The sequence below is a fragment of the Agelaius phoeniceus genome, chromosome 8 (genome assembly GCF_051311805.1).
Source record: "Agelaius phoeniceus isolate bAgePho1 chromosome 8, bAgePho1.hap1, whole genome shotgun sequence".
In the NCBI taxonomy this organism is placed as follows: Eukaryota; Metazoa; Chordata; class Aves; order Passeriformes; family Icteridae; genus Agelaius; species Agelaius phoeniceus.
In genome coordinates this window covers 23,688,296-23,806,812 of record NC_135272.1, presented here as the reverse complement: position 1 = coordinate 23,806,812, position 118,517 = coordinate 23,688,296, and the positions used below count along the sequence as shown (strand labels likewise).

General features: G+C 44.0%; 4 protein-coding genes across 4 annotated transcripts; all 4 read right to left on the bottom strand.

Annotated features, from left to right (window-relative positions):
* Positions 1-226: 226 nt before the first annotated feature.
* On the bottom strand, positions 227-26,276 carry SYDE2 (synapse defective Rho GTPase homolog 2). Its single transcript, XM_077182283.1, has 7 exons — positions 25,982-26,276; positions 21,902-22,585; positions 12,236-13,338; positions 9,260-9,386; positions 4,506-4,687; positions 3,410-3,641; positions 227-1,306 (listed from the first exon to the last, which is right to left on the bottom strand). Exons 1-7 carry the CDS (start codon positions 26,088-26,090, stop codon positions 804-806), a joined length of 2,940 nt encoding a protein of 979 aa, XP_077038398.1. The 5' UTR covers positions 26,091-26,276; the 3' UTR covers positions 227-803.
* Positions 26,277-44,379: 18,103 nt separating this feature from the next.
* Positions 44,380-46,791, bottom strand: C8H1orf52 (chromosome 8 C1orf52 homolog). The gene is made up of 3 exons (XM_054638276.2): positions 46,496-46,791; positions 46,198-46,405; positions 44,380-44,982 (listed from the first exon to the last, which is right to left on the bottom strand). Exons 1-3 carry the CDS (start codon positions 46,751-46,753, stop codon positions 44,894-44,896), a joined length of 555 nt encoding a protein of 184 aa, XP_054494251.2. The 5' UTR covers positions 46,754-46,791; the 3' UTR covers positions 44,380-44,893.
* A 1,303-nt stretch (positions 46,792-48,094) lies between these two features.
* Positions 48,095-53,994, bottom strand: BCL10 (BCL10 immune signaling adaptor). Its single transcript, XM_054638345.2, has 3 exons — positions 53,847-53,994; positions 51,457-51,745; positions 48,095-50,410 (listed from the first exon to the last, which is right to left on the bottom strand). Exons 1-3 carry the CDS (start codon positions 53,928-53,930, stop codon positions 50,043-50,045), a joined length of 741 nt encoding a protein of 246 aa, XP_054494320.1. The 5' UTR covers positions 53,931-53,994; the 3' UTR covers positions 48,095-50,042.
* A 2,669-nt stretch (positions 53,995-56,663) lies between these two features.
* DDAH1 (dimethylarginine dimethylaminohydrolase 1) lies at positions 56,664-114,100 on the bottom strand. Its single transcript, XM_054638512.2, has 6 exons — positions 113,634-114,100; positions 73,523-73,622; positions 72,370-72,443; positions 71,661-71,780; positions 61,729-61,872; positions 56,664-61,200 (listed from the first exon to the last, which is right to left on the bottom strand). The coding sequence occupies exons 1-6, from the start codon at positions 113,937-113,939 to the stop codon at positions 61,087-61,089; spliced, it is 858 nt and encodes a 285-aa protein (XP_054494487.1). The 5' UTR covers positions 113,940-114,100; the 3' UTR covers positions 56,664-61,086.
* Positions 114,101-118,517: the final 4,417 nt, after the last annotated feature.

Genomic DNA, 118,517 nt, shown 5'->3' with positions numbered 1-118,517 from the left:
CACCTGCAAACGGCTGTTCCTGCACTACACAAGGTCATTTACATTAATCATTCACCCTACCTTCTCTCTGGCCATGTCTCTGTGCATACATCAAATGCTGTGTTACCCAAAGGGTAACCTTGTCCTGGCATCACTGAACATTCTTCCTGGAAATGGGAACATTTCATAATTCTGAGACCTTTCCTTTACAAAGATGGCTACAGACACATGCACATTTATACATAGATATATACAAACAAGGTTAGAAAAATATTTATTTTTGCTTGTTTAAATAATTACTGAAAAGTGTTAATACAGTAATACGTTAATATTTGTACAATTAAAACTTTATATATAAATATTATATAAAGCATTTTTCATAGCAGCCATTGCATATATAGTAAAACAAGTCTATCTGAAGTCCCTGCTGCAAAACTCAGGCCAAGCAGCGTTCATCCTCTTCTGAGAGGAACATCTGTACCAGAGCCAGGAGTTCAGGAATGACGAATTCTGCTGCCACTGACAGCAAAGATGTTACTTTATCTTCTACCAGGTACTGCCCAGGCCACCTAAGTGCATAGTGTTTTTGGGGAGAAATGTCACTATCTGGAATCACATCACAGTCTAAGCTTGTCTCCAACACAAATCAGGACAACACCTTCTAAGAGAAAGGCAGAAACATTACGGAATGGCTTCAAATGTGCTAACACAAGGTGGGCCATGGCCTTACCACAGGGTGCTCAGGGGCACCATCACTCCTCACTCAGCCAGGGAAGCCCAACAAGGGGCACGGAGGCACAAGGAGATGTCGTGCAGGACAGGATTTAATAACTCATATTTAGTTTGTTTTTATTGAGTTCCCTTTCCAGGTTTCCTATGAGAGTATCAATACTTTCCTGCAGGTCCTTGAGGTGTGCTCTTTGATCCACTGCAGAGTCCATGGCTGGCACTGCCAGGCAGCTCCCACAGGGGAGCTCTGCGGGGCCGGGCTGCGGGCGTCCCGCGGGGCCGTCCGGCTCCTCGGCCTTGCCGCTGTCCTCCCCGCTCTCCGTGCCCTCGGAAGGGACATCATCATAGTCTGCCTCCCCCAGACAGTCCCTGGGGCTTAACAAGTAGTTCTCCCCACAGCTGCTCCAGTCCCCAGCATAGCGGTTGCTGGATGGGCTGTCGAGGCCGGCTGGCCTCGGTCTGAGCACCCCCGACATCTCGGCACCGCTCAGATTCAGCACCTGGGGTCTCTGCCTCTTGGGCCTCAGGTAATTCAGGCAGGATGAGTGCTCAGGAAACACACTCAGATGTGCTGGTTCTTTGGCAGGCGAGTGATGAACTAGAAGAGAGAAGTTCAACCAGTCACAACTGAACCCATGCTGCAACACAAAAGTCCATGTCAACCCTCAATGTCCCACCTAGCATGCGTGAATACATGCAATCTTACAGCCAACACATTGCACACTTTTAGCCATTGTTTGATATAAAATAATTAGGAAAAACTACTTTTTTCCTAATTTGAAGATTCATGCCAGATTCAAATTACAGTAGAGAAGCCTTTCTTAAAGTGGAAACTCCCAGAACACCAATTAAATTCATTGTATGAGTTAATCACCATTCAGCTCTGGTCAAAGAAAAGCGAACTGCTCAGTTTGCACACTTCATCCAGGCTAAGGAGTAACAGAAAGCAGGCACAGCAAAAGAGGTTAAACCACAACAAAACACCACCACTGAGAAACCCCTAGAGAAGCTGACAACACATTGAGCTGAGCTCTCGTGCTTCTCTTCTGCCCTGACGCTCTGTGCTACTGAAGGAGCTCCCCTGCAGTAATTTCTCTGTGCAGCACAAGCACAGGTACACTCACACAGGTTTGCTGGCAGCATTACCTGAGCTCACAAATGCACAGCACAGTCACTGACAGGCTGCTCTGCTGTGACCCACTGCCCAAGGCAAGCAGCACTGCTCTGCTCACTGCCCTGGGCCTAGTAAGTATCTGAGCTGCAAAACTTCTGGTTTTATACACACCACTGCTTCTTGTAATGAGCAGCACAGACTTCCTATTCCCATTCACCCCTGAAAAGACAGTGCACACAAACCCATGCAGTTCACCATGGGAGCCCCTCCTTGTTAGACTCCCCACACACAAGCACAAAGCTTCAGTCCTGAAATGTGCCCAACCCTTCTCCTTCTGGATCCACAGTTCAGGTCTCCAGGGGATTTTACTTTATGTCTTGCACAGTAATATGCAATAACTCTCACTGCTTTCCCCCCCTTACTATAACAAACCCCTTCTGTTTAGACTGTGCTCCATTAAGAGAAGGGCCATGGGTTAACAATAACTTGCCAGTGTTACACAGGCTGGCCAAACAAGGCCTATTTGTTTTTGCTCAGAAATAAACGGAAATCAAAGTATTGCACAACATGTTGGTTATCAAGCTGTCTCAAACTACAGGAGATTAAATGTAAGGGACCAGACTGTGATCCTTCCATTCAGTCCAAGTGTGCTGTTTACACTGTGTGGCATTCACCTACTCAAGTCTCTGCATTTGTGTTTTACCTTCCTTTTAACACAATATCCTGCACAGTTCTTGCAAGCCAAGGGATAGGGCTCAGCTTTTTCTTCTAAGTGAAGGAAAACTCTACTACTTACCCTACTCCTACCCTCTTAGAGCAATACACACTCCCATGGGCAGAGCTGCATCCACTTGGTTTTGTAGTCCACAGCAGCCATGCCATAACCCATCCCCATGGTTTCAGGATTAGTTTCTGCACAGTATTTGCTGCCCAAACAGCTCTTGGTCTCCCTCTTCCTCCACCTACATGCCTCATCTCTCCTGCATAGACTCACTCATCTGACTGAAAGCTTCTTTTCATTTTTGGTGATCAGCAGCTTTGGAGCTGCCCACCTGCAGCTGACAAGTGAGCAGCAGCATCTTCAGTCACCTCAAACCCATCATGGAGTAGCAACATTTTTCCTTATGCAAAGGTCTGCAAAAACAAGTAGAAGTTGCAGACCTCTTACTCTGAGGATATCTTCAACTCTGCCAAATTACAAGAGTGGAAAAAATTAACCCCATCAGGTCAAAGCTGAAGAGCAGGGGAAAAAAAAAATCCCCCACCTCTCTAATACAGATATGGAAACTAATGTCACTGAGTTGGTGTTTTCTAGTGTCTTTACTCACATAAAGTCTTCACTATTTCTTTCATTATACTCAAACACTGCCATATGGTAAGAAAGCAATTAAAGCAACAAACTTCCCATTTAGCAAAGTGCCCAAATAGAAACTGCCATCATTTCTTTAGATTAACAGTGATGCCATAGTACCTCACATTTTAAGAATTCTGATGCTGCTCAATCATCCTGTGAATTAATGTACAGTGTCACACAGTGCAAACACAAAGCAATGGTTTGACTTTTTTTCCTTGATCAGATGAAAGTACCTGGCCACAGCTGAAGTAAGTAGTGAAGAACCTCTATGTGCTTTTTGAAGTCCAGGGCACTAGCAAGCTCCTCTGAGTCTGTGAAAACTCTGTTGTTATGGTTGGTGGTCTCCTGCCTCTGGCTCAGTAACACAGGGCCAAAACACACAGCTAAATTCTGGCACGTCATCTTATTCACTTCGTGGTAAGAGGCCACCAGTTTCAGGTGATCCAACAGCATCTTCAGGGTAGCCTAAAGAAACAAAATACTGCTCAGGAAACCAAACACCAAACAACAGTGGTACTGGTCACAGCTCTAGAGAGAAAAGATCAAGGCTGATAGCTCTGGTTTTCCTACCAACACCCATCAACAGAACATCCAAGTGCTGAATTAGAAAAGCTGTATTTGACTATGACAGAGCAGACCAATTAAGACAGACTTTCTGATAAGACTCAGTTTGTTTCTTATCTGAACTCATTTTCACACGGATGAGTTTTCTCACAGTACATCAGGAAGGGAGGAGAGGCTGCAGAAGCAGTACAGATGATTCAGGTACATTAGAAAATAAAGAAACCCTCGAGATGATGTCAGCATCTGAACAAGCTTCCAGGTAATTCCAGATACCATGCAGGCCCCTCCATCCCTCCCTCTCTCCCCCGCAGAAGGGGCTGTGGTTTGTGGTGCTACACAGGAATTTAACAGGTAACAGTGCACAGCTCTCTCACACTGCACAGCAAGGGAAGCAAAGGCTTTATTGCACATACTTAAGAAAGAGGAATGGATTTGCCCAGGTAATTCCAACATACAGATTAGAGAGCTCTGCAGAAGTGGAGCAGGACAATGGAATTATCATTTATGTGATATTGTAAAAGTAGAGATCACAGCCTTTGATTCAGTTTTAAAGAAACAATATAAAATGAAAACTAGAGCAAGTCCAGCAATGCAGACCCTCCAATTCATTGCAGCATGGAATTATTTTCACATATGTGGAGCATCACAAATACAAGTGAACTACTTGATCTGATAAACAGTTCTGAGACATTTTATATCCAGTGTGAATATGTTCCTTTAGTTTCTGATGCTTGTGATTTACTTGAACGTGCTAACACGACTCACCTTCTCAACATCTGGCAGGCAATCCAGAAGGGCTGCTGTGTGCTCAGAGTCACTTGGGTCATTCTCACAACCACTGGCTGTCATTTTCAAGGGATTTTTCACCATTGCATCCAACACTGCTTCATAGAGCTGCTTGGTTATCAGGGGAGAGGGCAGCTCTCGCAGATAATCCTTTAGGACACCTAATGGGACATAACAGCTGCCTTTAACAAGCTGCAGATTCTCTTTGCAGCAATTTTTGGGAGCATTAAAGCACATCAACTGCACTCATTACACAAGAAAATCCCCTGTGTCAGTGCCAAACCTGGCCCTCAGGAGCAAGGGGTGGGAGGACAGCACCAAAAGGGCACAACAAAGAGGGGCAGGAGCACAGGGCTGCTGCATGTGCAGGAGTGAGGACACTGGGCACCAGGTGAACATCTCCCCAAGCTTCCCTCCTTTCAGGGTGAGGGGAGGCAAGGAAAGGACTCAGAGCAGTCCACCTCCCATCCAAGGAAAGGAGCTCCTACAGACATCAAAGTCCAACTTTTATATAAGCCTATCAGTTAGTTTTTCTTTTCTGTTTATTTTCAGCTATAAAATTATGAGCAAACATCCCAGTGCCAGGGGCACGTACAGCAAAGCATCTGGTGCCTTCTCACCCAGCCAAGCACAAACCAAACATGTCCTGATGAGAGAGGGCCACCAGCCCTGCTGCTCCTGGGCACCCTGCAGCCCCTGCACACCACTCCCTCCAGCTGTGACAGATGTGATCCACACCCCCGGGGGACACTGCCTCAAGTGCCCAGCACCGAGCCTGCCCTGGGGCACTGAAATACTGCAGCGTTTGTGCAGCTGGGGTGTGCTGGGGCAGAGGCTGTTTCGGGGACTGCAACAACCAGGCAAGCACCTCATTACCACCTATTCTTTCTGAAGAGGAATTGAGGTTTGCATTCTTGTAAGCTGGCTTTGGAACCTGGCTGATACTTCATTTTGAGAGGGGTTTCAGTGATAAAATAACCCAAAATATTAAGGCTTCTAACAGCAGTCTCTGGAAAGGACATAGCAGGATGCTATCCAGGCGCAATATCCAATACAACCAACAAAAAATTGAAGGAAACAAGCCTGCCTGCCAGCAGTTTTCATTTTCCTTAAAAATTTGCTTTCTGTGCCACAAATATCTACTAATTTTAGCTAGATCACAACTGCATTTAAATACTTTGTTAGGAAGAACTGCTGGACTAGAAGAAACTGTTCAAAAGTATGAACTGCAGTTAACAAAACAGCCTGTCCTCCAAACAGGTAAAGTTTGAAAGGCAGGTTTTTTTAGCAGGCCCTCCTCACAACCTTGTAAAATCTCACATCACAGCAATTACCATCACACTGTGCCATTTAACAAAGCAACAGTTTTCATCAACTCGAGCCTGTGCAACGGAGCTGTAAAATGAACTGTACAGCGTGGGCTTTGTTACAAGGTAGTTTCTTACAAAGTACAGGGAACAGAAGTTAACATTTCATCCTTCACATGCAGAATGCATGCAAGAGTTGTCTTCTACCTGTATAAATATTTTCATTTAAAAAAGAATCCTGCCCTTGCAGCAGTGCCTGAACCTGAGCTGCCAAATCACCTCCTGCTGCAGCACGGGCAGGGGCAGCCAGGCAAAACCAGCTCTGCAGACACCACACGGCCTCCAGGAGCTCACTCTGTGCTCAAAATGGGAACATCCCCTCAGGAACACAAAATATGAGAACTACCACTTTTTCCTGAAAAAATATTTCCCCTGGTGTTTTGGTGGGATTTTTTTGTTTGCTTTAAAAAGAACATGCACTTTTGGTACTTCTCCACTAAAGTAGCTAGTTTTTGTTTAGTAACTTACTCATATTCCTCCCTTCCCACCAAATACTTTTTCTTCCCTGAATTTAGAGGGTCATGTTCCCGATGTGGATTAGCTGGTTAAAATATTTATGAAACAAATGTGGCAGATGCTGATGCTGTACAACATGATCTGGGATATTTTCCTTTTTTCATAAGCAAAATATTAGCAAGAGATGCTGACTTCTATCAAGATCTCTGTTTCAGTTGTGCTTTTTTTGGAGGCAGAGACTGAAATCAAAACCACCTTACAGTAGGAAATTATATGTTCTAATCAAATTAGCTTATACTAAACACAACTGTCTATTAATAATTATTTACCAGGAATTCCTGCAATAGCATCCACAATCATAGGACTGCCACCTGCCAAAGGACTTTCTCCTGTTCAGCTCCAGATAACAGGATGGTTTGGGAGCCATGAATGCCCCTTGACCTTTCAAAATCCTTTTGCTATTCACTCAGCTAAATTAGCCCTCTAAGAGGCTGCTGTTATTTTTTTTCCATGAATCTACGCTTCCTGCCGCTGCCAGCCCACTAGCACATTCCTCTTGACACAACCACACACAACAAATTTAGACAGAGAGCAGAAATTGCCATCCACTTCATTAATTCCTCATTTTTCTGACCCACTGAACTGTTAAGAGCACTGCAAGCTTTATGCAGAGATATGAATTCACGTGGATGCCAACAGACACGATGCAACAACATGGCTACAGGTCAGTTCCATGAACTGCCTGCCCGCCTCAGTTTGATCCATGAGCCCACTTCATTGTGTGTCAGCTTGTGCCAATCCCAAGAGTATTTCTCAGTCAAGATTTAATCATTAAATGTTCATTCCTTAGTCTTTGGAGAGCTGTCAAAAAAAAATATTATTCATCTTTTTGAAAAGGAGCGCTACTCAAATTTCAAAAAGGACATAAGGCAGCACGTCTCTTCAAATCAGCCAAGATTTATGCTGAGGATTCATATTCTGTGGAACACATGTTTTGGCTGATAGAAGTATGAATCATGTGCATCAGCCTCAGCATTAAGTAATCAGGGGAAACATTCCCTCTCAACCCAACTCCCCAAGCACATGCAGTAAGGTTTGTGGGCTCTTTTATTCCTAGCACTGGGCACAGTGGCTAACTCAGCTGTCCACAAAAACTGCAGTTTCCCCTGTCAATCCACAGCAGGCAGCTTCCAATAACTGGAGTGGCTGCATTTGGTCAGTGGAAGGTACAGATGCTAAGAGCCCTGTTCCCCTGCTCCCTTCCTGCTCCCCAGCCCACAGAGCCCCCACAGTCAGTCCTTGCAGCACAATGCTGATACAGGCACTGCAGGCACCTGCACAGCACAGCTGCAGAGCTACCAGGGCAAAGAATCTGCTTTTCAGTCTAATTCCTTAAAACTCTTTTCCCTTGTAAGGAAAGCAGCATGTAAGTAATCTCTTGCAAGAGAAGGCAAACTAAAGGACCCAACAGACTTTCTGTAAGGCAGAAAACAAAGCTGTAGTCTTTTCACTCTTGCAATGCAAACTCTGGACACAAAATAATTTCATGGAACAATCTGATATTAGAAGTTCTCAGCATTTTTTCTCATTAATTTATTTGTAAAGAGAAGAAAATGACCCAGTTTAAAAGATCATTTATATTTTTTACCTTTACCAGATACCTCGTTTATAAAAGCTGTATAACATCAGAGTAAAACACTGGTGGGTTAGTGGCTGGACTTGATGATCTTAAAGGTCTTTTCAACCTAAACAGTTCTATGATTCTATAAATACAAGTTTCTGATGCTGACAGTGCTGGTACTTGTGAACAACATTGAACCCCACAGCAAAATCAGCCAAAGCAAGTAAGGCAAACTGACTGGCAGCACACTGAACCAGGAGGTTTATATAACTCAGTAAATGTCATCGGGTAGCATCCTCTGCTAACGTGTTGTATCATTATAAAATGCAATGAATAAAATTAATTCCCAGTACATTGAAATGAAATAGACCTCCAAACAGGGTATAACTCTTCTATACAGCTGGATGTTGGATATTACAGAAAGGGTGTTGGCACAGAAAATTTACACCCCAACTACTGTTACATTTTCCATCCCTTGATATACAGGCAGTGAATGCTTCTGACTAATTTCTCAGAACAACTGGCTTACTCAGTGATGCCTGAAATTAGATCAACTTTAGCTAGCATCAAATATCAATAGTTATAAAACTGTTCCAGTTTTTAGCAAACCAGAAAAACCTCAACAACTGACTTCAGTTCTGCAGTGCAACTCCTGTGAAGAGAGCCATGTAAGGAGCTGATGCAGACAGGCTGCCCAGGAGCAGCCCTACCTCTTCTGGAGCTTGCTGAGTGACACCAAGTGAAGGGCCACTCCAGGGAGCAGGAGAAAACCCAGCAAGGTTTTAAAAAAGCAGTGATCAAATGAAGGCACTAGCCTGCACAATACAATGGGAAATCTGCTTCCATATCTCCTGCAGTCTCCAACATAAAGTGGAGAACAGCTGGTCCAAGGCAGCCCTGGGTCACATGGTGAGGATCCACCAGCACAGCAGAGGGGCCTGATCATAACCAAGCTTTTCCAGATATTCTCCAATACAAACCAATGGCAGAGGTTTAACCAGCTCCAAGACCCCAGCTCCTTTCAGACTCCCACTTCCCTCTGTACCTGGTGGAGCAGTAACTGAAAGCAGATCCTTCCATGTCCTCCCCTCCCTAAAAATCACTGCTGCTTCATCCATACTTACACATCCCCAAAGTAACTGCACTCATTCCCACCCAGCTTTCAGCAGAAGTTAAAAGCTTGTTAAAATGACAACAGAAAAAGAGTTCAAAGCACAATTTCCCCCTTTTAAAGGTACATGAGAAACATGGCACAACTCTGTTGGAAGAAAAGCAAGTAAATGTGTTACCTGTTATGACATTAATATCTGGGTACTGGCTCTCACAGAGAGTAACAGCCTTGCTGTCCCTCTCAAACGCCTCTCGAAGCTCTTTCTTCACCGCTGCCGAGCCACAGAGCCGGTACAGCCCCACCACCTGCAAGCACAAAGCACAGCTCATGTCAGCAATGCCTGCCCAGGGACCAGTGACTGCACCCTGTGCTGTGCCACCAGAGAGCCAACAGCAACAGGAGCTGGTGACTGCACCCTGTGCTGTGCCATCAGAGAGCCAACAGCAACAGGAGCTGGTGACTGCACTGCATTCTGTGCCACCAGAGAGCCTGAGAGCAGCAGCTGGTGACTGCACCCTGTGCTGTGCCATCAGAGAGCCTGAGAGCAGGAGCTGGTGATTGCCATCATGTGCTGTGCCACCAGAGAGCCTGAGAGCAGCAGCTGTTTGGGAATGCAGCTGGGCTTGCACAGTTAGGCTGTCCCATCACCCCACACAGGATCAGACACTTCCCAGGACACAGGGGCTGGGAGCACTCAGAGAAGGATGCTCCTGTTTTCTCAACAGTCAACGTGCTGAGCAGTGTTTTATCAACATAACATAACTTCTAAATTGGAATGGCTTAATGTTTTGCTTTTATGCAGAATCAGGAAAGAAATACAGATTAAGCATATATTTGCTTCTCACCCTGCTCACTCAGATCATCATTATTTTTCCTGGCATAATTGTTTAATTATTCAAAATAGAATTCAAACATCAGCAGAAAGAAGTGAGAAATGTTTAGAGCTTTATGTAAGCAAAATTGCAGTACAAATACAGTCATTAATCATCAGCAGAAGAAAAAGTCACACAACTGACTCCATACTAAAAATGAGGAAAGTTACAAATCAATTAATAAACCAACACAAACCCAAAATAAGTGAAAGCATTTTCCTACAGTATTACATTATATAGTAAAAAAAAAAAAATTTTATACCCTTAACCAGTTTCAAGAAAATTATGACTACTCCATTGTTACACCTGTAAGATGTTGTTTTTAAAGTTGATAAGATGCTGACTTCCATGTGTTTCAAATTATACTGAAAATTTTCTGCAAAGCAGCTATTATTTAGCATGCTTAAGGTGATAGGAGTGAAACCTGCACCATTCTTGAACTAAATTGCCATTTAAATCATGTGCTTTCATGTATTGAAATTTTCCATTTTATCATTACTTTCATCAGCACCATTTATGCAAAGTACTACTATGATCTTACAAGACTAATTCTTAGAAATAATAATTTTATTTTAATTAGCATTAGCAACAGGTGTACTGAGCAGTAAAAGATTAATTCAAAACTACCATGGACTCAAGACAAAAAATTATCCAAAACCAAGCCAAACCAAAGAAACCCATCTGTACTGTCTTAAGACCATGAGAATGAAGGTATGAAAGCAAAACCATTTTTCTGGTCATATATTAATCGGAAAGTTACCCAATGGAATTTGTACTGCCCCGTTCTCAAGACTGAATATGACCTAGTATATGCCTAAGACAACTTCTTTTAAAGTTTTAAAGTTTCCTAATGCCACATCTGAAATTCAGGTGGAGATTATGTACCATGACAGTATTTGCAGTCTATAGGAAAGTCAAAAACGTCAGACAAGCATGTGGTTAAAAGAAGAAGTTAACAGTATATTTTGCACTTTTGGTTCTCTCTGTGAAAATACAAAAATAGATTTCATGCTCAAAAGCATCAGGTACATTCAGATAACTTAAATCCCAATTGCTTCATTACCAGTGTTGCCTTGATTACCCAATATCATTTGCATGACTAGGTGCTAATAAGCCCATAATAAAGTGCTGAAACCATAGGACACATATACTAGAAAGAATAAAACTTCTCTTTTCCAGTAATTGCATGTTAGGAGAAGTATCCACAAGAAAAATCACACAGCTAATACCAGTGATGACTTTCAGCAAAAGAGCCACATGGAAGTTCCATTTCCCTCTATAGTTCATGACCTGGGTTATAAACAGCAGAGCTAATCTCATCACACCTGCAAGCATATCCAACCTGTCAGCAATTTAAAATAGTAACACTGGTAGGTGTGACTACTTCTCAATTTCACCTGAGTGAGAACAGGTGCAAAAGACAAGGAAGGCTCAGTAATGCTGTGGAACAGCAGACAAGAGTCCTCCCACCAGTTTCAAACTAATTGCCATGGGGAACATCTGAGCTTAAGACTCCATACTCTTTCTTAACAGACCTCTTGTCTAGCACCCATAACCGGTGATGTTTTTCCATACCTCATTTCTCACACATGTTTTTATTCATTATATTACATCAACCAATAATGGGATGAAAAAAAGACACTGGGCACTTTTGCTTTGAAGCACTCCCAATTTTGAGGACAACCTGTAGAAAGACAAGGAGCAGTGGTGTGGGGAAAGAACTAATTCAGCCCCTCAGGGTCTCATCCTAATGCTGTGTACAAAGTGATGACAGAGATGGGTCTCAGGTACACTGGCTTCAGACTCCACCAAAAGATGGGCTCACTGTGTCCCTGCAGAGAGTCTCAGCTTTGGGTTTGAGCAAACAGTGAACCATACCATTTTGGCATTTAAATGTGTGTCCCTACAGACTGAGCCATGTCTCAGGGGTCAGATATTCTCAAATTCTCAACTGATCTCTGTTTTCCGAGGGTGACTCTACACACTGGGGGCTGCACGTTTGTTTCACAAACCCCACTCCTAAAGCTCTGCTGGGAGCAGTTCCTGTGAGCAAGTGTACTTCTCCTCTACAAAGGCCAAGCTGGAAGTGCTGCCTGCACACAGTCCTGTTATTCTTCCCACATTACAATAGCCAGTGTTCAACACACACAAGCAGCAAAGGAAAAAAAATTGACTTGTAAAGATGTTTTTTATTTCCCCCATTTCCACTCGCTATTTACACTGCAACAACAGCTATCTCAACACAGAAATATTGACAAAAGAGATTAAAATATGCACAGTACCTGACAGCCTCTCTTTTCAATCTCCAGAATGCATTTCTGCAACAAAAGGGGCACCATCAAGCCTGCATTTTCCTTCTCTACAACTTTCCGAGCATCCACCCCAAACATCACAGGCTCACGGTCTGTGTCAAGGCCATCAAGAGAGTTTTCCCACTGCTCCATGAGTGACAGCTTGACATAAATAAGCCCCCTGGGCTCCAGCTTGACAGCCAGCTGATGTGTTTTGGTGACCCGAAAGAGAGTGGGAAGAGCCACAGTTCCATGACAACACACTCTGTTTTTCCGTGGGGTGGGTTCCCAGCTGAACACCACCAGCTTTAAGTGCTGAGCATTTTCGATTTCTATATTGAATGTGTGGTCCATGTCAAGAAATGTTGTCCTACATGTGAGCAGGGCAGTCCTTGCTTTATTTACTGAGTCAACCTGTATTGCACAAAAGACATCTTTTGAGTCTATTCGTGGTGGCTTTAAGTCTTCAGCACCATAAAAGTGAATGCTCATGAGTCCAGAGATGTACTGAGAGCACTTGGGTTGATCAGAAAAGTTGTAGTGTCTGAAGGCATCGATATCTATTTCAGGTTTACCACTGTTACTTGGAAGGCTCTCCTTTCCTTTCCCACACTTGGTGTCATGTCTGTGTTTACCTGATTTTGTTATAAGTTCAGGAGAGTCACCATCACTGAGGTAACCACCTTTGTTGAAGGATTTGGAGCTCCTCAAGCTCTTCTTTTTGTAGGTGTGTTGTGATGAGGACACACTGCTGTCAAGATGGTAACGGCTTATCACATTCCTGCTGGCAGCTGTGGTGGAGTTTCCAGAAGAAGGCAAAGACACTGTATGGCTTGTATCCCGGCAGCTACTTTTCAGCAGGGAAGGAGGATTATCTGAACTACTATGGCTTGAACTTCCCTTCACACTCAGCTTCCTGCTCAGCTCTGGCAGCTTTTTCATTTTCATGGAAAGCTTCCTCACAGTCCTGGGAGATTTAATTCTATCAGGGAAAGGCCAGTTGATTGATCCACTTTTTTTCAGGGGACTGGGACTTGGAGGAGAAACCTCTGTGGAGGGTATATCAGGCTTGCGTGCAAGAGCAGCTCCAAACCCTTTAGAAGGAAAGAGAAGGAACAATCATTTTCAAACTGCAATTCTCAGCAATGGAAAAATAAAATTTCAACTTGGGGAAAACATGTACAATTTGTCATAACCTGGTAAGTACAATTCATTCAGACACCCTTCACTCATTCAGTCAGATGTTCACAAGTGTTCAGAAAGCTGTGCTCTGCTGACTCGTTCAGCCAAACTTGGCAATTCATTGTCAAAAGCCAGATTTGTTCTGCTTTATGGAGATGAAAGGGCCAGAAACTACATATAAACAAATGAGCAATTGCACCCGCTGCATTCAGCTCGAGCCACTTGTGCTGCATCCCCCAGACAAGCACACACAGCCACATTCCTGGGGCACAAGTGCAAGGAAACCAGACTGAAAAAATCCTGGAAATATGGCAAAGGCACCCTTGTCTGCAGAGCAGTTAGCTACACAGCCAACACATCAGCACTGCCACTCCTCTAATGTCTAAAGGAAAGACACTTGTCTCTGGCAAAGAATGTGGCTCTTTGTTTCCCTCTATTACCTCAAAGAGCCCTAAATCTCTCCTGTGTAGATGCAGGCAGTCTCACACCTTTTCGTTCATTTTTCTCAGCCTCTCCTTTCTACAGCATGATGTAAGATTTATTCCTTCCAAAAACTGCATCCTGCACTGCCTCATTTCACTGCCTGCCAGCAACCTTCCATGTTTCCTGGCACTACCACCCCACAAGAGTTTTTAAAGTTAGACAGCTCCCAAGTGACATCCTCACAGGAAATCACCCCCCTTTCAAGGTACCAAAAAGAAAAAAAAGTATATAACAGCAAGCACTGATGGTAAAAAGAGCAAAAGAAAAAAAAACCAAAGCAACAACACTTCCTCAATTCAGCAGTAAAGAACTACTAATTAAGGAACACAATTAGACATAAGCCAGTACTGCACACAGACAGGAACCTGTGGCTCACCTCATGCTCTAATACCCAAGGAAATGCAAATACCAAGTTTTGCTCAAGTCATTCTCACTTTTACCAGCATGAGGCAGTAATAACTGTAAGAAAATTGATCAATTTACCTTAGTTAAGAAACAATGCGGGAGGGAAGCTGAGGGCAGAATGATAGATAGATATTAATAAAATTACATGATTACTTTCACTTAGAGTCACTTTTCCTCCCCTTAAGAAAAAAAGAGTACCTCTTGCTAGCAACAGCCATCCCCATCACCATTTTCAAATGTTAGCAGCTCCCAAGAGGACTGGGTAGCCTTGCCTGTGCAGGCTGGGGTTCTATACAGTCCCTAAACACACCAACCCTGTGTGAAGCAATTAGCCCAGGCAGCTCACAGAGACTCAAACACCTTTATCCATCCATCATTACCCTTTGCTAGCCATGGAAAAGGGGATTGTTTACAGCATATAAAAAGAAAGAAAGAAGTGTTGTTTTCACAAGATGCTTAGTAAACCACACTTTAAAGGAGTTTCTCCTTCAGATTTGCCAAGGACTTACTACTTTAATTGTAAACTAACCACTTCAAGTCCACAGCAAGTGATTCTTACAAGTGCTTTGTGCATTCAAATTAATTTTCACCACTGGACTGTAATGTACTTTTTATACTTCTTCATACTTCACCAAACCTTAACAGCTAAATCAGGCAATCTGGTCTTTGACCAAAGTCATCTGCTGTGGTTTTGGTTCCCTCGCCCCCTTCCAAGAAAAACCCTACAAAGGCTAGTTCTAGTCTCAATAGAAGTTTGGATTAAGTAACTTTTGCAGACAGTGGCTTAAAAGAGTACCTTTAGAAAAGGAGGTTTCAGTTACGAAGAATAATGCATAGAATCTGTCTTCCAGAGGAACAGAAGAAAATTCATTTAATCTCATGGAAGTAGTTCCCTTGCAGGGGCAGGGCTATTTCTAGCACGCCTGCTGTGCTTTTCTGGCAAGCAGCTAGTTAGAAATGTGGTGTTTGATAAAGGCAGACAAAGCCTTCCCTTGTACTGCAAATCACCGCACGGTCCCACTGGTGGGCTGGCGTGGAGCGCACTATAGCAATCGCTGCCACACTGCAGCCTCTAACATTAATCTCCCCTTTCTGTCAAAACTCTCTGGCACAGGCTTGGAAAAGCAGGCCAACAAATTAAACTTCCCCCCCACAACTCATTAAAACCAAAGAGTCAATCTAACACTATGACTTTTCTGTGTCCAACTTCTGCTGCGTTCAGCAGCAAACAGTTAAAGTGAAATATGTGGCTGGAGGAAACTCAACAGTGGAGCATTATGCAGGATGGTATTCCCATCAGCACTGAGCCACATGTTGTTCCACTAAAGCCAGCAATGTGCTGAGGTATGCACGCAATTTTAAAAGAGTGTACATGACAGCTCTGAACAAGCTGCAGGAGGAGTTGTAGCACAGTCCAGTAACACTTCACTGCCCAGCCTACCCATCTGACACAGCTTTCTCACAAGGGTAACAGAGAAACTGAGTTGCACCTCTTTTCTCATCCAAGTTACAAGATTGTGCTGCAAACAGCAGTTAGACATTAAAAATATCCTTACAGAAGGGTGACAGAAGACAAAACATAAGAGGCACCTGTTGCACCAGGACAGCACGGGGATGGTCAGTTTTATATACACAGCTGACCATTTGTATGTGTATGTAATGTTTATATTTTACAGTGAGAACACTCAACCCCTGGAAACAACCAGGGATGTGGTAGTCTTCACCCCTGCAGGTTTCCAAGCTGCAACTGCACAGGGTGGGTAGGTGGTCTCATTTAGGCTCCTTGCTCCTCTGAAGGGTGACCCAGATGATCATCTGATGCCCCCTCCATCCTGGGCTGTGCTATTATACTGGCTTCAATACATTTGCCTTGTGCCTTCTGACACTTCAGCAGTATGAATACAGGGAAAAAAAAAAAGCTTTTGCAGGACAATGCAATCCAAGTCAAAACAAACTGACACCCTAAGTAACTGTGTGCACCATCAGCTGTGGGTTCAGCTTGAGTAGAAAGCCACCCTTTACTTTGCTCAGCACTGTGGCTCTGTGAAAGCACAGAGCCTTTCCATGGCCACAGAAACACAAAGAGCCCACAGTGCCTCACAAACCAGGCCCCTCTGCCAGCCCATCCATGCAGGTGTCCACAGGACAGTCACCAGTGTCCCCTCAGCCAAGCAGACCTACACCTACACAACACTGCTCCAAGGGAAGAGAGGGCTCAGACTCAAGCACCTACAACACAGGCCCTGCCAGACATGTGCAGTGATTTAGCACAGTAAACATGCTTGTCTGCCCCTGTTAAATGGAGTTTATATGTGTTTGGGCACATTAATCACTGTCACATCCATTGCCAGCAACACATGCTGTTTTACAGGCACATTTGACTACCCTGTTATATATGTCACATTCCCCATTGCTTAAGATAGGGCTTCCAAGTTATTTTAAAGTTACTCAGAAAACCTGCAATTTATTTTTGGGCAACAAGTTGAGGTGAATAAGTTGGTCAGAAAGCTATCAGTTGCTTACTACACCAAGCTACTGAAGTATCAAACAGCCACTCTCACACCTAATAGAAATGCTGAGTTAATGTATTAAAAGTGAAAAAGCAGCAAATCAAAATAGAAGAGCCCAAATATCTCAAAACCATTCTTGCAGCAAACAATAGGTGAAAGAGGGCTACTGTTTTTCTGTGGCAGAATCCACAAGAGATACTGATCCGGATCCTCAGCTGACACACTGCACATCAGCTCTACTGATGTCAAAGGCTGTTAAGTTTCTGAGGTGCAGGCACAGTTCTAGACCTGTTCAGATATAAAACTTCAGAGCAGAAGTGTAAATGGCATTGAGAGAACAACTTATGATATATCAAATTGAAGCAATTAAGACGTAAGGTAAGCCTCACCTCTATCTACATCAGCAACTGTGCAAAAGAAAATTAAAAAAACTAAAAAGCACTTTAAAAAACTGTGTTAGAAAGCAATTATTAATATGTAAAATCTTAATTACTTATCTAAATGAATGGAAGAATCTCTGCATTTAACATGTAAAGAAAAGTCTTTTTTACCTCTATATAAATTACTACTTTGACCAATGCAGTCCTTATCTCACATACTGCTTCAGAGACAAGGAATGGAGAAACTATTAAAATGGTAAAAAAAAATCTCAGAATTTTGTAAAGATAGTTTGCTTTCTTTGATTACTATACACACTGATACTAATAAAATTGTGATGAACTCATCAACCCAGGGATCACTTTTATAGGAGCAAAAGACAGAAAATACATTGCTTAAAATTGAAATGGGAGGTGGTTAAGCACAACCCCTCCAAGGCTCAGGCACGAGAGGTGAAGAGGGTGACCAGTGCCTGCTCCTCATCCTGGTGGTGATCCTCAGAGCATCCACCATGGGGTATTTCACTGCAGACAGGAGCAAGCACGTGTAACAGCACTTTACTGATCAGATTGAAAGAGTTCAGTATCTCCAGAGCAGCATGAGTTTGCTGCAGATATCAGTGACCCTGCACAGGAACCATGGGCGGCTCTGCTCAGACACTGGAGCCGCACCAAGGCACTCCAAGGCTGGAGCACCGCGGCGATGCCAGGCACTGCCTGCTCAGGCTGCTCTCATGAACATTTTCTCTCCTCACTGGGTCTTTCATGCCACAAAAAGCAGCTCTGCCCCTATCTTTCCCATCAGAGGATATAAACAGTTACTCAGGACAAACCAGAAACTGAAAAAGGCAATAACTATTTTGACAGAACTGCTCCCACTCCACAGTGTTACATCCTGTTGTTTCTTTCACCAGCAGGCGTTTATGGCATTGCCACCCCGTGAAGCCAAGACAAATGCATGAATAAGCCCTTGACCTCCAAAAGTATGTGCACAAACTCCCCAAAAACCCACCTAAAAACAGGCTCCACCTCAGCAGGAGAAAGGTCCCTCTGCTCCCTCTTTCTGCCAAATCCCTAACCATTCTGGTATCTCACACATTGTGCAAGTATTTCACATCAATGCACTTCTGTCTTGTGAAACCAAAGCTCCTTGCACTTGAAAAACAGGTAAACCACAAAACATCTTCCATCTGGGAAATAAGCATTAAATTTCAAAAATAATATTTGTAACATGTGGAAGGAAAGGTGTAGATAACATTTGCTGCCCAGTATACTCTATGTATATTGCTGGAAGCTTGCCTGCAACATGTAAGCATGCAAAATATTTGCATACGTGGGCCCCAAAAGATGTATTTGGAAACCAGGATAATGGTCACAGCCTAAGTGGAGAAAGAGCCCTGTAGTTTTAATAGGAATTAAGCCAAATTCCAGTTGGCACATATCAGGGTTAAGTGGGAATATGGGATCCATCTTCACTTGCCATAACATTGGAAAGAAATTGTTTACAGTGACTCTTACCAGGATTTTCCACCCAGACAACTAACTCAAGTACATTTTTAGTAGCAAAAGCACAATCCAGATCCTGGCAACCTTCAATGCACCAATCTTACCAGGACGTCTCTCAGATACAGATACATGAGATGATTCCACTCATTAGGTAGGCACTAATACCAACAGTTAACCTCCCCAAAAGCAAAAATATTCTAAATATTGTAAAAAAACAGAAGGCACTATTCAGAGCTCTGTGGTGTAAATCTCTCTCAGGAGCCAACATTACAAAGGGATGCTTTCCTTCAACAATTTGCGGGTGATATGCACAGCTATAAAAATACACAGTTAAGAGCTCAGTCCTAGAGAGTTATAAAGAAAATTTACTTCAACATTTTACAGTGAAAAAAGTTCTCATATTGCATTTGTAACAAAAACCAAAATTCTATTTTTCAATCATAACCATTTTTTCTGTGCAAAGAGACACATAATTAAAAACAGCCTCCAGGGTTCTTTCCACTTAAATTCTTCTCCCACAGACCTAAGAGCCTAAGCTGGGCTGTTTCTACATTATTAACTTGGAACCAAGTTACCCTCTTACTCCTATCTTTTGAATACATGTTATAAAGAAAATACATTATTTTTTCCCAAGCTCTGCTATAAGGGTGCCTTATTTCTAATCAGTTTCTTTTTTAAAGCCAACAAGGCTAGAATTATTCACTAAGGAATTACCTGACAAATCCTATTAACGTAAATGGCATTTACTGTAGAAAGTAACCAGGTTAATACCAGGAGCTAGCAGTGTAAATTAAGACTATGGGACAAATTAGCACCTCTACAACTATGATCCATTGTACTGGAAATAGTATTTCTAGTTACAGGAAATAACTATTTGGTGCTCTGTTTGGAAAGACCCACAAGAACAGAATTCTATCATTTATTCTTTTCATAAAGAAATCTCCTGTCCAATAAAGACTCAAAAAAGCAACCAAAAGTAAAAAAAAAGTCATTACTATTTTCACTCTACAAAATTGGAAATCAAAGTAAGGCAAAAATATCTAAAATGTTAAAGGCAAAATTGTTTCCATTGTCCAAAGAAGAAAACAGCAAATGACAAAATAAACAAATATATATATTTTCTTGCATTTTGTACTGCCCCACTTTTTTTTCTGTCTGTGCTTCCCAAAACCTAACATTTAGGCTCCAATGCTAACCAATATTGACATATTATATATGAGATCAATAAGAAAGGTAGGCAGACTTTTCTCCAAAGCTTTAATTTCTTATTTGACAGGAGTTACTGCTTAAAGTACCCAGCTCTCTACAAACAGAGACATCCATTTCATACCAGCTATATTATTCAAACAAGGTCCTAACACAAATAAAATGAAATTGGCCATGGTGCCTTTCATGTAGTAATTTCATATGGATGAGCTGTCATTTTAAATTTGACTGAAAATAACTGTAGATACTTTAACTGGATTAAAAAGAACTAAGCCACTTCTCCATAATAAAGCCAATTACTAAGCAGCAGGGATCCACTTCATCATCAATTAATCTATTCAATGTGATCACCACCCAACACATGTAGAAGGAGAGCTGCATTTGAAGTACCTTAATTAACTAAATGCATAACAAAAAATCAGGTGAAATTCGTAACTTCTCTCCCAGTTTGAGGAAACTCTTGAAATCAACAACTCTACTTTCAGAAATAAATGCATCTTTAGTATGAAAACAAGTTTGACATTTTTCTTCTTACAGCAAGGGACTAACTTTAAAAAAAGAAATAGTCACCCACGTATGGAGAGATTAAGCAAATAAACGGAGGTCAAGCGGTTTGCAGGACACACACAGCCTTCCTAAATAACCACACTTAGTGACCTCTACAAAGCATTTGAGCCCCAACAATGACAAAAATCTACCAAAGAACATATAATCTCATCTGTCTTGCAAGCAAATAAAACCAGTCTATTTAAAACAGCTATAAAGTGAGCTATTTCTAATAAATGCCCAAAAACTTTAACACACTTTGCAACTAAAAATATGCTTGTATCTGCAGCATTTCCATGAAGAGAACAAAATGTGAGCCCCCAGAAGACCAAGAGTTTTTTCTTCTGCTGTTAACAGCAGTTGCTCTGGTGCTTTGAAAACAAACCCTGTTCCCAGAAGGAATATCTCTACACCAGGAATCCAGGCACAGCAGCTCCCAGTACACAGGGACATGGGGCCAGAGACTGCCAGGATGGTGAGCCTGGATGGGGACAACCCAAAAAGAAGCCCCTCCAGAAGCCAATGCACACCTGGGCTCCCACACCAATGTTTCAGGTCCTTTCTGATGAACCAGGCAGAAATACAGGTTCTTAAATGTCAGCGTAAAGTGTAACCTTTCCCAAAGAAAGGAACCTGGAATTCCCTGTCTCCTGAACTTTACGCTGTTTTTAACTTTGAATAGGACACTAGAGTTAAGGTTGAGATAATATGAGGCACGTAAGTAATTAAAAGTAATACCTTTTTGGAAAGGGTTGGGAGAGTTTTTTCTACTTACTTTTGTTTGGTGTGGTTCTATATTTGTTTGGGGTTTTTTAACAGACTGGGAAAAATCCTTAATATGATGCTGAATTCACACACTAATGGAATTATGGAAACAAGACTATCAAACACTCAGCCAAAGATAACAAGGAACAAAGAGGCTGCCTTCTGAAAGTGAAAACCACTCTTCTGCAGTCTATTAGATTAGCCTGAGACAGTCAACAAGACAGTAATTACAGAAAGCGACGTGATGAATAGCATTTACATGGTCTACCAAAAGGTCTTTATTAAAAAGTCCCAGACAGCAAGTTAAAGAAACTTCTGCAGACATTAAGTAGCTTTGAGGCAGGAATCCAAGGCCAGGGCTAGACACCAGCTGACAAAGGAAACCCAGTGTGTCCTCACATTACCAGGCTTTAGCAAGCTCATTTTGTAAAACCTTTGTCTTCAGTGAGGTGGGAGCCAGAGAGAACCCAGGCCAAGCACACCTGGACATGCCATGAACAAAGTGACTGGGAAACAACTGCGCACCTCTGCGCTTAGCAGGCATCAGTCTCACAATCTGAGTCATTTTCAATGCACTTGACATGCACTGCCACCAAATGTTTACTTGGTAACGTAAGAGGTGGAGAAAGAGAAAAGAGACATAACAAAGGAACGCTTGTGTTCCTGGGCAGTCTTACCTGTGGAAGGACACTTGAAGGCAGGATTGTCCTCTGCTGCTGGCACAGCAGGAGCCTTGCAGGCAAACCTCTGCAGGGGCTGCTGTGCGTGTTCCCCGGGCTGTGCAGCATCCGCCGGGCTGCCCTCAGCGGGCTGTGCCACCCGGCCGCCCTCCGCGGGGCGCGTGGCTCCCTCATGGGGACTCACGGCCATCCCAGAGTCACCCCCAGCGTGGCCTTTGTACCGAACCGACGGGGAGCCCACAGCAACAAGGCTATTCACAGCAGAAGGGTGCGCGCCGGGCAAGTCGGGCTCATCGTCTTCAGGGATGGGGTTGTACCATATTTCTCCTTCATCATCCGCGTCGCCGTCCTCGCCGCAGTCGGGGGCGGCGCTGCCCAGCGCGGCCGGGCCCGGCAGGGCGCAGCTCCGCGCCGGCCTGCAGGGAGCCCAGGGCACGGCGGGCTCCGGCAGCGGCACGGGAGACCTGGGGAGCGGGACAACGGCCCCGGGCTCTTCCTTACAGGCATCTTCTTCTTCCAGGGGAGGAGGGGGCCGCCGGTGGGTGCTCTGCTGCAGCCAGCTGCGTTTCTTGGAAACGGTGATGCTGTTCACCTGCGGCCTGTGCTCGGGCACCTTGCCGGCCTGGGGGCACTCGGGCTCCTTCCTGCTTCTCGAAGCTATGTAAACATTTTCTATGAAATCTGTTCCCAGAAAGGAAGGCAAAAAGAGAGGGAAAGACAAATGTTTAGAATATCGTTTGGCTTTTGACAGATGAACACATTTGCTGTCGTATAACACTTGCATCAGACCTCATCCAAAAGGACAAAAGATAAGGTGATATGAGCACAAAATTAGATTTCAGCCCATCAAAGCAGAATGTGCACATAGTTAATAAAGAGCCAGGCATGTTTGGCTGTATTTTTAACACCACATAATTTAGATAAATGACAGTGAGATAGCTCTGCTGAAAGGTCATGCATACTTCCACAGAAATGGCTGCTTTTTTCTGCCAAGTTCAGGTGCAACTGGTTTGAAAAGTTACTACACAGTACTTCTCCAGTTTAGTTATGCCAATGAAGAAACAGTCCCAATGTACTGCTTAAATGGCTACAAAACCCCCACATATATTAATTTCTAGATTTCTATATAAAGGTGATATGTCGTACACCAGAACATCCAGAAAGGACTGTCCTTACCAGCTTCATCCAACAATTATGACAGAAGTATCCCCTGATTTGGGGGGAATAAAACAAAACACACCATCAAGAAAATAAGGAAGGAGAAAGAAGAAATGTAGAGAAGTTTTTAAACAACAAAAATTTCACACAAGAAGTAAACAAATTCCACTGACTGTTCCCAAAACTTGAGAGTTTCATTGAAGCAACAGAGAAAGATTTAACTGTCCATGAAAAGTGCTGCTCACACTTGAGCCCCCTGTCAGAGCACAGCCAAACTCCACTCAGCAGCAGTGCTATACCCCCCTGGCTGCAGCACATCGGGGAGCTGCGACCCCTGCACTAGGACTGGAAGAAAAGCTGCAAACACATCCAAATTAAAATCAGGGAGCAGGTCAGGTAACCCTCATGCTGCTCTGCACACCAGGACAATCCACACTGGGCTTGCTCAGCCATTGAGACTGAATGGGGCTAACTGGGTTCATATAAACAGACCACCTCTTTTCACATGAAGCTCTCTGCAATTGGAAATTCGAGATGAAAGCAGCTATTCATTACTGCTTGAACATTATTCTTAGCAAAGAATTATTTTCACACCAATAATGGATGTTAAAATATGGGCACCTTTATGGAGGACTCATGGAGCAGCTCTGTAAATCCAGCCAAGTTTGCTGTAGAAAGGGAGACATGAAAAAGACTCATGTGAACACCTTCCCTTTGACCCTCTTTTTAGGTTTGTACTTTAATGATAGAAGAGATCCTTGATAAGATCTGAAACACCACCATTTTATTTGATGAAAGATTCATCATTTGATTTTTCAAAAGCATAGTTTGCTTGTTCAGCTAAACTGCAGTATTATCACTGTTTGAGATTTGAAGAATTAACTTGTTTCAAAGAATTAACAAAATAACAAAATTAATCATGCTCCTTCTGAAGCTTTGCACATCTCCACTGAAGTGCTTTACTACACTTGGGGCCTAAGTCAGGCAGCTAACAGAATCTGAGGGAAATGTGCATGCAGATCTCTTGTCAAAGTTTCAGTGATTTGGCAGCAATCATGCTCCTTCCCCCACCCACAGCCTGGAAATGGAAGCATGCTGCTGTAATGGTTCCTCCTTACAAACTGTCACACTACAATTTCACGTAAGAACTAACCAAAAGGATAGTTCTGCAAGAGGCATAGGGCTATGCCTATGTTTCCAAGAAGTCTCTTTGGGTCAGGGACTTCTCAGGCAGGCATTCTCCTGCCAGTGACAAATATCCCAAAGTCCTTGCTTCATTCCAAGGCTGGTCCCTGCTCTGGTGACATAAATAGAAGGAGCATCCGAGAGCTGTATTTCCACAAACAAAAATATCTGCTACTTCCTGCTCTGCTGCACAAACACGGGTCCTTCCGCACTGGTTAGGGCAGGCTGCAATTCCCAAAACAACAGCTCCTGTGCAGCACAGTGTGCCTAAGCATACACCCAGGGACACATCTGGTGTGAGCCCCAGGCTGCCCTTCAGTCCTAGCAGCAGAAAACTTTGTTTTCAACATCCACCCAGGTATCTCCATAATCTGCAAAAGCTTGGAGCAGAGCTATCAACGCAGAACCTCCAGCCTCGTCCACCAAGGCTGCCCACAGGGACACTCCACCTTCCACAGGACTCAGGACCATCCCAACTCATCAGCCACATGCTGCCAGACGTCACCGATTGGAAATGCCCACTGAAACTCACCCACATTATACACTTCCACATACGTCTCCCAACTGCAGTTTCTGCAATTGCTAGCAGTATTTGCAAGCACTGCTTCCCCTTTATTCGAACTTGGCCCTGATCCTGAAAGCCCTTATGCCTGTGTTTATTTTAGTAACAAACTGGTTCACATGCAAGTATCTGCACAACCAGTGGATCAATATCACAGAGCTAGTTTTCAATGTTGTTAGCTGTTACAGGAGTGAGTCCATTTTAAATAAATACAAAGCTCTGAGAGACATACAGGTCAGAAACATACTTTTTGTTCTAGAGCAATGCTTCATTCAGAAGAATGCTGCCTACTATTAGCATTTTCACATACTTATTTAATATTACATTTAATATGGTTAAGATCGTGTCTCCACACAAATACCAAACATGACAACGGTTCCTTTTCAAAAGGCTTCAATATGGTGTTCAAGAAAAGAAAAAAGTCAGGTATTTCCTTCACCTTTCACTCCATTGACAGAAAAATTAAATAAATCAGTATTTCAAGTTAAGCTATAATAGTACCGACACGTGTATGCTCAGAAATCAAAGCTTCAATGTTTCAACTCAACTGCAGTCAAAGCTGACCTTATGCCAACTCCGTGGGCACAGAAAATACTTCACCATGATACCATGCCTTGCTTTGCAGACTGCATGGAAGCAGGGAACAGCTTTATCCAGCCTCTCCATATATGGATCAAACAACTCTCAGTTCTTCTGGAAGATATTTAAACACGTTCTCTTTCGCTAAGTTTCCTAACAAAAGTATAAGATACAACTACTATATATTCAAATGGTACAACGACAAAACTGAAAACTGATCTGTAAGATTCCGAGTGCATCTTTAAAAAGCGAACAAACCAACCAAGCCCAGCGGGCAAACAGCAGCCGAGGAGTGACAAGCAGATGTGGGAGACAAGACAACGCGCAGGGACGCGCACCCAGCGCTGGTCGGAGCCCCAGGAGCTCTCGCTTTCACGCGCAATTCCCGCTCCCAGAAGAGGCGCAGGTACCGCTGGCACGCTGCCGCGGCCGAGGAGCGATCCGAGACCCAAGCTCCCGCCCGCCCCGGCGCCCCGGGCAGCGGGCACGGAGCATCCCGGTGCCGCGGGAGCCCCCGCCCGGCGCTGGCCGGCAGGTGGAGGAGCAGGAGCGGCCGCGGGCGGGCAGCCGGAGCCTCGCGGCCGAGCACTTACCCTGCGGGGCGCAGACCCCGCCGTGACGGTGCCCGGCGCCCGCCGCCGCGCCTCGCTGGGACCTTCTGCCCCGCAGCTTGGAGAGCGTCCTGCGGAGCGGATCGGCCATGCCTGGCGCTGCCTCCGCGCCGCGCTCAGCGGGCGCTGCCCCCCGGCCCGCGGGAGCGCGCAGCCCCCGAGCGCCGCGGCGGCCCCGCCGGGAGCCCCGGCCCCGACCGCCCCATGGCGCCGCCGCCGCGCGCGCCCGGCCTCGGCTCCGCCGCGCACATACTTGGCATAGCTGAGCGGGGTGAGAGGGCGCCCGCGCCGCGCATGCGCCCCCGGCCCGCCCCGCCCGCGCGCGGGGTCGCCCCGGGGGAACCGGGCTGGCTGAGGGGCGGGCCCTGCGCGCCGGGCCCGGGAGTGCCGAGCCCCCGGAGCCGAGACGGGACCGGGAGTGCCGAGCCCGCGGAGCCGAGACGGGACCCGGGCCGTGCCCGCCTGGGAGAGTGCCGAGCCCCCGGAGCCGAGACGGGGCCCGGGAGTGCCGTACCCCCGGAGCCGCGGCAGGGCCCGGGCCGTGCCTGCCGGAGGGGCCCGGGAATGCCGTACTTCCGGCCCCGGCCGCTGTGCGGGCACGGACTCCCCATCGTTACCCGTTCCCCACGGCCGCCCCGAGTGTCATCATCTTCGGCCACCATGTGCGTGGCGTTTCTTGACCAAGACCAAAAGAATCACAGCATGTTTTAAATACTTGTTTTCCCTTGTTCTTGGCTTCCCCCGTCCCCAAAGGAACAAGTCCCTGGGCTGAAAACCCGTTTCTGCCCCTGGGTTCAGGCTGTGCGTGTGGCAGTTCTCAGTCCCCGGCAGGTTCATCGCAGAGCCTGGCATGCGGGGACGGAGCTGGCCTCGCTCTTAGCAGCTGTTACTGTCCCAGCCCAAATGCCACGCCGGTGGAAGACAAACAGCATTAGGACAGGGTAAATAGTGTGCTGAGGCTGCTCGAGTGGGCAAAAATCCAGTTTTGGTATACGTGCTGCTCAGCTACATCCTGCATTTGTTCCATTAGCAAATGCACAGCCCTTCAAAACCGATCTTAGGAGATGATACAGCATCGATTTTTTACCAAGATAAAGTACTGAGATGGATTCGTTAGTTAATGTGTACCTGAGTCTACATCTCCTACATTTAATTTCATTATAAACAGCTTCATGACTATATTTTGCAGCTTTTTATGTGGCATGGGTTACAAACAATCTGCAGTACACCTGTCTTGTGGTGGGTGAGAGCAGAGGAGCACTGCCATCTCCTCCCCGTTGGCTGTGGCTTGGCTGTCACCTCACTGTGGAAGGCAGCCAGGAGCAGACAGACATTCCATGCATTCTGCATGCCCAGCACAGCACTCAAGTCCTGGACCAAAGGAAGTGCTTGTTTGGTTCTAGAGAACACCGTGACACATAAGAGCATCGCACATATTCATAGATTTCCTCTCTTATCAGATTTTGAGAATGGTCTAACAATTTTCTCATCTGAAACTAATTCTTCCTGAAGAACAAAATTAGATTAAATTTTTGAATCTTTAAACGTGAGACACCAACAGTACCAACCCAGTAATACCTGTATTTCTACAAATTAAAAACAACTCATTACAGAGTAGTTGTGTTTTCTCTTCATATAAAGTAAATCTCACAGTAGTTACCATATATCACAGCACAACAACTTGAAATGCTATTTTGCCATTCAGTCTTATGAAACCATTTGCATTCCTTTAAATACGCATATTGTGAAATAACTGTGTACAGGTTTCAGAGCAAGATGTGAAACCATTCCAGAATGCCTTTGGTTGGGAAAAATCCCAGAAGCAATGGTGGTGGTTGGAATGATCCCAATACTCACTGCTGTGCAGATGGGAAACTGTGAGTCCCAATGGATCTGCCCCTGTGGCCTCAGATCCTGCTCCTTCTGGCAGCTGCATTGCAGCACCCATGGACTGGGTTTGGAACTGCATCTCAGGCAAATCAGAGTGCAAGAAATGCATCAACCCCAAACTGTCAATGCTCTTCTGACAGCACACTTGCTGTGTACAATCCATGTCTGTCTCCAGCATGCATCTGTCTCCAGGAAATTCATCCACAATTACATTTTCTTCATTATCCAAGGGCCCAGGTAAAGGAAAAGCCCAGCACTACCTCACCTGAATTGATCTTACCTGTTTAGGTGGTTTTCTTTCCCAACAAAAATTTCTAGCTGGAATCAGTATGTAAAGCCAAGCCTTTTACTATACCTCCCAGAACTGATCTGTAAGGATACAGGAAGAAGAAAGTATAAACAAATTTGATATTGTTGTTGTGCATGTCATAATTAGATGCCAAAACAGGTTGCCCAGAAGAGCTGTGGGAATTCTATCCTGGAGACATTGGAAACTTGTCTGGCCCTGGCCAAAGTCACCTGCATGGCTCCTGCTCTGTGTTGGGGCTGACAAGACAATCTCCAGAGGTTCCATCCAACCTAAATTACTCCCCTAACCACAAAGCTTCCCTCTGCTGGAGCTGCCATGCTCTCCAGCTGAGACGTGGCTTGAATAGAAGGAATGAAGCCCAGCCAAGCAGCACATCAGCGACAAAAGCCCCATTAAAATTCTGCATGGGCACCACAGCCTGAGTGCCCTGACCTTACTGATGCTGTCAGGAGGTGAGATATGCCACCAGCACATGCATGCCTGAAGCAAAGGGCATGCATTTGAAATCTGGGAGAGGAAACCTGCCCCACTGAAAAACACCAAAAAGATTCCAAACAGCTTCCAAACAGCTATTAGATGAATTCTGGGCTTTTTCTGCAAGAAACATTTGCTGCAACCATTTCAAACTGAGCAAACCAGTTTATGTCTACCTTGACTCTTATCTTCAGACCTTCAGATTTTTCACCTGTTCTAATGGGAAATCAGATTCCTTCTGTTCATGTGTAGATTTAATTGTCTGAATTATTTTACTAAGGAATAATAACTTGCTGCACTTAAAGCAACTATATAACATTTAGCAAGTTTGTCTAATTTAGGAAGCATTTTTGAAAATGTTTGTCATTTGGATATGTCAGCAATTAAAACTACAAAAATATTAGCAGAAAGTAAATACTGGCCAGAGTAAGGACCAAATCCTGTAAAGAACTGGAGTACTGGCCTTTGGTGTGCAGTACTTACTGCCTTCTCCCATGAGTTTTAGCTATGGAAACAAAAGAAAATTCAACACCATTGTGTTTTCCATGCTGCTTCACACAGTATTTCCTTCATGTTCTGTATGGTTTGAAAGTTAATTTAAGCACTTAGATTATTCCTCTGTGCAATAGGCACACAGGAAACAGATTGATGAAAAGCTGCTAATAGTTGAGTCTATAAACACAGTTTGATCTGTATCTTAGAAAATTGTTTCCATTCCAAACTATGGTTACAAAGCACTTTTTCTTGTTGGCAGCTGGATTTTTTTAACTTCCCTATGCATACTGTATTTGCCCAACAGTGATGGCATTGATCACACATAAAAACCCCCAAACCTGCAGATAAAGTAACATTAAGGATCTGGCTGGAGCTAACTTGAGCCAGTGGAGTAAGAGTCAAAGCTGAGCTTTTGTTTTCAGCTCAGCCTGTTTTGTTCAGAAGCTGCAAAGCACACAGTGCTGAATGTGAGTCCTTTTATTTGGCCTTCTACAAAAAGTAAAAGCTACTTTAAGAGAATGGGACTAGAGCTTGCATAGACTTGAAGAGGCTTCTTGTCAGGAGACAGGCAAATATTTAGGACCAGTTAAACAGTGTCACTTTTAGCAAAGAGAAAACAGTATTCTTCTGATGGTGCAAAGAGAAATCTTTTAAAAAGTTTTTTTCATTAACAGATTGAGATTTCATCAATTACTTATTTTTTTCCAAGCTGATAATGTAAGAACTGTAAATAGCTGAACAGGCAAAAAGTCCAACTTAAGTTGAAAAAAAAAAAGCATTTATCAGAAGGATATCCCTGGTGAAGATGCTGATGCATAGGTAGCAATGTTTGGGCACTGATATAGTTGAATAATGAAATTATGCAGCTAAATATTTCCTCATGAAGGACTGAAAAATAACCTTTTCCAGCCTTGCTGACAGCACCAGAGATAAGCTCTGCCTCAGCAGAAGTTGTGCTTTCCTAAGTACACAGGCTTTAATTTCTGTACACACTTGGAGACTGGGTTTGAACTGCTCCTGTCTGACTTCAGAAAATTCCATCCCTCACAGCGTACAAGATCTCCTCAGATGGATCTGAAATAATAGTTTCTTAATAATTTTGGATGTGCCTGTGGAAAGATGTACTTTATTTTCCTTCAGTGAGATTCATTTGTGTGAGTAAAGCTAAAAGTGTCTGCAAACATGAATGAGTCTCCTTTTCATTAAAGCTTAACAAATCAGTATCTTTCTTCTCTCAAGACCTGTTGCAGACAGAGGGATAAAGTGACAACTATATGACTAAAGTGGAGCTGATGACAGCTGGGAACTGGAAGCATTTGAATGTCTCAATAAAATCTATGAGCACTCTTTTTGTTGAAAGCGTCTGCCTTCCTGACATCAAAATGGACTGAAATCAGAGTCCCATGAAACTCTATCAGGCAGCTAATAGCTGTGTGTCTTATCTCCAGCCTGCCAAATGACTGATCTCTCTCAGACCTAGACACCACTACAGTCTTCCAGACCTTTGTTACCCCCATACCCTATTTTGAACTGGCCAGCCAAGGCACCCCAGAGGCCCAGAATACAGCTACTTATCTTAGGAAGACAAACCAATGGCAGAATAAAACATTTATATTCTAAACCTGAGGAGGTTGATAGACAACAGGCTGGACAAAGCTGAAGGTGTTCATTGCCAAAATGGGTCCACCATCTGCTCCCTGGTCACCGGAAATATTTGCAGTTGGAGTAGCCCTTTGGAAAAGCAGATTTCAGAGACTCTAAGAGCAGTGAAGCGTTTGGCTCAAACCACTGCCCTCCTTGTAGAGAGCATCCTTGCCAGACACCTTCCTCAACCAGAACAGCTTTGAGGCACTGCTGTCAAGATCTTACACCTGGTGTGCTGCACGTGAATTGCTGCTGCTCGGCCATGTCCAACAAAACGTGGGTACCTTGTCACCAGGAGGTAACACATCTCTGAGAAGCCACTGCCACCCTCAGTCCTCCTCTGACTCCAATGGCATGGGCCACCTGGGCTCTGGCAATGGGACCTACAGCCTCAGGTTGGTTACCTTGCCTTTACATGAAGTGCTGAGCCCATTGCTTCCAGGGACATGGTTTATGTGTCCTGTTAAACTGTAATTACAATGAAACAGGAAAGGATTTGAAGAGCCATATAAGGTAACCCTAGAGTCAAATGAGCAATGTGATGGAAATTCTTCTGTTCATAGTTATCAGCTAACCTAAGCAGCCGGAATGTTCACAGCTCCGCCTTCTGTGCTTTGCTTAAGCAGAAATAAGACAATAATTCATGCTTTTTTTAGCATCTTACATCTATTTTTTAAGTTAGTATTTGACCTTTTAGAAAATGCAAGTTAACATCTCTATGACTTTTTCAAAACACGTCATTGAACTTCAGGGCTGTCATTACCACCTCTGCAGTCTTACAACATGCCAGTGCTATGGTAGGATGTCAGTCTTGCTGGATATGCTAAAAATACCAAAAGATTTTGGGTATAAGAAGCCAAAGCATGACCCACACAGTAAAAATAGTCCGTATCATGAGCATTACCACAATTACCTTCTCCTAACATGGAGACAAAACCAGCAGATTGGTGGCACTCGGCCTTGCTTGAAGTGAATGTTGCAAGGGGATGTTGCAAGGTACATCTGTCATAAATCACATTATACATGGGGCCTTAAAACATGCAGCATATTCAAAATTTATTTATTAAAAAGTCTGCAAAACTTACAACCCTGTATGAATTGAATGACTTCCAATTACCTACTATGAGCAACAAAATGCCAGACTGGGGGAACACAGTTAATGAGCATCTTCTTAGGAACTTTCAGAAAGTAGATTCCCCTTTCTTCTACTTCTACCTTTAGAAATAGCCATTTTTTCAAATCATCAACTCCCAAACTCTGAGTTTCACATAGTATAAGAGACAAAGTTTCACAAAGTATAAGAGACTTCAGAATGTGGTATCAGGAAAAGCAATATATAGGAAAAAAAGTGGAAACATCCTTCAATTGAAAGACTGATCCTTTTTAAGAACAGTATATAGTGTGTGGTGCTCAAAATACTTGACTTAAGATAATCACAAGGATGCCCTAAAGATGTGTTTTCATACTCTTAAATTTTAAGTAACAGATGTTTCTGTAGGCAAAATCTGGCAATGACTTTTGGAAGCTGAAAGGACCTAGTCTATTTTTCTCTTTTACATAAGTTAAATAATTTTATTACTCAAAAAACTTTACAAGTGTGCATAAAGATAATTTCATTATAGTTACTCTGTATGTTACAAAGCCAAAACAAATGTGGGGGGAAGAAAAAACAGAGAAACAGAGCATATCACCTTAGGCTGCTGAGAGATCTGTGGAATTTCATACCTGAAATATTCTCTTCATTCTCTCTATTTTGTGTGTGTCAAATGGAGCAATCAGAGACATTAATGGTGAGGAACCATGGAGGGTTTTTTTGCATGTCCTGGAGTGCACCTATCAAATAAAACTGTGTTTCATCACAGAAAAGGTTTTCCTGCTTTGGACAGCCAATATAGGATACATGTTTTGACCTGATGAGCTTTTTTGACTTGTAAAGAGCAGTGCAGCAAGAAGATTAATACTTGAGCCAGCTGGCTGCAGCGGGGAAAGTCCCTTATTTGCAAACTTGCCAGAGTTGCTGCCTACCATCTGCTGATAGCTTGCTCCCAGCACTCACTCACTGCTGTGATAACAAGGAATGGTAAAAGCCAGCAGCTCATGGGAAGGTGCTATGGTCAAGCTTCTTTTCATTATTGATATCATAACATTCAGTCACTCCTGGAAGACAAAACAGAATCCACGAAAATGGAGGTGAAAAATAGATTTAGAATCCCATTTGTGCTCCCTTAATCACACATGTCCTCCATTTGCTCATATTCAAATCAATCTGGGTTTAAATACCTCGAGTTATATGGTCCTATTATTATCCCAACAACCTCACCTCGTCCTGTGGTCATGTAGTTAGGAAGCATTTCCAAGTATTTAACCCAAATGTTAGTCAGCTGTTCTGTCTGATGATGAACTGGTGTAATTTCCTGCTGGTCTTTTGTGGCTGCTCAGGCCATGGCACATGGTCCTGGGTGGCACCTTTCCCTGCCCAGCCTAGCAAACCACTCTGCTGGGGGCAAAGGTGACACCAGGCACTGGCACAGGGGCCACCAGCCAGTCCTGCATGGGTTCCTCTGAGCTTCCAGGGATATTACCTGGACAATAATATCTATATTCAAATGCAATTTACTCTTTTAAATAATTGAAAATCAATTATTTAAAAGAGTAAATTGAAATATTGTCTCCATGGGAGAGGAAAGTCACTGTGTCTCAGCTGATCAAGTATTCGGAAAAGGCTACAAAGGCTTCTCTAGTGGGCACTCACAGTAAGGGCACTCTTCAGGTGAGACCTGTTAGAGAAGTGGGAGCTATTGAAAATATTCAAAATATTTACATTCTTTAGTGGATAGAAGCACTACTTTATCCTAATCTCTTCTCTAATTACTTGAGTTTCCAGCTATGCCCCAGGATAATCTGTGTAACGTTCACAACAGAGACCCACAGCATTTTAATACAACAAATTTCACAATATCACAGTATCACAATATTGGGGATTCTGAAAGAATGTATATCTAATAGATTACATCAACTTTTCAATGTATATTTCTCCTTATTTAACCCCTCAGCTTTGCTTCTTAGTGCTAAAATTTGTTTCCTAAATGCCATATTCTCCAGAATAACAAGTCTCACTGTATGTAAAAAACAATAATTTAAAATTAAGCTTCTGGGTTTTTCATATTGAGCTCTGAAATCTAAAATGACTGATTTTAAAATCTATTTTTGGATGGGTTTAACTTTATATGTTTCCAAACACCAGTTTCTGCTCTGAAACATCATGTGCAAGGTCATTTTCTGTGTACTTCCACTTTTGTCTGGCAAATTCCCCTGTTGTCTATTTATGAAAGAAATACATTTAAACCGGATATACTGAGTGTAAAACCAGAATTTGCATGGGAGGGACAAGGGCAGAGGAAAGTCTGAAACTAAAATTACTCCAAGTAGCTTATTCAAACTGTGTTTCCAAGGTGACAAAAACCCCTTTATTGCAAGGTTGCTCATTTATGTTGTACAGTTGCCAAGATTTTGATCTAATTTTTAGTGCTGAAGAACTAAAATTATCCCACTTCTTCCCAAAATAAAACCCAACAAAACAGATTTTAACTGTGTAGTGGCTTCTGTCTTTATGACCAGCAACAAAAGAAAATCAGGTCAAATTGTAAAGCTGCAAATTTTGGAAGATGTATCCCCAGATAGCACATTCTAATCATGCATCCAGTTCATCAGGTGTCACAGGCTAAATCATGCACTGAGAGCCCATTACCAGTTGGCCTTTCTGAGCTGGCACCTTGCACATGCATGTGACAGGCAGGACCCCACCTGGGCAGCTACTGGTGCAGCAAAGCAGGCTGAGAAAGGAAAACCCTGAGGAAACACACCCTGAATGTGCTTCTTCAGATCTTCATACACATATTTTGGGAAAAAAAAGAACCCTAAGCAAACACCAGTGACTGCCTCCTGCACTGCCCTATGAACAATCCCAAAACTGACAGATCAGTTCAGCAACACTACTGAGGCAGTAAAGTGGATGTTTTGTTAACTACTGTATCAAGTCTCAGAGCTTTAACACCTCACTATCATCAACACCTTGTCTCAGGATTCAAAGCTCTCTTTTGCACAGCATGTGGTCCTTCTTTATGGACAAAAACTGTAATGTTCGTTTTTCTTCCCCAGGCCTGCCCCTTCCTCCTTTCAATATCTTTCTTTCATAGAAAACACTCCAAAATTTGACTTCAAAGTAATCTTCCCCATCTACTTTGCCTGCTTCTGAAACACAAGAAATCAATTAATGCTCTAAGCTAGCATATTTTTCCTTTCTAAAGAATATAGGGGCTCAGTGAAGACCCGTAGATATTTACCTGAAAAATCCCAGAGAATCATGCCCCCTCAGTTTTACCTCCTGTCTTTCCCTCTTACTCTGTCATAGCTGATGTTTGGGACACTGGGACAAGTGCCACGACACATCTCCATTAAAGATTCATTTCCTGAAGTGGACCTTCACCATCTTTAGACCTCACATCCATGGCAGTCCTCACACTCCTGTTCCTTGGGCCTTCAGAGGGGCTTTGCCCATAACGCTCCCAGGGCCCTGAGCTTTGCCCCTCACAGGGGCAGAGGCCTCTGTAGGCAGGAAAATGGGTTTATCAGTCTTTTGTCTGTCAGTTACTTAAAACAGTCTTAGCAGTCAGCAACCTCAGAAAGCAGACAGGTTTACTGCCCTTCCAATGGAAACCTATTCCTTCAGGATTCAATGTGCACAAGGAGGCAACACGCAGGGCTGGTTCTGCTGACTGCCCCACCTCCTCTGCCCACCCAGTGAAAACCAGCTTGTGACTCAAAAAGGCATCCTGCTCTCCAGTGGCATTTCTGGTTCCACACACCATTTGAGAAGGACAAGAGTTGTTAGGAAGGACTGCTTCCCAAGGAGGCACTTCCTTTGCTGCTGACAGGCAGGAGCTCCGTTACTTCTCATGCTCAGGCTGCTGTTGCCTTAGAGACCAGAACAAACTGAAGAAGAATCTGCACTTCCCAGGCACCAGGGATTCCTACAGAACTGATTGATGCTTATCTTTCACCACTAAGAAGTCCTCACGTTGTAGCCACTGGAGATTCCTGCAAGGCAAGACAGCCAGTGCCAGGGTGAGCCTCCATGGTGCAGTGGGCAGCATCTGCAGGGGTGATGCTGCAGTGCTACTCGGGAAGCCAGAGGGACACACAGGGAGCAGGACACCAGGGCCCAGCTGCTCCATGGGCCTGCCTGTCCTCCCAGGTGACATGGAGGACATGTAGGACACCAGCTCCCCCTGCTTCACTAATCTGGGGTACTTCCCAGAAGCCTGAAGTCAAACTACTTGTCATTCACTGGACCAAGTCTTGCCAGAATTTAGTGTGCCATGTTTAGGAATCCCAGTATGAAATGTTCCTAGAACATCAAAGAAATAGTGAATTATCTCTTTTAATATATCTGATTCAGCAAACACCATGGAGCCAAGTGTCTACCTCAAAGCACACTGCACATGGTGTTTCTGTCTGAAAAGCATATGCATCTCCCCTGCCTGTCCACAGGAGATTACAGGGAGGGAAGTTCCCAAGGCTTTTAGCCCAGTCAGCAGGGGCAAGCCCTACCTTATTAATGCAGCTATGACACTGCAAATCTGTGCATCTCAGCGCCTGCTGCACTGGCTTGTGCCTCTCCCTGGCAGGTTTGTATACAAAATGTGTATTTTTAAAGTACATTCACAAGTGTTAACCTGAAGCAGAATTTTTCTTGCCTGTCAGTGAAGAACATCTGGAAATGATCAATCTCTCTTTCCACCTTGCCCAAATGTCTTCAGGGAGAAATTAAGCTTTAAAGACATCTATATTAAAATGAAAAAATGCATTTATAAGCTTGCAAAATTCAGTTGAGTTTTCCTGAGAAGAATGCATAGAAAGGTAAAGGAATCCATTCTTTCTAGGAGTAAAAAAAACAAAAATCCCTTTCCTTACTCTGCTGCAAGGTGCACAACAAGGCATCAGCCCCATCAAGAAACAAAGGCTCACTGCTATTGTCCCAGCACTGTAAATTCACATGAGCAATTAGCTCATAGATAGCAGAATTTCCATTGCCTGTGGTGGGATTAGTACATAGCTGAATTGAATCCACATGTGTAGATTCTTGCAGGAATGAATGCAGCATCTCTAAGGAGAAATGTTACCATTCAGGGAACCCACTAGCAATGATCAGTGCTGCAATTTACTCTCCTCCACCACCCTTTGTAATATAAGAACCAGTGAATCAAGTGCTATGAAAGAGACAAGCTAAGGTGAGGAAAGAGCTGACTTTAGAGGGCGGCATTGGCGTGCTACCAAGAGCAGAAACACTGAAGAGAGCTGTTTTCCCAGCAGGGTGTATTTTGGGGGCAGAGGCGTGTGCTGGAGGGGCTGGGCGCTGAGCGGGCAGGGCCCTTGCATGGGCAGGGTGTGCCTGCCCAGGTATTTCAGTTTGGAACAGGAGGCAGCTTTTGAAGTGACTCTCCCTATCAGCCTGGCAGACTCCACTTTGGTTTCCAGAGTGCACCAGCTGGATTCCTTTCAGATGAAACTGCAATCAGAGGATGCACTCTAGGAGTGCATTGAATGCACTTGGATGGCTGCTGGGAGTTGCTCCTGTGGGAGCACAGCTGAGCAAGCCCCCAGCATGGACAAGGTCCCCTGCTGGGCTGAGCGACTTACTAAGGCAAATGAGCCCAGGATTAAAGAGCATCCTTTAGCATGATATTAGAAATAGAACCAGTCACATAGAGCTTCCCCAAAACCCTATAGCATTAACCTGGAGAGTCAGTAAACCTTATTCTTATAAAAACAGAAGAGCTACTAATTTAGCAAACAAAAGCCATATGCAATATAATTGAAAAAACAAACAAATGTTCAAGATGGAACTGATCACCTGAAATGGATTACTTCTCAAGTGCCAGGGGAGCAAATTTCCCAGCTGCTAGTATTTCTGGTTCTTAATGCTCATGTGTGTATGCACAATCTGGGATATAAACACAGTTCTGACAGAAAATCTGGGAGAGTTTCATGGGAATTAGTGCTGTTATTAAATGTGATCGTTTTTCAGGTTAACTTCAGCAGAATGCTATTAAAATTGAAGGGATTTTTGCAGTATGAGAAGGAAAAGAAAAAATCAGGGTCTACAATATATTCCCAGTATAAACCAGCTGATTAATTTAAGCCCCTTCACATTATTTATTGAACTCTGAATTTCAGAGCAGTCCATGAAAACAGCTGCATCACCCCCAGCATTACCGCCCTGCTGCAGCCAAAGCAGCCTCAGGTGAAGTTTCCTACCACATGGCATATCCAGCCCTGGAAGCATTTGCCCTATAAGCAAATCACATTAGGTATTTTCAGTGAACAAGGCCATTATCCTTCAGCTCCATATGTTGTGAAAAACTAAATTGGGTCCTGTAATTAAAACCCTAAACACATACAGTGGGTTTATTCCATCTCTAGAATCCCCACTGCTTCTCTCGACTATAACAGTATTTTCATTCCTTTTGAATAGGCTTGAGAAAAAAAGTTGGTTTTAAAGGCCAATTTAACTTCTGAGTGAACTGCAGGGCCTTAGTGTTAAATGCTGTCCAGAGATACCCCAGTTCAGTAGCAACACAATCCTCAGCAAAAGTCTCTTCCAAGGAAACTTGGCTGCAGTGCACTCTAGCAGGTTCTGTGACCAGACCAATTGGTCTCAGAAATTGTCTTTTGCTATAATTCTGTCATTTGGTCTAGAATTAGTTAATTTTTTAAAAAATTGCATTAAATGTTTTTATATTCCCTTGGCTATGCCACAAGCAAGGAACCAAGGCAAATCCTGAGGTAAATCACATTTTATAACTCTAAATATGTCATCCTGAGCCACATACACCTGTGCTTACACCAGAGTCCTTGCTGTGTGTGAACACAAAACTACAGACCATGGAGTTGCTAGAAAGGGTTATATGCTTCCCCAAAATGAAAAAGTTAAACTCTCTTGTTCAACTTCATGTTTTTGCTGGTTTCTACTGATTCACTAGAGCAGCAAGCTGCCAGCACAGGCAGAAGGGCTGCTGGGGCCCTTCTGAGCAGTCACTGTCACTGCATCACTGCCTCCCCTTCCAGCACTGCTTTAAAGCCAAGAGGTCTGACAGGAATGGAGTGGGCCTGGCTGGCCTGGGGCAGCCAGTGGGCTGGGTCACCTTGGGAAGGAACATTCCAGCCTTATTTTTGTAACCTTCCATGAAAGGAGGTTAGAAGTCCATGCTATTATAAGAAAAATGCAATTTTTCAAAGCCAATTCTTCCTCACTTTCTTATTTTATTTAAAAGAAGAGTTTTTCTTGAGTATTCCTAAATTTAAACCAACTATACCTTTTTCAAGCACAAGATCAAAAACCCCTTTTTGGGCTTTCTTCTTCTAAGTTAGAAACTTTGAAACTCAGTAGTTTGTCTGAAATAAACATTTAGCATGACATTTAACCATTCATTATTTTAACCAAATCATTATTTTCATATTGATTTCACTGCTTTGTTGAGACAAACACATCTGACTAAAATTGTGTGCTAAATAATTTTTTCATCATGATCCATCAATAAAATAATTATTTTTTTTTTAAAGAGAAAGGATTATGTAATCTCCCCACACAGCCTTCAAAAATCATGTGAAATTTACAGTGCAAAAGCTGTTTAAAATGCCTTGGTCTAGAGCAAGATATCAAGAAAGTAAACAAAATAGATGTGTACTGTTTCAAGAGACACTTAAGCAAGCATTAGAAAGAAAATTAGAAGGGAATTGGGTTCTGTAGAGTGGAGCTGAGCTGCAGATGATTCAACAGGCTCTGTGCCAGCAGTAACAAAAGCGCTCTCTGCTGGAGCAGCACAGCTGGAAAACCTGCAAACAGCCTTTACAGAAACACTTTAAAAAGAGTAGGTTTTCAAGGGGGAAGCAGTTTTTCATTACTATTGCCAAAGATCATAGTGACACAGCTGCCAGAGATACAGGTTCTTTACAAGGATCCAAGAGCCATGCATAAATGTTCCTGTGAGAACAAGCCACTAATGTAGGCAAACCTTAGATCTTGTACAAACCCCACTATCCCTAAAATTCCTATTAAAACAGTATGTTTTGAACTAGTCCTTGCCATTACCAACCTTGTAATTGCATTAAATAATGCAACTCTGAATCATTTCAGACAATGTATAAACTCTTAGTCTCACAGAATACAATTTCATCAATCCTAAGGAAGGGATTACCACAGAAAGTGATACATTTCTAGATCAGAAGCCTAACAGAGAAACTTTTTTGTGTGTGTAAAAAAAACCCTTCTTTAGGTCTTCATTAAGTAGTAGTGATCCTTTCTGCAACAGAAGTGAAATTAGTCTCTCACATTACCTGGCCTGGTTCCTCAAAACATCCCTCACCAGTGTCAGAGAAGTCACTTTCTTAACAAAGCTGGACCATGTTCTGCTTCCAACAGAAAGACTCCCCGGTGACTTCTGCTGTGAGCCTGTTGCTGGCAGGGCTGTTTGTTTGGTGGTTTGGTGTGAGGAGAGTGTGTTAATCCTCCCCTGAGAAGTGCTGTGGTTTAGGTTTCAGTCCCCATTACAATTTCCTGGGGTTACCCTGTATTAATACTGTATTTGTTTTTGTATCAGTCTATCTGCAGCAAGAAACATAGGGTGGGAGAAGTTATGGGAAGGGATGGAAAATCAGGGTTTGCTCCTTAGAACAAGTTTACTTTGTTAGAAGACAAGAAAATACAGAGTTTTTGTGCTGCTGCTCTCAACTACAGCAAAGCAAATACATCTTTGTCCTCTGAAGCTACCAAGACTAAAGCATTCTAAAGATGAAGACCACTTCATCTTCTAAATGAAGAGCCTTGATAAAATCATTTGATAAGGACTAAAAATGCTTATCTCCATTCATTGAATTCATTGCATTCTTACATCAACTGAGCTCCACAGGCACAGGCTTCCTGAAAATTCCTGCTTTTTTCAGAAGTGCCCTGAAGAAAACAGTTCAAAGGAACCAGCAGCACAAACCCATTCCAATCTCTGCTGTGACTCTGCCTTCCAGCCCCAAACAATCTTTGCACATTTCTAACAGTGACACAAATTCTGTGGACTCCTCTGAAGATGATGTTCCTTTTGGTCTGATACTCTCAGCATAAAGAACTAGCTCACTGCAATCTTTATCCCTCCATTATTCCTGCTATTTATTGGTTCCTGATTATGACTTTTAAACTTTTAAAAAGCAGCCCACTGCTACCAACATATTTGTCCCAGAACAGAACTGCTCCCTGAGATTCCCATGTCTCACAGGAAGCCTCCTGTGCAATGAAAACACAGTATTTATTTTCAGCAGTTTTCTGTCAATATTTTGTTGTACAAAAATCCTGCTACTGCTTCAGTCTTGATATTCTGAGACAGCCACAGCCTGCCCAGCTAATCACTGCCTCTTGCTACATCTTTTGTTGGACTTCACCTCAGTCAGTGCAGCCAGAACATGCCTTTGGCAGTAATGGAATCAGGTTTCTTAGCAAGGTGCCTCCATTTGCTCAAGGGTTTTCTAATCACATCTTACACTAGTGTTTTTGAGAATTCATTTCCTCTAACATTTGCTCTCCTGTGAATTACAGAGGGGTTGGCATCTCCTCCTGAGCATGCCTGGACAGCCGTTCCCACTCAGCTGCTGCAAGAGCAACTGGCCTGTCACCAGTGCCTCTCCATAGGGCACTGGAACCACCATGGCTGTGCCCAGGCCTGAGGTCCTGGGGATTGTCCAGCATTGGGAAACAACCTTTCAGATTCTTCCAGTCTAACAAGGAGTTGTGGCTGTCCCTAAACAACATTTCTCAAAATGGAAATGCTGCACAGCTGTAGCCATTGCCAGGGTCCCTTTCACCTGGTACAACCATTTATCCTACAAGAACACAGAGCTCAGCTGTAATCATCTTCCATGCTTTTAAGACAGTGCTGCATTGTTCTCACATCCAATCCACACCCAAAGCAAAAGCACAAACATCTGTGACCAGTGGCCAAAGGGGCTTGGATAAAATGAGCAAACTAAGACACATGAACAGGAACAAGAACCTTTCAAGCCTGAGAAGAAAAAGACTGAAAGCATTGCATCTTTTTGTCCTGATTCTCTAAGATTAGCAAGCTGGCAAAGGAGCTTCCTGTCACCAGACTGAGCCAGCACTGCACAGCTTCTCCTTCTCTCCCATGATAAAACCCCTCTTCCTGTGCTGGCTGCAGGTTCACATTAAATTGCTCTTTATGGAACACACTACATTTCTCTGGGCTTACTTTCATATTGGCTGCACTAAGCTTATCACAAACTATTTGTTAACAAATCAGCACTTCAAGAGCAGTGGTCTGCATCAAGAACAGGAACAGCACAGTAACAGAGGGATGCTTTGTTACAACCTCCCTGTCAGCTCTTCCAGGAAGGAGCACTGCCTGCCATTACCCTCACCATGACCTTTACTTTTATACTGACATGAACTCTTCTTTTCCAGATCATCCTGCATCTCCAGGAAAGCCAAGTACTGCAGCTGCTATTGTGCCACCATCTGAAGCAATGCAGTGTGCTCACTGCAAATTAATTACATTCCAGACACTATTTTTCTGATTTTGACAAATTTTTAAGAGAATTTCCTCAAATCAAACCTGTATGCAATTTTACTGCCTTTTTCCCCCAATACACATAATGATTGTAACCAAATTTGATTCATCATAAAAACAGTAGAATGATGAGTTAAAAGAGCACTAATTTTCAGAGGCAACCTTCCCCATTTGTCAGCAAGGGTGAATGTTCACTATCACAGTCTTCCCTTGAAAGACAATCCAGGATAAACGGTTCTATAGTCAGAGATTTCTGAACATCTGAGCTATCAGTTTAAGCTGGTGTTTACTCACATTTCACGTGTTGACAAATTTTCATTATTAGCTGCCCAAACCTGAAGAAAATTCTGTTTCTTGAAGTCTTTTGAGTTGCTTCAGAAGCTGCAGCACTGTACCACTTCTCTCATCATCTCTTTCTGAAGATGCACTGAAGCATCTCTACCAAAAAACTTCCAGTTACAGAACCAATCTATCCAGATAATTCAGCTTCACACAGGCTCTCACAACCTTGTTTCAGATGTCTTACTTCAGAAAAAGGCAAAGAGTTTTTGTGCCATTTCTCCTGAACAAGGAAGCTGCCGTGGTCTCTGCTTACCATGAAGATTCCCTCAACCTGCAAAAAATACAATTAACTGTTCTTCTCTCAAGCTAGACAGTCTGGTTTTCTCCTTGGAAAGTGAGTATCAGATGGTGTTAACTTCAAGAAAACTGGATACTGGGTATATCATATGGTCTGAAAACAAAAGGAGCAATTGGCAGGATAATTTCCTGAGCTGCCCAGTGGAATAGCAAAAAATAAACAGACAAAAGCCTCCTTGGTCACAGCAGTCATGGGAATGCATCCTATCTCCAGAGCTGGTGACATTAACCTTCAGCTGCAACACTCTTCAAGGAGCGCTGCACTAGCAAAGACAACTATTGTAAGACTCAAAAATGCAGCTGGAGTATTTTGAGAAACCCTACAGAGAGCTGGCACTCCACAAGCTTTGCCATGGCAGTATCCCTCATCCTGCAGCTTGCTAGGACAGTGGCTGGTATCTGGGTTTGCAATAGGAAAGGTGGGCACAGGGAGCCCTCAGCTGTGTCAAATACCACAGATCTGGCCCCACAGCCTGTGAAAGTGGCAAGGAGCAGTTGCAGTCTGCAGGTAGACAAGGATCCAGAGAAAGCATTATCACACTGCCAAGGCTAGAATTGCATAACTCATAACTTCTTAACAACTTCATATATTCACTGAAAATGAATACACTTTTCTATATTTTGAGGTTAAAAAAAATCTCTTAAAATCACTTAAAAATATTAACATCATATTAGCACATATGTATACAGAATGTGCTCCGCCAAAGTAAAGCTAGTCCAAGAGAGAAGGAAAACAGGAAACAAAAATTTTTACATTAACAATTTAACTACATGAATCTCTATTAGCAGGCACTAATCTCACTGCAGATTTTCTAAGGCACAGAATCTTTATCTGAAAATATACAGCAACCTTTTCTCCAATCCAGTACAAGCTGGTACCTGCTGGTACCTTGTCATATACAGACCCAAAACCCCATTCAGCATCATACCACAAATGCAGCATATACTAGCTAGCACTTTGAGAAGAATACCAACTGTTAGTACTGAAATAAATACAATTTGGCAGCAAAGACTCTATCACAGCTTTGTCATAATTTTTGTCCACATAAATATCTTGATTCTATTTTCTGATTCAGGAAGAACACTTTACATGCTTCAATTCTCCCTCCATCAGTTAGTCTCATGTTTCACTGATGAACATACCATAACATTAAAATAACTGCAAAATATTAAACTCAGTTTTAGGTCCATTTTTTTTTTTTTTCAGTTTGTAGTTGTGTATTTATTTGAACAAAAAAGCCCTGAGGAATCTGTTAAGTCACATATCAGTGAATGGCATATAATACAGAATTCATTGCTCCTATTCACCAAGCATGCAATGCAATATTTATTCCACAGATGTTGAAAAATGTAGTTTTATTCCAGTGACTATTTGCAGTCTATACATATATTTAAAAACAACATTATGTGAACATATCACAGACCAGTACCTAAAAAATCTTTAGTATATACTCCTTTATAAAAGGTTTTGACACAATGGAAAAGTCAGTCCAGAAGAACGCACGTTACCAGGTTTCTTGATAAACAAAATACTATGAAGCCCTGTAACCTGCATGAGCACAAGTATCCATGGCAATGGATCTTTCATCTAAATCCTTGTTTCAAATAAACAGGTTTAAATTTTGTTCAGTAAACAAGTTCTACCACAACACTGTCCATTTAATTTTGTGCTTTCCAAAAGGCAAGCACACCACAGAAATAAAATTCCCTACCCGAGAGAGAAATGCAGTAAACATGTATTTGTTTCCCGTCTCAGCAGAGGAATCCAAGTTCCTTGAAATTCTCATTATGCCTAAATCCAAAACACCCTGCTTATACCTTCTTCTTCTTCTTCTTTGCCTGTTCTCCAGACTCTACTTTACGTTTCTTAGCAGAAGATGGTTCCTCTTCTTTTTCATCATCTTAAATAAAAGAAAGAGTTAATCAAGATCAGCAAAGCCAGTTTTTTGTCTTAAACACCATCCTGTCTTAGAACAACTGACTTAACCACATCTGAGATGGCTGGAAAAAAAGACACTGTAGCATTAACTGACAACATCCTCATTTTTGGAATGCAGACAATATGTGTACAAAATAGGAATGGTTACTTCTTATCACTGCCACAAACCACTGCAGGTAACTGAAAAGAGGCTTTATGCTACTAGTTAGTAGCAGTACAGTACCTGTTCTAAAAAGGTAGTAGTACTGTAGCTAGTACAGTACCTGTTCTAAAAAATTATTATTTGACTAGCTAACAGAAAAAGCTAGAAATTTACATTTTTGAAGCAGGAAATAATGTCAAGATCAATTAACATTTTACCTTCTTCCTTTGGATGAAGGCTGACTAAGAGAAATGCATGGACAGGGAAAACATAGAATACATGGAGAAAGACATAAAAACTGCTACTGGGAAAGAACACCCAGAACCAAAAAACAGGCAAGACAGCAAAAAAATCCTTCTTTTGGAAAAGCTTTGTTCACAACTTTAGCAAAGCATGAAAACACTGTGTTCTGAAAGCTCAGAATTTCTTCTTCTGGTTCTGTTCTCTTGGTTATTGCTATTCTCTTTCTCCAGCAATTAAAAACAAAAAAAATCCACCCACCTATCATTTCTTTACTACCTAAATTACCATTACAGCTTGTACCATCATAGAAAGTGAACAGGATAGTAAATATTTTCTTCAGTAATCTGTCCCATGGACATCCTATTTGATTCCTCTTTTGGATCACAAGTTTTGCAAACGTTAGAGAAATAATCTGATCTACATCTACAACTAAGGTCAACACCTTACCGTAAAGCACCTGAAGCTTTTACACCACCTTCTGTTTTAGTAGCACCATGAATGAACCTGTTGGTTTCATAGAACTACAGTGCCACAGACTCTAATGCTTCCCTGCTACTGACAGAGGGGGAGAGGAGTAGAGGGGCTGCTCGAGGGTCTGTGTTGAATCCAGGAAAGCCCAACCAGCGGCACTGCAGTGCCCCCACCCCTGCAGCCAGAGCGCTCTGCCCCTGGGCAGCGGTGGAGCAGGAGAAGCCGGCAGAGCTCCCTCGGGGCCCAGGGCAGCGCCCGGAGCCTCCCTCCGTGTGAGGCACGGCCGCCTCAGCCAGGGCTCACCCGACTCCAGGGCCTCACCCGACTCCAGGGGCTCCTGCTCCTCGTCCGGCAGGAACTTGGCTTTGCCGGCCTGGCGGGGCGCGTCGTCGCCATTGTCCTCGTAGATGTTGGACCACTTGATGGCCATGTCGAGGGTGGGGGCCGGCGGCGGCGGCTTCTCGGGCGGGCTGTAGGTCTCCGGGGGGGGCACGGCGTTGCTCCTCCACACCTTGAACTCCCTGGGGGGCTGCGGGAGAGAGCAGAGCGCCCGTCACAGCGGCCCGGGGGGCCCGTGGCGGCCCCTGCGCCGCCTGGGTTCACCCCGCGCCCCACGCACCTCCTCGGGCGCCCGCAGGACGCGGCTCTCCCAGTCGATCTCCTTGTTGAGCGGGTTGTAGAGGAAGGCGGGCGGCTGCGACACCCGACGGAAGAGCTCGTCGGGCGGCGGCAGCCGCGGCCGCCCCGGGGTGCCCCCCGAGGCAGCGGCGGCTCCCGCCGGGCGCTCGTCGGGCTGCGGCTCTTCGGGCTCCGAGTCGGAGCTGGAGCTGCCGTAGGCCGCGAAATAGCCCAGCGGGTCCTCCCCCTCCGCCGCCATGGCGGGGCCGCGCCTCGCACCGCCCGCGGAAACCGCGCCCGCGCCGAGGGTTCCGGCCCGCGGCTGCTGCCGGCCCGGGGCCGCGCGGGGCTGGCGGAGCGGAGCCGCGGCGGGCGGGGAAACGGGGCCTGAGGGCTCCCGCCGTGCCAGGGGGCTTCCCTTCGAGTGACCAGAGAGCGAAAATCAGACACGAAACCGAGCCAACCTTCATTTCTCCCTTTCCACACCTGCAGGCTAAGCGGAGGGAAAACACGTTTTCCTTAATGTCCGATCACCGGCTAACCCAGGGCAGGCACAGCGCTGATCATCACTGCTCCAGAAGGTATCTTTACCAAAACATATTTTTCAAATTTGTTGGACCAAGTTTGTACTAGACCTCTCTTGTGATTGACTCATACACACATTACTGCATCAGCTAAAACACTGGTGCTGTTCAAAGGGGATGGAGGGCAGGGCAGGTTGAGGTTGGGTATCAGGAAAAGCTTTTTCCCAGAGGGTGTTTGGGCACTGGGACAGGCTCCCCAGGGCAGTGGTCACAGCTCCGGCCTGACAGAGCTCAGGAAGGGTTTGGACAACACTCTCAGGCACGGGATGTGACTCTTGGGGATATCCTGTGCAGGGCTGGGCATTGGACTCCGGGATCTTCATGAGTCCCTTCCAACTCAGCATACTTTATGATTCTATGTTCAGATTCCTTCTACTACCAGAAGCAGGATAAGATCTGAGGAAGGGGTTTTGGTTATACTATGATCACTTTCTTTACTGTAAAGATGCTAAACCATATCCAGCTGATCTCTCATAATCAATACCATGTAATTATTTTGAAGTAAGCCCTATACACAAAGTACAATGAAAACAGTCACTGAAGTGAGACACCACAGTGCCTGCGGCGTTTGCAAATCCTTCTTCAAGTCATGCTTCTCAGCACTCAAAGTTTTTGTTTCTCCCCTGCTATTAATAAAAATCTTAATTTAAGAATGAAATCGCTATGTGTGGTTGGAAGCAACTCTTCTCACATCCACAGGAAGTTGAGCAATAGAGTCATTTGAAAAAAAGCAAGAATCAGGTTAATAATAGTAGTCATGAACTGCAGAAACTACTTAAGCAGCAGAGCTGTTGATTTCACATGCATGTTTTCCTTACAGACTGCTCTTGAGTGCAGTCCTACCAGCACAGGCGTTTCACATTAAGTCAGTCTTTCCACCAGACTTCTCTAAAAAGACAAGGAGAACAAAAGCCTCCCGCACACACAAAACCAAAACCACACACCAAGGTAATGGCATGAACTGCTCTTGCAACCTCTACATCTTAAAAATGAGAGAGGCAGACAGAAAAACAGGCAATTGTACAAAAGAATTTATTCCAAAAGTTGTGATAAAAATACGTTTTAAAAATGCACATTATAGACATTTGGAAAGACAATACATTCACTCAAGGTCTCAGGTTTGCAGGCTCCACTGGGAGTGGTCCCTGCACACTGCACGGGGCAGGATGGGGAGCAGCAAGGCAGCCTCCACCCTGAGCTGGTGCATTTTCTCTGTTAAGGCCAACCCTGCTCATTCTCTTCTCTTTACAAGAACCCAGGAAGGGACTCAAGCCTAAGCAGAGCTCTTTAAGTGGTTACATTTAGACAAATCACTTTCTAGACCTCCCAAGTACAGGCAACTACAATTCAAGTTAATGGAAGACAGGGAGTTCATCCTATCCTTAATTTCATGTTAAAGAAAAAAGTTTGGCTTGCATATTTAGGCACTAAATTTCCAGAGTGCCATCTCATCTAAGCAGTTCCACTGAAAAGCATTTTCACTGCCTGGACACTATATGATTGTAGATGTAGACAAGAAAAACAAGGATTTTTATAAACACATCTTTCTCACATGTAAGATGTTCATATGCTCGGGATGGAGGGTAGTTGAACATTGCATTTTATTTTAATCTACTTCCAAAACAGAATAATTGTGAAAAACAATTTATAGAGACTAACTGAGGTCCTGCAGGTGGCCTGTCTCCACAAATGGAGAACAGTTTAGTAATATTACCCCAGTGTGCACTGGAATGGTATTCCATGGCTATACACACTATGAGAGCCAAAATAATTGAGGACCTTAAATACAAACCTACCCTTTGATATACTGAAAACATCCCATCACTTTAAAGTGTAGTACTGCAGAACACAGTTGTACACATGTCAAATTAAGAATGCACCAGGTCATTTTGAAATTATTATAGGCACCTGCACAAAAGGTAGGCTACAATTCCAGTGTGAGAGGAATACAGTGTGTTACATGGTGGCAAGAAATGAGAACCTTCCCATGTTGAAAAAGAATGCATTTGACTCTAAACAATTTGAAATGTAAACCTGTCTGTCTGCTTTGAAGAGGAGGGATTTGAAGTGCCATATTTCCCAGAGTCCTTCAGGTACAGATACTTTTGTGTCACACAGCTTCTCCTCCACTTCCCTAGTGGGACAAAGCATACAGTAAGCTTTGCTCCTTAACAGCATCCTACAATAACGTGTTCTTACAGCCCTCACAATGCCATTAGAGCAGTTTACATTCCTTTTCCAGTACTAAAGAGAATTTATATTTAAAGTGCATCTCAAATCTGGAATCTTAAACTAATATACAAGAAGAAGAGGCTGAGGCCTGCAGAAGTGTATTTGTGATACTGATGCCTCTTGATGTACCAGTAGGACAAAGTTCACACAAGGAAGAAACTCCTTGCTAATAAGCATGATTTGGCCAGATTTGTGAGGATTTTTGCAAATGGAGCAGCACACATATACACAGAGAGCAGAATTTATCCTAGTGAGAAACATTTAACTCAGTTAATGTTTAAGATTTTTGGTAAGTAAGCTTAAGTTTTTAGTTCAGATTTTTTTCCATATTCAGTACTTTTCCCAACCATCTTTCCCAGTTCACCCATCACAGAAACATTAAGAAAAGCTTATTTATTAGTTTCTGCAGAAAGAAAAAACCCATTTGTTCTGTAATTCCAGCTAAAGTATCTGCTGGTGTGAAATCTCATACACTAAATGTGAAATCTTATTGGTTTAAAAAACAAACGTTTGTTGGTGTAACACCACAATATTTTGTACAAAGCTCCCTAAAAACAAAACAAACAAAAAAAGTCAAGCAGCACCAGCATCACACAATTACAAAATTAAAACAGAAATTGCATAGATTATTTCCTCCAATTTTCCTAACAGTTTGAAAACATTTTTTAGCTTTTATGAGCCATCCCACAAAGTTTCAGTACCATTCAGATGAACAGAGGAAAGTCACCGCGTTCACTGTGGCTGAACAGAACGTGATCTTAAAGGCAAAAAGCAATTGTCACTTGAACTAGTGCATGGCTCCTGCTGGTCTGCCTGCAGCTCTGGGGGCAGTGGGGGTGCCCCAGGCTCTCCAGGCCCTGGGAGGGTGGCTGAGAAAACACTGCACTGTGAATTTCCCATCTCTGCAATTGGCAAATTCATTGAATGAAGAGAGACAGCAGACACAAATGCGGCAGTGCTATAATCTTCTTCTGGGTGATGTATCTGGGTAGATTCTTTGTCTTTTGTTTTATCCAGAAAATTTGATTCATCAGAAAATGATCTAGAAAGATTATTTGTTCCTCCGTACAGTGAGGTCATACAGGTGCTGCAGCTTAAACCTAAGACAAAAAACCAGATACTGGATTTAATTACAGTATGAGGACATCTTAAACTGTGCTGTGATTTAATATCAGTAAGACTGTCAAAAATCAACTGTCCATATTTTTAACAGACTAACCCTTCATCTCACCTGTGACATCCAGAATTCCTGACAAATTAGAAAACAAACATGCAGGTTATGTAGGCTGATATGAATGGTTTCTCTGTACTCAGTACCAGATAGTACTTGACAAAAATGCACTGTAACTTAAAGGTCATTTTAGAAAGTCACTTTAGCCCTTTGGCCCAACTTTTTTTAGATTCTTCTCACTGTGTTCTTCAAACTTTTAAGAGCTTCACCTGCTGGTTCTGCTCCAACATGGACAGCATTTAAGGCGATTTTACCTGAAGCCAGAGCAAACCTCAGGCCCTTCATCTCTGTGGTTAGAACATAGTTCTTCCTTCTTTATTTGCCTTTTGATGGGCGTGGAAGGGGAAGTAACACTTTTGGTGTAGAAAGCCTATACTTTCTTTCTCTGCCTTAAACTATAAGTACACACAGTCACTTCAAGGTTTGGGTGTCAACAAAACCTCTTAGCCTGTATGGAAAAACACACACATGTATTTACAGTGTCTGCTTTAAAGCTGTGGCAGTGAAGGCATACAGGGGAACTCCCCTCAAGCTGCATTTGCTTGCACATCTTCTGCTGAGACACAAAGTTTAACTAAACCAGAGCATCCTGCCCCTGCAGTAAACAGGTTGAAGAAATATGCAAGATGGAACATAACCACCCATTTTTGAAAAGCAAAACTGAAATGTGGAGACCGATTTATCCATCATAACAATACAACAGGGGCTTTTTGCTAGTTGTTATTTGTGATGGATGTGTTCAGATAGTAAAAAGGTAAAGCCAGGATACATGCACTAGGATCTTAAATACAAACTGGTAATATTTCCAAACATGTTGTTCCAAATACCAGAGGAAGATTTTAGTTTTGGATTTTAATTTTGCAGACCCTCCAAATAAAACCTATGTCTTACACAACATTATTAAAAATTTGTTACCTTTAAGAGCTTCCAGCTTTTCATTTTTGACTTTCAGCACTACATCAGTTATCTTTTGTAACAGGAAGTTTTGTGTTCTTTCTCGTCTGATAGATTCAATCAGAGTATCTAGTCCCTTTGGGTTTTCTGCTAAGTAGTCCAATAACTTCCCAGCTTTTTTCCTACTGGAAGATCGAGCAGAAATTTCTTCTGTGTCCTCCCTGGTGAGTATTTTCTTGGAGCGCAGGTAATCAAAGTGTCTCTCGGCTATGATCTTATCACACAGGTAAGGACGCATCCTTTCTAAAGCCTGAAAAGCAAAACAAACTGGTATGAGCCAACATTTCAAATTATTTGGAACCTATATGATTTTGATACAGGTCAGCAAAAGAATTTTTAAGGCTGCTGCTGTGTTACTTAGTTGAGATTTTTCTCAGTGTAAAAATTTTTTTTAAAAAGCGGTTCCCTGATTATCACTTTCATTAACTCTTGGACTGAACTCAGCAGTTCCAATGCTTGTTAAGAAATACAGTGACTACTTATAGAAAATGTGATTACATAAGGTCTGAGGTTAGCACATTTCAAAACAGTCAAGTAAAAATGAAATTATACCAAACAGCACCTACTCACTTTGTCTACAAATACACCCATTTTCACTGATCATCTGATTGCCACATTGAGGCACAATTCCAAAATACTGCAGTTATGATGTTTTCTGTGCATTGAGCAAAAGTGGTCTCAAAGGAGCAGCATGAATGTACTCACAGTTCAAAATGTTTGTAAATAAACCTATTTATTTACAAAATTTAAACCTATGTATTTATACTATTGACAGGTTCAACAAATTACTGACATCCAAAATACATGCACTTTCATCCATACATGTATGTACTCTCAACAACGTTAGTGGCTTCTTTGTGTCTTTTGTAACCCTATTCCATTGTATGAGTGATTTTATATGGCTCACCCTCATCCTTCTCAGCTCTTAACTGCAAGACTCCAAACTTTATAACTCCTCCTCAAGACAACCTTGCCCAGACCAAGATGTCCTTGCCAGTTTTAGCTTCCTGAGATGTGCTGTCCCGTGTCACACACAGTGCTAATGCTGACACAGCACCCTGGCTTGCAGAGATCCCATCGGTGTTACCTGAACAGCTCTGAGAGAGCAGAGTCAGCTGTGAAGCCACAACATTTAAAATCTGAGTGCAGAAGCTCTAAAGTCAGATTTATGGGATTGCATTTTGATGAAGTCAGATTTATGGGACTGCATTTTGATGATAAAATGAATGTTATTTGTTTCTACCTAAGATTTCCATCCTTTCCCCTCCAAGTACTATGGGAGGACCTGTAAGGTTAAGGGCTGCAGTGACAGTCATGCATTTCTGTGAGCTGCAGCCCTGGGTTCAGTCACTGACCCAGACTAACACACCTGCCATGTTACACCTATAGTGTCTGACTCAAGTGGCTTTTATCCATTTTTGGTGTAACTACCCAATGCCACCTATTGCAGTATTACCCTGTGGAAACGAGTACTAGCTTGAAAACATGCCTCATAGAGCTATGACAAAGCATTTAAAGGAAATCACTTGAGCATAAAGCTAGAAAGAAAGAAAAACCAAACTGCAAGCGGTCTTCACTGTACTTTAAAAGAACATAAAAAACCCCCAATGAATCAAACATAAGACACTGTAAATTACAAACAGAACAATGGATAGGCAATAAATAAGTGATAAACTGATTTTACTTTTTTTTTTTTTTTAATTAAACAATCACTTTTTAAGGTGGGTTACATTGCTTCCCAGTCTCACGTTGAGATAAATTAATCTAGAATGCATCAGGATGAAGTCTTCCATCAGATTCCAGACATCAGTGAATAAGTATAGGGGAAAACCCAAGAAAATAGAGAACAATAAGCCTCAATAAAAAATACCGAAGTACACATAACTAAGTATACATAACATAAAATACCTAAGTATACATAACATACCTAAGTATACATAAGATATCCACGCTTTCTAATTAAGAGTTTTACCGGCACCAGGAGCAGCACACACACTTTCAGCCAAGCTTTGGGTACCACGTTATTCCCCGCGTTTGCTGCCTCCGGCGCAGGCACCGGGTGACCCGAGCCCCGCAGCCCGGCCCCGGCAGCGCGGCACACAGCACGGCCGGAGCGCGGGGGGAGCTCCGGGATACGCGAGTCATGATCAGCCTCGCCCCGGGGGACCCCGGGGGGCAGAGCCGTGCTCGAGATTCGCCGCCGCCTTCCCGGACGCGCCGCGTCCCCCGCGCCGCGTCCCCCGCCCGCTCCCACAGCGCTTCCGCTCCCCCGCCCGGGCCCCGCTCGCCGCTCCGCGCCCGGGCCCTGCGCCCGGGCCCTGCACCCAGCCCCGGGCCCGCCCGCCACTTACATCCTTCTTCACCTCCGCCATCTCGTCCTCCGTCAGCGGCCGCCCCGCGCCGCCCGAGCTCGACCACGACCGCGGACCCTCCATGGCAGAACCCTCGGCGGCGCCGCTGGGGAAACCCACGCGGGGCGGCGCTTCCGCCCGGGCCCCGCCCCCGCCAATGGGCGCTCAGAGCCGGCGCTCCGCCCCGCCCCCAGCCGGGACGGAACGCAGTCCCGCCCCGCCCCTGCCCCGCCAATGGGCGCTCAGGAACCGCGCTCCGCCCTGGCCCCGCCCAGTGGCGCGTGCGCGGGGCCGTACCGGTGCCTCAGGGCGGGCGCGGCTCGCTGGGCGCGGGGGCTGCGCCGCCGGGACTGGGGCTGGAGCTGCCCGTGCCCCCCCGGGACCTGTGGCAGCCCCTCCGCTAACGCGGCTGGACCGTGCGGAGCGGTGCCGGGGCCCGCAGCTCGGGCAGATACTGGCACGAGTGACAGCGGCTGGCCGTGCCCGCCGGTTTCGGGCCTGGCGGTGTTCCAAAGCCCCTCCGTGCACGGGGTCGTGCTCCAAGGCAGCAGCAGACGGAGCCGCGGCCCCGCCGGGACCCGGCGCCGCCTCCCCAGGGAAAGAGAGCGCTGAACTGCAGCAATCGGGGCTCTTGCAGCTGGCACGGGTGGAACTCGGGCTATTCGTGCACTCCTAAAATTGTCCTTTCACCAGATAAACATGAACATAAGTAGAAGCGATTTGCTGTCAGTAGGGAAAACCTGCCAGTTTTATGGTAGTTTTACAGTTTTGCAAAGTCCTTGACATGTTTTGTTAATGCAATTGTACTTGAACTATTAATCGTGACACTATCTATTTTACAGTGCTAGCAGTCCCAGCTTTAAAATAAACACGAAGATCCTGCCCAGAACACGTGAAAAATAAAGGACTAGGCACCTGCTGAGAGGGCTGATTTCTGCAGAGCTGGGTGTAAAATCGGGGCCAATCCCCAAACTGCTGCCAGCCAGCTCCGTCCGTCCCCTGCCACTGCTGTGAGGGCCCCTGTGGCCAGTGGAAACTCTCAGGCTCACCCTCCCCTCAGAGCCCTGGTTGCTGCTCATCTGGGGGCACACCTGCTCACAGCCCATGGCTTCCTGTTATTCCCACTCCAAGCAACCTTTCTTTGCTGTAGTGCATTTGAATTTCTCAAAGCTATGTATCTCTGCAAAGTAACCTATTTATCTCCCATTTTCCTACTCCAAGAGCTGCAGGGCTGACCATTTTTTCCCCAATTCAAGTGCCTACATTGATCCTCCCCAATCTGTGCTATGCACCCAAAATACATGGAAAGCTTTCGGCTTCTCTGATGCTTCCAAGAGAACTGATTGTGGTACTTCTGAAACAGAGCCAAGCATCTTCCCAGCCCCTGACTCCCACCCCTGTTTATTATATCACATGCCTTTCAGCTCTTCCTCTTCAAGGTGAATTATATTGTGGACTTTGCTGGCTCCACACAACACTGCTGATAAAAACATCTCTCATGCATTCTGGATTTAGAGTATTTGTTAATAACCTTGCTCAGCAAGAGGTGCAGTTCAAAGCCATGTGATGTCTGGAGGGTTAGGCTGCTGATTCCTGAGCCGTGTAGGAGACAAACTGGAATGCTTTCACTTCAGCAGTCAGGAAGAGAGCATGTGGTTAGCGAATACAAGAGCAGAATATATTTTAGCAGACTTAATGCCAGAACACCCTACCAGGATTTAATGGTGCAGGCAGCAGGAAGAAGGCTACTCTGCACAAAACTCATCTAATCATTGCCATTAAGAAACAAATTCAGGTAAATTGGTACCAAATCTCTCTCCTGCAGTCATGTAAATGAAGTAGTTTAAAATACTAATTGCATCACACTAAATGTATTCACATTAGACACAGCACTGATTTAAATACATTAGTTAAAAATCATACTTTTAACCAATGTTGTAAAATCAGTATGAAGGCTGTGTTTAAGATCCTTTGTCCCTACTTCTCTGGCAAGGAGAATAATAGATGATGGTTTATTTAAAGTCCTATTATACTAGCAAAATACAGTTTGAAAGTAATGTAATTATTTTGCTACAGTTCATTAAGGAATTCCTACTCTGTTAAATTATCTTGGTTTTCTTAAAAAGCTGGAAGAACAACACTGAGGCCTTGAACCAGCGACTCCCGGGCTGCCAGGAGATGGCACTGATGGCCCACGAGCCCTTGCACACACGCCCATGATGGAGCCCAGAGCCGCTGCAGGGTCACCCTGCCCTGTATCCCAGTACTGTACCCTGCTGGCACTGCAGCCCCAGGAGCAGTCTGCAGCACACCACAGGAAGTATTTAGACATAACACATGCACTTATCTGTCAGGTTACCTCAAAGCAATGTCTGGAGTGCAGTCGCCTCTCCTGAGATTGTGGGGGAGAAAAGACACAAGAGCTGTGTGAGTAATTTACCCATAATGGGAATGCCACTAAACCTTTGCAGTTTCACCTTTTGTAAGTTACAGTAAATGCAGGCACTGCAGAGAAACATACTGTACTATGCTAACATCTGTTTTGTTACCTTGGCCAGCAATAAAATTAACCATGACCACTCGCAGGCGGTATCTCGTCTCTACACATTTTAATTTTAGACTCTACATTTAAGAGTAATTTGTTTTTAAAGAGTCAAGATTTCCCCTAGCAGAATGAAGGGTTTTAGTGCTAATGTCTATAATTGGCTTTACTTCTAGGTATGTAATAAGCTTGGAAATAAGAAGACAGCATGAAACACTATTAAATTAAATACATACACTTTCAGTTCCAAAAGAAGAAGCATGAACTACAGAGGGTAGGGTACAACTGACACTTTATTCCTTCGTGATGGAGATATATAGTATTGAAACTGCAAGAATCACAAAAAAAAAATTAAATCAAAGTGCAAACCTCTATTAAAACTGATTATGGAATGTATTGATGTTTTTGGCACAAAAAGTGGGGAATTATATACTGCAACAAGATTAAGTTTAATGAATGTAATGCTTCTGTGCTCAGTAGTCACATTTGTGCACTGCAGAACAATACAATGTAAAACAGTGACTAACACGATTCACATACAACTCCATACAATTTACATCACACGTCCAGTTAAAACTTCTCTGAAATACATGAGGTCCACTGATACTTTGTTCACAATCACTTAACAATTACCATTGTTTAAGCAGGCTTATCTTTTCAGCTTCCTTATTGATAAAAGCAAAAATAGACAATCTTAAATAGTAAATTATCTTCCTCAAATGGTTCCATGTGGATGTTGATGTTTTCTATTAATTTGGCTCTGACTTCATTGATAAAACATATATGAAGCTGAACAAAATCAAAAGTTTTTTTCCCCCATATTTTCCAATTTGCTGTGAACAAACAGCATTCTGTATACTGCCTTTTTGTTTTCAAAACTGGACATAGTGGTGCCTATGAGCTCTATTACTATCACATGGAAATCACAAAAAAAAAAAAATCAGAGCATAGCTTCACACAGTGGCATCTATTTAAAACTGAAAATTAGCATGGTAAACACAAGAATACATAAATGGAAGAATTCAAGTTTATCTCATAAGGTACAGTATGCATTCACATTTTCATTACAGAGAGAGACACTGTATTCACATTCTGTTGAAGAAAGAAACCCACATATCACACATCTCCCTAAACTCTTAGCAAAGATAACATCCATGAAATACCTATAATGCACATTCTGGCTCTTTCATTTCAGCTGAGCTAAACTGATTGCTGAAAGGAAAAATCCTTTGATGAGTAATTCAAGCCCCATTGCTGAGCTGTTACCACAAAAACTTCAGTACGGGTCTGCTCTGTCATACAGCCTGACAGTTGTTATCAAGAGTTTTATGTGGGCAACTATCAGTGTTCAGTGTCTCTTCCCCTTTTTTGGTTTGGGATTTTATTTTATTATTTATATTAATCAAGGATGATGTTTTACATCAGGCATCTGAGAAATGTTCTGGTGACAAAATGTACAGGACATGCATTAGATGCACATGTGTCACCGCAGAAATGTCCTCACAACTGAATTCTTTGTTTGGGCAACAGAAAAATAAACAGCAAACAGCAAGAAGAAGCATTTGGCATGATTTTAGTTCTTAGTACCATACTGCAAATACATAAATGGAAGTGTTCATAATATTTTTCCTTCTAATGCAGGAATAAAGATCAACAGGAGAAGCTGTGAGGTGAGGGTGATCCCACTAACCAGCTTAGGTAACTTTTGGCATCAGACTAAGATGTAATTTAGAACATCTATGTTAAGAGGCTGTGATTCCTACTGAGGCCAAGAGAGAGAAAGCAGGTGTGGTTTTAGAGCACCTCAATTTTGTGCCTGAAGTCAGACAGTTTGAATACAACAACTGAAGGAATTCAGGTCCCTCAGCTGCTCCCTTGCTTTCTGTATACCAAAATGCAGCCCTGAAACCAAAGAAATCTAAATGGCAAAAGGTGAAAACCCAACCTCTCTGTCTATACAGCTGTTTCTCAGCTCTGAAATCCCAACTCCTCCTCTCCCTCCCCTAGGGATCAGGGGAATTCATTGTCACTCATTCTATGGCTTTCAAGGACACAGGGTAACAGCACTGTCACCAGAAATGGTTCTTTTTTCTGGAGAAATCTTAAAAAGAGGAGTCTCCCTTCTTACCCTCTGGATCTACAGCTCCTGCTGACTGTCCCATGTAGCTCAAAAGAGGTTGCTCAGACTCAAAGCAGATCCCTCAGTTTTTCCTCTCTCCTGGCACCTACTCAAGGAGGGAGTGAGTTTAGGATAGTCCCTCATGGCTTGGGATACTGTGGAGTGAACAGTGAAGAAGGAGAAGTGAAGAAAAAGACTCAAGTAAGAACTGAGGCAAGAAGGTAAAATCACTTGGGATTAAATGAGAAAAGTTCTCATCATGCCTTGATGAGCAAACTAGAAATGGGAGTCTGAGGAAGGAGACAGGTGAGAGGTGAGAGAGGGTGGGGGAAGAAAAAACCAAAACCAACACTATAGAAATATTTAACAATAAATAAAATTGAAATTCTACACCCTAACTCTCCCAGTGTAGTTGGATGCTCTGGCTCCCTAGCAAGAGGAGGGAAGAGGGACTGAAGGACATGGATGGGGGTCAGGGACAAATGGACAAATCAGGATGGGGGGGGCTATTTCAGCTTTGACAGTTCCCACAGCTGCACAGGTTTTTAACAGAGCACAGCTTGCCTTTAGGAGCTCACAGCTCAATACTGCAGGGCCACTTTTTGGCACAAAATCTCTATTTAATGTCAGGTTATTTTGAAATGTGTGATACTTTATCAAATATTTAAAAAGCACCAAGGGAAGGCAGAAAAAGATTCCCCACTGCAACATTTACATCCTGAGAGCCTGATCACCTGGCTCAGGTTTATATGATGGTGCATGGGAATGGAAGAGACAAAGAGGGAACATTAGGATCACCCTTTGGGACAGGAGAGCCATAAATAGGAAACCCCCCCACTTGCTGTTTGGCTGGCTGAAGAACTTCCTTTGGGCCATGTTCTTTGCACATACAATATATTCACTCATCACTGCTCTCCTCCCCATGACACCTCATGTCATCACAACAAACAGAGCACCCACAAAGCATCAGCAGCTGCCAGGAGGTTTTCCTCTCATTACCACTGAGATGCAGTGTGAGATGTGCCAGAGAGAACCTACAAGTGTGAGTACTTGTGTTTCCTCCCTTATGGCTGCACAAAACAGGTTTCCAAAGGGTATCCCAGTGGGCATCTGGTTAATTCTGTTTGCTTTCCTGCACACCACACTGCCCAAGCCCCCTCACTCATTTCCTACTGTACCTCAGCAACACACCATAAGTGGTTCAGGAAAGGTGGAGGAGATGTCTAGGAAGCTGATAACATGTTCAGACTATTTGTCAGTCTCTGGAGAGTTCCCACTGCTGCCTCTGTTTGGGAATTGCTCCCATCCTTAGTTTACAAATGATTTAACAAGAAGCATGTTAATACAATGGTGTGTGCTTCACTTTGCAGTGGCAAAAAAAAAAAAAAAAGCCATGACTCAGTGGGTAAACATGTTGAGGAATTTGCTACAAAAATTATATTTGTCTTAACTGAATACCACTGTGAATATTCATGCCACCAAAAAAATATAAGATGGTTATTGTTCCAAGGAAAACTGTCCCAAGGGCAGATAAAGAAAAAATTACAATCTTCCAGGAAAAAATAGTTTCCCTTATTCATGGGCATAATCTAGGAATAGCTGTCCTTCAACTTCTTCTAGCACCCTTTTCTTTTGAATTTTGCTAGTAAGTGGCCTCCAAATGAAGAGAAAACAGAAAGGAGAAACAAATTTTAAGATGTAAACAAAGAGATTTAACTCCCCCATACTTTACATTTCTTTTGCATCTCTGCATTTAATTTTTGTGGTCCAGAGGCTTCCTAGGATCTGGCCTTTTAAAAAAAACTCCTCTCCCATTCTCACCACATTGAAAGTCATCAGGTCTTAGCAGGAAACTGGAACCTGAATTGCAGGAGACAATTTGTGTGGCTGCACTACTCTCTCCTTCTGTCATTCAAGTTTCCCAGGCAGTCATTGCCCTTGGATGCTCCCATCAGAGGAAGCTTTTCCAAAGCTGGTCCCTGGTGTCTGAAATGGATTCCAGCCACAACTCTGCCCAGCAGCAGCAGCAGCACTGTGATGTGGCCAGGACAGTGAGCACAATCCACTGCCCAGTGTCCCAGCTAAGCTTCCCTACCACACAAGGTTCATGAGCCTACTGAGTTTTCTTCAGTCCCCCTAATACTTTGCACCACTGAAAGTAGGAGACTGAGGAAGGAAAAACACATGTAGAGCAAGGAAGCAAGAGAAAAGAAGACAGAAGGGAACAGTGTAAAGACAACAGAGGTGCTTGAAATACTGAGAATTAGCCAGGTTTCATGAAATTTTCACATAGATATGTTAAATCACTAAAGCTAAGGGTTAGCCATTATAATTGTCTTCTGCTAGCCCATGGGACTAACTTACTTCAGAGTTATGTGCTCCCAACAAACCCTACATCCACCTTAAATACCATCTGCAAGGACATAATAAAAATCACAATGCAAAAAATCTGTAAACAAGGGTTAGTAGCACAGTGGTACAGTAGATTGTCAATAAAAACAATAAAAGTGTGGATACAGATTCGTCTACCTTGTGTGTAACATTATTGCCAGTTACAAGGGAGGGACTCTGTAAACTCATCATTCTGAAGCTTTGTTAATAAGCACAGAGCAACAGGTGAGTGACCCATCTACTTTGGCCAGTTCTGTGGCAGCTATTGGGATCAGCATGTGGTCCTTCAGCTTTTCAAATACCTGTTCAGGGAAAAAAAAAGTAAGGGAAAAATCATTACATTTACACCTCTGTTTTCCCCTTTCTCTAAGTATTTACAGAACATGGATTTGCCAGCAGGTGCCAAGCCATCCCAACACTGTTAATCAACAGGAACATCCACGGTGCATGTGTATCGTTATAGGACACGAAACAACACGAGCACACACCGCTGCTCTCAAGGTGAAGAAAAAAGGGAAGTTTATTTTCTGACTCCAACATTTATAGTTTTCCAAAAGTGACAGTGGATTGGAGGGTGAAAGTGCCACCTCTCCAATGACACTGGACAAACCAACAGTCCATCAAATTTCTCCTCCTCCATAAAAGAATGCAAAACAATAAGTTATTTACAGGAAGTGTGTGAGAAAGTTTGCTACAAGAATGTAAACACCAGAACATTAAAAAATCTTTAAAAATCAGGGCGATACACGTGGCCTTGTGGCTGTGGCACCCAGCGCCATCCCTGCAGCAGGGAGCTGCTGGGCCTGGCTGCAGCCAGGGCTGGCTCTCACCTTGGCACTCTCTGGGTACTCCTCGGGGGCGCGGTGCAGCAGCACGTGGCCCTTGCTGGGGATGTTCAGGTAGATGCAGTTTGCTGCGGCATCGTCAGGCACTGTCAGCTTGTCGTAGCGGTGGTCGCTCATCTGTTGCATGGTCTGCCAGGAGACAGAGTGCAGCTATTTAGATCAAACACATGAGCAGTCCCAAAGTAATGGGAGAACAGAATCTTCAGAAATAGATAATTGTGATTGCCAAGGCAGTCAAGAGCCATTTTGCTATGCAGCAAGTACAGATATTTCCTTTTATCTCTGCCTTTATGGAAGAATCTACTAAACTTAACTGAAAAGAGCCATAGAAAACCTTTGTGCAATGGCTCTTGCAAGCAGCAGGATTAAGCAGGGCACTTGGTAAGCATCCTCTGTGGGGTCTTTTCCTCAAGGATTGCACACTGAGTATGCAAAACTGCTCCTGACACTGATTGAGACTATAGGTGCTCAGCACCTATAAAAAAAAAAAGCAACCATTGTTCAGTATTTATGTAATGAGTATGAATTAAACCAAAGAGGACAGGAATGGTTCCCAGCTTGGATATCAGCCCAATCTTAATTCTTTTCAAGGACCTCTGTTCTGCCTTGCAGGCAGTTACTCTTTCACTAAGCACCTGTGCTGGGGAATGAGCAGGCACGTCTGTGCTAATCCTCGTTCCCAGGGGGACAGCACAATGCCTGCCTTGCAACAGGAGAGCTGCTGGCCTCCAGAGGTTTGGGTATAAATACACAAATGTAGACACTGCTGGCTGGAATTTCAGAGACAGAGACTCTCAGGACACGACAAGCATGCAATCCCATGTTTTGGATCAGATCCATTTTAGTAAGGATGGGAAAAGCCCGAAGACAAGATGCCTGATTCCCAGTTGTAGCATTCCAGCTTTACATCAGCTTCAGCCTCACAGAGACCAAGAATAACACAGAACTGAACAAGACTCAAAGTCCAAAACTTTGGTCCTACTGAAAGCCTAAGCAAACTGCAAATGTTTCCATTTCTCCTCCAGCCCACCTGTGTTCCCACATACATTGCACATACATGCAAAGATGCAAAAAGAAAGAAAAGGCTTTTTTTCAGCTTAAAATATTCACACTAATATTATCTTTAGAAAAACCTGGTCTTTTGTTAACAACATTTTTCAACTAAATTCCCTTCTCAGGGAGAACCCAGTGATTTATATCACACAGCAGAAAGCAGACTTCAATTTTAGGCACAGTTAAGTTTGTCATTAAATTGCTTCCAAGGTCACTCATCTGTACTACTTCTCATTCATTAAAGAAATACTACTAAGGAAATGTAGCTGATTCATAACAGGGTCTACAAAACATACTGGGAAGCAACAAAGAACTCATGCTTGCCCACACCTATGGTAAGTAATTCCTTTATAGGTCCACATTTTTCATGTTCTAGCCTGAGTCATCCACATCCTGTGGAGAACATGAAACTCTCAACAAAGAATGCCATGCATTCTTGAGGAAGTGTTATCAGATTGTCATTTCTTGTTCCTTCTCATGTTATGAAACTCTCCCAAGTTCCCAAGGACCCATCTACCTCCTTAAAAGGTTAATGTGTTTCTCTGGGCAAAAATCCTTGCACCTTTACTTCACCAGATGTAATTTTGTATTTTTGTATGCTTTGCACAGTTGATCTTCTTTTTTATAATTTTGTTTCTGTTATGTTGCCAAGATGAGTTTTATTCTGCTTTCCTGGATGTTGCAGATGTCCTGCACCTAGTGTGGCTCTTCCACCTGGTACCCAGAGTCAGCAGACATGTCCTCCACCAGCAGCTTCCCTTTTCCTTCCTATACAATGTTTTTAAGTCTTGACTAAGGAAACATTTTTTAAATCTGCACTAAAATACATGTATCAGTAGAAGAAAAGCCACTATGTCTGGATTTCACTAAGTTTCCAAGCAGTTGTTCTTTCTCCACTCCTTGTTGGAAACAGAATTCTAATATTGTAGGTTTTCAGTAGGAACATCAGAAATACATTGTGAATCACTGTGAAATGCTTCCATATGAAATGATGAAAGAATTCCTAAGCAGAAGGGTAAAAACAAGTCTCCCATTCATTTGCTTCTGCAAAGTGCTGAAGTGGGAAGTACACCAGCAAGCAGATAAAGGACAAGTGGCAGGGCCCTAGTGCCTCAAGGACCAGCTTTGGGGAGCCTGGGAGATGATGCCAAGGGCACATTAAAAGGATTGTTTTCAGTATAATAAAGCACACAAACGGTGGCTAAATTAGTTCAGAAACAAATCAGAAAACCTGAGTGAGAACGTGAGACAAAGCAGCACAAGAGTTTGAGGTCACAGCTTGCTAGTGGGACAGGGATCTCAGCTAGCTGGAACAACACCACAAGAAAGCTTTTATTACTAACTGGAGGTTTGACAACACAAGATTACTCTCTTCCTCAGCTCTTAAGATAAAAAGGAAATCATATTTGCAAGCTTTCATCGCTGTTGTAACTATGCCTGACTGTTGCAGTAAAATTTCAAAAACCACTTACTTGAGAGAGTGCCCAGGCAATAACACCCCAAACCTGCCCCACAGGGAGGCTCTGGATGCAGCAGAAATGCACCAATACGACACAATCAGGGCACTTTGCAGACCCATGTGGTTTTCTGTATTTCTATTATGTGAAGTCATTAAGTACATGTGCCTAGCCAGATTGACTCCAGGGCAGAGAAAAGGAGATAAAAGCAAGGTCCTTTGATTGTATTTTCTATCAGATACATCCCAAAATATGATGCATTTATATATAGAGGGCTGGCTTTCTGTGCACAAACGTTGTACAACCGGCTATGTTAAGAGCCAGGCATTTCCCATGTGCCTTGTTTTTCTGGGAATTTTCCTCAGCTTAAAGAGGGTAATTTTCACTGCACATTCTCTCAGCCCTTAGTCATGCTTTCCTTATGTTGAAGTCATCCATATAGCCTAAAATGCCTTCTCTATAGTTTTTTACAGTGTGTCCTCAGACAACTGAGGTAATGGATAAACTAAATAATCCTAACTATGAAGCAGCATTATACATGAAGGAAAAAGTGTATGTGTTTTGGGTCCATTATCTCTGACACAACTAAGATGACTGCATGCACTTTTAGAAGAGGCCAAGCCTAGCTACAAATGTTCCCCCCTCCATGAGGAAGGCCCCAGTCTGAGCCCTGCTGCCTACTCACATCCAGATTGCTGCAGGACAGAGAGTGACCAAACCCACCTGCAATGCACATTTTTATCCCCAACTCCCCACAAGCAAAACCAAACATACACTGAATGTTCCTCTTGCTAACAGGGCATTGAGCATCACATCTAAATTGCCTGTGTGATGCTGGTGGAGAAGCCCAGATTTCCAGGGTTTGATGTTTGTATTGATTAGCCACTGTTTTCCTGACTGCCAACACTTAAAAGAAAAATCAAACCTAAGCTCAAATGGAGTTACACCCATGGGATCATTCCCTCACCAGCTTTCAGCTATCCTTTCTTAAATCCTTCAAGTCAAAGTATTCTTTTAAGAAAACTAAGATAATTCTTCTATCCCACCTCTTTTCTTTCTTTCTTTCCAAGCACATTAAACTTTAGCCCATTTGACACTGAAGCTTAAGCAACCTTTGCCCTGGGATCCAAGAGAATGAAAGGTGTGAGAAAAGATTACACTATGTCAAGGTTTCACCTATAATGACAAAAATGAAGTATTTTTATGGTGCAGGGCAACTAAAACTGCTGAGAAGAATAACAGCAATAGACTGGATGGGAGTTTGGAAGGTCAACATGTTTCTTTTCTCCTTGGAGGAAAGACCACTTGTCTGGGAACAATGTCAGGCTATACCATTATGCAGCAAAGGCAAAAGATGAGGAGAGGCACCTGACCAGCCCACTGCCATCTGGAGGGACAGCTGAGAAAGGTAAATTAGTGCTTGCTACCTGGAAAATACTGCTGATTGCCAAATCTCCTTTTTAAAAATTCTCAAAACACCCAGAAGAGCTTCTTTTTTAGTGCTGCATGGTATGGTGTCTCCAGTCTCAGGTGAGAGGTGATGGTACCCACTTTTGCATCCCAAGATACGGAGTGGAGGTGACCTGCTGCATGGTTTCCAGGACCTCAGCTAATCAGCTCTCATACAGAGTGATACCAGCTGCACATCACTTTACACTGAAACCAAAATTCATTCACTGATTTATTGCCCTGACTGTCCTTTGAGTTTCTTCCTAATTTCTTCATATTTAGAGAAACAACTGGCACTGGAGAGAGAAAGCAGCAGCCTTTGGGTTCAACGCAAGCAAGTGCAGGACAGAGTGGAGCTGCTGAGCTGTGCCACAATGCCGTGTGCCTTGTACAGGACTCAGCAGCTTCTCAGAGTTTCCTTAAACAAAGCAGTGACCATGAAACCCTTGGCTAGGCTGGCCAGAGGGGACAGAAGAGCAGAGCTGGAAAAGCCAGCGACCTTGCTGGAATGTCAAGATCTATCAGGAGTGTCCCCCCTGACATGCAGGCAGGCAGAAGAGACAACAGCATAGTAGACTCAGTAGGAAGGGGCCATCACAGCCACTGTGAGCAGCATAAATCAAAGGAGAATGATCTAAGCCTTCTTGTCAGGCACCGAGAAGTCTGATAGGGATCCAGGACAGGACAGCCCAGAGCTACAGACACAAACCACACTGAGGATCTGTGAAGCCAGCAGTGCCCTGGTCTGCCATACTCAGCATGCCAAATTTCTTAGTCCATCCACAGCCAGAGTGTTGCTTTAATTTCCGCCTAACACCCACAGTCCCAGCAGCTGGGCTTTGGCTTTGCCTCCCTGCTGCACCCTCTCAGTCATGTTTCCCAGAAGGAAGAGCTCTTTTAAGCAGCCTCTCCCACCCTGCTCCTCGGCTTTTCCTGGCACAGGACACCTTTTGCATCACCACAGATGCGATGGGCACTGAGTGTCATTCGTGTGCACACCTGCCCCGCTGTGCCCTCTGAGCCACCATCCCTCATGGCCACGCTGTCCCCTGCCTGCCAGCTCTGCCAAGGACCATGCAAAGGGAAACCACGGCCTGAGAAGGAGCAAAGGAAGCCAATTACGTGAGCTGTTGTTTTCAGTGGAGAAGGCAGGAGCACGAACATCCTGTCGTTTGGAACAGGAACCCAGGGAGAGAATGGTCAAAGGGAAGAAAAAGAAGCAAAGATCAGAAACATGAGTCCCCGTTTACGCAAAGCACATGACATCTTCTCAGCCACCCTCTGACCCAGCTCCTGTGCCTGACAGCCTTACTGGTGAGGAAAAACATGTACTGAAAGGGACACTTTCCTCACCCTTTAAAAACCAACCAACAAACAAAACTGATTCATAAATAATCTCTAGTATATAAATATATACTTTTGAGTCTTTATCTTCCAAAGATTCTTCTGCACATATGCAAACTGAACAGAACTAACACTCAGATAAGTGCAGTGGCTATAACACCATCTAAAATTAATTCAAAGTAAAACACAATGAGTTGACTTTTTAAGGTAGGAGGTCATCTGGCACTCAGTGAAGACCTACATCCTCTGAGATGGTATGGACCCCTAATTGATAAAGTAATGAAGAATCAGAAGGAGATAAAGGAAAGTACATACAATTTTATAAGTTGATTCATGTATTGATTGATTATAAATTGATTAATTTTCCTATCTACAAGGCTGAGAGAAGCCAAGTCTCATTTTTTAATGTTAGCTTAAAGGGGAAAGTTCTCAACACTTCTTTGTAATTCACTAACCTTTCTTTGTTCCCACATTACAAAAAAGTCAGCATTCATCTGCACTTTCTGCTAATTCCCTACCTGATGTCATCTTCTTTGGGTTATTAATATTAGCAATGATTTCCACAGCAACCCATTGTGATAGCATAAATAGAGGATTATGACTTCATGTGGGGAATAAGCAGAGGCACAAATGATGAATTCTTAAGGAAGAAGAGATAATGTTTTCATGCAAACTTGTGCATTACTAGAAAAGACAGTTGCTATACAGACAATAGGAAAAGCAGATTTAGCTGGGCCTTTTCCTGCTGCATGGCAGTACAGACTGTTTTCTAAGAACACCAGAGAGATGAAGTTCTCCCTTAGGTGTCTGGAGGCATTTCTGTGGCAGAGCTGGGAACCCCTCTGCTCTATCCAGCCACTATAACCCTCCTGTCATGCAGAGAAACACTACTCAGCTCTTCAAAAGCTGGCACATTGCAGAGACTTCAGTTACACAAGATGGAGTAAGAACAAAAGGCATTTAATCAAAGGAATGGGGGCAACTGCCAATGCGAGAACAACTCCTTGTGCTCGAGTGTTTAAAAGCTCTGCTCTGATCACAGCTTGGACACAGACCAAGGGCATAGTTACCCAAAAGAGACTCCTTTCTATATTATCCTTAAGATGTGGTTTTGATAAGCCTCCCTTGATCACTGTCAAAACAGGTGCATTATCAATAGCGTCCCCCAGGGAATAATTTAGGGGAAGAATGAGCAGCTCCACTTCCAACAGAAAATACTGAATGAGAGAGTCAAGAAGAAGGCAGGACAATCATGTCCTGAAAGCAGGAGGAAAAAGAGAGGTATATTGCTAAAGTCATGGCATTGCCCTACTGCAGATACTCCAACAGAGTCCTGACCATAAAGAAATCCCATTGAATAATGAGGCTGGACTCCAAGATACCAAGGACCAGCAAAGTGCAGATGTGACCACTGCTCTGGGTCCTGCTGGGACAAGTCTGTGAGGGGACATGAGGGGTTACACTATCAGCTGCATCACCTACTCTGCCTTGCACCTTGACTGGCAATGCTGCTCAGTCCTGACATCTGCCATGGCCACACTGCCTCTGAATTAGCATACCCTCCTCTCAAGTGACCAGCTGAAATCCCAGATGTTTCACATGCCACTCCATTATTCCAGATCTCAGAGGAAATATGCCAGACTCAGCTGACTGCAGGACTGAGCCCAGGCCATGTGGAGGGATGAGTGCCCTCCCTGCCAAGATCCATCAGTGATCCCCCCTCACCCTGCATTACCCCAGAGCAGTGCATGCACACCAAGGCTTTCCCTGCCAGTCCTGTGGGGACACCCCAGGGCTGCTCCTTTGGTCAATGCCTGCTATCAGAGCCTACCCAAGGGACAGACTCATTTCTCAACAGTGAGATGACAACCTTTTTAGTAGGAACTTGCTACAGATACAATCCACACTGCTTGCAAGGGAATAGTTGAGCTTGTCAAAGCCAGGAACAACATGTGTGACCCTCAGATGCTTTGGGATTACTAATGAGTTATCCAAAAGGTGACAGAGATGGTCTGATCAAGGACGGTGTCCACAATCATCTGCTGCTGTCCAATCTTCACTCATCACAAAGTGGAGGGAAATTGTGCTCTGTATCAACCAATACAAACAGCCACAAATGTGCCTCTTCTGGATTTGGTATAGCGCAGGAGAATACAGAAAGGAGTGTGCAACAGATGCTGTGTCACAGCTCCCACTGTCACCTTGCCTAGCTTTTGCATTTGCTGCTGGAACCTGAACTGGATTATGTCCTGGGCCAGTTCCTGCCATTCTGCTGTCCCAACAAGACCCCAGGGCTGTGTCCCCTGTTGGGGAAAAAGTGGTGCAGGGTGCTCATCTGCAGCACTGCCACATCAACGCCCTGCACCGGGACTGGCACTGTCACAGCCCAAATCTGTCCTCATTCATGTCCACAGTAAAGGCAGCAACTCTGGCAGTGCCTGATCAGGGCCCAAAGGTGACATGTTTACAGGAAATCCTGGCTTCACTGAGGGACCTGAAAAATAATCCCAGGCTTCATCCTCTCAACAGCCATGGCTGATGTTCAAATGTGGAATGACGTGTATGGAATTATAAACAGGTTTAACTACAAGAAGGAATTAAATGCATGCTGAAAACAGCAGAGGGAAGTTAAAGTTTCAGATGTGATAGTCACCAGAGGCTCTGGTACTTTCTGCACTTCATCTGTCTCTTTCTTTCACCAAGTTTCCTCAAGTGCCACTTTTCAGCTGCAGTCCAAATAAATACTCTACACTTGCCAAAACCTGAAGAGGATTTAATGGTTAAAATGTCATTTCTGATTTATTATCTGCTTCTAGCATGTGGTCTATTATCCTAAACTCTGTGGATTCATTTCCCAGCTCACTTGCAGAGCTTTACATTACACATACTGCACTGAACTCAAGATCAATTGCACTTGGCCATATGTGAGCACCAGATGAAATTTCTTTTTCTATTTTTAAAGTACTGTAAGGATACATAAGTTGCAGCAGTAAGAACAATCAAGAAAAATCTCTATTTCAAACAAGAATGTAAGCAGATAAATCCTGTTTTAAATGTAAAATGTTAGAGTAGCACGATGTAGCAGTTCACTAGAAGCAGTTGCCTAACATGACATGTGAAAACAACTCAGTTACCAGAGATGGTTAAAGACAGCTCAGTCATCTTGCTTGTATGATTGCATTTCCAGTCACAAAGAATGGCAACATGAAGGAGGAGTTTAAAATAACAAGCTATTACAATAAAGGAGTGGCATGCTGGGCTGTGCCAGGCAACAGACTCAGCAGGACTGTACTGCCACAGACTCTGCTGGGTAACAGGAGAACAGCTGACAGCACTGCTACAGCTCAGCTCATCTGCTGAAATCCAGGGAGCAGCTTTTAATTCAAGTGTCAGTTCCTCCAAGATCCTCTTGCACTTGCATTTCCACAAGACTGCAAGAAGCTGATTGCAATTTTTTTTTGCTTTGGTGGCAAGTAAACAAGTACAAATACATTGTCAGAAAGCAAGAATTCAGATGTTAGGGGAAGCTGGTGATCAGCAGCACTGCAAATGCCATCATTTCCAAGACAGAAAATTTACCCATTTGTTTGCCAATAGTTTCTCATAGGAGATTTAGACTCCTGGACAAACAGCCAGATCCAACTCACTGGAACATGTTCTGGGTAACTCCATATGTTGCTGTGACATGGCTGCCTGATATAACCTGTCAGCTCTCTGGGAGCATGAGAAGAGCACATGGCATGGGACAAAACCCTGCTCCAGCCCAGACTCCCTAACCTCAGCTGGCAGGGTGTGAGCAAACGTTGTCCTCAGACACATGCAAATGTGCTGCTAAATGTCCAGTGCAGAGAAACATACTGAAAGCTGACAGTTGATTTATTTTTAAAAATATATCCACCAACAATCAGAGACTGCTAGATTATCTTGTTAATTATCATGTCCTTTTAAAAATGTATCTCCTTATTACTTTACCTTGATTAATGCTGGTGTTTACTTGATGGTTATTTACCAGCAATATTTGATCAGGTTGGACAAAAAAGGCTTTTGGTTACAATAGCTAACATGATTAGCCGAGCAGTGCAGAAGGGTTTAATCAAACTGATGAGTTCTCAGATTAGCCCTGGCTCAAATTCAAACTGCAGCACTGAGTAACCAGTATTGTAGTTGAATTTTGCTCATGTTTATAAACACTCTATACAAGTGTAGGGCCTCTTCCTCCTTCTTTCAGGATGGAACCTTTACTTCCCCCTGTGAATTCTAGAAGACAAGTTTCCTCATGGCAACATCTGAAGTAAATATCTCCACTGGTCTGACTATATCTCCTTCCTCCCTTTTAACACCAAATTATCAGATTTTTAGTCTAAAAAGCTGTAAATAATAACCTGCATATTCTCTTTATTTCCTTAAGATAAATGAAGTTGAATCAACATCACCATTCTCTTGCCTGATATAGACATTCTTTTTGGTTTGCACACACAGGAGACTCAAACACAAAGTCATTGTTTCCTCTTTCACTGATCTATATGTATTTTAAAATTCCAGCATCCTTAAGCAGATATTTTAAAAAGAGCAGAAAGAGATATGCTGTTTAGAATATTTTCTTATGTGCTTTACCTTGAGGGCTTTCTGTGCAGCTTCACTTGATCCGATAGCAATCAGGTTTGGTCCAGCCATGCTGCAAAAGCTCTTCAGATGCAAAGAATCATGAACAGGGACTGTGGAGACAGCATAATCCTGTATGGGAGTAAAGAAGGGTGCTATAAATATTTTTTAAGTGTCCTAGTTCCATAATTATAAGGAGGCATTCCATAATTAATTTTACTCTCTGCAAATTATCAACCCCGGGGCACAGTGTCAACTGTTTAAGTATGACATTGTCCTCTGGACCAGCTTGTCTTGTCTGGAGACTGGCATAAAATCCAGAATATGGTTCAAACACTACTATTGTTGCAACCACAAAGAAATACAATAAAATGCTTAATTAAAGAGTAGGTACATAAAACCTCTCCAGGAACCAGCAATAAGAACACAGGGCTGATACATGAGAACATGAAGAATGTGAGTGTTTATGTGCTCTCAAAAAATAACAGCCTCCCACTATCCAACTGATTGTTATGCAGTAATCTCACATTTCAGATCCAACTTCAGCATCTACCACTTTACAGGATGCTCAAACCTTTCAGCAACTTGTACCTTTGGGTTTTTTTTAATTAGGTCTTAAATAAAGTACATGAGTATGACAAACATCTTAGCCAGTACAATTGTTCAATTAGTTCAGTGAATGACAGCTTCTATTTCCTGTGGCATGCAGGAATCTACAAACCTTAAATGTGTCAGCCAGAATTTCTGCACCACGTTGATTTGTCCGCCTGGAGAGACCTACGAAAAATTCTCTGCCTGGAATGAAAAAGCAGACTAGCTTTAGAGACATTTTCAAGCAATCTTCCAAGAATTTTCAGGTTATATGTTTCTTTTCTCAAGCTGAGTATTTAAACTGAAAATTCAGCATAAAAGAATGCAACCTGCAATTGTGAGCTGATAATCTAAAGCAATTAATCCTTTGCCAGAAGAGATATTTAACCAGAAGCATAAATAGCTTCCTCTTCTAAATCTCTCCAGTGGTCATTGGGTCAGGAAAGACAACAGCTGGGCTGGATTAGTACACCACTGATTAACCATTTCCCTCTCCCTTTGAGATTTCCTCTGGTCTCAAGGCAGATCTGCAGTCATCAGCATCCTCCAGCACCAGAGAAAATCAGTGCTGGATCTGCACTGCCTGAGGAAGGCCTCCCTTCCTGGTCTGCCTCTGTAGCAGACCCTTCTTTCCCTGTGGTGCTCTAAGGCAGGCAGCCAGCCTCCTGTGATGCTGATCAAAACCAACAGGCTCATTCAGCACGGGCAGGGAGCAACCCTGTGTGCAGCCAATGGGAGAAAATGCCTAATGGGTTTAATGACATAAAAAACACAGGCAGTATCTTCATCTTGGAAGTCAACCATGCATGTAAGGCTCATGACATCTGACAGGCAACTCCACCACATCCTTGATTAAGTAAAAATTTCTTTTTTTGCATTTAATTCATTGAACTAGTGACAACTGTCTGCATCAAGCTTTTGCAAGTCCTGAAAATGAGTCTGGTGAACGTTATCTGCTTGTAATAAGAAATATGAAACAACCCCTGACAGCTGACTACTGAAAGCATTTTTCTTATTGGCACTTTACAAGCTAAAATAAAATCTGTATGCACAGAGTTGTTCTTTGTAGTGTGTGTACTGCTACTCCATTTATTCAGGTATTAGGCAGGACATCGAGGGCTGCACTGAGAACTCATCTCTCAGCAACCTTCCTGACATTTAGCAAACAACAGATTCAGCAAACCACAGCAATGACATTTTATTGTGCTGCTATCAGACAATGTGCAGTCTTTAAGGCAGTCAGAACATGTAAACAGCAAATTCACTACCTGTGATTATTATACCTGTAAATAAGACATCTCCACCATCCAAGGTTGCATTTTCATCCACCATCTCAACTATATTAAGGTTGAGACTTTCCAGTGCTCTCTTCATGGCTTCAACCTGTTTAAAAGAAAGTTATTAAGGACATACGGTACTGTCGAAAAATTTTTTTAAAACCTGCCAGAAATACATATAATTAATAAGAATTAAAGCCTTTTAAGGCACCTTTAGCAGGATGGATGGCAGGGTCCTTTGTGGCCCTGCCCATCACAGTTCCCCACCTGTGGTCAGAGGCCTCTGTGGTCTGGGGGATGGGTTGGCAAGGGACAGAGATCAGGCTCTTGTCTTTGCAGAGGAGCCATGCAGCATTCAGGAGGCACAGACAAGGGCTCCAAAGCACATGTTAAGTCCAGTCCCTCTGCACAGTAATATCCTCTTGCAAACCCTGTCCCTCAGATTTGGGCCAGAAAAAGCAGCAGCAGAGGAGTGAGGTTCATTCCTTCCACTCTGCTCATACACAAGAGATGGCCCTGCCAGCCATGGAGGTGGCAGCTCTACCCCAAGTTCCTCTTCAGCCCAAAGGAAAAAAAAATTTCCTAGTCAGTAAATGTTCAAATTCCTTATGGCTTTGCAATTTTACTAGGCACTAGTTCTCCTTGCATGTTTGAGCTACCTTGCTTCAGAATTACAAGACATTTCATGCCTATACAATGTGGGGCTTACTGCTTGCTGTGGAGAGTCACACACATGGCTGGAAGTCAGAGCCTGTTTCCTGCTGAGAGAAGTTTTTATCAGGAGCAGGGAATGCAGCTTCAGTAGGTTCCTTCTTTCCCACTAAGGGCTGCAGAGGATGCCTAAAGCACAATCTGTTTCTATAGAGGCTCATATCACTTGCCATCCAGAACAGGGGCTATGTTCAAACAGCATCACTGGGGTGCCTTGTAAGGCAAAAGAAGAACCTACACACAACCAACCATTCACCAAAAGCATAAACCTGTAACTTGCAGAATGTCAATAAAAATAAGAGCTCATCCACAGAAACCTGTGAACTTGATCCCACACAGGGGTATCTGCATGTTCAGTGAAACTTCCTCACCATGGCTAACTAGAGGTGCCCAGAAAGCATTAATAAACATGGCAAACACAGTGAACTCCTATTCTGCATGTCCCACAGGTCACTCATCTATTTAAAGTGCTAAATTAAGCATTTCTAGAAAAAACCACATGGAGCTAAAACAAGTGACACCATACTAGTCTTGCAGCCCTGTACAACAACAGAGGCAGTCCTAGCAGCCCTGCTCCTGGGCTCTGCCAAACTACACCTGCACAGCAGGAAGGGCATGTGATGGTGACAGGTCCTTCACTCTCAGTGGGGCAGCCTCAGCACAAGAGCAGCACACAGCTGGGCTGACACACCTTCCTAAGAGCAGTGCTGGCTTTAGGGAATAAGGAAAGAGCCAGACATGATCCACCTAAGCCACCTTTTCCTGCTCATTTTCCATGACCTGGCAATGTGGCATTTGTGAGTGATCCCATTAACGCTGAGCCAGGCTCAAAAGGCAAGGGCAGGTCCCCATGGGCTGTCAGGACAGGTGATGTGGGTCTGTGTGGGATACACTGGAGACAGCACTTTATCCAAGCCTCATCTGCTCTCTGGAGGTTTCTCTTCTTCTGTAGCATCTTCTCATTCTCCAGCCACTGGAGAGAAAAAACCCTGGACAAGCACACTGTTAAAGTAGGTGCCTCAGTTAAAACTTGTGAAGGACAGAGGCAGATCTTTGTGCCACCTGCAGAACTCTGATGAGTTACAGTGCAACTCAGAACTGTATCCAGGGGGTTTCTGATAGCAAGGGATTCACAGAGAACCATCTAAGGCCTTGGCAGGCAGCCTGGAATGAGCCATTTACAGCATGCCATTTACAATTAACACTTCTTTTTTGCTCCTCTGTCTTTCAACTGATGTTAAAATGACTTCAGGCAAGAGTCTCCAGGCTTAGCAGAAAGGCTTCATCTTTCTCAGTCTTGTTGTTTAACCTCCAGCATTCTTTAAAATTAAGTTTATAATGTGGATTGGACCCACGTGGTGTTTTACAAATAAATGGGGAACAGCTGAGGTAATATTGGAAAACTGCTGTTGTACAAACATGGCAACATTTCATAACATCCCTGTGCTGAGAGCAGAATGATTTCTTTTGTCTGTGAAGCCCAGTGGGTTTTACTGTGCAGGTGCTCCATGTATAAGAGTCAATAGAACCCAAAGAAGAAAACAATTGTTTAATATGGAGTAATGGAGATGCAGCATGATAAAAGCAGGGTTCCATTCCAAGAATACAGATTCACTCTTTTGTGCTGACATGAGGCAGACAGGCAAACTCCCCATTGGGACACCAGTCACAGGCAGTTAGAATAAATAAATAAAACCATCAGATGGGAGTATTTAAGGCAGAAGGCCAAATGACAAGAAAAAACAGCTTCACCCAGCCTGTTGCACGGTCACCTATCTCCAATTAATCTACAACCTGCAGCAGCTTCCAAAGCCAAAACACCAGGAAGAGAAAGCCCTTTCAGCAGATGTGCTGCCAAGCAGGTGCTCCCAGCAGAAGCTGTCTGGGCTGGCAGAGGAAATCAAGCCAGGGGCTGCCCTGCCATGCAGCCACTCCCCACAGCACTCCTGCCCTCCTCCCTGACCATGTCTCCAGAAGCAGAGGCATCAGCAGAGCTGTGGATGTTCCTGTGCCAGAGGACCACCATCCCATGGGGAGACACAAAAGCTTCTCTGGACCACAGGACAGCATCTGAGAGAGCAAAGAGGTGCAAAACCTGGGCAGCCTGCAGACATTGTGTGAAGGTGCCTCATGTAGTGAAGGCTCAAGCCTCGAGGCTTCCTGAAGTCCTAATGGGACGAGGAATGTGCAACAATTGTGCTGAGCTGTGCCCAGGGATGGGCAGCAGTTGCTGTGATGAGGGACACACACACAGCAGTCACAGTGTGGGTGTGAGCTCCCTTCAGCAGTGGGAAAGCTGCTGCTCCCTGAGCATGGCAAACCATGCTGGGTGCTGAGCAGAGACAGCCCTGCAGGAGCAGGGGCAGCACAGAGCTCCCCAGGGAGGGCAGGCAGGGAGGCAGCAGCACTCCACATCCCTGGCCCAGAAGGCCAACTAATAACCCTTGCACAGTTAACTAAAGTGCCTAGCTCATGAGCCTGGTGGAATGTAAATGCTGACTTTGGATTTGTGACTTGAGTCATATGGATGTTTTAATCACCAGTTGCTGATTACCATTTAACTAGCAGGCTACATCAGAGATGTCTTGAATTGTTTCTTTATTTAATTTACAGGGGTTGATGCAGCTGTTGCACAGACATTAAGGAAAGTTATCAGAATTAAAAGTTGTCCAAAGTCACAGAAAACTAGTTTAATTTGCTTCATGGTGTCCAAGGCTTTAAAGATATTTGTAGCATCCTCACATTGTTTTCCTCCAACAGCTGGGTTCATTTTAGCTTATAAAACCAAATTTAAACAAATAAAATGACTGCCATATAAATAGCTGGATCACTTTTCCATGATGGGTGTTCATGGATTCAAGCTACAGAACACTGTTTTGTAAGGACTTCAAGCAACCAGCAGAAATTCTTAAGAGTTTTAAGAATTGAAATTTAAGAATTTAAACACTTTAATTGGGAAGTGCTGTTCACATGTCTGCTGACACATGCATGTTAGGAATACCTTTCAATATCCCTTGCTTGTGTAAAACAGAAGTCTCAAGTTATTCTTTTTTTTTCCTACAGACGAACACCAGAAACTTCAATCAGTTGAAGCAGAGATGAAAAAAGCACTAGAGATGAAGAAGACTGAAAAGAAAACTTGGCATTATTAAAAAGACAACTGAAAAGAAAACCCCATAAAGAAGCACACTTGTAAATAAAGGATTCCAGAAAAACAAGCCAGGACTGAATAGCCCATCTGCTGAATTTCCTGTAGAGGGGACAGCACAGACTCACATGATCCCCACCAGAGCATCTCTAAAGCCATCCTGCAGCAGTCCTGAGCTGGGTCTCCAACACAGCAAGTCCATGGAATGTCTTTGACACAGTCCCACCTTGGAAACAGCACATGCAGCATTCAGACTTGGGTTAGCATGGGGTAAAGTCCACACAAGCAGCTTGAGTCTTTATCTCATCACTGCAAAAGGGACTCTAAAGCTTGCCTCCATCCTTAAACCTTCCCACATCATGAAGGACTGTGCTACTTTCTAACAGAGCTTTTACAGACGGGAATGAGATACAATCTCAAGCTAAGGATGGACAGATGATTGATATCCTCAGGGAAGATGTTTTAAAAAGGGATGTAGGAAAGGGGGTTGATTTTACAAGGCCCTCTATTCTGCTCACAGTTTATCCTCTCCAAATAACTGATAGCCATTTTCTGAAGTGTGGTGTCTTAAAACATATTGGTGACATTTTCATTCATAATGAATGAAAGACTAATTCACAGAGCTAGCTTTGATGTATAAACAAATAACCACCTCTTGCTTTTTTCTGGGAAAGAACTAAAAAACAGTGAATAGAAAAGTCCTCTGTGGAACCACAGTTACCCAGGAGACACCAGCAAAATACACAAAATATTTGGACACTACCTGATTACAAGCATTGTCACTATGAAGAAGACTTACATTGCTCGTTCTTTTAGAAGCAGCCAAGAGGAAAAGTCACCTTCCCTCACTTTATCTCCTTTATTTGAAAACTAAAATCCCAGGTAGTCAGAAATGTTGCACACAAAGAGAGCACTCATCTGCAACCCTTCAGATTTCTGTATCTTATTATCTCAGGTCAGCTTAAGGTTTGTAACGTGATATTGGGTTTCATTGTACGTGTATCCATTAGTACATGGGCTGAGCGTTAAAGCTTGTATGCTTTGTGCAGAGATATTTTTCTAATAAGCACATTCCTGGTGTGAGATGGGATGTGTCTAATCCATATCAAAGCTGATTGAGAGACAATGGGCTCCAGCCAGCTCAGCTCTGTTTCAAGGAAGGAGGACAATAACTGCGTTTGACATTTATAAAAATCTAATTTCCTCGTGCTTTAAAAATGGAGCTCATTACCCTTCGGACTGGTGCCTTCCACCAATTACTGTAACTGATGTGTAGGGATTTTTTCCTTCTCTATATTAGTACTTGATGCACTCTAAACATAGGCTGCTTCCTAAATTATTTACTGGTCTCCTGTGCACTAACCATATTATGGGATTTATGTTATTGACAGAAGAAGGAAATTATCTTTTCAAAAGACAGTGGAAACAGGGAAATGATTTTGCAAGCCATCATCTCACACCTGCCAAGAGCAGGGCAGATTTTCCCCTGGGTGGTGGGGCCATGGGTGAGGCGCCACTCAGGCTCCCAAAATGTCCCGTGGGCAGGGGCACAGCTGGGGCTTGGCAGAGGCTGCAGATGGTTTCAAATCAGGCATCTTCTAATGACTGCAGGGACTGATCTGCCTTTGTCTCCAAGCTCTTGGTGAAAGGGGGAAGGTGCCTCCAGCCCTGGCTTAAAGAAAAGGATGCAGAGGGATTCAGAGGGCAGAAGACCATCCAATGATCCAGAGGTGAAATGAGGTTTCTAAGCTAGCAGAGCTCAGCTTCCTGTGCTCACAGCTCAGCTCTCCAGAGACCAACCACAGCTCTAACAAAAAGGGCTCTCAGTCCAAGACACACTACTGCACTGTCTCCTGAAAGTTTACATCCACCACCCCTTTCTCCAGCTTGTTAAATCACAAATACTGCATTTCAGACTTTACTTCATTGTGTTTTAAACAGGCATTCATAGCTGTGCAAAGCAAATGTCAGACCTAACATATGCAAAAGTTAGACTATAATAATCTCAAAGGTGATTATTTCTGGAGCCATTAGATCAGAGTTCACAAAGTGCCACTGTCCATATATAACACATTTTTCAGCAAGGTTCTGAGTAAAGGCTATAAACAGAGATGGACAGATCTGGGGCCAGGACAGGGTAGACTTCAGTTTTGCAAAACCAGATACCAATGTTGGTCACAATCCATGCTCTTGCCTGCCTGAATCTGCTCCATTTGGACATGAGGGAAGTCTGTCTCCTTCTGATGATAAGCACTGCCCTTCTGGACCTGCACAGGCTTCAAAGAAAATAAAGCAGTGCTGCAATGGTTTTGAGGGTTTTTGAGAAGAAAAACCCACTCCTGGTTGTTTTCTCACTTTAAATAGGTCAGGTGCACACCCTTGTGCATACTGATCTCAGAAATTTGTGGGATGTTGGTTGTGGTGGAGTTTCCAACTCATTTTCCCAGTGTTGATACCAGAAAGGGCCTTGGCTCTCAAAAGCTTATCAGGAAAAACTTATAAGAACAAGATGCTCCAGAAGTGCTATTCAATGAAGGTCAGGCAGTAAGAGTGTGTTAAGAGCAAGACAAAAAGGTTAGCTGTGTCCTACAAACAGCCACCAGCACGCCCTGGTAAGGACATTCTGTACCTGCCATTCCCACTTCCACCAGCTGACAGGTTTGCTTTGGCAATCAACCTCCCTTTTCACCCACACAGGGCCTTTGTGTCCATCCCACTGCCTCTTTTGAGAAGGGGAGAAAAGGAAAAGACCAGCAGTGGCCTGGTCCCAAAGTGGATCAGCACTGCTCAGCTGCAGGCTCCCGGATGCCATGGGTGGGTAGGCTGCTCCCAGACACCCACACAAATCACATCTGCTCTCCTCAGCTCTGACTAATCTGAGCATGACCTCACTAAACTGGGCTGAACCTCACATACCCAGAAAAGGGCTTTTTGGCATTTCAGCTGATGGTAGCCTGCCACTCTGCCAACATGGAGGTCCAAGGCCAGGCCCTCACCCAGGTGGCAGGGCAGATACACAGCAACATCAATCAGCCTCTCCTGGCTCAGGGGCTGTGCCAAAATACCAACCAGCACAGCCTGTCCTCAAGCCTCAACCATTTTTCATCAAACAGGGCCAGAGAAGGGACAAGGAAGAATACCAAGGGACTCCTGACCTGTACTCTCAAGGAGATGACAACTTGTTAGTTTCTCCTGATGCACAGATCCCACACTAATGCCTCTAGATTGCAGCTCTAAGACGGTCTCATGCTTAATCAAAGCTTGCACCAAAAGCAGGTGCAGTTTCTGGCACAGTTCTGGGGGTTTATGAACCATGGAATTCAGAAAGGGCCACAGAGATAATGATCTCATTTGTTACTGCCCACACATGCCAATTATGGATCCAAACCCACTTAGTGCCCTACTCCTGAACCAGTCTCAAGGGATGTGCTGATGTACCTGGTGCAGAGTGGCCATTGCCCCAGGAGAGTGCCCTGAGTCTGGGGTGATCACAGTACCATACCAGGGATTAACAGGGAAAGGGACACATGGAAAAAGCTGGACCAGGGCACCACAGAGAGGGACTGGCCCATGCAGGAAAACCAGAATGAGGGGTGTCTAAGGTTCCTTGTCCTAGAAAAGCTTCTTGATCAAGCAAGTGGGGAGCTTCAATCTGACTGATCTCAGGAATTCAAGCAGCAGCCTCCTCTTCCAGGTACATTCAGTTAAAAACATAATTAATCTGGTTGTCCTTTGAACATGTTGTGTTTTAATATCTAAGCAGAACTGAGGCACATAAGAGCAACTTTACAGGAGTAAAACATGCCTGGGTTTCTCCTTCCTCTCTTTCACCATTTAGCCTTTAAAATCAAGAACACTATTTCCTATAAATCGGGAGCCAGCAACAGCTCACTACAAAAAGTTGGGCTGAAATTTCAACCCACAGCAAATGAAAATAATTTCAGTCAGGTTTTAAAAATTCACTAGGAAACAAAAAAGGATGTTAAAAAGATGGAGATTTAAAGTCACTAGAAGAATAGACTCTCTGAGATCCACTAAGCATAAAATCAGGTTAGTGGAAAAGTTTAAGGGGCATGAATGCATTGCTAGAGAAAAACAGAGAAGATTTTGCCGGATAAAGATGATGACATGAAATTTAAGTCGTACACAGGCATGCTGAGAAAATAATGTTCTAAATACTTTCTGCTTACAATTACAAAATGATCAATTGTTAAATGTTGGACAGAGAAATATATTCCATTCTGTCTGGACATGACAGCAGGCCAAGAATGCACCTGGATAAGCCAAGCATTCATTATCTCCCAGACACTCAATATCCCATAATACCCTCAGCGGCTGCCAGCTCCTTGTCCATCGTTGACCAAACGCCATGTGCCCCATTTTACAGCTGAAAAGTATTTAAAATTCATGAAGCCTGTTGAAAGCTCAACTGTCACATTCTGCTCATTCCACAGGGTATGGGAAAACCGTGCAGAAGGGACATTTCAACCAGGGCTATTATGGCTCTTGAATAACCAATATTCCATTAAATTGCTAATAAACCCACTTGAAGATAAGTTGATCACAATCGAACCATACAGTAGCATTCCTTTCCTTTAACACCAAGTTGTCAGGTTTCACTCTGTACTGTACTACTGTTTCTGTGCCATTTGTTCCTGCCTTGACACAGAGCATTCAAGACACTCACTTTGTCCCCACTAATCTAAATGCCCTATTCTAAAGAGGCTGAAAGATCTTTGGCAAGGATACTCTGCTTATTTTAAGGTAGGGAAGTCTTTTCAAAGGAAAAATGAAAAATAATTAAATACCCTCAACAGGGAAATGTGGGGCTTTGCAGCTTCTTGAACAAGGTGCCCACAATTTGAACACAGTGGTAAATGGTATGAGCACCTCCCAGCCTCACTAGTGCTCAGACAAGCTCGGTCTGCTATAAATTTTCATTTGAGTTTGCAGCTCAGCAACTCATTTCATCCTTCCTTCACTAATCCTTAGTTTTATCAATCAGATATAAAAAAATTTTCGAATGAACTTCAAGAGTATTTGCATTTTTGCATTAAAATGGATTTTGTAGTTAGTGGTCAAGCTGCTGGCAGGTCTGCCATTGTCTGCTGATCTGCTGTGTGCACATGTCCTTGTACCAAGAAGGCTACAAGTTTTGTAATTTTTAACACTGAAAAGCATATCAATGTCATTCTCAGAGGGTATTTAAAAGTTTTAATTTTATATTGACTAACCCAACTCTGCTGAAAAGCAGCTCCCACCCAGCTCCATCCCAGAAGGGAAGCACCATCACCACCCAGCTCTGACATCTCCCATCGTCTCTCTGAGGTATGTGGGACCCAACCTGCAGATTTCAGCTGCACAAATGGCCAAGAATCATCATCACAAACATCTGATCCTCTTTAGTCTCTCTGGTGGGAAGCTCCAGACACGACCCAGTGGTTGCCACACACCAAGGACAGGCAGGGAGGAGAAGCAATTGCTCCAGAGGGCACCTGCCAGTCCTGGCTCCCTCTGGAACCAATTCAGCTCAAGGAGCAATGGCCATCCCCAGAGGCAACAAAGAATATTTTTCTTCCCACTGAATTCACTCACTAAGCAGGCTTTCACTAGGAGCATCCGGCTGCTCCCATGTTATTTTACAACAAGGGCCCCACGGGCAGAGGTTTTATTAACCCAGCATTTTCCCCTCTAATAATAGGTTTCATTCATGCTTTCAGAGAAGTTGACCTGTCTGTCGTATTTTAGCTATGCTAACACATGCTGCAAGAGTGCCCTGAGGTGTCTAGACATATATAACAACAATAATGGCAGAAAATTGAAAATCTGACCATTTTCCTTCTCCCACCTAGTTCTAGTACGGTTTCCACTGGAAGGCAAAACAAGTGTAATGCCAGCAGGTCTATGGAAGTTTGCTGGTAGCCTGAAATGGAGTTAAATCCTTCAAGACACACCAATGGTTTAAAAAAGTCAATAATATATCTCAATATTAAAAAAGCAAACAAAGAATCATCTAATGATCAAATTTGCCATCACAGGGCTAGGTGGGACATTTCAACCTGAAAATAACCTTTACCAGTCTAATACTATACTGACAATTTTAATAAAATCTTAAAGAAAACTATGCAGTAAGTAACATGGCTATTGTTCCTTGAACTCACAGTGACAATGGAAAAGAAAGAGACAGTTTTCCAAGTCCTGCTTTGGCACCAACTTCCCATCTGAGGCTTAGAGTCATAAGAAGGGAACAAGGATAAAACAGCAAGCAGTAAAATATGAAGAGCACAAGCAGTTGGTGCAGTCTCTTTTAAGAGATGGAAACTTTAATCAATGCATTGCCCTGCATTTCCTTGCAGGCTCATCACGAGTTCAGCCCAGCCTACAGCACAGGGCTGGGAAAAGCCTCTGTCTCCCAGAAGCTTCCTATGCACCCTGCAAATGCAGAGAGGATAATGGCACCTCTTGGGCTGTTTTGCCAGGACACCCCTCACCCTCCTGTGCCTCTCGAGACAGGTCTGCAGTTCATGCCTCCTCCTCACCTTTTGCATTTTTAAGCCGTGAAACTAGAGACAATAATTAATTTTAAAACATCAACAACTGTACATAGACCACCTTCACTGCAATGGCCATGTTAATTGCATTAACACAGCACTAACAAAAGTGAGCTCCTGCTTTTAGCCAGCCTGCTCAAACCCTGCCTCCCCTTCTTCCCCCACTAATGTCTCAGGGGAACTACAACACTGTTGCTCAAAAAATGACAAGACCAGAGAGTTACAGAACAGGGAGTTCATGGTGATTAAACCTCCTACGTGACAACATTCAGTCCTCCTGCCCAAGAGAGGACAGCAACCTTCGAGATGCTGAACCATGGCCTCAGCCCTGAGGAGGGAGCACGGGAGCCTTCCCAAAGCTGCTCCAAAACCTTTCCACTGAAAGGGCTGTGAAAGGCACGTGTCTGCCCTGAAAATCACTTTGGATGTAAGTGAAACACCAGCAGCAGTCCTGCAAAACTGTGGATTTCTTATTTATGACAAACATCTGAATCCTTGGAAAAGGGACACAGCCACCTGCTCTTGACACAGTGATGTTTCACCCAGCCAAAAAGGGGCACACGCACAAACTCTGATCTACACAGCCTTGAGCTATGCCACAAATACTAATGAAGTACAAGCCAAAGGAATTCCTTCAAGGCCTCCATGCATTTAAATACCTTTAAGTCTACATGAATTTCAATGTACTGACATTTAAACAATTTGCCCAAACAATTTCTGCAATATAGGCAGATGGGTAGAGAACTTGAAATATTCTTTTTAAGATGCAGCACACATCCTTTTAATACTTAGCAATGGATATGTACTGATCAAGTTTCAACCCAAAACCTAGATTAGAATACTACACATTTTTGCTTTTTCAAAAAGAAATTGCTTAGGTGCTCATTCTAAGTTCAAGTCAGTGTCATTTCAACTCTCAGAGGACACTTTGATTACCTGCATTAATGATGCTTGCAATTCCACACAGATTTGTCAGGAGAACATTTGGTTGCAGGTGGGAATTAGAAGGGCCAAACCTGAACACAGGAGCTGAGCTACAGGCAGGCAGAAGAGGCTGAATTACCCCCACTCAAGATGCCCCTTTACATTTAACACAATAAATGCAGAATGCAAATGTCTGCATGCCAGTAAGGAAAGCACTTTCAGAGCACTAACCGGTGCAATGTGGCTCATTGTTTTGCTCCTTTCCCTACCAAACAAGCTGCTGCACACTTTTACAGATCCTGAGACCACATTCTTTCAATAGAGCTAAATATTGCACTCAGCTATGTAGTACAGAGAAGTCGGGGGTGGAAACAGTGTTACATTTTAACAACATTTTAACAAACTACACTTCCTTGCCATGTTTGCAACTCAGTCTGCACTTTGCTGCTGTAGAAACATCTTCCAGTATTCATGCATAAAATACAAGTGGATTTAAACAAAGAGAAGCTTGTAATGCAGAGAGATGTAGGGGAAAAAAAATGGAGAAAATTAATTAAAGCTCTTGTAGTAGAAAGACACTTTAGACGTGAGACTCCTAACTCAATCACGCTCCTTTAAAAAGGTGTGCGTTTGCCAACTGAGCCCTCTCTCCTTCACTCACTCACCAATCCCACTCCTGGGGCACTATGGACACAGCTTCAGTATCTGCCTACTTCATTTTGTAAAGTTATTTTGGGAGGGAAGTATCTCTCTGCAGGCTTTAAAGTGCATCTTAGAAAAGATGGTTTCACTCAGAGCATTCTTTAATAAGCACTACCCTGAGGAGGAAGCAAATACAGTAAGAACTCTTCCCTGCTACACTGCACTGGGCTAATTGCTTTTGATGACCTATATTTCCTAATTATGCCTCCTCTCTCTGAGGCAGAACACGCCCAGGTTTCACTGCACCCAAGTGGGCGCCCTTTGCTGAGCAGCAGCGATGATCCCAAGGGATGACACAGGGCAGCCGCCGAGCTCTGCCCTCCTGCCTGCTGCCAGCCCTGCTCTGGGGACACAGTGATGCCATGATCCTCTTCATGGGTGCACTGTCTGGAGTGACCCCTGCCATCCAGGAGCTCAGCAAGATCCCCATGGCACAGAGCAAGCAGCAGTGCCATGACTGACAGACACAGCACAACACCAGCCCAGGGAGTTTCCAGACTCCCGTGGGAACAGGGAGCACATCTGCTGGAACAGCAGCCAAGAGGCTGACCATACATCAGACTCCAGTATTACTTTATAGTCACTCTAATGGCTTTTCCTTTCTCCACACAGTCCTACACAACTTCACCTCCATACAGAAATAAAGAGAAACACTGGAATTTATATATTTGTTACCAAATGGAAACTATTACCTAAGCAGATGCTATCAACACCATCAGAGGCCTGGAAGAAACCTGACAGCTTGTAACTGGAGCATTCTCAGGCAAAGAGGATGCCAGAGCCTGCAAGCTACCTGCTGCAAACAGAAGGTGAGCTTGGTGCTGGAGTACAGTCACTCATGAAAAAGTTAAATGAAAACCACTGAATGCACTCCTGCCACGAGGAGCACCTGGCAACTGTTTCTGGTTTTGACTACTCCTTGCCCCACTGGGGAAGTTGTCACTGCTGTATAAGGGGGCTGAGCCTCCCTGAGGAGCACAGTCCCAGCCAAGAAAGCCCCAGCCCTCCAGCAAAGGGACTCAGTTGAGTTCCTGCCCTGTCACCCAACCTAGGAGGAGGGAAACAATGCCTGCACCATGGTGCAAGCATGGGGGACATTAATATGAGCACCTGATCCAGGGACAGCTGCCTTTGACTGTGGCATTGAGCACTCAGTGCATCTCCTGCAAGCATCCTGGAGAAGAAAAAACATCTTTTTAAAATAGCTTTAAAACTTGCTATTTATGCAGTCCCAAGTAAGGAAGAAGCTCAGGAGTTCCTCATTCACTCCTCACACTCACTGAGTTACACGTCAGAGATCAGGGACAAGCATATGCTGTACAGCAAGGTTTTTAGCATCTTCAGTAAGAAGAGTTTTCTGCTGACCAGAGTGACTCCACACTGTGCACTCTTACAGATCTGGGGGGTCAAGCAATGAGGTGGAAACCTGGGAAAATAATGACTGCTATATTCTTTGTGGATGTCAGTACTACCTACTGTCTCTACCTACTGCTGAATGCTTTTCATGTCCTGCAAGTCATAAGAGCTCAAGGCAAATAGAAGAAATCTTGTTTTCCTACCTGTTTTGGCTGGCTAAATAAAGTTATAACTGCAGTTATGCAACACTGAAGAGAAGCTGAAGAAAAAAATACAGTCTGTGAGGTCAGAGCAAAAAGAACATGGTATTTTGTTCAGGCTGCTTCACATTCAGCTTCCACTTCAGCAGGTAACAGGCTGATAAAAAGGGCAAAGGTAGGAAGCAAACCTCCAACACCCTGGAACACATCAAGACTTCTCAATACTCCCTTGGCTCTCATGGAAGACATTCAGCTGCTCCCTCAGAAACCTCTTGTTACAATGACCAGAAAGGTGTTGCTCCTGAAAAACCTAACCCATGGTTGGAGGGCAATACATTACAAAGGCATGATAAACTGTTCAGAATACTGATGATACTCTGCACCCTTTCTCTTTCAGACCAAGTGATGAAGTGAAAAACACACCAAACATCAATCAGATCCCATAGCCAAAATGGATGTTCCTAGTAAGCAAAAGCAGTTACATAACACAGACTTAATAACACACAGACTTAATAGTTTTCAAAAGCCTTATTTTCACAAAACTGAAATACTTGAGCTAAATCACTGAGCACCTAATCTGCACACTACAAATATGTGATGCCTAGGAGCAGTTTTAAGAAAATGTCATTAAATTACCAGAAAACCCACTCTCACATGTGAAAAATAATGCTGTATTAGATGAAGGATCAGAGATAAAGTCTAAGTTAATTGGTACAGAGATTAAATTAAATCAGATATAAACCCCAAAACAATTATGGCAAGTTTTAGTGCAATGTATCAGAAATGACGAGAATTTATACAAGCAAAAGGACCTAGCAAAAACCTCTGGATATCAGAATCAATATGCATGAGAACCTTCATTTCCCTACCTTAGGAACAACAGGAAGAGCAATAGTAATGCTGATTTATTACTACCTGAAATTACTATTCACCTGCAAAAGGTGAAACTTTCAAAATTCAGGCCAAAAAGGAAAATATTTCTGCTCTGCATGGGTAAAAAGCCAGTTAAATATTCAGAGACTAATACAAAGAGTAATTCTCATCCCATACCTTCCATAACACAGGAAGACATTACACAGCAGCTATTAAGAAGCAGTTTTAAAACAGCAGCTCAGGATGATTCCTACCTAATGTAAGAGTTCTGTAGTGTTCATCATCCTTATGGGGATGCTGGAAAAATCTGAAAAATGACTGACAGGGGAGTAATAAGGAATAGAAGGGAAAAAATTATTACTACCAATCATCATGTGCTTCTAACAAGTCAGTCTCATCTAGTTTAAAACAGCTTTGGATGAAATGCTTACCATCACTAGCAGTGATGTAGCAGGTTAAGCTGGATACAAGTGACACTGCTGCTGGTATAAAAGCAGAATGTTTTCACACACCTCAGGACCTGATGAGAATGAAAATCACTGCTGGATGGGTGTGTTTCAAACAGAAGCCCCCCAGTGCAAGGTCACTCAAGTTTCACAGAAGTAGCCCGAGGGCACACAGTGATCACTGGCCAGCCACCAAGGCAGTGTTAAACCCTGAGCAAACCAGGTCAGAGGCAGGGACAGCCCAGGGGGCACAAGTGACCAGGCCACAGTGCCATATGGCCAGTGCAAAGGCTGCTGGCTGGCCCAGGGCCTCGGGCCACAGCCAGGGATGGCCCATCTGCTCAGTTTGTCAGCCAAGCCACCACGGAGCATCACTGTCTGCAGGTGGGCTCCAAGCACTGCCCACAGCTGAAGGGACCTCGTGGGACAGACAGGCAGGGCACTGCTGTGGGGACAGATCCACCATCCCAACGTGGATCCCCACTGCCACAGCTGCTCTCAGTGCCACATCCAGCCAGGGAGAACGTCCAACAGTCACAAGCAGCTTGGAGAGCAGCCACCAGAAAGAATGCATCATTCCCAAAATCCCCATCAAACAGCATTCACAGAGCTCAATCTGTTTCAGAGGATCACAGAGAGGATTATAAAGGCCTTCAGTCATGTCTATGAAGACATACATAAGGAAGCAAAATTCAGTAAACAAGCTCTGACAAAATACAGCATCTAGAAGCACTGTACAGGCAAACCATTAGCCATGGCTGATGCATGAATAGTACTTTCATTTCTAAAGGGAAGATGATTTATCATTTAGATAACTAAGCAAGGATTGTGTTTAACTCTTTCCCTTCTTTAGGGCCCAAGCAGAGGGCCACCCATGGGCAGCAAGCAGCCCAACTCCAATATGGCAGCACAGATCTGGGAGGTGATACATGCAGTGCTGAACCTGGGAGCTCATTGCCAGTCTGGGTACCAGAAAAGACTGGCAGACACCACAACTTCAGGACTTTTTTGTTCTTGTTCAGTGATGGGGTAGAAGATACAGAGCCTGGTGAAAAACTAAGACTCTTCTTGCACATGGCTAATGTCAGTGTAAGTTATGTAGTTTTAGGAACAGAGGACTCTCAAAATCTTGACTGAAGAACTTCTTTCATTTAGTTTCGTTTTTTTTAATTGCTACACATCCTTGCACAGGCAGAAGCAGGTTCACAGAAACAGACAATGTGCTTGCTCACTACCTACAAATGGATCCCCTTTCTTCTTGCAGGTACTAAAAGGTCTCCTGGAAAAGCTTGTGGCTATTTAGGACAGACAAAGTGGTTAAAGATACCATACAGTACCATTTACTCACCACTTCTGCAGGTGTACTTAGCAAATAGGAATATTAAAGCACACTCCTGAGTGAAAGCACAAGGCATCTGCAGTACATATTACAACACATCCAAGTGATGGGATAGCTGGGGAGGAGCAGTGTGAGCGGCAGAGTTCACTTGGGAGGGGCGGGGGCAAGGCAGCTCGGGAAACACTGACGTATTGTCTTTCCATTACCAAAAATTACACTTTGTGAAAAAGCATTAGATCATTTTAAGAGGTTTATATAAGGACACTGAAAAACAAGTTCTTTTGCAAATTCTTTTTTTTTTAATGCCTCCCTCCCCTTTCTATTTCCACTATGCATCAGGTTGTGAAAATCCAACATGCAATAAGTCTAGTGTTCCCAGACAGAGAGATCAACCTCAACACAAGTTAAATCTTCCAGCTGTTTCCAGCTCCTTCTCTCCATCAGACAGGCTCATAGCAGTGTCTTAATTACTTGTTTAGGAAGGATGTGACATGCTCCAATTTAATACATTTAGCCCTTCTTAGAGCAAATGTAGAATTAAGCCTCAGTATGCACTTGACAGATCTCTTAGCAACTAGAGTGCAATCAGCCAACAATGGATGATTCACAGTTTTAGCAAGAGTGTGCAGAACTGCCTGCCAAAAGTCTGAATAAACTCACATTGCTAGACACTATGGTAAAATGTACCCTGATCTCTTTTAAACTATTATATCATAGAGGAAAGTTGAACTGCATGCATTCCAGCAGCTTGCCCGAGTCTGGAAATACAATTGAACTGCAACATCTCGATTTTAAGAGAATTGAGACTTTTTGGTGGTTATTTTCATTTAATTATGATAATTGTACCTTTCAAGAAGAACTGTTCAAATCTATCAGTTTGTGTAAAAAAGGGATGACTTTTGTTTCCATTGCTCTGAAATAGGAAGAGTCTGGAGGATGCTAGTGGGGGTAGTCTGTCCAGAGTCACAATGATTAAAAAATGGGCTTAATCTCACGCCTACTGCTGCAGGGGCCACTGGCATGTGAAATATTTAGAGATCTCTGTGCAATCCATGAGTCAGAGAGGAATAGCAGGAAGGACCTCGACAGAGTGCAAATATCTATCCTGACTCATTGCTATCCTCCCTTTATCACCCTCCAAAGCCCAGTTGAGGATCAGGCTGCCACAGCAGAGACAAGATTGTTTGTACTTCTACAGCCAAATTTCTGCCTTCTTTGACCAGTTTTCACTCCAAGGTTCAGATTTTCCTCTGGAAGAATTTCCTCTTGGGTCTCCATGTGACTATCTTCCTACACAAAACCAGACTCAAGCAAATCCTTTACGAAATACTATTGAAAAATAAACGAAACTGGAAAAGCTCCGCTGGGATTAGGCCCACACAGAGAGGGCACAGAGTGACACAGGGTAAGTCACTGACTCTTCCCTTTCAGCTACAAGCATGAATCATGAGCAGAGCTTTTCCTGTGGCACACCAGACACCAGGGTGAAACCCCTTGTGAGTAACAGTGCCTGGTCCCAGGAGATGGGGACAGCCCTCCCATAGCATCCCAGTCTCATCTCAATGCTGTTACAGCAAAGGGTCCTTTGGATCTCTGGCACAAACTTCAGGCCTGGTGATCTAAAAAGCATTTCAGTCTATTTTATGGTGATTGAGCCATTGCATCTGCTCGTATCTCATATTTTGGACTCTATTTTTCATCATCCCTTCCTTGAGACATCAATACTGACAGCAGAAGAGAGCTGACACTGTTATCTTCCTACTCTAACCACCTCAAGCTGCCACTCTCTTGACACCCACCAAACAAAACCCCATTCCAAAATACAAACTTCCTAGCCACTTTTCTCTGCCAGTTTTTTCTGTAGCCCTTGTTCTGTGGTTCTCTCTTGAGGCAGGGGACAACCTGGTGCCATTCAGTGGGAGCTGTACCCCCATCCCAGGCACCACATGAATGCTGTGACCACACCTCACTCCCAGGAAAGAAAGGCACGGTCCTCACAGACCAGGCACAGAGCCAAGACAGTGAAACACTGCTGGGTGCTAAATCTGCTCACCACTTGGGCAATGTGCCTGGCAGCCCAGTGCTGCCCCAGCCCCCCCAGACTGGGGACCTGTCCCAGAGAAGGCAGGAGCCGTGTTCCGGCAGCCCCAAGCAGCCTTTTCCAGGTACAGCAGATATGCTTGGCTAAGTAAGCAGCTTTCTTTGGCGCAGTAGAGTGTGTCACCCAAGTTGGTTGGCAGAATTCACCTCTAAAAAGAGGACTGTGGTTAGGGAAAAGAATTTGAACACATTGAGCTCCATGCTGTCTTTAATACTAGGATATTCACAGGTTTCTGCTCATATGGGCTGACAATCCTTTAAAAGCTAAATGAAGGCAGCAGGGGAGGTACTGTAAGCTTAGGGAAGATACATCAAGTGCAAAAATACCATAGCCGAGAGTTTCTGTAGATGCACAAAGACAAAAATTAGGCAGGTAAGGAGAGAAGCAAAGCAGAAGGCGCTTATCCATTTATTGCTTTTGTAAAGAGAAGTTTCCTACTGACAACCCTCACTAGACAAAACAGCTTAGGAGATTTTTCCATCTATTTCCATAAGGATTAGATCAAAGGGCTGAAAAGAATGTGAGCTACAGGGCCAGGGGGAGCTGGGGCACAGGCACCTTTGTCAGGGAGTCACTGGTGGCATTTTGACTTCAGTGGAGCAGCAATGTGCAGTCTGTGCCATGGACTACTAGCACCATCGTGTTCTGCCAGCTAGAAAAATGCTGTTATAGCTAGAAACAAAACACACCAAGGACTGATTTTGCCTCTGCTACGAGCAGACTATCGTCCTTTGCCTGGATGGAGATGGGACAGAATTCCTTAAATCCCTGAGTTGCTCTGCTGTAGCTCTTTTGGGAGCTCTGCTACCACCGTGGCCTCAGCGTGAATGTGAGGCTATTTGTGCTTTGGGGAACCTGATGTTACTCAAGGGCTGACGTAAATCCTGCGCTGTAGAGGCAGCAGAGCAGAATTCCCTCGCTCCCTGTTTTACCCTATAAGGACATTCCATGATGGCGCTGTAAACCTGCGCCTTCGCACAGATTTGCTGCAGCTGCTGCAAAGCCAAGCCCAAGTTTGGATTCTTGTGTGTTGTGATAATCAGCTGGGGTTCGGAAAATCCTTCAAAAAAAACCCCTAATGTTCTGGCAACTTAACAAGGCTTCTGAAAAAAACACCATTTTAACATCTGGAACAAAAATACTCTGAGGAAGTCCAAGACCAACACAGCACAGAACATTTTCCCCCCATAACTGTTACTGTACAGCACTTTCTTGTCCCCAGCTCAGTGAAACTGGAATGTTTGCATCAAGATGCTGAAACATTTTATTGGAAGTAATGCTGGAAGGTAGAAAGATAAAGAGCTATTCATACACTTGAACATTTTTTCAATTTTCTGAGTTTTGCTTATTTTTATTCCTGAGCCACGAATTTCCTCAGTCTTTTAATGCATCTTAATCTTCATCAATATTTAACTCTGCAGCAGAAATACTGCATACTTTGTTTTCCCATTTAACTTGAGAGTAGAGGGGTAAAAAAACATCTATGGAAAGAAGGAAAACAGCCAGTTCTAACGGAAACGACTTTTCCTTTTTCCACAAGACGTCCTGGAATAGAGTCAAGGAGAAGGATGAAAAAGAAAGGTGGGCAGAAAGAACACCATGCTATTTCTGCAAATTAGCTACAGTCATCATTTAGCACACTCCTCTTCCTACCTTTGAGTCCCAGGTTTAAGACCTGCCTAAGATCAAGAGCAAAAATATTTCTCAAAGACAGGCTTAATTCTCAGTAGACACTGGCACATATGAGCAGCCCCCTGCAGTGTCATGAAATGAAAAGAACCCCACATATACATAATACATATACTATGTACACATGTGTACATCTACACACATTTGTACCTAAGAGATCCTTTCAGATGGGGGTGGGAATGATAAGAGAACTTTCACAAGCTATGAGATGTCACATAATTTTCAATATTACCTGGAACAGCAAGTTCCTATTGCATACAACAGACAGTCTGTAAGAAACTGCCCAAGACAGAGCACAACTGATGTAACCACATGCTAGCAGAGATGCACCACATGTCATTGTCACAGTACTATGCCAGAGCTTTCAACAGAAAAACACTATTTTTGTGTTTCCTTTACCTCTAGCTGAAACCTCTATGTTCAGATCATGTTCTGAAAAGTTTCAGATATATAATTTTCCAGCTGCCCACTCTTCCATGGAGTGGCACCTGGAGCAGCACTTGTGCCTGGGACACTGTAGTTTCCATTCATCTGGTTAAAAATAAAATTAAGAAAATCTCATAAAAAATGTATGATTGGTTAAGCTTTCCAACACAGGTCTTTCAGTGTTGGTTATTAAATGCTACATGATCTTTCCTTGAAAAAAACAGTGCTGGTGATCTTTGGACAAGCTCATGCTCTGCCCTCTAATCCAAATGACTGGGGGCTTGTGCTACACCAAATCAGACCCCAAATACTGACTGTTACAGCATTAAAAGTAACACAGAGCTCCCTGCACACTGTCACCTACCAGAATCCGAGATCCTAAGGCCCCCAAAGAAACTGTGAATACCCTCAGCTCACCCAGAGAAACTGGCTGTGGAAGGCTCAGACTACAGAACCAAAATATAACTGCATCTCTCCATTCCCAATTACAGCTGAACTCCAGTGTCACATCAACAAACACTTGGCACATAAAACAACAGCTTTCAAGTGCCCTTATGGAAATTAATGATTCCTCCGCAGCCCTACAGCTCAGGAGCTTCATTATTTTGGGAGGATAGACAGGAAATGGTGCATCCCTGCCCTGCTGACTCAGTCAAGGGAAGCTACAGGTGCTCAGCTCTGCTCAAGGAGAGCTGGCAGGGGGAAGCCTGGCCACCAACTGGTGGCTTCTGCAGGCAGAGAACCAAAGCACCTTCAAAGGTGCTGAGGAACCAAGTGAGAGCCATAAAGCTCATGTTAGAGACGAACCTGTGCCACTGTTTTGTTGCTCTGACTATGGAAGGCTATTCAGTTCAACAAAAAACGTCAACAGACAGAAAGAACTGGGATCAGAAGAAGTTAAGTGTTGGTTTTTAGTGGGTTCCTTACAGAATGGCAGCTCTCACCAGCAATGGTAGGCTTTCTCATGGTTTGTTTGGTAATATAAGATTTTCCCTCTTGATCAGAGCAAACAAGATGAACAGGCACTTCAGAAAGAGTACAAACAAGCTTTTTAATTGCAGCCTTGAATTTTTTACAGGCTCATGAGATTTATAGCAAAATGCTCTTCTCCAAGTTAGTTGTTCCTCTTTTCAGATGTAAATAAGACCCATACAATCTTCTTTTTCAAGCTAAAACAAAAAAAAAAACAACAAAAAAAAAAAACCAACCAAAAGCCCCTAACCTATGCCCCTCTGCTGCCAAACAAGTCAAAACTGTGCACTGCTGTCTTGGGGCAGCAGATGGATCTACAACTTGGCATGGATGGATGCTCCAGTGGTACCACTCCTCCATCCAGGGGAATTGTATGAAGCATTTCCCCAGTGCAGAGCCCACCACCACCAAGGATCCCATCATAAAATATTTTCAGTGTTTTTGGAAGTGTTTGTTGCTGAACAACAAGTAGACAAATCATTCTTTTCCCCATTCACAAACACAGTCGTGATACAGGGACAAAAACTAAGCCAAGGAGTTGGTGTACAACCAGTGCTCCTGTTGCAAACTCAGAGCATCATTTTATGGATTTCCAGTGTCCATCTTCTGGGTTGCAAACCATACAGGCTTTGCAAAAGGCTGCTAGAGTCCATCCTCTTTCTTCTGTCTACAATAAACCTTAGAAAGCAGCAGACAGTGAGAGGTCTACCCTTTATGCACAGGCAGGGAAAGTACATCCCACAGATCACACAGAACCCTCTCTCCAGGGCCCCAGACACACACAGTGGCACTTCACTGTCCCTCCCACTCTGCCCCAGCCTCAAACCTGCACATTGCTGCATTTTAATCCCACAACTTCTTACCCTATCTTAGCTACAGTTAATCCCTCCTTTTTGGCAGCTGGCTGCCCAGAGGACAATTCTGTGTTTCACTGTTACACCACACAGAATGTAATGAATCTTTAATTAAATGGGCTTGATGAGGAAAGTCATTCAAATTAGGCTTCATCAGCAAGACAAAACCCCAGCTGTCTTTCTTGAAGGATATAATGAAGCACAGTTTCAGCTACCTGGGATCCAATTTTAGCACTGCAGAACAAGAGTTCATAAATCCAGCATTTGTTAAGTAAGCAGGGAATGGCTGACAGTGTTTAAGATCTTGGACACTTTTCTATCAGGCACACTTTAAGCCATGCAGCTTTTATGGCAATTCCTTCATAAACCAGGAGGTTCTAACAATCTAACAGGCTTAATGCAACCACAGGCAAGAGTGCAACTGTTTTCACAGGGGTTGTCATTTGATCATGCAGTAAATTACAGAAAAATGGTGCAAGCACCCTGGAAAAGGCACCTCTGGGAAGCTCATTGTAGCTCCACGGAAACGGAGTAAATAAAGCACGCATCATCAGCACATCCTCAATGTGCTTCTCATCCTTTAGCAGGAAAGCAACACTGGGAGCTTCGCTTGTTTAATTTGCACAAAAGGATTCATGTGCTCGGTGCTGAATGACTCTTCACATTGACTTCAGTGGAAATAAGCTACCCTGGATTTCAGAAGAAAAAAAGCACTAACAGAAAGTTAATGAGGTACAAACCAGGTTATGAATGGACCAAAGAAAAAATTCTCCTAAAGCTATTTCCTGCCCTGCTGTGATCGAATACACGCCTTTTAAGGGCTCACCTTACCCACCCTCCTGCCTTTTCTTAAGCAATGCTTTATTCTATCCCAAGATTTTCTTCACTTTTCTAATCAGTTTCCATTATGTCTTTTTTCTTTAAAGTCTCCCACTGTTAGAGCTCCACCAGGAGCAGTAATGCTGAAATCGGCAGCACAGACTGGCTACAGTCTTTTAAATAGTTTTGAAATGGAGCCAAGGTGGAATAATTCTGCTGGTCAGGGGGTTTAAACTCTGGGACTCTCACTGCAGTGCCTGCATCCCTGCTCCTGCCAAGGCAGCTCTGCACACAACAACATGGAAAGTTTTAGAGCAGAGTCTAGCCTAGGGTAAGAAAAAATTCCTGACCTACAAGTTTTAAGAAGGAAGTTATGAACCAGAGGGCTGGATTTGGTCCTCTTCAAGCCAGAGGGAGACCCAAAGGCAGAGCACAGAGGCAGAGCAGTTCTGGCAGAGAAGCACTCAACCCATACAAGAGTTTTCCCTATTTCCTCCTCCACTGGAAGAAGGAGGGTGATGCAAGTTTGCTTCATGTATTCACTTCTTGTTTTTATGTTGAAAGCCACCACCATGCTGCACACACATACTGTGCTATCACTTCCAATGAACCATTTTACCTACATTCAAATATTTCTCTAAACCACATTCCCACCTCACCAACTCACACTCACAAGCAGCAAGGCTCAGAGCTGGCTGGCAATCTGATGAGACAGGCTCTCACAAGAATTTCCTGCTTCTGGTTCAGCCAGACATACTGCAACAACAGACACTCTCGCAGTATTCTGGCACCTCTACTCCTTGTACAGGCCAAGACCCAGGAATGCAAGTGAAAAAAACACTTTTTAATTTTTAGAATTTTAAAATAGCTCTTCCCCGTGCTGCCGTGGGTGTCTGGTTGGCTTCCATGCTCAAAGACTGCTTCCACTGAGATTAACTGAATTTGGAAACTACAGTGCTGAAGGTATGACCAAAAAATTTGCTTCCCAGAAAACAACTTGGGACACCGGCACAGTAGGGCGGGGGAGCAGTTTGCTCCAGAGAAGCAAATACTATGGAAAGAACAAATGCCTGACCCTCCAAGTACACTGAATTAGGTTTTCCACGAGCCCTGGGATACTTCCAGTAAGCATTTCAATAAAGATGACCTAGCTGGGGAAAACTGCATAGGAACCTCAGGCAAGATCTACAGATCTGTCATGCATGTTCCTCAAAGTGCTACTCATGATGAACTAAGGCAGCCAGAGTTTCCATATTTTCTGGTCTCTTCTACTGAATTACCATGCAAGCCTGCACTACAGCTGGACAAGGCCATTCCTCAGTGCGACTAATGTCTCACACTAAATATTTCAGACACTTGTAGGCTGCTACAGCTCACACCTGTACTGCAGAGAACATTTTTCAAGGTATCACTGCTGGACCAATGAAATTCCTACTGACAGATCAGCTTGGGAAAAAAGCCTTGCTGAAAATTCAGAATTTGGGTCACATACGGATACATTCAAACAAATACCTTCTTCTCATCCCAGGTCTCACCTTGCAGTAGATAGAGTCTGGATGTATGCCCATGCCACTGGCATGAAGTAAAGACCTCAATGGAAAGCGTGGAAGGTCCTGGCACCTTTCAAGAGGGGTGAGCCTCAGACATTCTTCTAGTTTTTCACTGAAAATGCAGCTTCCTACAGACTGTGCTGATACAAGCAGCAGTCAAGATACTTTCAAACACCTTTCCAACCTCCAGCATGTGACTGCATGCTCCTCTGCCTCGTGCTTAGCTTTCTTGCAGTAGCAAAAGCAGAGGAAGTGGGCGTGAGAGCACGTTTTTGAAACATGAAAATGACACCCCTAGCATTAGGAAGCTCATATTTTTAGGATGAGTTTAGAAACAGAGCCCAAAACTTCCCAATATGAGATTTTATAGCTAGTTCGGGCTCCTAAATTCTGCACAGGGCCCAGGAGTAAAGAGCCTGACTTTCAGAAGTGCTGAGCCTGTACTTGCCACTGAGGGCTCTGGCCACGGGTCAAAGGACAGGCACCACCATGGTGTGAGCTGCTATTCAGGCATGCTAAAACACTTTAAAACCATTGTGTTGATGATCTCATCGACAGGAGTTATCACTTGTGCCTCTGTCTGTTACTGCCTTGCACCAGACAGAGTATGCAAGACAAGGAAAGCTGATTCTCACAGCAGTCACCATCTCATCTCCTCTGGGAGTGTCTTCCCAAAAAACTAAATGAGTGCATCCATTTTCTACCAGGTATAAAGGGGCAAACCTACAGAAAATCTCATTACTAGAGCAGCCAACACATACAGGAGACATGTCAGATGCTTGATGCATCAACAATGATGTGACAGCCCTGAAGAGAATGCAAAAAGCAAGGGGCAAAGATTATCCATTCTTTAAAGACCTATACTCTAATTGGACTTAGAGTGTTCTTACAACTAATTGCAGGATATATTTCACATTGCTAGATGCTCTATTTAACATTACTATGGATGTGAGTTCTATTGTGCTATTAACCACATGCTTTCACAGGCACCACACTGCAGCCCAAAATTGCCTAGTCAATACTTAAGGCTAAGAAATACTTTAAAGTTACAGCCACATCTCAAACATCACACTACCTCAGACTTTCCAGTAGTGAAAAACATGACCATGAGACCAGCTTAGAGAGATGGCAAGTAAGCAGACACAAGGGAGGAAGGAGTTTAAGTGCTTTAAACTAGTAAGACTGATTACAAGCTCTACATTAAGCACTGGCACCTTAGAGGATTAAGCCCCATCTACTTACACATGTGCGTCACAAGCACAAGCCTTACAGTCAAAAGAAAAAGTCCCTTCTCTTGGAACCTACCATAACATATAGAATACACACCAATTGCCTGGTTTTATTCTTTCACTCTTTCTGGTCTGAAAGGAATTGCTAAATCTATATCCAGCTACCCCATACTCCTTCCTACTCCAGATCAGGCAATCAATGCTTGCACTTCTCTGATGGACACCTCTCTAGGATGATTCCCATATCCTGTGCCTCCTACTGGAACCACAGCTGCAGCTCATTCCAAGTGTTATTGTATTTAACATGATTGTCCATGTGTATTTCGTAGGACTAATAAAATTAAAATGGGTTTTCAGCACTTTTCATACAACTCCTTAGAAGTCCAGTTTGTGACCAGCACAGCACTTCATGGCATATGCAGATTTGTAGTGAATCTGCTTTCAAGAATGCAAAACAATACACTATATTTAGACAGAGTTTCGGGGTTTATATTAATTTGAATAAGACCTTACACACTGTATTAGTAGCAGCCCTTGGTTTGTATTCCATCCAGAAAAACACAAACCCACCTCTTAAGAAATTTTAGGACTACTCCTGCATATTAGAGGACTGGCAGACCTTTAGAAGCTCCCATTAGGCTTCTGGTTTGTGTGCAGCAATCTTGTATAGAGGGTAAGGAAACTAAGGAAAGTGGAAACTAGGTTAAATTCAGAGAAGCCTGGTGCAGAATTATAAGCAGTGCCTTTAGTCCTTAAGATGAAGCGTGGACAGAGCACATCTTTACTGCACAAAAGCTTTTGGCGGTTTCTGGTGGCTGCTGACATCTGTGCCAAAGTTCCCCTAAGGATGGAGAAATGAGGAGAATAAAGTCATGCTCAGGAAATATCAAGGTCAGACCATGAAACAGTAAGCCCCAGGAGAGACAGGACATGCTTGCAGCTAGCAGAGGGGATGGCCATGGGAGTATTTTCCCATCAGTGCCACAAACACCGCTGCCTTAGTTCAGTGCCTGGATAACAGACACCTTTCTTTGTTTCACCTTCCCCTGCATTTACTTTTGCTACTTCCCAGTCAGCCTGAATGGCCAGGACACAGAGCCACAGCAATGTGAGCTGCAGGGGAGCCAGTGCTCCAGCTGCTGGGTCAGGCAAAACCATTGGGAGGGTTACTGCAGCCAAGTGCCAGGCACCAAAGCAGAGGTGCACCACAAGAGCCCATCTTCCCTGCCTGTAACACACCTATGAGACCAAGGCTCTCATGACCCCAGTCTGATCAGTGATGTCCCTGGTCCACACCAGGCTTCAGCACAATGGGCTGGTGTCTGTGAAGACTTTGGAAATACAGAAAAATGCTCACCATCCAACCCTGGCCATGCCAGCTCTAGTCCTGCTCCTGCAAAATCTCTCCAGCCAGCCCTGCACAATGCACAGCTGGTTTGATGTTCTCCTGCCAGAAATGGCTTTCAGGCTGCTCATGGCATTATCTCAGACACAATGAGATGCCACTCCTGGCAGCCTGCTCTTCATCAAACCCACCCAGAAACAGCTCCACTACTGCCATTTGCAGCCATAAAAAGACCAGCAGGTCTAGTCTGCAATTTTTTGTGATTGGGTTATCCTTGAAGCCAGAGCATAAGGTCAGAAAAGAGTGACACCATTTCCAAATGGCTCCTTGCACCCAGAAAATGAACACCTATTTCCTATTACCAATGCTGGTGTTTTCAGGCTCATTTAATCTACAAAATGCTATTCAGGAAAAAATGTTGATCGTTTCCACAGCACAAATCAGCAGATCATCAGTTGCCATCAGCTGTTCCACAACAAAATAGATCCCAGGAGTCCACAGGAGACTCTTCTCCCCTGGCAGCTTTCTGCAAAGGCTCTTATAGGACACTCTCTTCCATAACACTAAGCCTTTAAGCCTGACTCTCAATATATTAAACCTCTATTTGCCAAGCATGCACTCCTAGGCCTTTCTAAGAATCATTTTGCAAAGCTTGGATGGCAGTATGTTTTCACAGCTGATGTGGAAAATCTAGAAACAACATTTCCCAATGAGAAATCTCGCTTTACAAAGTGTGCACTGTTTCTTTGGCTTAATCTGACTTGCTAAGGGCGGGGGGGGGCTGCAGAATTCTTTTATGCTGTTGACATAAAATATCTCTGCCTGTCTTCATGGTGGAATCGTTCCATTTCCTGCTATCAGTTCTAGGATGGATATCCTGAGGCAGGGAAGAAAAAATAAATCAACATCTGACCACAAACCACCCATTGCTGGTGCTAGTGATGGCACATCTTATGCCACTGGACACCCTGATTAAGGCTGAACACAAGTTTTCCCTTGCCAGGTGGGAGGAAAACACCAGCAGGATCCATGCAAGGTAAAGACAGGGCATCTGCCTCCCAAACAGGCAGTGCTTGGAACAGCTCTGACCTTCAGGATCACAGCAAGCGACTCACTAGGAGTGTGCTGAACAGCTATCAGTATTGCAGCTTATTCATAATACATGAGCAGCTTAAGGCTCACAGAGACTGCATTTCCCAGCAGCCTGACTCCAGCAGCAGCCAGCACTGAGAGCTGAAGGGAACAAGCACAGAGAACAAGCACAGAGTGCTGCTGGCCCCAGTATATTTTGCCCAGCTTATTGTAAGAGGCAATGCACGTATTTCCAAAGCCAGCTATTGCATCTGGATCAAAGAGTTAAAACAGCTATTGATGGATATCTCTTTCACAGTTGACATCCAGCTGTACTTTTGTCCCCCCCACCCCCAACCTTGCAACATCCTGGCAATGACTCTGACAGTTCAGTTGTGCACTACATGACAAAGAACTTCCTTCTGCTGGAATCTGCTGCCCAGGTATTGCTCTGGGTGTCATTTCCATACTGTCAGTCCCAGTTCATTTACTCTGTACCATCTGAGATATTGTAGAACTCTCCTATTTCTCCCCTCCCCAAAATAACTTTGAGCTGAAGGCATTTATCTAATTAGTGTTGCTTCATCCAGGAACAGTCCTACACTGCAGCAAGGTCTTCTCATCCATCCACACACCTTTTCTGCTTATTCTACATTTCCAAAATGGGTAACCAGAACCTCACACAGCATTTCAGATCCAGATGAATAATCATTTGAGCCAAGTCAAGAAAATGGCCTTTCAGCAATACTGGAGGTATACAGTGCTGATCTAGAAGGAACTGTCCTAAGCCAGAGCTCTCTGGTCAAGGCAGGCTGGTTGCTTTATTATGTGTTTATTATATGTTGGTTTATTATTTATTATTATATGTTTATTATGGTTTATTAATTTTACATTATCTTATGTGACAATAAGATCACAATCCAGAACAGAAACATTTGCTTTAAGGGTCATAAAAATAAGAGATTTCTGTATGGCAATGCAGAAGCTCCATTTTGCATGGATTAGATTTTCCCAGTTGGAATGCCAGCATCAGTGAAGACATGGCATCCTGTGTGATACATGAAGTGCTGACAAGGGCTCTCCCCCACACAGACAGTCAGGTCACTGCCCACCCCTTTCTTTGACAGCAAGCCTCTCCTACACTGACTTCTGCCTTGACTTTTCCTTGCACTGGTGGTGGTGGGGCTACCTTTCAGATCAAAGGGATCGAGAACTATTGGACAAATATCAGTAAGGGCAACACCAGAGTAGTGTCTGCCTGATTTCTTTTGGAAACCTATGCTAAAATCAGATTTCTCTGCACACATTTCAAGCTGCTGCAGCCACAGGGAATGTGGAAAAGGGTTATGACAACCTTGTGCCACCTTCTTGTCCAACACCCTCTACTCCAAGGAAACACCATAGTTTGAAGTTTCTGAATACAGGAGGATTGTCTACAGGAGTCACCCAAAACCACCTTGCAAAAAAACCTGGCAAACTTTGCAGAAGACCTCAATGAGACTTTTCTACTGGAAAATACATGCATTCCATTAACATCATCCTCCATCACTATCTATTGTTTCTATCAGTTCATTTTTGCCTCTCAAGAGCTCGCTCCAGCTCTTGCTAGCACAGGCACAAGTACTTCCATTAGAGTCTTCTAGCAGGTTCAAAGAACAAGTGAATTAAACTTCAGTGAATACCTAGTGACCAGCAATAGCCATGCCACCTCTCTTCTGTAAAATGTCAGAAGAATGTGAGATTCATCACTTTTACTATTTTAAACACAGCGATGACAGACACACTCAGTACTTCAGTAGGTGAAATGCTTCAAAGTGCTTTTAATATTTGCAAAATTAACTCCTATAGGGCTGCTAAATGTCTCTACTTCTACACAGAGGCATGGTCTGCAGTTTACCACTGACATTTAAATTATTTTTTAAAACATAGCTTGCTATTTCTGGAGAGCAGGTCAAAAACCAGCTCTATCTCTAAAACACTTGTCTTTCTAGCCTGTGTTTGCATGGAGATGACCATCTCCATGGCTGCTGGCCTGCAGCTCAAAGGACATCAACCACACTGAAATGCAGAGACATTTGCACGAGCAGGATTCTTATCCTGCAGCATCACCCTTTCTGAGATACAGGATTCAGCTTCCTGACAGCTCTCACATCAAAAGCCTCAGAAAAAGCAAAGAGAAATGCAAAATCAATCACAACTCTGTCAACAGTGTCCAATTATGTAGCAGTTTTGTTTTGGTTTGCTTCAGTGGCCAGCTGGGACTGAGCTGAGATAGATGATTTCATCTTGCCAGAGAACTTCAGTTGGCATCCGGAGACAGGCGTGGATAGCCAGATCCTTTGCTGTGAACATGCATAATGAACCCTCCAGAAACAAATTATCACAATCCCTTTTCAAAGATGATGCCAAATGCTGAATTGCGATTGACATGAAAATGAGTTCTGCAAGTCGTGAATGAGATGATTTTTATCTACTTGCATGGTTTTAATATTTACTCTGAGACAGAAAAACAGCACATTAGAGTGGTATAGGTGATCACTGGCCTTGGATGAATGCAAGACCTGACTCAGGTACAGCTCAGCCATAAGACATTTCACTCTTTTTTCTGGAAGACAAACTCCTGATGCTGCTATAAAAGGGGCAGCAATCAAAGATATGGTCACCTGATGCTCTGGGTACATCATTTATCTTCACCCTACAACTATGACTGACCAGATCTGACACCAAGAGTGAAGCTCTCTTACACCATAAACTTGATTAGGGATATGCTTCTATAATAAATACCAAAAAAAAGCAGAATGGTTTACTTTTCAAAGGGATGAACGATCAGTAATTACTGACAGTAATGTCTTTCTTGGTAGGAAAGTATTTTCTGTAGTCACAACCTCTGGTTGGCACACCTGCCATAAACAATGACTGCTACACAGATGTGTGTGTGTACTGGTGGAACTTATGATTAATTAACACTGTTTTGTATATATAATGTTCATTTCAGGTCAGCATTTAATGACCAGGTCTACATTTTTGATCCAGCACTATTTACTAGGAAACTTTTGACAAAGACAAGAAATACTCTGAAAACTGACAAACACAAGCATAGAGACTGCTTTCCCAGACTGAGGTGATAAGCTCACTAAATATTCAGCATGAATGGAGCATTGCAAGTTAAAACCTGCTATTAAAGTCACTTCCCACAGCATCCTCAGCAGAGCCATGCTGAGCCTGCAGCAGAGTACCTGCTCCAGAATCACTTCAAAATAACCAGTAATAGTGGTAGAAATGAAAGTCTGCATGCATTTATTTTAATGAAAAATACCCGTACTAAGATCAGCCAGTCTTGCTGAAGAATTGCATGCCCCAGTCACCCCACTAAGAGGGATGATGAGAGACAAGAAGTTTAAGCACACAACTGATCAGGCAGACTATACTGGGGATGTTATGAACCCACCTTTGAATCTTGAAACCACAACTCCAGAAGTGGCTGTGGTAAACTAGTTTTTGCAATGCTTTTAAGTAAGGCAGTTACAAAAAAAAAAAAACCCCAAACAAAAAACAAGCAAAAAAACCCCCAAACAAACCAAAATACACAAACAAAAAACTACAAAACATCAACTATTTCGGTTTAATTTGAAAGTCCAGGTAGAAAGTTCAGGGTAGCTCCAAGCCATATGTATAAGTCAGAGCAGCAGCAAAGGATCTTTTTACTTGGTGGAAGTGCTTATGGTTCTTTGGAACCTTTAACCACTTAGCATTTGCACTGAACCATAAGATCACCACGGGCTATTTATCACAGCTAAAGGAACCGTGGTTAACAAAGTACAGAAGCTGACATCAGGCTTGCACGATAATAATCAAGTGTCCACAAGAGATTAAAAAACAGGCACTTAATTTGGGTTCTGACTTTTTTTAATCTTCTGGTCAGCAACTGGGATATTTCTGAGAATCCTGACATCACAATTCAATAACAAGGTCTAAATATGGCTTCTACTAGAAAAGCATGAAACCCAAGCTGCTCCTGGACTGTTCTTAAAGATTGTTTTACATTTCTATAAATAGAAATCAATTATAATGAATACAGTCCACTTATATTGATCTGACTAGAAGCTACTTCCTAACATTTTCATTAAATAGGGGATCACAGAAGGAAAATTGAAAATGAAAAAATTCAGTTCTTGGCATAGCCAGTTCACCCAAAGTGTTAGCCTTATTAACGCAGGGTCAGAGCTACATCAGCAATGATCTTTAAGACCAAAGAACCACATGCCCAAACCACAAGGCATCACTTAAACTGTGAAGCAGATGATTTTTTAAATAGTCTGCTTTAGGAGGCTAAAACACCCATTCTTATGTATACTGATAATTACACTGGCTCCTGATAAAGGTCTACCTGATGTTGCCTAAATGAATGGGGTTTTTTTAAACTTCTCAGTACTGTTTAAGAAACTTTTCTCCTCTACTGCATGCTTTTCATTTAATTTATATACTAATACAGAATACATTGAAAATTAACTTATTGATACGATAAAACACTGAAGCAGATTCTGGTATCAGTTACTTCACTGCCTTCTGTAACCCATGATGGGCATCACACACCATTCTGGAGAAAGTCTCCAAGTGACACTAAGTTTGTAGAAGATCATTACATTTGGGTTTGCCAATTATAGGTCCAAAGAACAACCAAATCCCACATTAAAACTCAGGTATGCACCTTATCCAAAGTCTGGCTGGTACTACTTAACTTGCTTTCAGAATGACAGAAAAAATGCTGACAGTATCTTGCATGCTTTCACTCTAATTGTAAGGTTAGACAGAGAACATGATGAAAAAGATAGGCTACAGGCATATGTATATATGGCTCAGTATAGAAAAGGAAAGGTATTAAAAACTCCAATCTAATAAGAAGGTGGAAAGGTACCTAGTGACATCTCCAATTTTTGTCAGCCTTCATGTAAAGTGTTTGCCCAAGTTTACAAACCTGCTGTTTTAAGTACTAAGCAATTACACTGTGGTAACCTCTGTGCTTTCTACCACAAGTTTTTGAGGTGGAACACCAAGGTGGTCTGGGTCATCAAGGGTAAAGCACAATAAGGATGTGCAAAAGGGTTAGTGAAAACAAAGGACTGCCACAATTTAAAGAACCATGAATTATTTAAAATGGTAATAAAACATTTAATCTCTTGCTTCTCTAGTGACCAGCCAGTGCTAATCCTCCATGGAAAGGAGACAGATTCCTGACAGTGCCAGCTCAACCAGGGAGCAGAAAGCCACAGCCTCACTAAGCTCTGCACCCACATAACTGACAGAGCTGCCCAGCCAGAGCTCAGTGGGAGCACATTGTCACCCTGAGCTGGGCTGCAGGAGTGCCCTGCTCTTCCCCCAGGGCTGGCCAGCAGCACTGAGCATCCCTGTGGGAGGGGTGCCCAGTACAGGAGCTCCTCTGCTTGGTTCATCCAGTTTGGAGGTGTCTCTGAGCTTTAGTCAGCATCAAAACTGCCACCAGAAAGGGAAAAAAGAGGCTACTGATATGAGAGAGGAGACTCTCTTCTGAAGGGAACAGAAGGCACCTCATGCAGACCAGACCCTCTTGTCAGGGAAGCCTGCTGCCCCCCTGGGGCCTGGTTAAAGATGGAAGAGAAAGCTTCCTCCCTTTACTGATATCCCCTGATACTGATTTTTCAGGTGTGCAGCAATGAAGTCTCAGGGCGACCTCAGAGCCTTGGGACAACTCATTAAGGGATCAGGAGCACAAGCAGTATTCCCCTTCAGCTTTGTAACTGCAGGGAGTGATGAGTGCAGAAATGAGAGAGCCAGCAGATCAATGCCTGGCTCTGAGCCTGGTGGCACCAGCAGAATTTTGGGTTCTGATAATGGGTAGGTTTACACAACAGCAGGCCTGCTGGAGACTTGTCTCTCTCCTTGCAAAGGAGTTAGCAGGGTTCATTGAGCCCTAGAGTTTTAACTAGAGTTTTAAACTAGATTTGAAAAGAAAAAGAGATAAAAACCAGGCTAACTGGAGATAAGCCTGGGGGCAGCACACCAATGTTTGAGGGATGCTGTGTTTAGTGAGGCTGCTGAGACAGCCATTTGCTGTCTCAGTGGAAGCAGGGGATGCAGATCAATGTGGCAGCAAAGGGTTACTGATGTGTTAGGTCCCTCTGGATATGGTGATTGCTAACAGAGAAGGACTGGTGAGTGATCTGGTGACTGAAGGCCACCCTGGGAACAGAAATAATGAAATAATTTTTGATTATTGGAGAAATTGGCCTGTTTAAGGGACTGGTTGATAAAATCCTTGAGAGGCATTACTGAACTGCCTGTGGCTAGGCAGGCTCTCCAGAGGGGTCTGGACAGGCTGGATCAATGAGCCAAGGCCACTTCTATGAGTTCACCAATACCAAGTGCTGGATCCTCCATTTGGGTCACAACAAGCCCATGCAGCACAACAGCCTTGGGACAGAGTGTCTGAAAGCTGCCTGTGGAGAAGGACCTGGGGACCCTGGTTGGCAGCAGCTGAACATGAGCATGAGCCAGCTGTGCCCAGGTGGCCAAGAGGCCAATGCCACCTGGCCTGTGCCAGCAATGGTGGGGCCAGCAGGAGCAGGGCAGGGATTGTCCCCTGTGCTCAGCAATGGTGGGGCCACACCCCGAGGGCTGTGTCCAGTTCTGGGGCCCTCAGTTCAGGGAAGACATTGAGGGGCTGGAGTGAGCCCAGAGGAGGGCCGTGGAGCTGGGGAAGGGTCTGGAGCACAGGTTCTGTGAGGAGCAGCTGAGGGAGCTGGGGGGGCTCTGTCTGAAGGAAAGGAGGCTCAGAGGGGACCTGATCACTTTACAAATACCTGAAAGGGGTTGTAGTGAGGTGGGAATTAGTCTCACCTCCCTGATCAGAAGCAACAGGGGAAGGCCCTCAGCTTGCACCAGGGGAGGTTTAGATTGGATGTTAGGGAAAATTTCTTCACTGAAAAGGTTGTAAAGCTTTGGGCTGCTCAAGGAAGTAGTGGAATAACCATCCCAGGAGGTATTTGAAGGATGCATAGATGGGACACTCAGGGACATGGGTTAGTGGTGGACTCAGCAGTGCTGGCTTAACAGTTGGACTCTACAATCTTAAAGGTCTTCTCAAACCTAAAGGATTCTAAAGGCTTATGTATGCTGTAAAACAAAACCCCCATAACTTAATTAAGTTCAGGAGCCCAGCAGAGCCTTAAATCTCTCTCCTGAGCCTAGCTTTTCTATTATACTTTGAAACAGACATCATTAACCTGCAGGACCATCTATACCTACAGAGAAAGTGGAAAAAGTGTCTTGCATTTAGCAGCAGCTATGCTGTATTACCTCAGTGTATACAATACATAAAAAACTTACTAAACTCTTTTTGCCCTCCGTTTTTTTTAGAAACCTCTACCTCCTGATGTGAGAACTATCCCTGCAAGCAGTAAGCTGCAGCTGGGACAAGGGGCCAGTGCAGGCTGCAAGCTATGGCTCATACACAGCTACACAGCCATGCAGAGCCTCTTCAGGGTGTGAGGGGGTGGCACCTGAGGGTGCTCAGAACTGAGGAGCAGGTTACCTGGCCCAGCACAGGATGGGCTGTCGACAAAATCCTGCCACACAGCAAGTAGATTTGGGAAGAGATACCAAGAGATGTTGAAAAGGCAATTAGGTGGTTTCTCCCATTCTTGTTGAGAGGATGGGTTTGACAAACACAGTCCTTCACTGCTTATTCTGTCCCCCACTGCTGAAGGACCAGCTTTCCTACACCACATGAATGCAGTCACAAGTGTTCCCAGTGTGTCTTGGGGGTGTAGGGAATAACAAAAGTCTTGGGTAGAAGTTTCCTCTTAACCAAGGAAGGAAATACACTGAGCTCTTCTGCAGCAGCTCCTGTAGTCTCCCAGCACCAACTAATTCTCCATTCTCTATTTGGCAGCTGAGAAGAGGCCAGGTCAGTGTGGGTTCATTTTGCTGTGCTTTTGGGTTTCCATCTGTCTGCATAAGCACAGAAATGGTAGAAATGCTGTTTTGTGCTATCCCAAGCACATTAAGACAACTTAGGCAGCAAGAGCAATGTGCTGATGAGGGCCCTTCACAGCAACTAACCCTGCTGTATGCAGAAGGTGACGTTGAGAGTTTATACAGGAGGAATAAACAATTGAGAACATACTGCTGGAACAAAAGGTGCTGGAACTGGCAATCTGATCAATGATCACAACATTTCCACTGGACTTACTCAACTTAAGCATCAAGTGCACTGGTGACTGCACAGAGCTAAGCAAAACACCAGTTTAGACATATGAGCAATCTACCTTTGGCTTACTTCAAAAGCCTTTACCTTTCTGCCAAATCAAAACTCCACAGAAACTATGAATTTTAAAGTAACTTCAGAAGCTTATAACACAGAAACATAATGCCTTGAAATAAGTCCGATTTGCAAACAAATCATTAAACGCATGACTAATTTTTCTACTTTACTAAAAAAATACTGGGCTCTTTCCCAGCACTGCCTGAACATGACCAAATTTAATTCAATTCTTTTTTTTCTCCTTACAATAACTTGGAGCAAGAACAGACATAACCCTAGATTTTATTTTGTTTTGTTCCAGACAGACAATCAGTAAAGAATCCAGTGTTGCTGGGGGGATAAGCAATAATATCTATAAAGCCTGAAAGCTCAATCAATGCTATTACAAACTACTGCAGAAATTTGTCTACTGCATAGTGTTACCGTAATTGGTGACAAGCCTTCTGAATAAGGAGTCTAGTCAGTGAAAGAAAAAGCTGGATCCTTCCTGAATACTGAATTTTAGGTTTTCAGTAGCATGAAACAGAGGAGATTAAGACAGTGCTGCTCAGTACATGCATCTGGCAGACAGTTTATCAGAAGGCACAACACACCTGAAACAGCACTGCTCCAGCTGTGTATGCAACCAGGCTGCTGTGTTTGGGATGCACCTCAGCAATCCCCTGTGCTCATCAATTTTCACTGGTCTGACCAGGCTTCAGAGCTCAACCTTCCACATGCCTCTTTGGCAGGCTTCCTGGACACAAACCCTCCCTCTACTAATTACTTGCAGAAATGGTGCTCTACGACCCTCATCCTTTCCTTCCTCCTCCGCCCCTGCCTGCCCTGGACAAAAATACATCCAACAGTTAAGAGACCAGTAAGGCAAGTCCAGCTGAGTCCTGCTTTATAGAGAGGCCCAGCTCAGGAGTGCATGATCAGGAGTTGGGCTTTACTGGGTTAAGCCAAGCATACACCAACTGTACTGCTAAAATATTCATGGGTTTGCACTTATGTTACATAAAAAGAATAAGAGATTGCAGTTTGAGAAACCAGTGCTTACGCAGCTTGCATACACCCTCCTTCCCTGTCACCCAGTGCAAGTGACAGTGCACTGCAACAGCCCTGGTTCACTTTCATAACAGCCAACAGATGTAGGATCCTTCCTTTCCTGGGGCAGCACTTGGCACCTGTCCTGTTCAACCATGAGGTCTCCATGGGTCAGCCCCTTTCTTCAGCCTGGTAAGGACCCTCTGCATAGCCTAGACCTCAATGGTATCACTTCTCACCTTGCCTCAGTTTGGGGCCACTCACAGCTCAATAAAGATGCCTCAGTCTCCTCTGGGTCACTGATAAAGGCAGATTTGACAGGACAGATGGTAGGACAGACCCTGCAGCAACATCACTTGCCACCAGACTCCAGTAACTATCTCAATGGGGAATTCAGAGACTGAACATAAACCGCAGAAAACTATCTTGGGAGGCTGCTAACAGACACTCACTGGGATCAGCAGGAGGGTCAGGAGCAGCTGCTGGGCTCCCTCAGCACAGGGTGCCCACATATCTCAGTGCCTGGACTTCCTGAGCACCTGTGGTTGATACCTCCAGAACCAAAGTTGGAGGCAGTAAGAGCAGAGAAGCTTTGGATACACTAGGAAACAGCATCTCATGCAGCTACAACATGCAGCTCTTTCTGGGGGCTCTATGAAAGTGACATTACGATAGATATTTGCAAAGATGTCCAAGGCACACACTGCCACAGCACACAGAGCTCTGGGTAGGCATGTGTGCATTCCTGCTTTCTAGAGCCTTTGCCATTTCACTGTTTTCATATGACATCCTGGTCACCAACTACTCAACACAGACACTCCAGATAAACAAAACTGACAGTAACCACTTGGGAAGGGGAGGATGCCTTGGAGAGGACAGAGATCAGGAACAGGCAGGTAGCATCCTGCACAAATGAGCCCCTTCTCCCCCCTTCCACAAGACACTGCTGTAATGATGTTACCAGGAGGAAGAATTGTTGTAAATAGGAGTTAAATGTTCAGACAAGCACTACACTGCAGTGTCATCCATTGACATAACTTTAAAAGGATACTTGTTCATTTTTTTTTTTTGTTTTATTTCATAGAAAACTCAGGGGAAGTGATTGCTCCATCATTCAAGAACACTAATAATATTCAAATTTTGCCTGAAAGCTCTGTCTCTCTCTTGTTTGTGACTCTGCCTGGACAAGTCACTCATGGACAGAAGTAAATCCCTCCTCCTGAAGGGGAAATGGTACAGATGGCAGCAGGACTCACAGAGCTACACATCAGTGTGTCATGGGAAGGACCAGTGAAAACTCGCTTGGACTCTGGCTAAGAAACAGCTGCTTCTGAGAGTAGCATGTAGTAAACACTTTACTCTGGTGCTGTCACCTTAAAGAGCATTCAGGGTGTTACAAAGAGTAAATACACATGGTTATGCACAAGAAGTGCACGTGTACAAGTTGTACACAGTATGTCAGATACTACACTGCTGGGGAGAATTTAAGAAAACTTTGTAAGTGATACAAGAAAGGGACTATGTAAAATACCCCAAAAGGAAGAGGAGCTATTGCTGTACTAGAGCTAGTGGCCTGTCCCACAGGCAGAACAGCACAGGCCTGTGGATCTCACAATGCACTATGGTACCAATGATGGGAACTGAAAGAGACACGAGAAGGGTTACATTAAAAGATGCTTACAGGAAGGCAGACCGTCACTGCTCATTGAGAAGATAACTGGGTGGCACTTCAATGCATGCACTGCCTGATGAAACTAATTTATGAATGGGCTGAAGACATTTAGAAAGTACTAAGAAGACCTAAAGTAAGGCTCCTGTGGGTGTGCATCCACCACACGTCTCTCCAATGGCCTGTGTCCCCCATACATGCAGGGAGCCTGCAATGGTTGCACAAGGAAGGCGACATCAGGTTCAAGGGCATTAGGCTGACACCAAGTACAGCAAAACACACACCAGCTCTTGTGCACAGGCCAGTACATACAATTACCACAGGTATCAGTGATGCACTGCCTGGGGCTTAGCTCGGGTTCAACGTGTACCGAATATGGGGTTTGTGGACTGAGCAAGGCTGCACCGTGGTCACAAACCCGCACAAGCCGCCAGCGACCCTTCCCGCCGGACGGACTGGGCACGCTGACACGGAGCGAAAGCCCGCACGCCCCAGAATGGATGAGTCATAGTTTACACTGTCCATCCACTTGTCTCCAGGAGCAGAGCATCGCTCCACAGTGAGCCCAGCACAGCGGGGCTCCGCCGCACAGCGAGCTCGGCTGCCGGCCGCGGGTACCGGGCTGAGCCGCGGCGCGGGGCCGCTCCCGCCGGGCAGGGCTGCGGCTCCGAGCGCGGTCCCCGCTCCGCCGCTCCCGCCAGGGGCTGGGGCGGGCCCGGGGACACGCCCGACAGCGCGGCCGCCCCGAGCTCACCTGCGCAGGCATCGCACCCCGCACCGCACCGCAGCTCACCCTCACCTCCCCTCACCTCACCTCCTTCCGGCGGCTGGGCGCGCCCGGGCGGGTGAGCAGCGCCGTCTCCTCGCAGACCACGGCCACATCCTCCACGAAGACGCAGTCGGGGAGGCTCTCGTCGGCCGGCAGCTCCAGCACCTGCAGCCCCAGCTTGCCCCGCAGCACACCCACGTACAGCTGATACTCCCTCTCCGCGCGGGCGAAGTCTACCTCGGGGCCCGCCACGCTGCGCAGCGCCTGCCGGCACAGCGACTCGGGCAGCGCCCGCACCACGGCGTGCGTGCAGCGCCCGAAGGCGGCGAGGCCGCCGCCCAGCCCGGCCATGCTGCGCGGCGGGGACGGCGGAGAGGGACGCGGGGGACGCGCGGCGGGGACGGCGGAGGGGGACGAGGGAACGGCGGAGAGGAACGAGAGACGCGCGGCCGCCGCCGGCGCTGGCAGCGCATAAAGCGCCGCCCGCGGCCCGGCCGCGCCCCATTGGCTCCCCACCAGGCACATTTCCACGGGGCCGCCGCCGCCGCGCCCCCATTGGCTGGCGGCGGCGGCCGGGCCGCGCCATTGGCCGCCCCCCGCGCGGCGCCGCTTACCTGTACGGGCGGGCCCGGCCGGCCGCGCGTGTGGCCTGAGGGCGGCGGGGCGGGGCGGCCGCGTTCCGCTAGATCTGGGCAGGGGCACGGCTGTGCTGACAGCGCTCTATCCCCGCGTCCAGGCGCATTCTTACATTCGTTCCAGCTGGGGTGGGCAAGGGGAAGGTTGATGACCCTCGGGCTCGAGAGTGCCTTGGCTTGGCCACCTGCGAGCCCTTACCGCTGCCTTCTCCGTCCCTGGTGGCACAGCTGAAGACCAGGGGGTTCATGTGGGTGACCAAAGGAAGAATATCCCATGACAAGGGCAGTTCCAAATACAAATCCTCAGGAAATAAGCCCAGGCGGCTCTCTACAGGGCACTCACCGGCAGAGCGTGTCCACCTGCTCCCACTCCTTCATACTGTTAAGGTTTCCACCTCTGTGTGCTTTCCACCGCTGCTGTGCTCCACCTCTGCCTCAGGGACTGAAACAATCAGGATTTCGCACACTTTTCCCTCAACAAGTGCTTCCCTCGGTTTCGTTTTCTCCAGTTTTACCCTGACTGGAGGTTATCCCGGAGGATGGCCAACCCTTGCCAGAGCACATCTCTGTCTCCCAGGCAGGAAATGAGTCTTTGTGCCACACCTCGCGCCATAGGCAGCATCCACAGCACCAGTCCTCAGCCGCACTGCTCCTGCTCCCGAGCCACCCAGGTACCTCCAAGGTTTGTCCTCACTAGAGCAGACAAGAAAAAAAGAAGGAAGATGAATTTTCCTTCCAGCTCTGCTTTTGCTGGCAAGACTTTTGCAAGTGTCCCTCTGGTCATGGAGGGGAGCCCGCTAGCACACAGCTCTGTGTTCCTGCTTCAGAGCTCAGACAAAACCCAGGCAGCTGCCTTGGTCACGCTGTCACAGATATCTGCAGATGTTCAGCATTTGGGACTATGGGTAATGAACAGCACGAAGGAAATACCAAAGTGCGTTTCTAAAATGGCAGCTCACTAGATTTTCATCTGCATTTTCCACAGAAATATTTTCCAAATATTCTGTAAAGGCTGCTTTTACTTAATGCACATAGGTGCAGTTATTTGAATAAGTGTCATTCACTGAATAATGTGCAAATATTACTTTGCTTAAAGAAATGGACAGATAATTGAGTTGCTATCATGTAGAACATTTCAAATTCTTGAAAAACCTCTACAAGTAGTATCATAGTGTATCTGGTATAACATGTAATCCTTCCACCATTGTTAAAGCCTATTTGGACTTGTTACGTATTTGGGATATAGCCATTGGCACAGTTTGGTTTTCTTTTAGTTAGCATCACTTTTAGCCAGAAGAAAAAGTGCTACTATCCTGTAATTTTAAAACTTGCCAGGGTTTCCTGCAGCCAATGGATTGGAAAGTTATAGTCAATACAGATGTTTTTGACATCCACAATCACTTTATGTATTTGTAAGTGGTGACAATTTTTAGATCTCACTGAAATTACAGGCTATGAGGTGATGCTACACTGTGATCTCATACATGTGACATGCTCCCTGGGACAGTGAGGCTTGCCCCAGAGGCACAGTCCCCAGTCCAGCTCAAGTTGGCCCCAGCTGCTGTGTGGGAACTGGTCAGGTATCACTTCTGACAGCTCCTCAATACCTTTATGGGCAGCAAGGCTGGAGAATCTCTCTGTGAGACACAGTGCTATGAGACAGAGTATGCTAGGCACACAGTTGTGTGTTGGAAATATGTACCATAGCTGTTTAAACAAGGTTTCAGAACTAATGACTACAGTAAAAAAGTCATCTGTATTCCCATAAATGTATAAAACTGTGCAGTTTAAATACAAATTAAGATCTGTTTTCTGACTGTGATTATTGTTCTATTATTTATGGTGAATAGAAAGGCATCATTAACAATCTAGGAACAGATGCACCCAGAGCAATATGGTGCATATTTATAATAAGATTATCCAAATATCAGTTTACTCACAAATTAATGTTACAAAATAGAATGTGTTCACATAGTCTTATGAGAGTGCTGTTAAAATTCATCATATGCAGTAATGCAAAATAGATCAGCTACAGGCACCAACATATATTTAAATATTCTCTACCTTGTTGAATATCCAGTATTTTCCTGCAACTATGTCCTGCTGGAGAGACTAGTACAAAAGAACAAACCTTTACCTGGGTCACTGAAGGTCAGAGATGGCCACTGCTGTTGAACAGTTTGTGTGACCATGACAAAGGAGAATTTGGATCACTGCTGAATACAAATGCATACCACACAGGCAATTGCTCTGGCATGATAGGCAGCTGCAAAGTTGGAAAAGATGGAGAGACACTGAATTTCACTTTGAAAAGGAAGACAAGTTGCAGTGATTTCTTCAGCTCAATAGAAAACTGTGCAACCACTGCAAAGCCAAACATCATTATTAACACTGATCTGCTGGAAAAGCTCCCATTATGATCAATGAATCATGCTCTTAGAAGAGGTACATGACCAGGTCTCACTCACAGCCATAGAAGAGAAAAATGTTACTTTAATCATGCCTTAGATACACTAGCAGCAACTCAGAGGGGTTTTCACCCAGATAGTTGTCAGAAGTTTTCTCTTTCTGCTCTTCTACTGTAAAAACCCACAGTGACTCAGTGATTCAGTACTTCTACTAAATAATTAAGTATAATCATTAAGAGATAATAATCATTTAGAGAAGCTGAACAAGGCACTTCACCCCACTGCACGGACAAGCTCCCAAGTGCTTTTACATTTTCCAAATGCTGAACAGATTTGTTTGCCATCTCTTCTTTACAGAACAGATACTTCTGGAAGAAGAGACCATTTATGCTATCCAGAACTTCTTCTGGATGGCATCAATCAAGAGTGCATCTGCCAGCCTGTAGAGAAAACCTGTTGGGGAGCAGCATTTTCCCTTGCCTGAGTTGAACCCGTGCAATCTCAGTGTATTACTAGGGTCAGAAAAATTCTATATATAGCTGGTTCAGGGGAAACACAATATTTATTTTGTCTGCTGTGGGATAATGATCTGGGTGTTTCCTCAGCTGGCATTTTGCATCCTGCAGAGAAGGAGGAATTCCCATGAACTGACAGCTACGCAGTTGTTGGGAGACAAAGCAGTCAGAGGGCGATTCTTTGCAAGTCAGCTTTGGCAGCATTGTTGCTGTGACAGGGCACCAAGCAGCCTGGACAGCATGCAGAGGCACAGGGCATTCCTCACATTTGTAGTCTTCCCACGTGTTGTGTTACAATAGATTGCAGTTATTGTGTACAACCAGAATCAACTTCTGGATTTTCTTGGCTGAGCAAACAGATCACTGAGGCAAGAACTGCAGGATTCTGACTGTTTACCTTCTGTGCTCCTATCTCCTCACCTTCACCATGCCTTATGACCACTTTTACCTTTCTTTCTATGCAGGAGAAAAGTCACTCTTTGAATTAAAAAAAAAAAAAGGAGAGGTTAGGGTATCACAAGTATGAGATGAAAAAATTAGAAAAGTAGTCTGTGGAAATTTATACTGAATTACATAAGTTAACATATCTCTTACAGAAAATGATAGAAATGCACCATTTGTGTCCCTGATGGACAGACTTCCCAGAAATATGCCAGAAATGCTACTTCAGCTAAGAGAAGGAGGAGACAGAGCTAGGACAAGTGCCTTGCAAATGGTTCTTGTTATGACTGCAACATAACAATATTTCTGCTATCAACAGCATTTTTAATAAAGTATGCTATTCTATAAGCTTGGCAAGAAAGCATCGGCTCTAGCAGAAGGAGAAATGGTTCATGCCACTCATACTTATGCAGCTACTGTTCAGTGGGTCTCATGAATCCAAAGCCAGCTGCTGTGAAGTGCTGTAGGTGCCCACTGTGGGGCTTCCTGAGGGAAGGGTGGGATATTGAGTAGCTGTATGAAAATGTTGGTGCCTAATGATGCCATTTGCATGTTGCTAAATCACTGCTGCTAAACTGGGCTGCACTGATACAAGAGGAAAAATGCATATGCTGTGTTCTTGTCTTCCCTTCATATCAACCACCAAAACTATGTCTCCATCGCCTAAAAAAGCAAATGCTTAAAAATGCTGATGGATGCAAGTTAATAATTTTGAAAGGATCCAAGCCCTTGGCAATGTAACTTGAGTTACCCTTTAATGTTTATCCTAAGACTCCACTTGCCTGTTGTAGAGCCAGTTGACCAGCTGGCAGCACCCTGCAGGTGGGGCAGGCTGTCCTTCCCTCGCGTTGCCTGAAAAGCCCTCGCAAGCTCAGCAGGAAGAGGCAGTGACATTTGGCTGTAGCGTCTTTTGCTTTTCATGGTTTGCAT

Bases quoted from the DNA above. Each gene is read 5' to 3' on its own strand.
- SYDE2 (XM_077182283.1), bottom strand. From the start codon at position 26,090: ATGGCCGATCCGCTCCGCAGGACGCTCTCCAAGCTGCGGGGCAGAAGG. The intron at 4,688-9,259 runs GTAACACATTTA...ATGTCCCATTAG, and splicing joins AGATATTAATGTCATAACAG to GTGTCCTAAAGGATTATCTG. The intron at 1,307-3,409 runs GTACTTTCATCT...TCTCTCTTCTAG, and splicing joins CTTACTTCAGCTGTGGCCAG to TTCATCACTCGCCTGCCAAA.
- C8H1orf52 (XM_054638276.2), bottom strand. From the start codon at position 46,753: ATGGCGGCGGAGGGGGAGGACCCGCTGGGCTATTTCGCGGCCTACGGC. The intron at 46,406-46,495 runs GTGCGTGGGGCG...TCTCTCCCGCAG, and splicing joins TCCTGCGGGCGCCCGAGGAG to CCCCCCAGGGAGTTCAAGGT. The intron at 44,983-46,197 runs GTGAGGCCCTGG...CTTTTATTTAAG, and splicing joins GCAGGAGCCCCTGGAGTCGG to ATGATGAAAAAGAAGAGGAA.
- BCL10 (XM_054638345.2), bottom strand. From the start codon at position 53,930: ATGGAGGGTCCGCGGTCGTGGTCGAGCTCGGGCGGCGCGGGGCGGCCG. The intron at 51,746-53,846 runs GTAAGTGGCGGG...TTTGCTTTTCAG, and splicing joins TGGCGGAGGTGAAGAAGGAT to GCTTTAGAAAGGATGCGTCC. The intron at 50,411-51,456 runs GTAACAAATTTT...TTTTTGTCTTAG, and splicing joins AAAGCTGGAAGCTCTTAAAG to GTTTAAGCTGCAGCACCTGT.
- DDAH1 (XM_054638512.2), bottom strand. From the start codon at position 113,939: ATGGCCGGGCTGGGCGGCGGCCTCGCCGCCTTCGGGCGCTGCACGCAC. The intron at 71,781-72,369 runs GTTTGTAGATTC...ACTCCCATACAG, and splicing joins TTCTGGCTGACACATTTAAG to GATTATGCTGTCTCCACAGT. The intron at 61,201-61,728 runs GTGAGAGCCAGC...TTCCCTGAACAG, and splicing joins AGTACCCAGAGAGTGCCAAG to GTATTTGAAAAGCTGAAGGA.